General features: G+C 37.7%; 1 protein-coding gene across 1 annotated transcript; it reads right to left on the bottom strand.

The window, feature by feature from the left end:
• Positions 1–106346: 106346 nt before the first annotated feature.
• On the bottom strand, positions 106347–106745 carry LOC140235741 (uncharacterized). Its single transcript, XM_072315754.1, has one exon. It carries the CDS (start codon positions 106743–106745, stop codon positions 106347–106349), a length of 399 nt encoding a protein of 132 aa, XP_072171855.1.
• Between the last annotated feature and the right edge of the window lie 37434 nt (positions 106746–144179).

Raw genomic sequence — 144179 nt, 5'->3', positions numbered from 1 at the left:
TTAGGGGGGGGGGGGGGGGGGGCAAGATGAGTATTATGGCCCAGATGAACGTTGATTCCCCCTTGGGCCAGCCCAAGGTGACAGCTAGGTGGAGTCATGCAGGGCAGCATGGGTGCCGCACCAGGAATGAGGCCGCAGCAGCCGATGACGATGGGGCAGCCGCAGATTGGGGTGGGAATAGGGATGGGAATGGCGCTGGCAGGCATGAGCACGATGGATCAGTCAAGAACGAGAAAAAAGAGCTCTAAATCCCAGTCACTGACATTATAAAAACGTGTACTCGTTATCATTTCAGGCATTCAACAAAATTAAGTTTTGTTTTTAAAAATTTATCAAAATGAAAACTTTAAACATGGAAGTTGGATGTGTCATTTCATATCAGCAGGAACGCGTGTTTCAATTCTTATCCTATGTGCTGCTATGAAAGAATTCGTTCAAAAAAAAATCAAAATAGATTTATAACGATATAGAATATGTGTCTTTTTCATGTTGCTCATCATGTTGCAGGTGGAGTGCATCACCATTAATGACGACCCGTTAAGCGAGATGCTTAGTGACTATCGAGGAGTCAGAGAGGTATACATGTTTATTGTGTTTTAATTTCATCGATTATGACGCATGTTATGGTCATAAAGCATTAGAGCTGAACTGATCAGTGGGAATCAGTGTGAATGTTGAGGGATGATTTTCCAATTCTTGTGGGATTCATTGAAGAGTATATTATTTTGAATACATTTTGTTTGAAAATTATTTACTTCAGAATGGTCTCATGTTCATGTAATTGGCTGTTCAATTTTTCCAGGTTGGCATGCCTGTACAGTAACGGGGCGATTAAACTCTACGTTACTTGAATATGAGACCATTCTGAGGCAAATGAACTTCACACAAGAATTATATACATAATGTACTCTTAAATCGTCATAAATTTGAATAATAAAAAAATCAGGATATGATGGAATAACAAATTTTCTTAAAAAACATGTTTCACTTAAAATGTAATCATTTCTCCTCTAACATTAAACTCGTCCCTATCTTTAAGAAGGGACGGAAAGATTCGGTGAATAATATACTGACCAATTTCTGTATTGACTTCAATCTCTAAAATCATTGAAAGGTTAGTTTACATTAGACTATTGAAATTTCTCAGAAATCATAACATTTTCTCAGATTATCAGTTTGGTTTCAGAAAACATTAGAATACAACCCATACTTTACTCACTTTAATAGACAAGGTAGCTCATGCTATAGATAATTCTGAGCATACCATTGGAGTTTTTCTTCAATTTTTCTAACGCTTTCGATAAAATAGATCACGAAATCGTATTTTCTAAACTGTGTCATTATGGAATCCGTGGGACACCTCTAGAATGGTTTGAGATAGAAAGCAAGTTTTTAACATTAAAGGGTGTGATTCGCAGTTAAACCCTATTTCATTGCTGCCAGCGCAATGCGTAAATGAGGTATGCCTTCTTATTTTATCATTATCCGTTTTTATCAGGTTTCTAACTTCATATTCAGGTATCGTTGTCAGCGTACGTTGCGAAGAGTGAGTTTTGATCGACGATACGCAACACGGCACATTTTGATTAGCGTGATGATTATTTGAAGTGCGAAGATACACATGCATAAGACTGGCGGAATTAAGACAATTTTTGTCTGTTGCGAATGAACACTAATGCGCCATGCTGACAAGAACAGTTCACGAAACTTAGAAATCTTTGGAAAAAAAAAAAAAAAAAACCTTTGAAAAGCAGACGAGAATTGACAAGTCATCATACATAACTTACAAATCCTGGTCATTCTGTTCAATCTTATCTCACTCTCCAATAGACATCTAGTGATGGAAATGACTCAGAAGACGAGAGCAGCTCAACAGGCGAGACCAGCTCAACAGGCGAGAGCATCTCACTAGGAGAGAGCACCTCATCAGGCGAGAGCTTCTCACCAGGCGAAAGCATCTCACCAGACGAGAGCAGCACAACAGGCGAGAGCAGCTCAACAGGCGAAAGCAGCTCAATAGGCGAGAGTAGCTCAACAGGCGAGAGCAGCCACAAAGCAGGCCAGGTTTATGAGCAAAAGAACTTCCAAGCTCCGTACAAATCTTGAGACAAACAGCTGTGGAAGTATGCTACCATTCGAGGTGTTACTTTCTTGAGGGAACCAGAAAGGCAAAGGACACGATTGCAATGGACCAGGAAGAAAAGAAAATAGGAGAACTGACCAAGGCTAAGCGTCATAAAGGAACGGTCACAAAATTCTTTGGCAAGAAACATTAATTCCGTTATGCTACCGGGAAACCACTTATCGGGCTATCCAACAATCGGTCTCACAGAGCCTCAGTGAGCTGTAACATTGACAATAGACATGAGAGCTCTATCGATGTGACAGAGGCATGAGCCTTTACATTTTACGAAAGTTAAAAATGTTAAGAAAAAAACTGTTTTGTGGAAAGCAATTTTCATTTCCGCCAAGTCCTTTATGAAACAAGGTGTACTATTATGGTAAAAGATATGTTATCATTTGACGTTTGAATAACCTGTGTAAATTGTTTGAAAATGAAAAAAGTAACATGAATAAAAATGAATACTTAAATACAACTTACATTGTCCAGAGCCACTGCTCCAACCTTGTGACGGTAACTTGCAAAGATTGTCTTTATGGCATTGTAGCTGAAAGATAGACCTCTTTGACCAGTCTGATTTACGGACACATTTCATGTATCACGTGCTTCCTTCACTCATTGGTTGCCCTTATTCTTTCGTTTCAAGTGATTTGTATAATATAGTATGTTATCATTTGAAGACTGTATTTGACTCATGCACAAGAAGAAATCTATCAGATTCCGAGGAGCTTAATTACGAACCTATAGCAAGAGTACAAGATAAAAGATCGTTACCCCGTGGCAATTAAGGTACTGGAAAACACACACACACACACACACATAATGCATTCAAACAATGCACGCCAGGCTAAAGTAATCAACAATTACATTGTGAAAAGCAGCAACATGTTTGGATGGTGTTCCCAATTTCACTATATTCGCAGATGTCCACCTGTGGATACGATATCCATAGTAAAACTTTCTACATTGACATCAAGAAACGATGTTAACACTCTCCTAGAGTTGTAAGAACGAAAATGTTTGTCGTCATTGACTCTTTAATTTGTATTCTACATTTAGTACAGTATTTTAACGATGATTCTGAAGGGATCTTTTAATTGAATTTGAGGAGACGAATGATATTCGTATTGTTGTCTTTCGAAACAACAACCAACAAATACAAAACGTCATCGAGGGATCATGGAAAACCAGGGCGTGACACAAAGATGATTCTATAAGTAATGATGAAATACAAGATGACGAGGGTTCCATATTCGTCATGCTTCAGGCAGGAGCTTTATAGTTATGGAAGATTCGAATCTATCGTCATGATGAGTTTTAGTCTTCGAGTGTGTATAAAGCAGGTGGATATTATCTGCCTCGCATCTTTTTTTTTTTTTTTTTCTTGTGGCGTATGTGTGGTTTTACATAATGAAATCAGATAGGGGTTGGGGCATCTTTTTTTGTTAAAGAAATTATGAATTCCGTTCGGTTAATTCAAGTATGACCTTTTTTTTTAAGTTTACCTCAGGTTTTAAGGAGTGCTGTATTCTCAAAGGAGTGTATGGGAGTTTATGTAATTTAATGTATATTGATTGATTTGATCAAGTTGATCAAGATAGTTGTTTTTTTTTTTTCTTGTAGAGTTATGGGGAATTTGATATAAAAGTGTATTTATTCTCGTATATAGAGTATACTCTCAAAAAGAGTTTTAAAAAGATAAAAAAGAAGGTAATTCAGCAGCAGAAGTTTATGCGTAATGAAGCAAATACGGATTGGCTTGATTTAGTTCAGTTTTTCTTTCTCTGATTCCTCTGATAATTTGAGAGAATTTTACGTTATTTCTCGTATACATGGTATGTTTTTTTTATATAAAAAAAAAACCAACCAGATATATTGTACTGTTTTTTTAAAGATGAAATGATTTCTTTCATACTAATTTTATTTCTCAAAATCAAAGCAAATCTAGATCAATTACATGGACGTTACAATCAAGATTAAATGTCAAAGGAGGAATACCAAAGTACAGTTTATACTACATACATTGCAGAAATCTTTGTAAAACACTATAAAGTACAATATAATGCAAAAAAGGCAGTGCATACGATTCAACATAGGAAAGCAGGAGACCGTCAACATAAAAATGGCTTGACTGGGCTGATGGTTTCATTGGGAATATGACACGAGTTTCATCACATCTTCATTTCATATTATATGCCAACGACACATATATATTTTATTTAAAAAGAAGACTATAAATACTCTTATTAACACTCTTAATACCGAATGTCCAAGGTATCTCTGTGGTTCATGTGCAATAAGTTGTTATTGAGCGTTGATGAAACCTGTTTTAGGCAATTTAAGAGCCCTCAATCCCGTACCAATCACAAAATAGATAATTCAATTGACAGTGTACTTATTAGTAAAAAGAAATCTACCAAGTTCTTAAGTGTTTTTCTGGTTTCAACAATGACTAGGAATGAAAATATTCATAGGATATGTATCTCGATTTCGAAAACGACTGGTATACTTCACAGGTTAAACACATTTTTTTGACATAGAACATTCTTCTAATCTTGTAAAATTCTTTTGTTTTACAACATATCAATTATTGTAATATCGCATGGGGCAACTGTAAAAAATCCAAAATTGATTTGTTGTTTCATTTGCAGAGAAAAAAAAAAACTGTCAGAATTTGTACACATTCATCTTAATCATATCATTTCGATCCTTTACAGAAACAGCTAAAAATTAAAAGTGAATGATTTCTATATGTATTAATCCGTCATTTTTTTCTATGTTCAAATACATCAACAATTAAATACTACCGTTCTCCCATTAAAAAAAGTCGAGTACACTCCTGTCTTACCAGGGGCGTCACCAACTTTTTTTCAAGGGGGGTCCGTTTTGACAGTAAATGTAAACTGTGAGATTTTTTTTTTTTATTGATTTACTGGCTCCTGCGTCATCATGTACATTTACACATACTCTGTATGTATTTTATATATTTTACATATTATACATGTGATTGTATACATACACGAATCTTTCGCTATGAAGGACTATACGGGGGTACATTATGTGACAGTGTGAGATCCTCGGCGATGATCCATTCCGCTCCTTCAGTGCGGAGGGTGTGGGAAGGGGATACGCCCTCCCACGGTAGGAACTTTTTGTAAAAACAAGAGTGTACAAGTCGCGTTTACAGAGCATAGTGAAAATAAAAATACTATGAAGGACTATTACGGAGGTACATTATGTGACGGTGAGAGATCCTCGGCGAGGGATCGAAGCAACTGAGCGGGAGAGGGTGTAGGAGGGGGATACCCTTCCCACGGAGGGACTTTTTGTAAAAAGAAAAACAAAAGGAGAATTGCATAACAATTAAATGCGAGCGAGCGGAGCGAGCGAGCTTGAAAATGTTGATATCTTACAATCCCAAACTGCGGTTTGTAGCTATATATTTTTTTCGCTTTGAAAATGAAGGGGGGCGCACCGGGCGCAACTGCATACTGGCAGCAACATGAGGATAATGGCATAACGATTAAATGCGAGCAAGCGGAGCGAGCGAAATTGAAAATTTTGACATTTTACAGTTCAAAAACTGTCGTTTTTAGCTATATCTTTTCGCTTTGGAGATGAAAGGGGGGGGTGGCGCACCGGGCACAACTGCTCGCAATTACTGGCAGCAACGTCAGGAGAATGGCACAACGATTAAATGCAAACGCCAACATTATTAATTGTTCATGTGTTATATGACCTGTAAATGTTGCGCCATCTGTTGGCGTTGGTTTTAGAGCCACTCGGGCTCGGTGATTAAAGTCTGACTACAACCCGTATCTGGTGTCGCTGGATGTTTTCTCCTTTTATTGGCGTGGTGGCAGCTACGGGATCAAAAAGGATATCCACTTTAAAAGTGCATCTCAAACATCAATTAGGAGAAATCTTGCTCTTTATATTGGGGTCCAGCGCTCAGCAAGATAGTGTTGTGATAACGCCAGGTACTTACCGATACACTGTTGTCTAGTTCAGTCCCACATATACAAAGTTATGTTGGCTACCGAGCCCGGGTCACACGTACCGACGCAGTGGTACGACCCCAGCGCTTCGGCGCACGGATGCCATTCCGAATTCCGTAGATGTAAGCTTCCTAGTTCACCTTACTTCATTGCAAACAAAGGAAGTCATGCAGTTGTAAGTGCGCAGAGTGGTTCCAAAGTGGACATGATGAGTGAGTCTCTTGCAGACATGTTGGAATGCGATATTTTGATTGATGATGCCGGATATGATTACATTACTAGTAAAGATGTTGCCGATGGCAGTGTTGTTGGCCTCACATGCTGCATGCTAACACACAATGATAAAGAGTTTTGGTTTAATGGTGTAGTTGTGAGTGATTTGAATGTTGACGTGATTGCTGGTGCTCCATTCATGGAGAACAATGATATCGCTGTACGTCCATCAAAACAACAAATCATATTCAGTGATGATTCAACCTTTTGTTATGGCTCTGGGTCTAACCCGGTTAGAGTGCAGGATGGTTCATGTAGATCATCCGTTGATGTGAGTTGTGTCTCCCTTGAGAAACAGACTAAGTGTGAGTATGCCAGTTCAGAATCCATTGCAGCATGCCCCACTGACTCAACTAGGCCTAGTCTGTGCAGTGATGTTGCTTGTGATCAGGCTTGCCAGTCTGAATACTCAGTTGAACGTAGCTCTAGAGTTTCCCCTGTGAGTGTGACTGAGCATAGCTCTGGATATTCCCCTGATGTGACTGAATATAGCACTGTATATTCCAGCGAGATAACTGAGCCCAGCTCTGTAAATTTCTCTATCATGACTGAGCAAAGCTCAGTACTTTCCCATGATTTGACTGAGCTTAGCTCTGTACATACCCCTGATGTGACTGAATATAGTAGTATTAGTACTGTGCATTTCCCGGAGATGACTGAGCCCAGCTCCGCAAGTTTCTCCTCCTTGACTGAGCATAGCTCTGTATGCACCCTTGTTGTGGCTGAGTATAGCTCTGTAAATGGCCCAGATCTGTCTGAAAGTGAGCAAGCCTCCGAGTCTGGTTATTGCACTGCAGTGCCTACTGAGCCTAGCTCTGACAGTCTCCCTACATTTCGTAATGGACACAACACTGAGTGTCCTGATGGCTCTGCCAATGTAAATGGTAGGTCAGCTGAGTCACACTCTGCTATGGCCACACCAAAGCCTTGTGTCTCATTCCAAGATTTGCCAGCTAATTATCACGGTGTTTCATGGAGTGACTCATACATTTCTGATGAGCAGTACGTGTATCTGGTTTCAGGTTTAAGGTTGCAAGGTAACAGTGCCAGAGACACGTGTGTCAGTGCGAATGCACCAGCAGTCAGTTCTCGTCCCACGTGCACTATTGAGCATGTTCCGGCTGTCGATGATAATCATACCATGCGCGTCGATATGCATGCGGCGGCTTTTGACGATACTCATCCAATGCGCACTGTTGTGCAGGCGCCGGCTGATGTTGCGAAGCCCTTGAAGATGACCCCATTTAATGAGCCATCCCTTTCCGCCAGTGATGATGCCTCAACCCCACAGGTGCTCGAGTACAATGATAATAGTCAAGACAATGTTTCTAGTGCCTGTGGAAAAGTGGTCGTATCCCCAGACCTGGAAGATGATGCACATTGGTCTACTGTGGTACATCATCAATCTTCGCCAGATCATGATAACAACGCCCTTCCCACCATCAGTCATGATGCTGATGTGATCACGATGCCCAGTGTTCACCCCCATGACCACACAGGTCATGCTCCTTTGCAGACTGGTGAGTGACCATGATGCTGTAACCCCTCCCAGTACCCCGCTCCATGATGTGATCTGCCCTCGCACATCACAGCCCGATGTCACAGCCCTAACTGCCACGACCGCACGATGTCGATGCAGATGACCCCTTCTGGGATTCCATGGATGTTGTCGCTCTCAACCTGTTGCCACACACCTCTAATGCTTGTGCTGGTGACCCCTCCTGTGCCGTCCATGATGTCATCACTGACTACCCTTGCTACGTCCCCCATGTCGTCTACGATGGTGTTGGTGACCCACGTGATGTCTCCTTCAATGCTGATGTCGATGACTGCGATGTAGCTGACAATGCCTGTGTCAGCGCTTCCCCACCCTTGTGTGCGGCGATACATGCCCTAAGCATCAATGCCTTTGTCGGTCAAGAGTGCCCACCCGATAATGCCCCCAACGTCGTTGCCCGATGGTCCCGTCACCGCCTGTGCCCTGCGGTTGGACACATGGCACGTCCTCCAGATGTTGGCCCACCTGATGATATCCATGATGTACTTTCACTGCATGACGTAGGCTACCCATTCTGTCCCCCTGCACCCCATGTGCGGGATGCCAATGCTGCCATCCTGCCTGGCTACCCCCCCCCCCCCCCCCTTTGTTAGTTCTCCCATTTGTTTCAAAGGTGATTACTTTGTTTTTAAAGTATTTTGTAATTTACCCCCATGTTTAGAATCCCATTGTTTGGTGTCTTTATAAATGCCCTATTGTGTAGTTATCGCCACGTAACTGTTTTCCCACGTGATTTGATCCAGATATTATGTTTACAAGATATTAGGATAATGATGTGGTATTTATGCTGATGTGTAGGTTGCAAAGACATCTTTAGAAAATTTGAAGAGTGTAACTTGTTTGTGTTCACAGGTTATTCATTTATTTTGTTTTCGCTGCTCTGTGTGGTACCTCTGTACACATAAAATAGTACATTTTGTAGGTTACTCACAATTGTTTTGAGTACAACTGGCATTCGTAATTACTTTTAATAAGTGTTCAACCTGTCTTAATGTATACTGGTATGTGTTTCTGTGCAGAGACCACACGGAATTGGACAGTCCATGTATATGTACATGTAATTACTCCTAGTCCTGGAGGCCCGTACTTCCATTATTTTATTGTTGTCCACAATTATTTTCCATGTTACCTATTTAGTGACAGACTATGTCAGATATTGGTCATGAATGTGTGCTTCTTACATATTTAGTATCATAGTTTGACTTAGGGGGGAGATTCCCTGCCTGTATTGTTATATGGTTCTACATGTATATTACCTTGAATCACAGGTTTCTACGTGAAATGATTATTTTGCCTCTCACTGTGAATGGTTTGTGTATTAAACCTTAGTCAATTGATTTGTTGACTGCCCACTACAATTATAACGTGTACATAATCAGTACAGTGTTACTTAATTTTAATCACTTGCTGATACAAGCTGTATTGCAAGTGCAAGCCCTTCAGCTAGAGTCTTCAGTTTGGCTGGCTAATTATAAATCAGGTCTGTGGGTATTATATTACACATTAGTGTGCCATGATTTTGTTTATTATGTGATCATAGTACCGATTGTTTTATTCCATTTATGGCAATGAAGGAAATGTATAGGATATAAATCCCTGTAGTTCTGTTATTTTGTTATGTCCAGTGATTGTAAGTTGAAGGTAATTGAATTTTGTGTAAATTGTTGTTGATAATTTATGCTGTGATAATGGCAGTTAGTTTAGAGTTTAGGAGAAGGGCATAAAATTAAATGCGAGCGAGCAGAACGAGTGAGCTTGAAAATTTTGACACAGTCAAAAATTTTGGCATTTTATGCCATTCTCCTGATGTTACTGCCAGTATTGCCAGCAGTTGCGCTCTGTGCGCCTCCCTTAATTTCCAAAGCGAAGAAATATAGCTACAAACGGAAGTTTTTTTGACTGTAAAATGCCCAATTTTTCAAGGTCGCTCGCTCCGCTCGCTCGCATTTGAATCTTTATCCCGTTCTCCTGATGTTGTTGCCAGTAATTGCCAGTAATTACCAACAGTTGCGCCCCCTTAAGATTTGAAAGCGAAAAAAGCAGCTAAAAAACTGCCGTTTGTAGCTATTCCTTTTCGCTTTGGAAATTAAGGAGGGGTGGCGCACCGGGCGCAACTGCTGGCTATGAATACTGGCAGCAACATCTGGAGAATGGCATAGCGCTAAAATACGAGCGAACGGAGCGAGCGAGCGTGAAAATTTTGACATTTTACAGTCCAAAAACTGCCGTTTGTAGCTATGTTTTTTTTTTTTCGCTTTGGAAATTAAGGGGGGGGGGGGGTGCGCCACTGGTAGTCAAGGATGTCGGTTTATGTTCATGATTGGGGGAGGTATGACCAGCGAGGGGCGTCGAAGTGACAAAGCGGGGGAAGGATGTCCAAAGTCTGCACTTTAGACCATCCCTAATTGTTTGTGTTTGTGTGTGTGTGGGTTTTATACATGGACAAGTTGGGAAATAGCCCAGGTCAAGTCTTATTATTGGCAATGCAAGGCATTTTTATATAGACTATAGTATGTAAAGCAACACCCAGTGATCTAGCTTTGATATAACAGAGTGTACGATGCAGAGGTGTACATTCTACATCACAATGCGCAACATTGCAGCGACTCTTTGCCGTTCGGATGTTCTGAGTACACTGCTCCATCCTGCTTATCATTCAGAATGCCAACCAGGAATCACGCTAAATCACATTTTTTTTTTCGGCTCCGGGCTTTTTGAACAATGTTTCACACTATTGATGCCTCTTTAATTATGGTTAAAAGAAATCTTAGAGAAAAAAATTCTTGCTCACCCTTTCATGTCAATTTCAAAAGCAGTTTACTAACCCTTGAATTACCATTTTGATTTTTTTTTTTTAACTGGCGGATTGGGGGGGGGGGAAGGAAGGGGGTACGTGCTTCCCCCCCCCCTCCACCCAGTTACACCATTGATTGGAGACCTATAACGGGGGAGGGTGTGGGCGGGTTATCTCCCTCCCATGCCACGGAGCTTTTGTATTTTCTGAATTGATAATCCGTTGCACAATGAATGAAATATACCTTACGTATACAGTACGGGCGATAGATAGTAAACACGTGATGTATGTATAGCATTAGTGCTGCCAGAGCCAGGGTGCGATTGTTTTTGTTTTGTTTTTTGTTTTTGTTTTTGTTTTTTTCCTCCTGGTGCAAAAAAAGAATAATAATAAGAAAAAAAAACAATTATTTAGCGTCCGCCGTTGAGGTCGCTCGCACCCTGAAGCGTTTTGTTTGTTTGTTTGTTTGTTTGTTTGTTTGTTTTTTTACGGTTCTGAAGGGGGGTGCGTTCGCAGCCAGCGCACCCCCCTGGTGACGCCCATGCTTACTCGTCATTGCAATGATATTCATCTACAGTGTAGATAATTTTACGCTACTTGTCGCACATAGATCTATCTGACACCATGAACTGGATAAATGGAATTCTCTCCCCGAACAATTTAAAGCATGCACATCCCTTTGTATTATTTCGTAAACAAGCATGAAAAGGTACATTACATGTATATTATCAAGTTATGGTAATTAGCTGATATCTTACATTTGTCACATTCATCGCAAAGCCACGGCTTGGTAAAGATTAAGCGATTGAATAGACACTGTACTTTAGGGCCTTTTTTTTTCTCAGTTAAAACGTGTCATTAGTTTGTGTTTTCTTTCCAATATCTAGATAGGTTAGGAGAGTTCATTTGATTTGAGTTATACATCATCTTAAATCTTAAAGTCTGCTCTTTTAGAATATGGTCTTAAATGAAAATTTATGTCTGGCGACTTTTTGTTTGTTTTGCAGTGCAGGGTCACATTTTTTATTAAGTTCTGATACCCCTACCCCGCCCCAGTCTCCTCACATCAAACTATTCAATAAATATAATGTTTGAGTTTTCCTATCTTAAAAAGGCACCTTGTATCGCGCTACTGCTTGGCTATTCAACTTGCACCAGCACTCACCTCACTCACCTCATTCTCTGTATAGTGTCTATTCAATTTTCGTTGTTGCAATGTGATGCCAGAATGTTCCTTTTTTCTTGCTTTTTTCTTTTCTTTTCGATGATTATACAAGGTGTATGTTTTGCCCATTGTCATGCTTTGTCATTCTCCTTCAAGGCTGTAGTATCGTCAAGCTGTATACTTATTTGACGCCTGTTTCCTGCATTTACACTCCCAATAGGCCTACATGTACAGTGTACCATATTTCAGTTTGATCATTTGATTCACTTTATCCCAGTAGTTCATAGTTATTGACGTGTTATCTTAGTCTTTTCTTTAATCTGTACACGTACACTGTATACATCGCAGTTTTATATCGGGATATACACAATGCTTGTTTTATTGTCTTGTATGCTAAACAAAAAGAAATGTGTGCATTTCATTTGTAATATAGAAAAATCCTAATAAATTCCTTTGAAATTGAAAAAAAAAACGAATAGTGAGTGCTATGCGTATGCAGTGAGAGGTGCTTTAAATGTTTGTGTTGTGGCCACGATGATACATAACGATTCTTCAATTTATTAATACAATACTATATTAGGGGGAAGTGTGCCTAACAGCTTTTGGGTGCACACACTCAAGGATATAGGACAATATAGATGTTGTCATGGTAACCACAACTTTGTCAATAGCTTTTGGAGCGCAGTAATAGAGTTTACATTCGGTATATACCGATTACAATGTATATACTGTATACATTAACTTATGATAATATAAATCATTATATATGCATACATTATACATTATACATTATATTACAATGTATAATGTATGCATGTATAATGATTTATAAGTGTAGTTATGTAAGACATTTTTTTCAGTATTTTTACCCAACCAATTTTCAAAGATTATTTTACTGCTTTTGTACATGGATGTGCAGACTTATTCTTTCGTCATTGTTGCACAATGTGCTGCGATGGTAAAAGCATATTTTGAATGAAAACCATAGAAAAACATTGTGTATTCAGTTAACTCCCTTGAATAGCTTTTTTTTTTTTCGTCTTCTTCTTTTTTTTTTCAGTCACATAGGGCATACCAGCTTCTCTTATTTGGTATCGTTAAAACGCCTGGTCTAATCTTCTCTCCTTTCTCTGTTTCTTTTTCACAAACCTGATTACTCGGGGCTTAAGGCCAAACAAACTTGCTTTCATTGAGATCCAGTCATACTTTTCTTTGCTCAACCCCATTTCGATTTCGACCAGTTATCATTACAATTGCTGTGTTATTACCTGTTATATTGTTTGATTTTGCACATACGTGTACTATTATTTCTTATTTAATAGTTATAAGTGAGAAAATAAATGAATTGAAATTATTCATGCATATATTTGACATTTCAGCATAAAATATAAGTAGAAAAAGAGCCCTAACACAGAGCAACTACTTCCAGAAAGGGACACAAATTGTAATAGACATACAAATACAATCAGTCACTTGAAAAATATCATTTATGTAATCTTACTTCAGGCTGTAAGCAAGCGCAAATATTCAATTTCTACATTCCATGTAACGGACATATATATATATATATATATATATATATATATATATATATGTGACCGTGCACCTCAAAACGAACATAAAGTCGCACACATTGATTTTGCGTGAGGACTGAAAATAAGTGAAATGGGTCAACCTAGCCGAACTTGACTTTTTCATATTTTCTGAAAGAGCGGGTCTTTCTCTACATTATGCTAAATTTTGGTATCATAAAACGGGCAGGAAAGTGTGTTTTTTAGCAGTTTATCTCGAACGTGTTTGGTAGAATAGTGTAATTAGGTGTGTCTTTAGAATCCCTTTTTCATTTCTGAAAAACCTTGTCCACACTCTTCACTTTCAACTCTAATAACTTTTGAAAGGATAATGCTACCCCTTTGAAAGTTGGCATGACTTATGAACAGAATGTGTTAATGAGGCATGCTTAATTTCAGTTTAATTTGATAATCCCTTCATTGTTGTTACTCTGGTGGTTTACTTCCTGTTTTTGTCCCATTCATCGCACAGCCAGCACGGTTTGGTAAAGATTAAGCGCTTGAATAGACACTGTACTTCAGAGCCTCTTTTCTCAGTTCACACTTTTCCTGAGTTTGTTCTTTCTTTCCAATATTTATATAGGTTAGGAGAGTCCATTTGATTTGAGTTATGCATCATTTTAAAGCTTAAAGTCTGCTCTTTCAGAATATGGTCTTAACTAAAAATTCTTGTCTGGCGACTTTTTGTTTGTTTTGAGGTGCAGGGTCACATATATACCTAATAACAGCCATCACGTCGGACATATGGGTCCAGAGAAGAGAGGAGCCAAAAAGTTACAGATAAGAAACAAAAGAGGACGAGGGTTATACAGACAGAGAGAGAGAGAGAGGAAAAAATCAATGATTTTTTAACTGAACACCTAATCAAAAAATGAGTCAAAAAGATAGGAGCAAAAGAATACACACCAAAAATAACAAAATATGCAAATAGCCCAACTTTTCTTTCAATTTAATAAGATACCGTGCAGTAAGCAGGGATACAGGAAAACATGAAAAAGAAGAAGAAAAAAAGAAAGACAGTTCATGAATTCTAGTGGCAGATGTCAATGGAGTGGCGGCGTGTGCCCCCCCCCCCCTCCCCTTTGATAATACTGTAAAGCTTCCTTTTAATGTTGTAAAACACCCCCCCCCCCCTTTTTACGGAATTCTTGTATCCAATACCCTAAATGTTAAGGTTAATAACATCTGAATAATGACTGTCCCTCGATGTTAGTATTCTACGCCGTCACATGCAACATCTGCCGGGTTATGGCTGGTAATATAGACTTGTCGTTGAGGGCGGCTGCCTGATATCTCCTGGCATCTGCATCACTCGAATGCTTGATATCTATCGTTACCCTCGACCAATCGCAACCTGTAGCTTATTAAAGGGACTGTACAGTACTGGTTGAGTTGGGGATTCAGCTTGTAACGTCTTGCGAGATATTTAGAAACCACTCTATGAAATGTTAAAGAGCATACAATTGTAAGGAGAATCGAAAGTTTATTTGACGAAAATCGGTTTGAAATGAATAAGATATCTACAAAAAAAAAAAGGTGAAAAAAGAGATCCTAATCAAAGTTGTGGCCTGTCATTTTTTTTTTTTTTTTAGGATAGCGTTTTTGGATATCTCAGCCATTTCAAGGCCAATTTTCATAAAAGAAACATGAATCATTCTTGGAAATTACATGCTCTTTTATATTCCATAAGAGGTATCTCATTATCTCACCAAAAAATGTTATAAACCTGAATCCTCACAACAACCAGTATTGTACAGTCCCTTTAACCAATTATACTTGGACAAAAACAGCAACGATGATAGCATTGTCTGCGTAGAAGAAGAAAGTGGGAATTAATCTCACAGGATGCGTTCCTTTCCTACTGTAACATCACTTAAGAAGGTTACTTAAAGACAAAGTTTTGCGCCGCAATGACGCTGAAATACAGCTGTTCTGCTCTTCATGAAGCAAGTAAAACAAACGAAATGTGTTTGTTGCATTTCCGTACAGACTCTTGTTGTTGTTTTTTTTTTCGTAAAATTCTTGTTACAATCAGAGACTGGTCTGTACAGGACTTTCTCGGATTGGACACCGCATGAATGAACTAAGACAGGTATTATTGAGAAAACTGCAGTGAATGAATAAGGGCGACCCCATCATCTTGTCCACTGCATCATCGACGAATCCATAATGTATCAATATTTTCTGTTTATTTTTGTTTTACTTTCGTAATCCATAATGCCACAATGCCGTTATCAGCAAGATTGTTTTCATTATGATTTCTCTTAACAAAACCGTCATCATTACCATCATCATTTAGCAGTATCGACAAGGACTTGTAATAAGCCATAATGTACCAATATCTTCTGCCTGCTTTTATTTTGATTTATTTTTTCCTGTTTGTGCATGTAAATGAGCGTCATTGATGACATTGTCATAACTATCATCAGTGATATCGTTTTCATTATAATCATTTTTGTTATCTTCGCCATCGTCATCACTGTTAATGATCATCTTTTATACCTTTAGCAACTTGTTTAGCAGTCAGTTTAACAACATCGACAAGAAGGAGATGTAAAATGCCATTTTGTAATTAGCTCACATGGACATTGGTACAATAACTTTCTTTTTTTCCCCGGTTGGTTAGGCACTCGTTTAGTGACACAATGCATAAAAAAAGGTTCGACGTAACAGTTTATGGACTGTATGCTCCAACAAAGAATCAACTTACTATAGGCCAGGGTGACCAGAATGGTCGGTTAACTTGGAGTCGATTTATTAGTGAGCTTTTTATAGATCTGCCACGCGAACGCAAAGAAGACGTTATTTAGGCGGGAAAAAAATGTATGTGTTCTGCTCATGAGCGAGACAGTGCTGTTGTTTCTATTGTTCAACCCACGAGGCTGCGTAAGCGTCTTCTTTACAAGTAACGTTGGCGTCACAGATCTAAAGGTCTCTGTTATCTCCGAGCCGTTTGATACCCTCACAGCTAGTAATATATACATGTTTATACGTCTATCAACAGGGTTTAACAACAACAACAACAACAACAACAATGCCTTGCAATGATTATGGTTCTCAGCAAGTCACCTGGTATAAAATCTAAAATGTCTGACGCAATACATTGTTGCATTAATCTGACGCTACTTCTTTGTTTGTATTCAACAGCATCTTTATGTGACTTAGTTCAATACAATCATAATGTATCTAAAGGTTTTATTCTCGCAAACATCTTGAATGGCATCATTTCATCGGAGAGGGCGTCACAGACTACCAAAGAAGGAGGAAGAGAATAATGACACTACCCTTGACATTGACAAGGAAGTAAAGGCTAAACCAGCCTCGTTGAGATTGTTGTTCAAAGAAATAAAAGATCTTCTTTCATTTTTAAATGAAATATGATCATCAAGGATAACAAACGTGTGTCAACTTATTGTCCAGACACTTCAATAACATGTTTGAAGACAAGCCACACCACTCTAATAAATCTTCCTTGCTTATGCGTTATGTCATATAGGTTGTCCAAAATGATATATGCCTAAATGATATGCAACAAACAAACCGAAACAAAGAGTGAATTCAAAAAAAAATTGAACAATGGGAACATAAACCAAGAGATGATTTTCCTTAAGATGTTGTCTCCTGTCTACGTTTTTGTTTCCATAGAGCGTCTGTGTGTCAGTGTGTGCTTCCGTCACTTTATCAATTTGGATGTAAGTTCAGTTTATTGAATTGTCCACATCTCTACACTTTTGTCTTGTACGTGGGCCTCGCTTTTTCTAATAAACAATGACTTTTAGCTTATGGTTGGTGAATAATATAGTTTGTTTTCATTGAATTTGTATTTGATGCAAAAATACAATATCAAAAATAAAGTTTGATTTGATTTTAAAATGGGAATCTGTTTCACAGGTATACATAGGATCGGTAGTACTGTTATGTAATTATAAACGTCAATTATTTATTTTCTTTTATTAACAACTGTCAAAAGCACACTGGGAATACAAATGGTGTGACACCTAAGTTTGTGGTAGCTCTGTTACTGACAATAATATTTGACTGAATGGCAATCGCCGGAATCAGATGGTAGATAAATGCCCACGCAAATATTTAGAGATAATTAGAGATAATTGTAGTACTGCCTTGTCAAATGTACAATCCACCTTGTTTCTGGGTAATGTAAGTTTTTTACCTGCTGAATTGTACATTTCACCTATTTTCGTAATCATTTTTCGTCTTCATTTCACCTATATCTATAACAATGGTATAACGATTAAGCACATTCAACACAGAGACAAGTTGATGATACAAGTAAGAACTTTCTACACAGCAATGGGGATGAAACCGCAGTAAAATGACTGCCGTAGCATTGTGCATTTCAAGGCCGTTTCTAATAAAGCAAAATACATCTAAATATCAAATTACAAAATTGGTTGAACAAATCGCATTCTCTGTTAGAGAGCCTGAGTGATTTCTCTGTTTTTTTATGAATTCCGTTTAATCCCCTATCAATAGTCCCAATTCTTTTTTGACTTGATTTTAAAATGGGAATTTGTTCCACAGGTATACATAGGATCGGTAGTACTGTTCTGTAATTATAAACGTCAATTATTTATTTTATTTTTATTACGTGAACAACTGTCGAAAACACACTGGGAGTACAAATGGTGGGACACTTCAGTTTGTGGTATAGCTCTGTGACTGACAATAATATTTGACTGAATTGCCAGATTGCAATTGCCTGAATCAGATGGTACATAAATGCCCACGCAAATACTTAGAAATAATTATACATTGTTAGACAGTAAGAATACTTTCGTTTCCATTGATGAAAACAGATAATTAATATTGATTAAGACTTAAACTGCATTAGACATTACCGATATTGTAGTACTGCCTTGTCAAATGTACAATCCACCTTGTTTCTGGGTAATGCACGACTGCAGTAGACTGTATAGTGACTATTCCTAGCGTTGGGCTACAGGGGAATGATCGTGGCGATGAGCTTCAGAACGTTCTAAGCCTTTCATGAAGAAGGGTGAATGCTGTTACTGCTCTCCTGATACTTTGTTCTATATATTATGATTTTCCCATTCATAATATTTATTACTTTGTATTTAGGCCTACATTTTGATCCTATTACTTATAACGTTTTTGGATTTGTTGTTTGTTTGTTTTTGTTTTGATTTGTTTTGTTTTTTATCCCTTTGCTTAAATTGATAAGAAGAGTACAGATAGATTAAGGCCGTGGCGTTCACAAAGTAGAAAAAAAAACTTCCCTCAGCAATGTCTTTTCCCTCCCTCCTCTCTCTCTCTCTCTCTCTCTCTCACTCACTCTTTCTACGACTTTGCAATGATCAATGTGTATGCTTCGAATAGTAGCCACAAATCAAAATGTAATGTAAGAATTACACTTTTAATGTAAAACAAGAAAACAACGTAAAACAAGAAGAAAACTTCCCTGAAAATCCGTGTTTGTTAAAGCGTTTTTTTTGTTTTTGTTTTGTTTTTGTGTTACCACATGAGATCAATGGCGATAGACATCTGTGGCAGCCTGTTGCAGCCAAATGATCGCATGTGGTCGTACGCCAATTGTCAAAGGAGCTTATTCTTCGAGAGAGTGCTTCTTTTGTTGATATTTTGTTCCAAGCTTTACCGTCGGTTTGGGAGAAAATGTATAAGTTAAAGTTGACCGTTCATTTTTAACACAACAACCCAATAATTATGCCAGATATTAATGATGCATGCATATTGTAAGATGGATGTCAAGCAAGGACGACCCTTGGATTTTACTTGAAAATTTATGCCTTTTCTCCTCTCCCCATCGCCAAAATTGTGCTTGATACATCACACTTTCAGATTAATGTTAAAAAGTTAAAATGCAAAAATGTGCCTCCAATTTGATATTCCTTTGTATTTTTCCCCTTTATTTTGTTTTCCTACACACGATTATACTCCACAAAGTGTATCAATGCGTAGGAATAATGACATTCATACATTTTATGGTATTTTGTGTAATTTCGTTATATTGTATTGGAAACGAAATGCAGAAATGCATTGAACTGAATTGAACTGAACAAAGACCTACAGAAAGCAACGTAGTTTGATCATGCGGAAGTGCCTCGTCTTATTTCAAGGTCTTATTTCAGTTGAGATGTTTAATTTGGAACCAGAACGAACCGCGTTAACCGAAAACACGGAAGGAAAAACACAATCCTACAGTCAAGTGTATGTTTTCAAAATTGCCTGAGCGTCGTTGCAATTTCCCTGTATGTGCTGATATTCCAACTATGCAACACGTGTCTAACAAAGCAACTCAATCCCTTGTAATTAATGCTAAGATTTAGAAGAAAATTACATTTACAACTGCTTTTGTCAGATTTTCAGTGATATGATTTCATTGTCATATTTGATAAGGAAAGGTATAATAATACTTCGTCGGTGTTTTCACGAACCGACGCTATTTCGATTTTGGTCAAAATTTTCAAAATCGAGATATTGGTACCAAAAATGAAAGTGCTTTCAAAACTCTACCAAATCCCAAAATTTTAGATCACAAAATTAATTATTCTTGATTTTATCAAAGAAAGAAAAAAACGACGGTACTCGAAATATCGAGAAATTGAGAAAAAGGGGTTTCACGAACCGACGCAGTAAAGATACGCCGGTTCGTGAAACCCGAATTGCTAGGGTGAAGAGCAATGCGGGTTTTACGAACCGTCGCAGTTGCATTATTTTGAGCTTTGTTCAACTTACTGGCCTAGAATTAGGTTTTGGCCCTAATCCAGATCTCAGAGTGAGAACCAAACCTTCTGAAAGATGAATGACAACCTAAGCCAGCCCACTGTCCACGAGTGAAGTGAATGGTAAGCTATAATCCTATTAAAATCATGCTCAAAATAACAGTTTCAGTTGGACTACCATAACCATTAATTGCGGTAGAGTGTAGTCCCATGTATTCAATCGCGTGATGCTTATGAAGCCTAGTCTGTAAACGCCATCCAATTTCAAATTAGATCCCAAATCATATTATTTATAGTTTCTTTTCAACTTATGTCGTTACTTCTGAGACTACTGAGTGCTGTAGTCGTAACGTCTGTGTGCAAGACATGCAAGATGTCAAAGTCTCGAAGACACTCATGCCAGTCATGGCTATGCCTTGACTTGAGTTGAAAATGAAATCATGAGATTGACAAAGTAGGCCTACTAAAATAAAAAAAAGTAAAAAGTCTAAAAGTAAAACTCAAAGGAAGAGTAAAGAATAAAGTTAGACATGTTAGACTTTAACTTTCAAGTTCAACTATTAAGTCTAAGTTAAGACTTTACTTGTAATGCCAGTTACTAAAACTAAGATCAGCTGAAGTCTAAGACCAAGTCAAATTAACACAGAGTCTATAGTCTAGCTCTAGATCTACATCTAGACTAGTGTAGTGGTAATAGTAGGTAGAGTCCACCCATTTTTCCCCCAATTTTTACTGGTCCATTCCTGAAAAAGTTACTGGTCAGTGTCCAACAGTGATTTTTCCTGGTCAGGGACCGTCGGACCAGTGCCAGTGTGCAGCGTTGGTGTAGATGTCATCTATGACAGTATGTGGTCTAGTGATACTACCTAAACACTACGAGTAGTACTCTACATAACCGGGGGGCCAAAAGCTAAAAACAGAGGTCGAGTTGCACTCTCTCTACAAACTAAGTAGACCATGCTTATTTTCAAGTTTTTATTGTAACAAACAATATTCCACTGGTCTACCTCAAAAAATTTGTTGCGAAAGCCTCCAAATCCAAGATGGCGTCCAAGATGGCCGCCATATTTACTGAATTTGTTATTTGAAAGATAGAATTTGATTGAAAGATCAGATTTCAACAAATGTGATGTCATATGAAAGAGAATAAAATTTTCTACAAGTTGATACCATTTTTGTGGGTTATTGTGATAAGTGGATTGAGATTTTAAGGAAGAAACACTCATTTTTTTATATTTTTCTGAAAAAGGGAAAATCATGAAAATGCTTGATTCAGCATAAATCAGAGAAAGACTGAAGGATTATCTTAAAACGTTTCAAGAATTTTGTTTGACATATCATTAATATTTGGAGAAAATTAGGGGTCAGTACCGATTTTGGTTCAGGAGTTATAATGTCTCAAACTTGAAAACTCACTATGTAAAAATGGCCACTTTAGTTGTGACAATACCTTGTTGGTCGTAAAAAGAGCCTGCGCGCGCCAAGACTACTACACGCACCACAGACACTGGCGCTTGTAGCAGTGCCAGTGGTGCGTGTAGTAGTCTTGGCAAACGCAGACATTTTCTTTGGCAAACAAGGGTTTGTGCCTGCAAACTAACTTTTCATACCAAGTGGTAGCTCAGGTGACGCTGATTGCTATTATTTCAAAGTAGATTGTTCTGAATCAGATGAGATGAAGCAAAAATATCTTTCAAATAGAGGTAGAAGCTTGAAACAACCTTGCTATAGAAAGTTTAAAACAAAATCTGGATCAATCACTCAAAAAATTCAAGATTGCAGGCCATCAAAGCTGACATAGTGTATAAAATTGCGCCAAAGTGAATGTATTATTTCGTTTTTGATACAATTTTGTCTGTTGTGCTATCTTAAACCGTCTTAGGTTTTTATGGACACATTTTTAGAACCAGTGATATTCTACTCTCCGAAAAAGAAAAAAAAAAACCCAAATCGAGTGGAAGTTTTTGCTTTTGATGTGAGGAGTGAATAACAAGAAAACGGTGAATTTAGAGTGAAATTGGAGTGACTTTTAGTGAAAATGTTCATTTTCACTCATTTTAGAGTGACCTTAATAGGCAGGGCTCCACACTAACTTTTATTTTTGGTGGCCCAAAGGCAAATATCCGATCTTTTTTGGTGGCCCGATCAGGCCACCTATGTTCTTCATTTCTGACATTTTGGTGGCCCGACGTGCGTTTTTGGTGGCCCCGGGCCACCGGACCACCGTTAGTGTCGAGCCCTGCCTCAGGGATCACTTGTCACTCTTCGAGTGATCCCCGAGGTCACTCTAAAATGAATGAAAATGAACATTTTCACTCTCGAGTGATCCTGATATCTAATATGGGAAAGCATCTACCAAGGGCATAAGCTCAGATCAATTGTGACACTATAACCCACATGAAATCAGCCTAAAAACAATGTAAGAAAAATCTGGTAACAGACAATACAGTTTCAGCATGCATTTTTGGAAATGTGAATATACAGCACGAATAATCAATTTGGACAATTTTATTCGAACAATATACTGAAAAGTAATTTCGCACAACACATTTCGCACAACAAAGTTGAGAAATTACCGCCATGTCGGATTTTTTTTTTTTTTTGGGGGGGGGGGGGTTCGGATCAAAAGGGCTTTCAAGGACATCTACGGATCAGACATTACACATATACCATCATCATTCAGGCATTTCTACAACAGCAGAGTAACATACAAGTAAAAAAGCATATCTTTGATACAGAAGCATTTCTTTTTTATCAAAGATTGGGCCTTACCCTAACACTGGAATGAGCTCCACCCCCCCCCCCCAAAAAAAAGACCCTCAATATGGTTTACACTAGCACAATATCGTTCGGATGTATAGGAACATGTAATAGACAGCAATATAAGAAGATTAAAAACATATATCAAATTATAAGTTATAAGTTGAGATTTAACTTTGACGCAACACACTAAAGGTATTCTACCATTAAAGCCTAAAACATACGGAGATATCACCATTGCTTTTCAAGAAACCATAGCCATAACTGTTGACAATTTAGTATATAAAAAAACATTCTTATTAGATCTATTTAGTATATCTAACAATATTTAGCATTAATTATACTGATTTCAGTTTGTACATTAGTTGTTCTATCCCTAACTCACAGTTTAGAACTAGTTTGAGGAATTAAGTAAAGCTGGGTTTTTGTTTTACGTGCACTAATGGTAAATAATGGCTTGAACGACAACCTCGATTAATTACCGCCATCTTGAATTTTGTGTGGATACTATTTTTATCGCTAAATATTACACATTGGCAAAATTTGTGCCAAATTCCAAGCTCCTATCTCTTTTTGGAAAATACTTTCTGTTCAATTTTATCTGCCTCAGAACAATCTACTATGATGAAATGCTACAGTAATAGCGATCAGCGTCACCTACCACTTGGCATGAAAAGTTAGTTTGCAGGTACTTGCAAGTCACTAGACCGTTACAGTATTACATGTGACCATGTAAACACATTGTATGCAAAATTTATAACGCATAAATGTAATTTTTTCAAGTTTTAGACGTTAAATTATCAATAGTGTATGATATTGCCTGTAATTCCAGAAATATGAATTATGTCTCAATGTCAGTAAATCTCAATCTTAATCGCAGGTTTCAAAATAATTCTTCAGTTCTTCTTTGATAAATACTAAATGTGACCCTGCACCTCAAAACAAACAAAAAGTCGCCAGACATGAATTTTTAGTTAGGACCATAGTCTGAAAGAGCAGACTTTAAGCTTTAAAATGATGTATAACTCAAATCAAATGGACTCTCCTAACCTATCTAAATATTAGAAAGAAAGGACAAACTCAGGAAAAGTGTGAACTGAGAAAAGAGGCTCTGAAGTACAGTGTCTATTCAAGCGCTTAATCTTTACCAAACCGTGCTGGCTGTGCGATGAATGGGACAAAACACAGGAAGTAAACCACCAGAGTAACAACAATGAAGGAATTATCAGATTAAACTGAAATTAAGCATGCCTCATTAACACATTCTGTCCATAATCAATGCCAGCTTTCAAAGCAGTAGCACTATCCTTTCAAAAGTTATTAGAGTTGAAAGTGAAGAGTGTGGACAAGGTTTTTCAGAAATGAAAAAGGGATACTAAAGACACACCTAATCACACTATTCTACCGAAAATGTTCGAGATAAACTGCTAAAAAACACACTTTCCTGCCCGTTTTATGATACCAAATTTTAGCATAATGTGAAGGAAGACCCGGTCTTTCAGAAAATATGAAAAAGTCAATTTCGGCTAGGTTGACCCATTTCACTTATTTTCAGTCCTCACGCAAAATCAGTGTGTGCGACTTTATGTTCGTTTTGAGGTGCACGGTCACAAATCATGCATTTTCACATTTCTTCCTTTTTTCAAAACAATATAAAAATATGGATCCCCCCAATCTATCACAATACACAGCTAAAGTGGTATCAACTTTTAGGAAGTTTTACTCTCCTTCATATGACATCAAATGTGTTGCAATCCAATGTCTCTATCAAATTTTATGTTTGAAATGTTAATTTCAATAAAAATGGCGGCCCTATTGGACCGCATCTGTACTTTGGAGGTTTTTGCAACAAATCTATTGAGGTGTACTTACGGAACATTGCTTAGTATGCTTAATATTATGTATGGTCTTGTTTATAGAGAGAGTGGAACTCGAAAAGTAAGCACGATCTTGGATTTGACCCTCTGTGACGTCTTTGGGAACAGATGCGTGTAAATGCATATTATGTAAAATGGGATTTCAAGTTTGAGACATTATAACTCCTGAACCAAATACAATACTGACCTCTAATTTTCTCCAAATATTGATTATATGGGAAAGATGGTTTTCATAAACATTTTTAATTTCATTTTTTTTTTACTTTTTAGAGAAATATTCATGGTGCATTCTGAAAAAAAATGTCTCCGTAAAAACCTAAGATGGTTTGAAATAGCATTAAACTGTTCAGAATATATAAAAACCATATAAATAGACAGCAAAACGGACAAGATTGTATCAAAATCGAAATGATACATTTACTTTGGCGCAATACACTATGCCAGCTTTGATGGCCTGCAATCTTGAATTTTTTGAGTGATTGATCCAGATTTTGTTTTAAACTCTCTATAGCAAGGTTGTTTCAAGCTTCTACCTCTATTTGAAAGATATTTTTGCTTCATCTCATCTGATTCAGAACAATCTACTGTGAAATAATAGCAATCAGCGTCACCTGAGCTACCACTTGATATGAAAAGTTAGTTTGCAGGCACAAACCCTTGTTTGTCAAAGAAAATGTCTGCGTTTGCCAAGACTACTACACGCACCACTGGCACTGCTACAAGCGCCAGTGTCAGTGGTGCGTGTAGTAGTCTTGGCGCGCGCAGGCTCTTTTTACGACCAACAAGGTATTGTCACAACTAAAGTGGCCATTTTTACATAGTGAGTTTTCAAGTTTGAGACATTATAACTCCTGAACCAAAATCGGTACTGACCCCTAATTTTCTCCAAATATTAATGATATGTCAAACAAAATTCTTGAAACGTTTTAAGATAATCCTTCAGTCTTTCTCTGATTTATGCTGAATCAAGCATTTTCATGATTTTCCCTTTTTCAGAAAAATATAAAAAAATGAGTGTTTCTTCCTTAAAATCTCAATCCACTTATCACAATAACCCACAAAAATGGTATCAACTTGTAGAAAATTTTATTCTCTTTCATATGACATCACATTTGTTGAAATCTGATCTTTCAATCAAATTCTATCTTTCAAATAACAAATTCAGTAAATATGGCGGCCATCTTGGACGCCATCTTGGATTTGGAGGCTTTCGCAACAAATTTTTTGAGGTAGACCAGTGGAATGTTGTTTGTTACAATAAAAACTTGAAAATAAGCATGGTCTACTTAGTTTGTAGAGAGAGTGCGACTCACTCGTTAAATAAGCGACTTTTTGGGGTTTGGCCCTCCGGTTAACAGGTTAGGTGGCTTTCCTGTACAGTGCAGTGTTATAGTATGCTTGTGAATTCAGCCCTAGTAGTACCGTACTGTGTGTAGATATGTGACATTATGTCTAACGTTAGTTCGAGTGGAGTACCTTTGAAGCACAGCGGTGGGGCTTTTTTTCCCTAAAACTTGTGAATGCGGCCCAACCAAATGGCGTTTACATATTTACGCGTGATTGATAGTGATACAGTAGCGCTGTCGATTTCCACAGCAGCCATACATAATCTTTTGTCCTTTCTTCTTTCCTTTTTTCCCTTTGTTCTTTCACCCTTTTTATTCTTGGAATCGAAGGACTTCTAAGAAATGTCCCTCGACTGATTTAACCAGGACTCTTGAGTCCTGGTAAACCTAACCTAACCGAGTAACCGTTAACATTTGTTAGGCCTAACATAACAGTAACACTGACTTAGCCCTGTATTGACTTTGTCTTTGGCCGACTTACTGAGATGGCGAGTCTAACTCTTTAACGTTAGTCTAAACGTAGTCGTTAGATCTGTCAGTGTCAGTGTCACCGGTTATTGTATATGGTGCCATCTCTAACGTACGTTAACAAGTTGATGTTAGTTATCTATGTCAACTTACTGATTCAGTAATAGTGGTACTGTCATCCTGTTGGATATCGCCGCAATATCATCCGTGACGTGTTAATTTCGTGTCACAAAGACAAAAGTTGCCAAGATCTAATAGTATTAGATGTCTAGATCTAGATGTAGTCTAGATCTATAATATAAATTTTGTGAACCACTGGTAACTTAAAAGTGAAAGGTCACGACTTCACTTAGTCTATAATTAGACCAGACATTCATGAGGCAAAGGCCTATTTAGTAGATCTATTCTTATTCTATTTTAACGTCAATTCCTACTAACTCGCCACGTGTTATTCCTAAGGCCAAGGACTTCCGGGTTAGTGATTTTTTTTCTTTCATAAATACCAAACAGCAGACGTGTTTCATTTGCATTCTTGTGCAGACTTCATGAAAATATGTGCAGTATCAAAGAAATATGATGCACATGACAATGCCAGTGTTTTATAGGTGAATGGTTAATACCTTTAAAAGCTGAATGATAATGTAGAGTCTAGGTCTAATTAAGATGTTACAGTCTCTGATAAGAAACAGGTTTGATTGTCATAGACTGTTTCCCAAATGCAGGTACATGTAGTGATATTCAGCTATTTCAATGCAATGCCTTGTTTACAAATACATGTAGATTTATATTCATGTGAATGATAATTCAATTTCTACATGAGACATACTAAGTGCTAAACATAATATCTTGCATCAGTAAAATGTGTAAATGACGAGACAATTTGAATATGCATCAAATACGAACAGCAGCATTTTTTGACATTCTTTGATCCTGCATAGGCCTACCATTTTGTTTTATGTTTAATATAAATAGAGCAAAATAATTTCAACTTCAGTTTTGTTGGCTGATTTTTTTTTTCTTCTCAAAATTAAAGTTGTATCTTGTGCCATGATGTTTGATTTTAATCAAAAGTTCTTAATTTCTTTCTTTTCTTTCAGATGACTGGTGCCATGTAGTAGCGAAGAACTGGACTGTCTCAGAAAAGAAAAGGAAAAGTACAGGGTCGTGTACATCACCAACGGGTGTGAATACAATGGTAGTGTAGAGTCTAGGTCTAATTAAGATGTTAAAGTCTCTGATAATAAACAAGTTTGATTGTCGTAGACTGTTTCCCAAATGCAATGAGTAATATTCAGCTTTTTCAAAGCAATGCCTTGTTTACAAGGACATGCAGATTTATTCATGTGAATAATAATTTAAATCTACATGAGACTTACTAAGTGCTAGACATAAGATCTTGCATCATTAAAATATGTAAAAGGCGAGACAATTTGAATATGCATCTAAGACGAACAGCAGTATTTTTTTGACATTCTTTGATCCTGTATACCGTTTTGTTTTATGTTTAATATAAATAGAGCAAAGTAATTTCAACTACTGTTTAGTTGGCTGATTTCTTTTTCTCAAAATGAAAGTTGTATCTTGTATCATGTTTGATTTTAATCGAAAGTTCTTAATTTCTGTCTTTTCTTTCAGATGACTGATGCCATGCAGTAGCGAAGAGCTGGACTGTTTCAGAGAAGAAGAAAAAAGTACAGCATCGTGCTGATCATCAAGGAATGTGAATACAATGGCTTAGGAAAGAAGACAATCTACAGATAGGATAGAAGGGAGAAATTGGGATGAAGGGCGACAACATAAGGACGGTATATCTACAGTGAAATGTGATTGTAAAGTGGAAACATGAAAGGAGATCCTATAAGATTGAAGGTGAAAACAATGCATTCCATGCTGTGATGTCGTAATTACAATTTTGCTACACTTTACTAACACTACAGAGAGACATTTATATCAAGGAAAGCTTCATGTTGATATGGAATGTTAGATTTTTTTAAGTGTTCATCGGTATGTATTTCATGATCATAAATCTTGAAGGTTTTGTGTGGTAATCATAACCTTGTGATAAATCTTGATAGATTTCTGGGTAAGTGCACATTGGCAATATTTAGATGATGCTGTAATCAGATTAAGTTCTATTCTCCTTTATTCTTTTACTTATTATTTTGTTGTCTTCAACCCACTTTGAATGTGTAACGTATGATTCTTATAAACATGGGAACATGCACTCCATGTAACTGATAGGACTTACAACAAATTGACATAATTATTCAACCATCACTAGACAGTTCTGTTATAAGATGTTCTTTATCTAACTAAAATTGTAAATTATGATACGTGTATGTTCCCATGCAAACTCACAACAAAATACAGAAATTTGATTTCTTTTAATAATAATTCATTATGTCTCTAAATTTACAATTAAAGAAAGTGATTGCAATAAGGATGTCAAACATTGTATATTAAAATAATAGATTATTCATTTGTCTCCATCCGTAGTAACGCACGCAACTGCAGTGTGCAGTTTGTAGGCTGCTGTGAAAAAAAAAAATCACAGGCAGCCCAAGCAGGATGCGAACCCACGACCTCTGGATTACTAGACCAGCGTCATAACCACTAGACCACCGGAGTGCCCTGGCGCTACCTTTACACATGAATAATTAAGTATAGAAGGGCTTGGGGGCGCTTCGAAGTTTACTGCTCTTATTAAATATGTACATGTCATTTGCAACTCAACTAAAGATGATTAAACACACTGAAATTCTTACTTTAAATGATATTCATAATCTGTTTTTTTTTCTTTAATAGCTTGGGATGTACACTTTATACACTGTATCGGTCTACATTTCGCCTACAATATGGAATTCTTTACTTCGAGACGTTTGTTTTTAACAAACAAAAAATTAAGAGTCCTTTAAAGGTGCTGTAAAACAGTGGTGTTTGTTTGTTTGTTTGTTTTTTGGTGGGGGGGGGGAGGGGAGTCAAATTAGCCTTGGCCCCTCTCCGCCGTCTTTTTTTTTTTCCTTTAGCTGCATTTTTTTTAGTCATCACATGAAAATTCGTCTGCATCCACCCCGTAGTTTTGCTGATGACCTTTCTTTTTAATTATTTTAGCCACACACAATTTTGGCTGAATTTCCCCACCCCTCTTGTGAATTTGCTAGTACATGTACTAAAACACGTTCTCAGAATGTGTTTATAGTACTGGTGGATTAAGGATTCACAGGGAGGGGGGGGGGGTCGGCCAAAATTTCTCTTTTCTCATATGTAACAAGCCTACGGGGCGAAAGGCTGATATTATGGGCTTTCTACACACATTTTTAGATGCTAATTATTGGTTAACATGAGCATGATCATTTATGTTGTGATTAATTTGTTTCCTTATACATGTAAGACTTCTATTAGAGACTTAATTGGCTTGGCACTCCTTACATCGACCTATTTTAGACACCCATTTCCTTCTCTCTCTCGTGCTTTTTCTCTACTGTCCTGTGAATAGTGTAACTACATGTACATGCAGTACCTCTTCTCTTTTGTATGATATACATCAAGTTTTTATCTGAGCATATGGGTGTTGCAGCACTCTCAAGCTTCATGCATATGCAGCAACATCTTTGTGTGTTCATATACATAGTTATGCTTGATATATTAATTTGAGAATGTTATTCTTTCTCTTGTATATGTTCCGTCCGCACTCTATAGATGTAAATGTACGATGTAAGATTTGGTGTGCATGTTCGAACTGTGTTCCTCTTTTTGTGAACACACAAGAACTGATATAATAATGGACTTGAATTACACATATTCTTGAATCTTGATTCCATCTCCATTTGCCATTAGATATGTATTGATTTATGGAGCTCTTCCACATTTGTTATCCTTCCCATTGTCATTACTCATCTCTGAATAATTCAAATTTGATATTTTATTGAGGACCTATGTTTCTTCGATTACATAATGTACCTCTTCAGTATATTGCTGCAAAAGGCATAATAAAACATGACCATTATTATATATTTAAAATGAAGCTTGAAATTCTGATAGTGTTGATATTTATGTATTTTTAGGAGTTTATCAGTTTCGAAGAGTGCATGCAGGATGAGTTTTATGTTTTTATATGATCAGGTGCAGCTATCATAGAATCTGTTGAGCAGGAAAGAGAAAGATGGAAAATGAGGAATTATGAGTGAATTCGCATGCGAGCCAAATGACAATAATGACACTGATAAAAATTGTGACAAAGTAAATGTCACAAATATGTGGAATAATAAGAAATAAAGAAATTAATATCTTATTTCAGAGAAAGAAATAACAGAGTGCATGCATGAGTATGAAAGATGAGTATTACTGACTGGCACGTCTTTTTCCCAAGATTTAGCGGTATCCTTCATCTTAGAACAAACATTCATAATTATTATGAAAGAAGTGAACTAAATTTGAATTAAAAATAATGTGAAAAAATGAAAAAGTAAGTTAATAAAGTTAAAAAAAAACAGTAAAAAGTAAAAAATATGACACACAGTATACCGAGTACATGTATTACCAAATGATAGATGTCCAAATGCAAAAGTGTTGAATAATAATATATCCACAAAAAGGGGGGGGGGGCAAAGAAATCTTTGGAACGATCAACCACAGCTATAATAACAATACATGCGTGTACTAAATAAAGATGAAAACAATGACAACACTCTTTTTAGAACAATTAAGAGAGACTGGCTTGTATTATCATCTTAATTATCACTAAATGTATTGTAATCATCACAACAATCATTACATGACAATTAATTTCAATTAATAAGGTTATTGTTGATAAGCAGGTATAGCCCTAATAGTATTTGTATGTAAACACATACGAAAATGAAATAGCGACGGTTCGTAAATACACGCGTATTGCACGTTACCTAGTGTACAGGCCCTACAGCGCGGGTCTCACGAACCGGCGTAATACAACTTACGTCGGTTCGTGAGACCCGCGCTTAACCCGTTTAGGACGTGTCCCGAGTATACTCGGGCTGACGTTTTCCAGGCTGTGGACTGGTCCCGAGTATACTCGGGCTGAGAGAGTGAAATGAACAGGCATTTTTAAACTTAGAATTTCGCCAACAATACGATGCCTATGTTAAAAATGATTTACATTTTGTGGGACTACATACATCAAAGTTGCCATCTGTGTACATTTTGTAATGATTGGTCATATCTCATGTCTATAAACAAGCAAAATATTGACAACATGAGTGCAATTTTCACGACATTCAGACCTTCGCAACGGTCGGGAAACTGACCAATGACGAGCGACCAGCCGCACGCTCTGGCGATCTCATTTGCATCGGTATGCAAATTGCCACACTCAAGTGAAAAGCGTGCGTGCGGCGGTCAAGACCGTTGCGTGCACGCACCTACCTTATTAGCACACATTTACATGATAAAGTATTGCGGCATACTACTTCGTGTTATATCAGTAATGTAATGTCGTACTTATGGATTTTCTATGAAAGCCATCTCGGCATGGCAACCTGCTTACCATTATTGGCATGAAATGTTGGCCTTCCTCTTCCGCTACCGAGTCCTGGGATTTACCAAAACTCGGCGAATTGAATAAATTCAAAAGTAAATCTTTTGCGTGATTGCCGACAGTCTTTTCGTTTCTGTACCGGTCCATATAGAATGAATGTTAGCGATGTGCTTCGTATGTATATGTAACCATAACTTTATGGTTGTTGGGAATTGAATGTGCAAGTTCTCATGTGCATGTTCCAAACATCAATTTATCATAGAAATTAAAATGCAACAACGAAATGCGCTGCAATAAAGCGAATAAACAAGACACATGGCACAAGTTTTCTCTCAGACGTTTATAGCATTTGCAAGAAATTGTCTATGAAAAAAAAAAAACAAAAACCGATCGGTATCTGGTATTTGCAGCCTTTCAAAAAAGTATATTTGATATAATAATATCCCATATTACGTTGATAGTGACAATGGTGATTTCGACTGTTTAGTCTGTATTTCTATTTTTTGTATGAATTCTTTTAATATGCTTATTTTCGGCTGCAGTCGCTCGATAAACGTTTAGAAATCTGGGTTTTTTTAGTCCATTTCTTTCGTAAGTTCATAAGTCAAAATGTTTTTACTATCATTGAATTGCAAGGATTTTAGCCAAATGCCACTGGTTGTAGTTCAATCCATTTTCAGTCAATCGGATATGACAACTCATGCCGAAAAAAAAAAATCTACTTTTCATTCAAATTTGTAGAAAACGCTCAAAATTTGCGAAGCGGTCATTCAATTCTGCGATGTGATGTGATGTGATGTGATTATGGAGCGCTTCAATTGTAGCTCTCGACTTTTTGGGAGTAAGGTATTTCGAGCAATAAAAGTACGAAATGCTCTTCTCTTTATTTGATGTAATTAATGTTTTAATGCTATCACCAAAGTGGTTTAAGCCGTTATTGTGCATGTGTCTTCTCTCTATCTACCTCTGCATTTAGGTACATGCTTTCAATCGAATTATAGACTTCGTGAAATCGCGTTGCAGCATTTTGATATTCATAAACGATTGCAGCAAATAATGCTCGTTTGCTTTATGCATTATGCATATTGAATGAGAAAAGTACTGTATTTTCTGTCTTTTATCGGGGGATGATTGGTATACACAATGAAATATTATTGATTTACACTCTTGACAGAAGAGAAGATCATTTCAGGGGAATTAGCCCTCTGCTATGAGAGATCGAAGAATGTCGGGAGAAATGGTGTAATTTCAACAAACATATTGTTGTCTTTTCCTTATTTTTTGAAGTGTGTAACGATGTTAGGCCTTCAAGCGTGTGTGGCATGTGCTCGCCATTCTTCCATGATCATGCCGACTTCTTCAGCTTTCAGGTGGCCGACCTTTTGTTGCTAAATTGAATGAACTTCTCCGACGAATTCGGAAATGCTACCTGCGACTCTGTTTGAAACAAAAACAACAACAAAAAACCTCACTCACATAGCGACGAATGTGAGTTCTCGATTGGCATTCTAAATTGAAGTGTGTTCATGCTACATTTTTGAAGTGATAGGATAAAGCGAAAGGAAAACAAAGCCGAATGATCATCTTCATGAAACCATAATTATTTTTTGTTGGCGATTATCAATTACCTAACTATGAAATTGAAAGACAAACATACGCAAAAAAACGACTGCAAAATCTTGTATAATGTACTATTTTGTAAACTAAGTTTGCCATTTTGCTTTCCCTTTATGATACATTTGCTTCGATTAGTGCTCCTTCATTCTATCTCATTACATTTCATCACTTTCCTTTCCAGCTTTCCACTTCATTCCCGTCTACAAACGTATAGATTTGTTATATCATTGATGGTGGCGGTCACTTCTCCAAGATATTTTGCCCGTTATATATATATATATATATATATATATATATATATATATATATATATATATATATTATATATATATATATAATCTAAAAAGATATTACCATAACACAGACAGGCAAACCTAGCCGTGTGTAACATTACATTTCGATTACAAAAGTGTGATCGGATTACCATCCACCAAACAAAATTTAGAAGACCACCATTTTTCTCCCGCCCTCTTTCCATCTCTCTCCCTCTCTTTCCCGTAATCCAATTCTTCATTATCACCTACAAATGTATGGATTGAATATTATCATTGATGGTGACGATCACTTCTCGAAGATACTTTGCCTGTATTATGAATATATACACACAATCTAAAAAGATGTTACCATACATGCCATAACACAAATTTTATAGGCAAACCAAGCTGTGTATAATATTACATTTCGTTTGCAAAAGACTGTTCGGAATACATCCATCAAACATAATTTAGAAGACCAGCCTATTTTTTTTTCTCTCTCTCTATCTCTCAATCTTTCTTCTTATCGCATAGACTCCAATGTTTCGCCTGAAGACCGGAAGACCTCATAAATATACATATTCATCAAAACAATCATCTTTCCTGTTAGTGATGACTTTTTATTATTATGATGAATAACTTATGTCTTATCACTGTGTGAAATCTTATTTCATGTGATTCGTGATGAGCAATATCTTCCAGGCAGTACGATAGAGTTATAAGTCAATTGTAAGATTGCACTAGCAAAATTGGCAGCATTTAAACCCCAACAGTCAAATCACAAATGCGCTCGTTGATATCTTTTATTTATCCCATGGAAACCTAAGTCATATCTGTAGGCAGTCATGATGGATAATTTCAGAAAGCAAACTTCTTTATACACAAAAACTTCAGTGTGGATGGCAGGTACCGCAAGAGCATGGATTTTTCAGATTTAGTCATCATCAGTTGTCAAAAACAGCAAGAAAGATGCAGTGATTTATTTGAATATTGAACATCCCATCAGGCTCTTGTCAATATTATGGCAAAAATATTTGCTGAAACAAAACCAGGAAACAAACTCAAATGAAAGATTGGTCTGCGAAACTCAACTTTGATGATGCTTGAAGTTTGTTTGTTTGTTTTGGTTTTTTTTTTCTTTTCTGTCATGCTTATGAATGACAGCCTGATTATGCTATAAGATCATTCAAAAAATCTACCTGGCCAACGAACCAAATAGAGGACTGTAAAATATTTATACAACGCAAGAGCCGATATTGCCACTATGGGGTCTTAATATATTCATCATGGTAAAACACAGCCTATTATGCGCGTGTTTTTTTTTTTTTTGGGCAAGAACACTTTGAATAGACCAGGTGGCCAGAGTATCAGGTTACGTTGTACCTCCTTGAATAGACAGGATGTTGATACAAAAACATTCATAGACGCGCTCGTAGACGCCATCTGAAAAGTCGGGGATTATGAGCATAATAGAGGAGTTCAAAGGCCGATTACAGACAGTCTCTTTTTTTCTGAACCGGTCCATAGAATGCATTACAGTGATGTGCTTCGTATGTATTACGTAATCGCTTTTGCGGACCCCAATGATTTTATGGTTGTTGGGAAGCGAATGTGCAAGTTCTCATGTGGTTGTTACCATGGTTACCAACATATATGTATAGAATTTAAACTTCGACAGCGAAATACGCTGCAATAAAGCGAGTAAGCAAGACATAATATGGCATTTTTTTTTTCTCTCATACGCTTAGCATTCGCCAATTTATGATGTTCGGTATTTGATGTTTGCAGCATTTCAAAGAAGCAGTCAAAATAACATAATATCCCATATTACGATGATACCGACGATGGTGATGTCGACTGTTTAGTCTTTTTTGTTCTAGTTCTGTATGAATTCCTCATAATATGCTAATTTTCGGCTATAGTCGCTCTGTCAATTATTTATACATTTAGAAGTCTGAGGTGTTTTCAGTCCACTTCTTTCGTAAGTGCACGAGTCAATTTTGTTTTTGATCATTGAGTTCAATCCATTCATAATCAATCAAGTATGACAACTTATACCGAAAAAACCGATTTTTTTTTTTTTTTTTTTTTTTTAATTTTAGAAAGCGCTCCAAATTTGCGAAGTGGTGATTCGATTTTGCGACAGACGGAGATGTGATCACCATATCGCTTCAATTGAACGCTTTGTTTAGGAGCAAGGTATTTCGGGCAATAAAAGCATGAAATGTTCTTGTCTAATCTCATGTTTATCGATGTAATCATTTTTTTTTTTCATGCTGCTATTGAAGTAATTTATGCGCTTATCGTGCCTGTGTATTTTTTAATATATATCTACGTATATCTCTGCATTTAGGTATGCCTACATTCATTCATTCCATTAGACTTCGTGAAATCGCATTGCAGCATTATTATTCATAAACATTTGCAACAAATGCTCGTTTCCTTTATACATTATGCTTATTGAATGAGATTGTTAGTACTTCATTTTTGTTTTTGTCTTTTATCGGGGGGGGGGGGTGACTGGTATACACAATAAAACAAATATTGATTTACACTCATGACATAAGAGATGATCATTTCAGCAAAATTAGCCGTCTGTTATGAGATATCAAAGAATGCCAGGAGAAATGTCTTTTCCTTATTTTCTGAAGTGATGTAATAACTTCAGGCCTTCAAGCCTGTATGGCTTATGCTTGCCATACTTCCATGATCATGTCGGCTTCTTCTACAGCTGCTGGATGGCCAACCTTTTTTGTTGCTAAATTGAATGAACTTCTCCGTCGAACTCGGGAATGCTCACCTGCGACCCTGTTTGAAAAGACGCTCTCTCACATTGAGACGAACTTGAATTCTCAATGGACATTCTAATTTGAATTGTGTTAAGGCTACGGTGTTTTTTTTTTTTTTTTTTTTTTTTGAATTGATAAGATATAGTGAAAGGAAACTGAGATTGAATGAACATCTTCATTGCGCTATCTTTTTTTTCTTTTTTGTATAGGCGATTTTGAATTACCTAACTGTGAAATTAGAAGACAAACGTACACACACACACACACACACAACATGACTGCAAAATCTTTGCATAATGTTGAACCATTTTGAACACTCGAATATGCCGTTTTGCTCTTCCTTTGTAATACATTTGCCTCGATTAGTGCTCCTTCGTTTTATCTCATTGCATCTCATTGCTTTCCTTTCCAGCTATCCACTTCTTCATTCCCATCATCTACAATTAATTGTCTAGATTGAATATCCCCATTGATGGTGGCGATCACTTTTCGAAGATACGTTGCCCGTATTGTTATATATAATCTAATAAGATATCACCATAACACAGATTATAGGCAAACCTAGCCGTGTATAATATTTCATTTCGTTTGCAAAAGTGTGTTCAGATTACCGTCCATGGAACTAAATTTAGAAGATCAACCTATTTTTTTCTGTCTCTCCATCTCTCAATCTTTCTTCTTATCGCATAAACTCCGATGTTTCGTTTGCAGACCGGAAGAGCTCATAAATGTTCCATCAACTGACTTGAACAGGTGTTTTATAGAATTATATATATATATATAACAATAATGTATCCCGTTTGCTGATGATTATCATATCACTGTGTGACATTTAATTTCAAGTGATGTGCAGTGAACAATACCTTCCCGCCATTACGGTAGAGTTGTAAGGGAATCATGATTGCGCATAAAATTTGCAACATAAAACCCGAAAGTAAACTTACAAATGCGCTCGTTGATCTCCTTTATTCATCCCATGGAAACCTAAGTCATATAATTATGGTCGAAATCTAGAGGCAGTCATGATGGATAATTTCAGAAAGCAAACGTCTTTATACAAAAATGCATGGAGTTCGCATGGTTTAGTCACCATTAGCTGTCAAAGATTGCAAGAAAGATGCAATGATTTATTTAAATATTGAACATCCCATCAGGCTCTTGTCAACATTATGAAAATTGTTGAAACAAAACCAAGAAACAAACTCAAATGGAAGATTGGTTTGAGAAACTCAACTTCGATGTTGCTTGAAGCTTTTTTCCCCTCTCTCATACTTATGAATGTCAGCGTGATTATGTTATAAGATCGTTCAACAAATCTACTCGGCCAACGAACCAAATTGAGGATATACTGTTGTGATGCGCCTTGAACAAGGCTAATACCAATAAAGAGGTCCGCAGCAAGTTATCGCTCTCAGATCAAGACATGGCTTCCCAATCGTGGTCTTTTGCAACGTTGTTGTGATGGTTTGGGTGCGATCTGCCAGGAATGGAGCGGAACATTTGATTGTCATGATGTGGTGATTGGGTTGAGTCGTGACAAATTGGGGGCTTGTCCGGGAAAATGAACAGACAAGCCGTTTTCTTTCGCATGTTCCATGCGGATTGTGGTGAGGACTCTCACGTCTGGTTGTACACGTGTGCTGTAAGTACGTAGTGTATAGCGTCGATGGTGTATAGGCTCATGTCGTATCGGGCCTATGTACCTGCTTGCATGTAGGTTCTGTTAGGCCTCATGCGTTTTGGTGAGGACTCTCACGTTTGGCTGTACACGTTTGTTTTTAGTATGTAGACAAGTGTATAGCGTCGATGACAGGCTTATGTATTGGGCCTGCATTGTTTGCATGTTGGTTTTGACAGGCCACATGCGTTTTGGTGAAGATTTTCACGTTTGGTTGTGCACATTATTGTGTATAACATTTATGCTGCGTAGGCTTTGGCAGTCATTGACTGTGTTTGTAGTTTTCAGACTACATTTTGTGTGAAGGCCTAGTGCAGATTTTGGTGAGGATTCTCAAGTTTGGTTGTGCACGTTGTGTATAACATTTATGCTGCGTAGGCTTTGGCGGTCATTGACTGTGTTTGTAGTTTTCAGACTACATTTTGTGTGAAGGCCTAGTGCAGATTTTGGTGAGGATTCTCACGTTTTGGACGTTTGTCGTTTTTGCATGAAGGTCTTCTGTAGACCGATTTGGGTGAGGATTCTCACGTTCAGTTGTGTGCGTATATAGTGCATAGCGTGGGTATTGCGCATTGGGCTCGCACGTGTTTTGTAGTCGCAGACGGTCGGTCTAGCGCGTCGTGTGTAGGGCTAGTGCAGTTTGTGAGTGTGCGTATGCTGGATGTGTATGTGTGGGGGCTTGCGTACACATTGGCTACGGGTCACGCCGAATTTTCTGGAAGATTAGCCTCGGTTAAAGGCTTTGATATATTTTCCTTAGTTTGCACAATCGTGCTATGTGGTCGTTTGTAGTGAGTGTGTATACTCATTCTATGTCCTTAGATCACATGCTAATGTGATGCCGTGGTGTTCTAATTGTATGCCTGATTCGAAGGCTTAGGGATTTTGATGTTTTCTGCTTATCGTAGAAAATTTTTGCCTGTTCTGCGCGTGTGACTGGGTTCATGCATACATGTGTACTCATATGCAGTGCATTTCTTTTGTTAAGGCTTTGTAGTTTTGTGAGGATTTGTGACTTCTTGCAAGTTTTGATTTTGATATTCCCACAATGGCTGATGTCGTGCAGAGCTTTGTTGATGAACCCACTCAGGAAGGTTTTAATAACCTGAGGAAGGCAGAACTGGTGGAAGTTGCTCGAATTTTAGAAATCCCGATCAAAACATCGGATCGAAAAGCAGAGATCAAGGACACAATTTCGGAGTTTTTTACCAATACTGGTATTTGGCCTGCCTCTTTGTCAGAGGATGAAGCAGGGACAGATGATGGTGAAATTATCACACCTTTGGTAACCCCTGCAGAAAGTGAATTGAAGAAAATTGAGATCCAGCTTCGGATGAAGCAGCTGGAAGTCGAGGCAAAGAAAATAGAACTCGAAATCAAGTCAATCGATGCAAAATCGAATGAACCTTCTTCCAGCAGTTCAGCAAAGTCATCAAAATTTGATGCATTAAGGCAATCTCAGTTGGTGCCGAAATTTCGTGAAGACCGGGTAGAAGAGTTTTTCCAGCACTTTGAAAAAGTGGCTGTGAGTTTAGAATGGCCCAAGGAAGTGTGGCCGACATTGATACAGAGCTCGCTGGTAGGGAAGGCCCAAGAGGTCTATGCGTCTCTCACTATCCAAGAGTGTTCTGACTATGAGAATTTGAAGAGTTCCGTGTTAAGGGCGTACGAGTTGGTGCCGGAAGCCCACAGGCAACTGTTTCGGAATTATAGGAGAAGGGATGATCAGACATTCGTTGATTTTGTGCAACACAAGCAGACCCATTTTGAACACTGGTTAAGGTCGTCTGGTGTTGATGATTTCCACAAACTGAAAGAGTTGGTGTTGTTAGAGGAGGTGAAGAGGTGTGTTCAGCCAGATCAGCGGCAGTACCTGGAGGAAAGGGAAGTGAATGGTGCCAGGAGAGCTGCTGTCCTCCTTGATGAGTATGTGCTTACCCACAAGGGTACTTTCAAACTTTCTTCAAGCAAGAAAGGAGGCCAGGGTGTGCCAAGAAAAGGAGCTGTTGCTCCAAGCATTCCCAAGCCCGATCTTGATCAAAAGCCGAACAAGGCTTGCTTCTATTGCAAGAAGGATGGACATGTGATGTCAGCTTGCTGGAAGTTGAAGAAGAAGCGAGAAAAAGAGGGGATTAGCAACCCCAAAGCATTGCCAGATGCTTTTGCTATCACTCGCACAGAACATCTGCCATCGTTTGAACGGGTGGCAGAGAATTACAGACCTTTCATATCTTCAGGGTATGTTAGTTTGACGCCTGATAGTGAGCAGGTTCAGGTTCACATTTTGAGGGATACAGGAGCATCACAGAGTCTCCTGTGTGCAAAGACATTGCCATTTTCGGTTGAATCTTCTGTGAATTCGGAAGTGTTTGTGAGGGGAGTTGAAGGTGGGAGTGTCCGAGTGCCTCTTCATAATATCGAATTGAAGAGCGATCTTGTCAGTGGCTCAGTTGTAGTAGGTATTTTGCCTACATTGCCAGTCGAAGGTGTCACCTTATTGCTCGGCAATGATATCGCTGGAGAGAAGGTTTTGCCTCACTTTCTCCCAAGTAAGACACCCGTGGTTGACGAAGCCACAGAGAAATTGGTTCAGGATATGCCTGATGTGTTTCTCTCATGTGCTGTTACCAGGTCAATGGCTCGTGAACTGGAGAAAGAGGAGCAAGAGGATATCTTGGCTGATACTTTCTTCTCTAGACTTGAAGAGTCTAACAGCAGTGATGATGCACATATGGACCATGGTCAAATGTCAGAGATTTCTCGTCAGAGTCTGGTTGAATTGCAGGGCAAAGACCCTGAAATAGTGCGTCTTGCACAGTCACTTGTACCTGAGGATGAGGAAGTGAATGAAACTGTGAAGTTTTACAAGAGGGATGGTATCTTGATGAGGAGGTGGCGCCCTCCTGATGCCACAAGTGATGAGGATTTTCGAGATATTCATCAAGTAGTGGTACCAAAGATGTACCGGAAGGAGATCATATCTCTTGCCCATGAAGCACCATTGGCAGGTCATTTGGGGATCAACAAAACCCAAGAGAAGGTGCTTCGATATTTCTTCTGGCCAGGTTTGCGACATGACGTCGCAGAGTTTTGTCGGTCTTGCCATGTGTGTCAGGTAGTTGGCAAGCCAAACCAGAAGATTCCCCCTGCCCCTTTAAGGCCAATTCCGGCCTTCGAAGAACCGTTTAGTCGGGTCATTGTGGATTGTGTCGGTCCTCTTCCAAGGACAAAGTCGGGTAATCAGTATTTGCTGACGATGATGTGTGCATCTACCCGCTTCCCCGAGGCAATTCCATTACGGACAATTACTGCCAAGAATGTCTGTAAAGCTCTTGTGAAGTTCTTCACAATGGTAGGACTTCCAAAGTGTGTTCAGTCAGACCAAGGGTCTAATTTCACATCCAAAATCTTCCAACAGGTGATGAGTGAGTTAGGTGTAGAATGTAGGAACTCAAGTGCTTACCATCCACAGAGCCAGGGAGCTCTTGAACGCTTTCACCAAACCTTGAAGAATATGATGCGTGTGTACTGCAGTGAGCATGAGAAAGAGTGGGATGAGGGTATTCCTCTCCTCTTGTTTGCAGTTCGAGAATCGGTCCAGGAATCTCTTGGATTCAGTCCTTTCGAGCTGGTCTTTGGGCACTCAGTTCGTGGTCCCTTGAAGATCTTGCAAGAAAAGATCTTGGTTGAGCCAGAGTCCAACCTATTGGACTATGTGTGTCAGTTCAAGGATAGACTTTCTTGTACTCGTGAATTAGCTGCAGGTCATCTGAAGGCAGCTCAGTCTAACATGAAGAGACTGTTTGATCGGAAGGTGAAAGAAAGGCATTTTGAGCCTGGTTCTAAGGTTCTTGTGTTGCTCCCTCTTCAAGGAGATGCCTTGAAGGCTAGATATGCAGGGCCGTATGTGGTTGAGAAAAGAGTGAGTGATGTCAATTACATCATCCTGACACCTGATAGGAGGAAGAGGAGAAGACTCTGTCATGTCAACATGCTAAAGGAGTATGTTGAAAATGTAGAAGAGGCTAATGAAAAGCCTGTTGCTACGGTTGGAATCGGTTGTGAAGTGGATGGTGAAGACAGTGAGAGTGATGATGTGGAAATTCCGCAGTTGATGTTGAAGAATTCTGAGGTGTTAGCAAATCTATCTGACACATTATCTCATCTTCCAGGAGTAGAGAGAGCTCAGGTGATGGATGTAGTCCATGAGTATGAACACCTTTTCAGTGATGTACCAGGTCGTACTAGTGTGGTGGTGCATGATGTTGATGTGGGGGACTCCTCCCCTGTCAAGCAACACCCATATCGTGTGAATCCATTGAAAATGGATGTTCTGAGGAAGGAAGTTCAATACATGCTTGAACATGACCTTATTGAGCCCAGTAAGAGTGGATGGAGTTCTCCCTGTGTGTTGGTTCCAAAGCAGGATGGTTCTTTGCGTTTCTGTACGGATTACAGGTTGCTCAATTCGAAAACAAAGTCAGACTCGTACCCTTTGCCCCGCATCGATGATTGTATTGATCGCGTAGGGAATGCCAAATACGTCAGTAAGTTTGACCTTTTGAAGGGGTACTGGCAGGTTCCCCTCAGTGAAAGAGCGAAAGAACTGTCTGCATTCGTGACTCCTGACGGATTCTTCCAATACAAAGTGATGCCGTTCGGGATGAAGAACGCGCCCGCTACATTCCAGAGACTCATCAACACCGTCACGTCTGGCTTGGTGGGATGCGAGGCGTATCTCGACGACATCATAGTGTACAGCCATACATGGGAGGACCACCTTCTGAGAGTCAGAGCACTGTTTGACCGCTTGACCAGTGCCAACCTTACGGTGAACTTGAGGAAATGTGAGTTCGCCCGAGCAAAAGTCGTGTTCCTGGGTCACATTGTGGGACATGGTTCCGTCAAGCCTGTTGAAGCAAAGGTGGAGACGATCCTGAACTTTCCCCGCCCACAGAGTAAGCGAGAGCTGAGACGATTTCTGGGCATGACTGGCTATTATCGGAAGTTCTGCCATAATTTCGCTGATGCTGCAACACCGCTCACCAACATGTTGCGGAAAGATTCGCAGTTCGAGTGGTCAGATGACTGTCAAGTTGCTTTCAACCGGCTGAAGGCAATGCTAGCGAGTTCTCCGGTTCTTGCAGCGCCGAACTTCGAAAAGCAGTTCATTCTTATGGTGGACGCGAGTGACACAGGAGGAGGAGGAGCCCTGATGCAGAAGGACGACAACGGAGTTGACCATCCCGTCGCGTACATGTCCAGAAAATTCAACAAACATCAGCGACGGTACTCCACTGTCGAGAAGGAGACGTTAGCGCTCGTCATGGCTCTTCGTCATTTTGACGTGTACCTGAACACTACAAAGTATCCAGTGCTGGTGTACACAGACCACAATCCGCTTGTGTTCCTGTCGCGAATGAGGAACAAAAATGGACGCCTAACCAGATGGGCGCTAGTGCTACAGGAGTACAACCTCGTGATACAGCACGTACGTGGAAAAGACAATGTCATTGCAGACGCTTTGTCCCGTGGATAAGATAGAAGTACGCATATTTCCACGGATAGGACAAAAGGACACAGATGTGCTTATTATCCATAGATAATAAGACTGGTAATGACTTGGAAACATGAACAATACGAGACAAAAGAAATGTGTTTCCATGCATTTGTAAGAAAATTATATTTCTCATGTTGAAGAAAGAGTGTTATTGATTGCTTTGAAATGATGACACAAACATTGTGTACACTGCTTTAATTTATTCTTTTTGTTCTTGTCTGCAGGGAAAAAGACAGCATGTTTTCCAAATGGTCATGAGTTTTGCACCAAAACAGGGCAAAATCATTTCAAGTGATATAGCATGAGTTTTGCTATGTTTTATGCTTTATATGGTGAAGAAAGGGGTTTTCAGTAATACAGCATATTTTGATACAGGGTATAATGTAGACATTGTATTAATTGGAACTGCAAATTAAGTTGCATTGCTGTTTGCAAAAAGCACACACAAGCACACAAAAGCTGTTGTTGCATTTTTTTTCAAATGCTTAATCTGCAAGAGTTGGAATTTGTGGCATCACAGAATTGACCAATTATACACATTTTCCATAGCATAGATATCGACTGAGTGAAATTATGACACTATGATATTCATAATGTTGTGAATGTGTAAGGTTCATGAGACCATACAGGTGTACAGACATAACCAGGTTATATTCATGTGATATCTTTTTTTCAGAAACAGGGAGTATAGCAGGTGTTCACAATTGCATTGTTTTGCTGTACTCTAGTGTACTTATTGTACATTTGTCTTGATGAACAAGGCTTTACAGTACTTGAACAGAAGTGTCAAGAAATCAGAAATGTAGAGATGTTTGTCAGACCAAACAGTTGAGCTGAACGCATTGTTATGTCAGTTTTCATCAAAGGTCAGATTGCTACAAGCTCACCATATAAAAATGGTTACTAAGTATAGTGAATGGAAGATTACTTCTATTATTGGTGACATATAATCACAACAAAAATGTGTGAAGTTCATTATGCAAACTGCATGATTATCAGTGTATGCAGGTTATTCAGTGGTATGTGTAGCGGTTTTTTCTCAAGCATATGCACATCAAGCTAAGATAGAAGTTTGATCTGTCCATACTTATGGTATATTGTTTCATGATACAAGTACAGTGTATTCTGTTTTGAACCAGCAGCATTTCTAGACTTCGACTAGGTGTTGAAATGTTTGGCCATTTAATACTCATAAGCATTTCAGGAAAGCTAAAGAAAATACATGCTTCATGATTTATGACCAAGCAGAGGAAAAAAAAAAAAAGAAAAGAAAAGAAGGAATGTTGTGGTTGTAAAGTTTTGCGCGTATACGCACATGCTTGTTCCGAGCAGGTAGTGGGTCTATATTTAGACGGTTAGCCTACGCTCAAGAAAGGTTTTGATAAGGCTCATTAAGTCTGAGCTTGTTTATGTGAAGAATCCACTTTAGTGTATGAACACACAACTGTGCATTTTTATGTATCGTGTTTCGGAACATGTTTGTAACGACTGTTTGCAGTTTGACTGGAAAGTTTTTCCATAACTTCCCGTCTTAAGGGGGGAGATGTGATGCGCCTTGAACAAGGCTAATACCAATAAAGAGGTCCGCAGCAAGTTATCGCTCTCAGATCAAGACATGGCTTCCCAATCGTGGTCTTTTTGCAACGTTGTTGTGATGGTTTGGGTGCGATCTGCCAGGAATGGAGCGGAACATTTGATTGTCATGATGTGGTGATTGGGTTGAGTCGTGACAACTGTATAATATTCATTATTTTGATACAATGCAAGAGCTGATATTGCCACTATGGGGTCTTATAATTATATTCATCATGGTGAAACACAGCGTAACATGTGCGACTGTTATATGCAAGAACACTTTGAATAGACCAGGTGGCCAGAGTATCAGGTTACATTGTACCTCCATGAATAGACAGGATGTTGATACAAAAACATTCCTAGACGCACTCGTAGACGCCATCTGAAAAGTCGGGGATTATGAGCATAATAGAGAAGTTCAAAGGCCGATTACAGACAGTCTCATTTTTTTTTGCACCGGTCCATAGAATGCATTATAGTGATGTGCTTCGTATGTATTACGTAACCGCTTTTACGGATCCCAATGATTTTATGGTTGTTGGGAATCGAATGTGCAAGTTCTCATGTACTTGTTACGAACATGTATTACAGAATTTAAACTTCGACAATGACATACGCTGCAATAAAGCGAGAAACAAGACATACGGCAGAAGTTTTTTTTTTTCTCTCTCTCATACGCTTAGAATTAACAAATAAAAATTATGATGTTCAGTATTTGATGTTTGCAGCATTTCAAAGAGGCAGTCAAAATAAAATTACATCCCATATTACGACGATACCGACAACGGTGATGTCGACTGTTTAGTCTTTCTTGGTTCTAGTTTTGTATGAATTCTTCATAATATGCTAATTTTCGGCTATAGTCGCTCTGTCAATTATTTATACGTTTAGAAATCTGGGTTTTTCAGTCCATCTCTTTCGGAAGTTCACAAGTCAAATGATTTCGCGATCATCGAGTAACAACGGTTTTAGCAACACACTACCGTTTTGTAGCTCAATCGATTTATAGTCAGTAGAATATGGTAACTCATGCCTTAAAAAATAAACTTTTTTTTCAAATCTAAATTTGTTGAAAGCACTCCAAATTTGCGAAGTGATGATTCAGTTTTGCGAGAGACGGAGATGTGATAACCCGTCGCTTCAATTGAACATTGTACATTATTACCTATACGAGGTAGTTTTGCGAGGCAATTGCAGTTGATATTTTGCAGGGTTAAAGGTCAGCAGTTGATATTTTGCAGGGTTAAAAGGTCAGCAAGCAATATTCGTTCGCCTCTGCCGGGTTCGCGACGTTGCTGCGTGTCGGTTACACACACCGTACACAAATCGCCACGTCGCTGCGTAACAGCATGGAGCTTGGTAGCTCCATGGTAACAGTAACAGTATGTTCAAACAGTGCAATCTTTCGGTTTGGGGAGGTGGGAAGAGAAAGAGTGGAATCTCTCTCCCCACCGATCGACCACGAAAAGAAAACATTCCAGGACGTCCAGGGTGTCAGTTACACGCACCGCAGAAGAACGCTGATAAATCAACTCATACAAGGTCGACTACTTACAGCAGCACTAGGCAATGACTAGTCCATTTGTGATCAGTAATTGCACAGTGACCATCAGTTTTACAACTCTCAAACTTTTAACAGAGAAGGAAAAATAAAGTGCAAGAACGTTCAGAAGTTTGAAGTTTGCCTGTTACAACTACATGTATCTTTGAAGTTGGAGTTGAATGATATACATTGATGAACAATTTTGCAATTATTCAACATGTTGATGGTCTACAGGTAGTCAAATGTGGCTTGATCTGTATCATATATAGTGTATAGCCGTATTTACATATTTTCTTTATTTACCTAGGGGGATAGGTAATAATTATGATATTGACTGGCCTTTCTTTCGGGAGGTACCAGATAAATATTGCCCTCACTGAAAACATATTGCCCTCGTCTTCGACTCGGGCAATATGCTTTTAGTTTGGGCAATATTTTCTGGTACCTCCCTCAGGGCCAGTCAATATTATATAATTGTTTAGGAGCATATTTCAAGCAATAAAAGCATGAAATGTTCTTGTCCATCTCATGTATTGATGTGATCAAATATTTTCATGCTGCTATTGAAGTGGTTAATGCACTTATCGTGGCTGCGTATTTTTCATAATAATTGCATTATACATCTCTGTATTTAGGTACACCTACTTGAATTCATTCCTTTAGACTTTGTGAAATCGCATTGCAACATTTTCATATTCATAAACGATTGCAGCAAATGCTCGTTTCCTTTATACATTATGCTTATTGAATGAGAATAGTACTTCATTTTCTGTCTTTTATCGGGGGATGACTGGTATACACAATAAAACAAATATTGATTTACACTCATGACATAAGAGATGATCATTTCAGCAAAATTAGCCGTCTGTTATGAGATATCAAAGAATGCCAGGAGAAATGTCTTTTCCTTATTTTCTGAAGTGATGTAATAACTTCAGGCCTTCAAGCCTGTATGGCTTATGCTTGCCATACTTCCATGATCATGTCGGCTTCTTCTACAGCTGCTGGATGGCCAACCTTTTTTGTTGCTAAATTGAATGAACTTCTCCGTCGAACTCGGGAATGCTCACCTGCGACCCTGTTTGAAAAGACGCTCTCTCACATTGAGACGAACTTGAATTCTCAATGGACATTCTAATTTGAATTGTGTTAAGGCTACGTTGTTTTTTTTTTTTTAATTGATAAGATATAGTGAAAGGAAACTGAGATTGAATGAACATCTTCATTGCGCTATCTTTTTTTTTCTTTTTTGTATAGGCGATTTTGAATTACCTAACTGTGAAATTAGAAGACAAACGTACACACACACACACACACACAACATGACTGCAAAATCTTTGCATAATGTTGAACCATTTTGAACACTCGAATATGCCGTTTTGCTCTTCCTTTGTAATACATTTGCCTCGATTAGTGCTCCTTCGTTTTATCTCATTGCATCTCATTGCTTTCCTTTCCAGCTATCCACTTCTTCATTCCCATCATCTACAATTAATTGTCTAGATTGAATATCCCCATTGATGGTGGCGATCACTTTTCGAAGATACGTTGCCCGTATTGTTATATATAATCTAATAAGATATCACCATAACACAGATTATAGGCAAACCTAGCCGTGTATAATATTTCATTTCGTTTGCAAAAGTGTGTTCAGATTACCGTCCATGGAACTAAATTTAGAAGATCAACCTATTTTTTTCTGTCTCTCCATCTCTCAATCTTTCTTCTTATCGCATAAACTCCGATGTTTCGTTTGCAGACCGGAAGAGCTCATAAATGTTCCATCAACTGACTTGAACAGGTGTTTTATAGAATTATATATATATATATAACAATAATGTATCCCGTTTGCTGATGATTATCATATCACTGTGTGACATTTAATTTCAAGTGATGTGCAGTGAACAATACCTTCCCGCCATTACGGTAGAGTTGTAAGGGAATCATGATTGCACATAAAATTTGCAACATAAAACCCGAAAGTAAACTTACAAATGCGCTCGTTGATCTCCTTTATTCATCCCATGGAAACCTAAGTCATATAATTATGGTCGAAATCTAGAGGCAGTCATGATGGATAATTTCAGAAAGCAAACGTCTTTATACAAAAATGCATGGAGTTCGCATGGTTTAGTCACCATTAGCTGTCAAAGATTGCAAGAAAGATGCAATGATTTATTTAAATATTGAACATCCCATCAGGCTCTTGTCAACATTATGAAAATTGTTGAAACAAAACCAAGAAACAAACTCAAATGGAAGATTGGTTTGAGAAACTCAACTTCGATGTTGCTTGAAGCTTTTTTCCCCTCTCTCATACTTATGAATGTCAGCGTGATTATGTTATAAGATCGTTCAACAAATCTACTCGGCCAACGAACCAAATTGAGGATATACTGTATAATATTCATTATTTTGATACAATGCAAGAGCCGATATTGCCACTATGGGGTCTTATAATTATATTCATCATGGTGAAACACAGCGTAACATGTGCGACTGTTATATGCAAGAACACTTTGAATAGACCAGGTGGCCAGAGTATCAGGTTACATTGTACCTCCATGAATAGACAGGATGTTGATACAAAAACATTCCTAGACGCACTCGTAGACGCCATCTGAAAAGTCGGGGATTATGAGCATAATAGAGAAGTTCAAAGGCCGATTACAGACAGTCTCATTGTTTTTTGCACCGGTCCATAGAATGCATTATAGTGATGTGCTTCGTATGTATTACGTAACCGCTTTTACGGATCCCAATGATTTTATGGTTGTTGGGAATCGAATGTGCAAGTTCTCATGTACTTGTTACGAACATGTATTACAGAATTTAAACTTCGACAATGACATACGCTGCAATAAAGCGAGAAACAAGACATACGGCAGAAGTTTTTTTTTTTTTCTCTCTCTCATACGCTTAGAATTAACAAATAAAAATTATGATGTTCAGTATTTGATGTTTGCAGCATTTCAAAGAGGCAGTCAAAATAAAATTACATCCCATATTACGACGATACCGACAACGGTGATGTCGACTGTTTAGTCTTTCTTGGTTCTAGTTTTGTATGAATTCTTCATAATATGCTAATTTTCGGCTATAGTCGCTCTGTCAATTATTTATACGTTTAGAAATCTGGGTTTTTCAGTCCATCTCTTTCGGAAGTTCACAAGTCAAATGATTTCGCGATCATCGAGTAACAATGGTTTTAGCAACACACTACCGTTTTGTAGCTCAATCGATTTATAGTCAGTAGAATATGGTAACTCATGCCTTAAAAAATAAACTTTTTTTTTTAATCTAAATTTGTTGAAAGCACTCCAAATTTGCGAAGTGATGATTCAGTTTTGCGAGAGACGGAGATGTGATAACCCGTCGCTTCAATTGAACATTGTACATTATTACCTATACGAGGTAGTTTTGCGAGGCAATTGCAGTTGATATTTTGCAGGGTTAAAGGTCAGCAGTTGATATTTTGCAGGGTTAAAAGGTCAGCAAGCAATATTCGTTCGCCTCTGCCGGGTTCGCGACGTTGCTGCGTGTCGGTTACACACACCGTACACAAATCGCCACGTCGCTGCGTAACAGCATGGAGCTTGGTAGCTCCATGGTAACAGTAACAGTATGTTCAAACAGTGCAATCTTTCGGTTTGGGGAGGTGGGAAGAGAAAGAGTGGAATCTCTCTCCCCACCGATCGACCACGAAAAGAAAACATTCCAGGACGTCCAGGGTGTCAGTTACACGCACCGCAGAAGAACGCTGATAAATCAACTCATACAAGGTCGACTACTTACAGCAGCACTAGGCAATGACTAGTCCATTTGTGATCAGTAATTGCACAGTGACCATCAGTTTTACAACTCTCAAACTTTTAACAGAGAAGTAAAAATAAAGTGCAAGAACGTTCAGAAGTTTGAAGTTTGCCTGTTACAACTACATGTATCTTTGAAGTTGGAGTTGAATGATATACATTGATGAACAATTTTGCAATTATTCAACATGTTGATGGTCTACAGGTAGTCAAATGTGGCTTGATCTGTATCATATATAGTGTATAGCCGTATTTACATATTTTCTTTATTTACCTAGGGGGATAGGTAATAATTATGATATTGACTGGCCTTTCTTTCGGGAGGTACCAGATAAATATTGCCCTCACTGAAAACATATTGCCCTCGTCTTCGACTCGGGCAATATGCTTTTAGTTTGGGCAATATTTTCTGGTACCTCCCTCAGGGCCAGTCAATATTATATAATTGTTTAGGAGCATATTTCAAGCAATAAAAGCATGAAATGTTCTTGTCCATCTCATATATTGATGTGATCAAATATTTTCATGCTGCTATTGAAGTGGTTAATGCACTTATCGTGGCTGCGTATTTTTCATAATAATTGCATTATACATCTCTGTATTTAGGTACACCTACTTGAATTCATTCCTTTAGACTTTGTGAAATCGCATTGCAGCATTTTCATATTCATAAACGATTGCAGCAAATGCTCGTTTCCTTTATACATTATGCTTATTGAATGAGAATAGTACTTCATTTTCTGTCTTTTATCGGGGGATGACTGGTATACACAACAAAGCAAATGTTGATTTACACTCATGACATAAGAGAAGATCATTTCAGCAAAATTAACCGTCTGCTATGAGAGATCGAAGAATGTCGGGAGAAATGTCGTTTATTTCAGCAAACATATCGTCTTTTCGTTATTTTCTGAAGTGATGTAATGATTTTAGACCTTCAAGCTTGTGTGGCATGTGCTCGCCGTTCTCCCATGGTCATGTCGTCTTCTTCTATCAGCTGCCGGGTGGCCAACCTTTTTGTTTCTAATATGAATAAACTTCTCCGACAAACTCGAAAAATGCTCACCTGCGACCCTGTTTGAAAAGCCGCTCTCTCACATTGATGCGAATCTGAATTCTCGATGGGCATTCTAATTTGAATTGTGCTAATGCTACATTTTTTGAAGTGATAGGACATAGTGAAAGGCAAACGAGGTTGAATGAACATCTTCATGGCGCTATCTCTTTTTTTTTTCTTTTTTGTTGGCTATTTTGAATTCATACGTAACTACGAAATTGGAAGGCAAACGTACACAAAAAATGACTGCAAAATCTGTGCATAATGTTGTACTCTTTTGCCTTTTTTTTTTGCCGTTTTGCTCTTCCTTTGTAATACATTTGTCTCAATTAGTGCTCCTTCATTTTATCTCATTACATCTCATCACTTTCCTTTCCAGCTATCCCCTTCTTCATTCCCATATACAAACCTGTAGATTGAACATAATCATTGATGGTGATGATCTCTTCTCCAAGATACTCTGCCCATAAAATTTATAAATGTATATATATATATATGTATATATGTGTATATATATATATATATATATGTATATATATACATAATATGTATACATATATAAAACGTAGAAAGATATTACCAAAACACAGGTTGTAGGCAAACCTCATCTTGTATAATTTTACATTACGTTTGCAAAAATCTTTTCATTTTTTATTATTATCTACCGTCCATCAAACAAAATTTAGATGACCAACCTATTTTTCTCTCCTTTTTTTCTTCTCATCGTATAGACTCCCATGTTTCATCTGAAGAGCTCATACATGTTCTGTCAACTGGCTTGAACATGACCGGTGTTTGATTCTTAGGTTTTTTTGTTTTTTTTTTCTATGTAAGAATTAACGATACTCATTTAGGTTGGTGATTACTTTTTATAATAATTAAATATATGTCTTGTATCACTGTGTGAAATCTCATTTCACTTGATACATAGTGAATAATATCTTCCCGACATTACGTTGAAGTTGTAAGGGAATCGTAAGATCGCACAGAAAAATGGCAGCATCAAACCCCGATAATAAACTCACAAATCCACTCGGTGATCTCTTTTATGCATCCCATGAAAACCTATTATAAGTCGCATAATCGAAATTTGTAGGTAGTCACGACTGATAATTTCAGGAAGCAAACTTCTTTATACAGACTTCTTCAGGGGATGGCAGGTATCGCGCAAGCGTGGATTATGCATATTTATTCGTCTCAAAGAAAGTTAGAAAGATGCAAAGATTTATTTGAATATTGAACATTCCAGGCTCTTGTCAACTTTATGGGAATTACTGAAACAGAACCAAGAAATAAACTCAAGTGGACGTTATTCTATTACGAAATTCGACTTTGATAAATCAGTACCACAAATTCTACTTGTGATATTACATCGTTGATGGTTTGCCTAGTGTTGAAATAAAGCCACGTGCTTCTGTTACAGACACGCGAGCTTTGTATTTGGACACAAGTACACGTAGCAGGACAAACAAGGTGTTACAGATTTTCAAACGTTGTATACAATAAATAAACTTCCTTCTGTTTCCAAAATTCCTTGACTAATATGGTAAGGAATTTTGTGAACAACAGTAAGTTAAGAGTGGATTCGTGTGCTTTTGATATCGCCACAATACGAGATTTACTCGCCGTGTCTTATAGTCGTGTAATGGAAATACGCAAGCCTGTACACAATCCTCCGATCGATCGCTTTTCATTGAAAGACTTTGAAGGCTTGTGATCAACGGATTACAGTTTCCATAAACAAAAGATTGCCTCCATGAATCAGTAAATTCAAGACAATAACGTAGTAGAAATTTGCGACACCCTCGGCATAGCCTGGTGCCCAATAATAAAAGACGCTATTCATTTGAGTTGACCAGGGAACGTAAATTGGTGATCGTAGAGTACGTGAAGTTCAAACCGCGCGCGCGAACACGGATAGCGAAGGGAAGCGACATTATTATTCATGAGCGGTCGTTATTCATCCAATCAGAAAGCGGATTCCTACACCGCAAACACGGCAATTTGATGATTGGGTAAAGCGGGATCGTAAGTCACACCCCCTTAGTAACCCTCGGTTCGGGCTCGATTTTGGAAAACCTGTCCGTCTGTGGGGGTGTTCGCTCGCCAAAGCAAACCGTCCTAAACGGGTTAAGATATTTACTGGAGGAACTATGTGTCTAAATAGGGCACTCGTGTTCGCAGTATCTCTGTATAGGGAAGCGATGGAAAAGTATCGGATCACTTTACACATTGTTTTAAAGAACCTCCTTGTAAATTTACACCAGCGTGAGGGTCACTTTTTAAGACTACTATAAACATTTATCCTAATACGATAGCAACATACACGACTAGAAATATTTGACTGCAGATAAAAAAAAAGATAGCGTGATGTGAAATGTTTAATCAAATGTATATCATGCATAAGTCTCATTTTCATTTTTAATTTTACGTTATATTCTTCTTTTTTTTTTAGGTTTGCGGCGATTAATCCTTGGACTATGCATATGGCAAAAGCAGTCAATCTATACCACTGTCATCTCAGTGACAGAGGTAATTGTAAAAGGGCACTATATACAGCAGGAAAACAAGTTTGCATGAAAGTTTATGTTATACGGGAAATACTAAAATATTGTGTTGTGATGTTTTACCCTTAATCTCTACAAAACATCTTTTTTAGCATTCAATTTAATCTTAAATGAAGAGCACATGACTGTTAACATCTATATACAAGTTATGCATCAATAAATAAATACCCAGAGCAAATGAATGAATTTTAAAAAGTATGGTTTTCCCAAAAGGATTTTTTTTTTAGTTGTTTAAAGTGGACCATTCATATAAATGGGACGACACTTTAACCTGTGTACACAGAAGGATCGAAATTGCACATATCATGTGAAACTATCCTGGATGGCAAGTATATCATTGCTTCACATTTGTTCCACTTATGCACTAAAATATCGAAAGGAAATGGAATGCATTAACAAAACTATGGAAAGAGGGAAATTTGCCTGAAGTGTTGTCAATACAACTGGCATGACTTGCGCGACATAGATATATCGGTACTATCAGCATCGAGTGTTTATAACCAATGATTTTGTATAAAAGTTTATTAGGTCAATGACGCCTCTGTTGGATAGGACACCCCAGACAAGAAGTATAGGTTTTCCCATCCATTTTCGCACTTTTGTCAGTCAATTTCAAAGATTTATTATTCAATTTCGTCCCGAGAAGCAGGTGGAACGCAAATTCTAACTTCAATTTCGTCAATTGTCATTGTAATTCGTTTTTCGTCAAATATTTTCGAAGACATAGCATTCAAAATCGTCAGTTGTCATTCAAATTCGTCCCTCCCGCTGACGGATCGCAGAATGTGAAGATCAAATTCGTCTTTGTTCACACAATTTCATGAATTTTTTATTCAAATTAGTCAGATGTTGTTGATTTTTTTATTTTGATGGTGAACCAACTTTAAGCCGACATATTTTTAGTTTCTCTCGTAAACTGTATCGTTACACATTATTCCCTAACCATTTGCTTTAACAATACACAAAAAACAAGACAACCAACGAAAATGATTGAAGGATAAACGACAGTCAAAAGTCATAACCCAGGACAGCATGTCAGTGTCACATTTTGAACTTTACCTCGTAATGTTCAGGTTTTCGCATCATAGGCCTAATGCATGAAGCAAAGTTTACATTTTATACCCTGGAAAGCAGCAAACATAATTATGTTATCCATTCTTTGACATTAAACATGCGACAATTCTACACTTAAATTTTGTCTTTAATTATGTTTGCCTAGAAATTGTTCGTCAGTGTTTTCGTTTACGAGACGGTATAATATACGTACAAATGGTACATGTATGTTTGTACTCGGATTGCTTGTGTGTGTGTCTGTATGTGTGGTTCCGTGTGTGTGTGTGTGGGGGGGGCACTTAGGTGTATGTTAACTCCTGAATGTATACTAAAATGTGAACGGTTACAGGAAAAAAAAAATACATGAATGACTGGAAAATCACACCGGGTAGAGATATAGGACGAATATGAATGAAAAATTAACGAAAATGATTGCCAAAAGACGAAATCGATCCGGCAGTTTTGAGTGCTGCAAGTGAGACTGACGAATTTGAACTGTAAATGACGAAAATGTATGCCAAAATAATGACTAAATTGAATGGACTTTATTTGAAAATGAACGACGATAGACGATTTTGAAAGTAAGATTGGCCTACTCTCGACATTCCGCGACGAAATTAAAGTAAATATTTGTGAAATTGAATGAAAAAAGTTTGAAAATGAATGGGAAAACCTATATTAAAGAAAATTAATTAATTAGATTCAGTTGTATCGTATTACGTCATTGTGTTAGGTTCAGGCGACTTCATCCGGCTGTGAGGGTAAGATTCAGGAATATGGTTAAGGTGCAAGACAAGTCTTAATTTAGCATGTACACTGTAGGGATAGTTTGTTTTGTAAAGCAAATTCTTTTGCATGCTTCTGTCTGGGGCATATGTTAATTGATTTTGGTAGGGTGTGTGTAAGTACAGACGGTAGCGAATATGAAGTAGAGAAAAAAAAATTGTTAGCACATTACCTACATCGATACGGGTTCCAGTCATAATCCACGAGTCTTGAATCGACGTCGGCGTGCGGGACTGTAATGCTGGGGCGACTACCGGTACGAGGAGCCTCGCTAGCTGAGGACCGAACATGCCGACGATCTGCGGTCTACTGGACACGTCGCCGGCGCTGCACCACATTCTGATTGGGACCCGACCCGGAACCCAGAGAACCAAAACTAAAAGTTGCGTGTTTATATATATTTTATATTGTATTTAGTATTTTCATACCAATACTTCAACGTTGTTCCAACAATCAAAACTCGATTATTAAATACGTTGTTTTAACTTTACTTGGTCCGTTTCGATTCTAATGTTTATTAGTCAACGTAGCAGAATAAATAACAAAAAAGGTCGCTCATGTGACAAGTACTTGTGTGTGTGTGTGTGTGTGTGTGTGTGTGTGTGTGCTAACGGGCACAAAATACATAACACTTTGATCTTGCTCTATATTTGGAACAAGATAGAATTGACCTAACAGCATAAAAAAAAGAATGTTCTGTGCGATGCAAGCACCATCCATCGAAAATATCATATACAGTGTATGACTTCAAGTCACTATGGTTGTGTCATGAAGAATTTAGTACCAAAAAAAAAAAAACTGAGACTTGAAATTTGCTTTTAACATGGAAGTTTTAGAAACAATGTCATGGTAATGGATTATTTTTATAATCACATTCTCTTTTTCATAGTTCCGTCTCTTCAAATAATTCATATCATATGTTAAATTATTCTTGTCTCTTGTTCAACAGGAAAAAAGTGTTTGTGAACTTTGTGAAAGCGTTAATAAACAATGCATGGTAGCTTCTTGTGAAGATTTTCTGACTCTTTCATTACATCGTCTAGTTTCCTCCTATCAATTATTATGAATATTGAACTGAACTGAATTGAACAGTACAACACGATTTTTTTTTCAGGTTCATTGTGCAATGTTATCTGCAAAAATAAATACTCATCTATCACTGTCTATAGTTGTAATAGTTCCATGTATTCACTAATTACATATGCATTTACATACATTTACTTTGTACATGTCCATAACCACATATTCGTATAATGATTCAAATACCAAACCATATACGCGCCTATACACCATTTCCTTGTACCAGCAGACTAACAAGCAAATAACTCCCTATCCTACAAGCAGCATCGCTGCTGCCAGAAGGAAATCTATTGGTTGAGAGTCTATGTTGCATGATGCTGAAGAAGCACATAATATATATGTGACCGTGCATCACAAAACGAACATAAAGTCGCACACACTGATTTTGTGTGAGGACTGAAAATAGGTGAAATGGATCAACCGAGCCGATCTTGACTTTCTCATGTTTTCTGAAAGAGCAAGTCTTCTTCTACAGTATGCTGAAATTTGGGATCATAAAACGGGCAAGAAAGTGTGTTTTTAGCAGTTTATCTCGAACATGTTTTGGCAGAATAGTGTGATTAAGTGTGTCTTTACAGTCCCCTTTTCATTTCTTTAAAACCTTGTACACACTCTTCACTTTCAACTCCTATAACTTTTGAAAGGATGATGCTACTGCTTTGAAAGTTGACATTGATTAAGGACATAATGTGTTAATAAAGCATGCTCAATTTCATTTCAATCCAATAATCCCTTCATTATTGTTACTCCAGTAGTTTACATCCTGTTTTTTGTCCCATTCATCGCACAGCCAGCACGGCTTGGTAAAGATAAAGCGCTTGAATAGACACTGTACTTCAGAGCCTCTTTTCTCAGTTCACACTTTTCCGGAGTGTGTGCCTTCTTTCCAATATTTAGATAGGTTAGGAGGGTCCATTGGTTTGAGTTAATACATCATTTTAAAGCTGAAAGTCTGCTCTTTCAGATTATGGTCTTAACTAAAATATCATATACAGTGTATGACTTCAAGTCACTATGGTTGTGTCATGAAGAATTTAGTACAAAAAAAAAAAAACCTGAGACTTGAAATTTGCTTTTAACATGGAAGTTTTAGAAACAATGTCATGGTAATGGATTATTTTTATAATCACATTCTCTTTTTCATAGTTCCGTCTCTTCAAAGAATTCATATCATATGTTAAATTATTCTTGTCTCTTGTTCAACAGGAAAAAAGTGTTTGTGAACTTTGTGAAAACGTTAATAAACAATGCATGGTAGCTTCTTGTGAAGATTTTCTGACTCTTTCATTACATCGTCTAGTTTCCTCCTATCAATTATTATAAATATTGAACTGAACTGAATTGAACAGTACAACACGATTTTTTTTTTCAGGTTCATTGTGCAATGTTATCTGCAAAAATAAATACTCATCTATCACTGTCTATAGTTGTAATAGTTCCATGTATTCACTAATTACATATGCATTTACATACATTTACTTTGTACATGTCCATAACCACATATTCGTATAATGATTCAAATACCAAACCATATACGCGCCTATACACCATTTCCTTGTACCAGCAGACTAACAAGTAAATAACTCCCTATCCTACAAGCAGCATCGCTGTTGCCAGAAGGAAATCTATTGGTTGAGAGTCTATGTTGCATGATGCTGAAGAAGCACATAATATGTGACCGTGCATCACAAAACGAACATAAAGTCGCACACACTGATTTTGTGTGAGGACTGAAAATAGGTGAAATGGATCAACCGAGCCGATCTTGACTTTCTCATGTTTTCTGAAAGAGCAAGTCTTCTTCTACAGTATGCTAAAATTTGGGATCATAAAACGGGCAAGAAAGTGTTTTTTTAGCAGTGTGTTACATATGCATTTACATACATTTACTTTGTACATGTCCATAACCACATATTCGTATAATGATTCAAATACCAAACCATATACGCGCCTATACACCATTTCCTTGTACCAGCAGACTAACAAGTAAATAACTCCCTATCCTACAAGCAGCATCGCTGTTGCCAGAAGGAAATCTATTGGTTGAGAGTCTATGTTGCATGATGCTGAAGAAGCACATAATAATGTGACCGTGCATCACAAAACGAACATAAAGTCGCACACACTGATTTTGTGTGAGGACTGAAAATAGGTGAAATGGATCAACCGAGCCGATCTTGACTTTCTCATGTTTTCTGAAAGAGCAAGTCTTCTTCTACAGTATGCTAAAATTTGGGATCATAAAACGGGCAAGAAAGTGTTTTTAGCAGTTTATCTCGAACATGTTTTGGCAGAATAGTGTGATTAAGTGTGTCTTTACAGTCCCCTTTTCATTTCTTTAAAACCTTGTACACACTCTTCACTTTCAACTCCTATAACTTTTGAAAGGATAATGCTACTGCTTTGAAAGTTGACATTGATTAAGGACATAATGTGTTAATAAAGCATGCTCAATTTCATTTCAATCCAATAATCCCTTCATTGTTGTTACTCCAGTAGTTTACATCCTGTTTTTGTCCCATTCATCGCACAGCCAGCACGGCTTGGTAGAGATAAAGCGCTTGAATAGACACTGTACTTCAGAGCCTCTTTTCTCAGTTCACACTTTTCCGGAGTGTGTGCCTTCTTTCCAATATTTAGATAGGTTAGGAGGGTCCATTGGTTTGAGTTAATACATCATTTTAAAGCTGAAGGTCTGCTCTTTCAGAATATGCTCTTAACTAAGATTTCATGTCTGGCGACTTTTTGTTTGTTTTGTGATGCAGGGTCACATATTATATATAATATGCACCTTCCCCTCGACTCAACATAACTTGCATGTTTCTGTGATATTAATGTGACTTACAAAAATGTCGAGGGAAGTGATGCTGAATCGAGGGGAAGATGCATTCTAATGTCTTTTGTTAAACATTTTAGTACTTTACCAGTGATTGACAGATGAGGACACAAGAGGAATGTTGGTTTGGAAGGATTCTGTGTGTGTGTGTGTTTGTGTGTGTGCGTGTGTGTGTGTGTGTGTGTGTGTGAACGTTCTCTATCTGAAGAAAAATAGAAGAAAAAATCGTTAAAAATATAGAGTGTTTCTAGATATTCGTTTTACCGCTAAAGTGATGTCGAGGGTATCATAATTCAACAAAAATCAACATGCATTTAGATTTCAGGGGCCCTTTAATGTTGTAAAGCCCCCGGCCCAAACCCCCTTTTACGAAATTCTTTGATAAGCCCCAGGGCCTGGATGTTAAGGTGAGAAACGTCTAAATGTTTTAAAGCCTCCCACCCCCTCCCCTTACGAAATCCCTTGATCCGCCCATGAATGTTAAGGTGAAATAAAATCTTAACGAGATATGAAACTCGTCACACTGAAGACGAGTTAGGTGATACGCTGGGGGTCATCAGATGTCGGTCATCCGTGATCGACAAAGAAAAGAATGTAATATAGCACCTTGAAGTTATAATGAGATACTTAGTTGAACTTTTTTGGGCCTACATTATTCAGATCACATTTGCCGCGGCCAAGGCCAACCTCAATTGCGAGGCCGAGCCCCGCAAGTTAGTCCGTTTACACTGCCGGGCTCGGCCGCGCTTTTGATTCAAACCTTTCAATATTTTGTCGTAGTGGCGCTCTACTTGTAAACAAACGCAATTTGGTATTGTCTGGTTTTCAGATCCTTTGCCAACTGAATTCCGTGGCGACAAAGTCGCCGTTCGGGCAAAGGCCTTTGCCGAAGGAGAAAATCCTTTGCAGGACAAAACCACCTTAAACTATACTAGTTTTCGACGTTGAAGTGGTTAATATCCTCAATAGCGAAATAGTACAGGCTAGGGTTTGGAAACCAGACTAAAATTGGCCGCGCATTAGCCCAGTTTGCGTTTACACTGAGAAAAAGGCCGGGCGCGACCGCGGCTCGGCCGCGGCCGAGACCACCTCCAGAACGTGGCCTAATGCGAGGCCAATTTTGGCCCCGCATTGGGCCTTTTGCGCGTTTACACCGAAATGAAGGTGGGCTCGGCGCGGCCGAGCCGCGGCCGAGCCTCGCACTGTAAACGGGGTCCAAGTGATCCTCGGCACGTACAAATAAAACATGACAATTAAGTGTTTATAACCATCTTGGCTTTAACAGTGGCCTTTTAAAACATGACCTTTGACCATTATTTACATAACCAATATGACTCCCTCTAATTTTGCTATCATAATGATCAGTTCAGAGAGCTCTTACAGCTATATTCAAGCCTGTGAGATTTACCAGCAGTAAAACCAATGAAGCCTCCGATACAAAACAAGGGATATCGAGCAAGTGAGTCTGTTTACATGGCAATGTGATTTATCCTGGACGAAAGTGATGCCTCAATTAAAGAGAAAAGGGCAAAAGAAAAACGGGCCAAACGTACGGCTCCAGCGAAAGAGACATCGCCTGTAACTATAGGTCTCCTCCAACTAAGAGTACACTTTGAACGTAAGCTTATACGTGAATGATAATTTATGACGATCTCACGTGATCGACACACATTCAAAGGGGACAGTTAGAAGTGGAAGGAGTGCTAAATCGTGTCATTAATTCCTAATCAATGACACCCCTACTATAGGCATATCATAATTTCTCATCTAAAATCAATGGCCTATAGGACTCATGCACCATTACTTGTATCGTGCATAAACTTTGTTTTTTAAGCTTTGAGTGAAACGTGTCATAACATAATTCTGTAATTCCATCAGCAGTGATTGACATAATAAAGAAGAGAGATATATCACCGTATTGAACGCTTAGAACCTAACGGGGGGGGGGGGCGGTATTATAGCATGATACTCGGTTCTTTTCTGCCCAGATGCCAACAACACCCATCACCCACGGCCACTCATAGAGAAACAGCCATGGCGAAAATAAAACTTTGCTTTCTCACAGGCAGAATGACACAGAACCCCGTCAAACACACTTCACTTTTATTGGCAGCGATGGACATGAAAAAATTCATTACTAATACTAAACAGCGTATGCATTCCATTCATGTGGCGCGAGATACCTCGTTAGCAACATAAAGCCTGTCTTCAACTCCGTTGATCGAACAATGACAACCTGAAATTTCAAAGAGATGAGCGAGACGCTATATACACCTGGCCTAGAGTTAATTCATTCAGTTCTCATTCCTACTTCAAGTTGGGTTATGTTATTGTAATCATTCCCATCTGCAGTATAACAAAACCAAAGTGAGGGAAAAGGGGAGAGAAAAACGAAAGGTGGCGGAAGTAAAACTGCATGCACAACTGCAATCCATATCATTGCGTGTGACAAGTGAAGCAAATGTATTAGTTGTTATAGCAGTGTTTTATGAGCATAAACAGGCAAATAGACAGACAATGTCAAATATAAAAATCATCAATTTAATGTCAGAGAAGATGGTAAACAAGATGCATTGAAACTGTAACTAAATCGCTGCTCTTCTACTCGGTGACGGAACGTCCAACTTTATATTCAACCAAAAAAAAATTGTTAGGGGAAAGAAACAAATTTAGATATAACATTCTTATATTAAAAACAAGAAAAAATAATGTCCACGTCAGGATAAAAAAAAAGAACAAACGCCGCATGAACATGCATTATATTCTAGATGGAATACGGTCTTGATGCAAAGGTCCAATGATTGTCTCATTACTTTAAAAGCAATCTATGGTTCCCTTACCATCACCAGTACCACACCACAATGACGTCTCTAAAATCAATGGTAGCACATTTATCATTCCATCGTAAAATACCAATGGAACGTGTCATATTATATTGTGTATTTCGATCAGTAGTGATTGACTTTAAAGAAGAAAGATAATGCAAAAAATTGAACGCTTACCACATTGCTTATAGGGCTATTCCAGTTTGGTACTGATCTGTTCTATTCTCCCAGATGCCAACAACATAACATCACCTATGGCTAAACTAGTGAAATAGCCATGACGAAAATAAACGACAGAGAACCCCGTCATAATCACTACACTTGGAAAGGTGTTGCCCGAAATTCCTCATTATGAAGCAATATCAAGTCACTTCCTTCCCTACCTGTCTTTAACTCCGTTATTTGGTCAAACAATAACAACCTGGAATTCCAAAGAGATAAGCGAGACGCCATGCACCTGGACTAGAGTTAATTAATTCAGTTCCCATTCCTGTTAGTTATGTAAACGTACACGTTCCTATACATATCCTGCTACAGTATAACAAGAACAAATGAAGAGAAAAGGAAAGAGAAAACGAATGGTGGCAAGCGGGGTACTGTTTCAAGGGGCAATTTACAACATAACGTGTGACAAAATTAAAGAAGCAAACCCAACCTCCAAACTCCAATACAAAACAAGGGAAATAGAGTAGCTGTGTTCATGACATCAGAGTGAAGCTGAACTGCAGAAAAAAAAAAGAAAAAAGAAATAAAAGGAAAAAATCCTGCGGGACTCGATTAACTTCTCTCCTTCCGGTCGGGCATTATAAACACGCAGCGTGCTAAGCGATTCTGCCTCACGGAAGATCCGAAGATCTATGTATGCTATACACAACACAAATTTACATTGATATTCAGTTTTTTTGGCGATATACGTCATGTGACTGATAGCGCTATTCAACTTCCCACGAGTGGCCGCGTGGATTCGATCAATATACAGTTGCAAAGATAAATCGGGAATCGTTTCGACCAGATTCCATTCTCATTTTCAGTGATCGACAACGAAAATAATGTTAAGTATAAATAGCGACTTGAAGTAATATTGAGAAATATTCGTGAAGTCCAATTCTTTATACAGTCCTACATAATTCAGATGAAATTGTTTCTGTCATGCAACCAATTGAAAATTTCGTGTGGTGTCGGCGTGTCCAAGTAAGTTGATTGGAAAGGATATGTGAATGAGTATTTACCAATAGGTCTTTATATTGTAAAAGAAAATCAAACGTGGCCATGCGGTCTTTTAAGAGTCATCTTCACTTTAACATTTGTGATTTCAAGTCCAAGTTGACAGTCAAAGCAATGTGGTCTCCAACACAAAACAAAGGAATATTGTATGTGTGTGTGTGTGTGTGTGTGTGTACCTGTGTGTGTGTACGTTTACATGAAAACGTGATTTCTACATGGACGAAGGTGAATACTCCATAAAAGAAAAAAAGCAAAAGATGTAAGTATTTTGTTTCGTGCTCTTATGGGGTTCGAACCCGTACGTATGCAACCTCACGTCTCTTGTGACGTCGCCTTTATCCTCTCGGCCATGTACGTCTTGACGGGAAAATATGAGGAACGTAAGCTTATATGTGAAAGATGATTCAGGAATCGTTTGGTCCACATTCCATTCTCATTTTCAGTTTTTAGCTGCAAAATTATCAACCTGATGAGGAGATTTGAAAAAAAAAATAAAATGCATGATTACTGCAGCTATTGTCTGAGCTACCACATACTTAAGTTTCAGAGGAAATGGAGCAAAATCAGCTGAAATAAAGGTGCTTAAACGTTGTCAAGTCAATGCACATTAAAAAAAAACTCACCTCCCATAGACATAACACGTCAACTTGTCTGATTTTGAGTCTTTACCTTTAATCATAATTTGAAGTATGATGGTAAGTCTTCTCAAACTAAGAGTGTGGAACGGAAGCTTCTACGTGAAAGATGAATCATGACGATCACCCGTGACCGACACATCTTCAAAGGGATCAGTTATTAGAGGTGGAAGCCCTCGTGCCAAGATATTGTCTCAGCAATTCCAAAGCAATGATACCCTTACATTTAGGTATACCATAATTTCCCTCTGAAATCATTGGTATTATTCATGTACAATTGCTTGCCTTGTCCATAAACTTTGCTTTACAAACTTTTAGTGAAAGGTGTCATAACATAATTCTGTAACTCCATTAGCAGTGATTGACTACATAAATAAAGATATATCAAATTGAACGCTTAGCGCGTATAACTAAGGGGGATTTTAGCCTGATGCTGTGTTATTCACTGCTCAGATACCAACAACACTCATCACCTACGGTTACGTATAGAGAAATAGCCATGACGAAAATAGGGTTTTCCTTTTCTTTGGCAGATGGACACACAACCCCTTTGAGCACACTAAAATTGACATGGAGGGACATGAAAAAGTTCATTACTACTACTAAACAGTGATGCCTTCTACTCATGTGGCACAAGATACCTCTATAGCAACATAAAACCTGTCTACAATTCCGTTATTGGGTCAAACAATAACAACCTGGAATTTCAAAGAGACGAGCGAGACGCCATACACCTGGCCTAGAGTTAATTTATTCAGTTGCCATTCCTGCTCCAGTTGAGTTATGTAAATTATTTTCCGACCTGTCTTGTGCAGTGTATAACAGGAACAAACGTAGAGAAAAGGAAAGAGAAAACGAAAGGTGGCAAGCGGGGCACTGTATACCAAGGGCAATTTACAACATTACGTATGATAAATGAAGCAAATCCAACCTCCAGCCTCCGACAAAAAAAAAAAAGGAACTTGAGTGACTGTGTGTCGTGGGGTAATGACATCGGAATGAAGCTGAACTGCCAAAAGAAAAACAAAGAAAGAGAGAGAGAAAAAAAATAATAGCGTCCTGCGGGTCCCGAACATCTCGTCCTAGGGTAGTGCATAATGACCATGCAGCGCGCTAAGCGACTATAAAGCCACACGGCTGTCCCGAAGATTGGATGTGAAATTCATATCTTTATATCATTTACAACATGAAAAAGTTCATTACTACTACTAAACAGTGATGCCTTCCATTCATGTGGCACAAGATACCTCTATAGCAACATAAAACCTGTCTACAACTCCGTTATTGGGTCAAACAATAACAACCTTGAATTTCAAAGAGATTAGCGAGACGCCATACACCTGGACGAGAGCTAATCATATCAGCTCCCATTCCTGCCAGTTATCTAAACGTACATGTTCCTACCTATCCTGTTACAATATAACAAGAACCAATGAAGAGAAAAGGAACGAGCAAACGAAAGGTGGCAAGCGGGACACTGTAACACGGGGCAATTTACAACATTAAGTGTGACAAAATTAATGAAGCAAACCCAATCTCCAAATCTCCAATACAAAACAAGGGAAATAGAGCAGCCGTGTTCACGGGTTACGTATACTTGATAAAATAATACGATAAATGACATCGGAGTAAAGCTGAACTGCCGAAAAAAAAAAGAAAACGAAAGAAAGAGAAAACTCCTGCGGGAGTCGAACTTCTCGCCGTCCGGGTATGGCGTTATTAACACCCAGCGCGCTAAGCGATTACGCCACACGGCTATCCTGAAGATCCCATGCGAAACTTAAATATATGATAATACTATCGTGACACTGCTGATTGAGATGGCGGTATTCAACTTCCCACAAGTGGCCGCGTGGATTCGACCAATATACAGTTGCAAAGAACAATCGGGAATCGTTCCGTACAGATTGCGTTCTCATTTTCAGTCTTTAACTACAAAATTGTCGACCTGATGAGGAGATTTGAAAATATAAAATGCATGATGACTGCAGCTTATTGTCTGAGCTACAACATACTTAAGTTTCAGAGGAAATGAAGCAAAATCAGCTGAGGTAAAGGTGCTTAAACGTTGTCAAGTGAATGCATGGTTCTAAAAAAAATCACCTCCCATAGACATAACACGTAAACTTGTCCCATTTTGAGTCTTTACCTTTAATCACAATTTCTAGTATGATGACGTCATCATATTTCAAAACCATCACATGGACTTGAATGGCAAATGTTCAAAGTACAACATATCTGAATTTGGGATAATATTGAGCTTAAACAACAGAGATACGAGCAAATGAATGTCAGAAACAGTACCTCAAAAAAATCAATTCCACTTTTTTTATTTAAAATGACGATATGATGACGTCATCGCGTTTTCCTGGCAATATTGATACTTGGAATGTTATTTACAATTCATATACTTTTGTAATATGCAATAGAAATATAGGGTCGACGGACGATTTAAAGAGCTATGGCGAAATAAACAAAGACATGTTTTTTTCACTATATTTGCAGAAAGACGCGCACGCGGAATTTCAACTTTGACGCCAGTGCATTCCTTTGTTATAGGTCGAAATCGATCGGAAATCAATGGATATTGTTACTCAAAGTATCAGGAATCCAAATCAGTCAAAAAAATTGCATTTTCATGTTGCTTACGGGCTCTGCGCGCGAAATTGCGCGGACGGACGCGCACGCGAGAAAATGTTTGAAACGCTTAAAATTGTCTGAAACTTCGAGATTTCCCATTGGGAAGTCGTTTTGAGCCTTTTAAAATTTTGACGCGCGCTTACGCGCGCGTAATGACGACCTGTGTAACTAGCGTTAAAAAGTAAGATAGAGCGTGACCTGAACTTCATGTCCACCGAAAATGATACAGAAATGACATCTAGTTATGAAGTTATAATCGATCATGTGACAAGGTCCGAAAATCACAAAATGGCGCCTAGATGACGTCATAGATATGTTACTGTCATGAAAACCTTATTGTGGCTAGATTTTGTTATGAGACATGTTGACTGAAAATGTCATGTCATTTCGTAATGTCATTCTTGAGATATTGACGACACAAAATTGTCCAGAAAGAAAGAAGAATAAAAAACGAGATATGAAACTCGTCAGACTGACGAGTTAGGTGATACGCTTGGGGTCATCAGATGTCGGTCATCTGTGATCGACAAAGAAAAGAATGTGATATAGGCACATTGAAGTTATATTGAGCGTGCATGCAAAACCGTTTCTCTAACCTCTCGGCCACGGGACATCCACGGAAATGGTAAGGCAAAAAAGAAATGTATAGATATTACAGGGAGAAAATCAATGCCCACTCAACCAACGTGGCCGCGTGAACATTGTACTCCATTGCTAGACGGAAATGCGGCCTTGTAACTACTGATGTCGCTATGCCATTTCTGGCAACTTGGGAAAAATACGTGCCGTAAACATAAAACCTATAATCGGCTGGTTTTGATACCTTGCCTTTAATCACAATTTTCAGTGTGATGACGTCATCAAAGTACAAAACAATGACATGGTCTTGAAAGACAATTGTTCAAAGTACAACACCTCCGTCGTCGTCATTACATACTATGATCGGTTTGACAAAGTCAGCCTGCAAAATTTTGCAGCAGTCGAAGCAATTTGGTCTCCAACACAAAGAGGGATATGGTGTGTGTGTGTGTGTGTCTGTGTGTGTGTATAGGTGCGTTTATATACGAATGTGATTTCTACATGGACGAATATGTAATACAAAATTGAAGAAAAAAAAGTAAAATAGCTAAGTATTTTGTTTCGTGATCTTGTGGGGTTCGAACCCGCACGTGTGCAACCTCACGTCTCTGAGACGTCGCCTTTAACCACTCGGCCATACGTCTCGACGAGAAAATATGAGGAACGTAAACTTATGTATGTGAAAGATGAATCAGGAATCGTTTTGTCCACATTCCATTCTCATTTTCAGTTTTAAACTGCAAAATTGTCAAACTGATGAGGAGATTTCAAAGAATAAAATGCATGATTACTGCAGCTTATTGTCTCAGTTACCACATACTTAAGTTACAGAGGAAATGGAGCAAAATCAGCTGAGATAAAGGTGCTTAAACGTTGTCAAGTCAATGCACATTAAAAAAAAATCACCTCCCATAGACATAACACGTAAACTTGTCTGATTTTGAGTCTTTACCATTAATAACAATTTGAAGTATGATGGTAAGTCTTCTCGAACCAAGAGTGTGGAACGTAAGCTTCTACGTGAAAGATGAATCATGACGATCACCCGTGACCGACACATCTTCAAAGGGATCAGTTATTAGAAGTGGAAGCCCCCGTGCCAAGCATATTGTCTCAGCAATTCCAAAGCAATGATACCCTTACATTTAGGCATACCATAATTTCCCTCTGAAATCAATGGTAGGTATTATTCATGTACAATTGCTTGCCTTGTCCATAAACTTTGCTTTACAAACTTTTTACAGTGAAACGTGTCATAACATAATTCTGTAACTCCATTAGCAGGAATTGACTACATAAAGAAAGATATATCAAATTGAACGCTTAGCGCGTATAACTAAGGGGAATTTTAGCCTGATGCTCTGTTCTTCACTGCTCAGATACCAACAACACTCATTACCTACGGCTACGTATAGAGAAACAGCCATGACGAAAATAAGTTATTTCTTTTCTTTGGCAGATAGACACACAACCCCTTTAAACCACACTATAATTGACATGGAGGGACATGAAAAAGTTCATTACTACTACTAAACAGTGATGCCTTCTACTCATGTGGCACAAGATACCTCTATAGCAACATAAAACCTGTCTACAACTCCGTTATTGCGTCAAACAATAACATCCTGGAATTTCAAAGAGATGAGCGAGACGTCATACACCTGGCCTAGAGTTAATTCATTCAGTTGCCTTCCTGCTCCAGTTGAGTTATGCAAATTATTTTCCGACCTGTCTTGTGACAATATAACAGGAACAAACGTAGAGAAAAGGAAAGGGAAAAGGAAAGGTGGCAAGCGGGGCACTGTACCAAGGGCAATTTAAACAATACGTATGATAAATGAAGCAAATCCAACCTCCAGCCTCCGACAAAAAAAAGGAACTTGAGCGACTGTGTGTCGTGGGGTAGTATAATTGATAAGATAATACGATAAATGACATCGATCGGAATAAAGCTGAACTGTCAAAAGAAACACAAAGAAAGAGAGAGAAAAAAAATGATAGCGTCCTGCGGGTCTCGAACATCTCGTCCTAAGGTAGTGCATAATGACCATGCAGCGCGCTAAGTGACTATAAAGCCACACGGCTGTACCGAAGATTGGATGTGAAATTTATCTTTAATCTTTATATATATATATATATATATATATATATATATCTTAAATATTTATACCATATACAACATGAAAAAGTTCATTACTACTACTAAACAGTGATGCTTTCCATTCATGTGGCACAAGATACCTCTATAGCAACATATAACCTGTCTACAACTCCGTTATTGGGTCAAACAATAACAACCTGGAATTTCAAAGAGATGAGCGAGACGCCATACACCTGGACTAGAGTTAATCAATTCAGCTCCCATTCCTGCAAGTTATTTAAACGTACATGTTCCTACCTATCCTGTTACAGTATAACAATAACCAATGAAGAGAAAAGGAAAGAGCAAACGAAAGGTGGCAAGCGGGACACTGTAACAACGGGCAATTTACAACATTAAGTGTGACAAAATTAATGAAGCAAACCCAATCTCCAAACTCCAATACAAAACAAGGGAAATAGAGCAGCCGTGTTCACGGGTTACGTACACTTGATAAAATAATACGATAAATGACATCGGAGTAAAGCTGAACTGCCGAAAAAAAAAGAGAAAAAAAGAAAGAACGGAGAAAAGTCCTGCGGGAGTCGAACCTCTCGCCTTCCGGTATGGCGTTATGAACAACCAGCGCGCTAACGGATTATGCCACCTGGCTGTCCTGAAGATCGAGTGCGAAACTTAAATCTAAATACTATCGTGACAGTGTTGACTTGTGATGGCGCTATTCAACTTCCCACAAGTGGCAGCGTGGATTCGATCAATATACAGTTGCAAAGAAAAATTGGGAATCGTTCCGTACAGATTGCATTATCATTTTCAGTTTTAAATTGCAAAATTGTCAACCTGATGAGGAGATTTGAAAACATAAAATGCATGATTACTAAAGCTTATTGTCTCAGCTACAACATATTTATGTTTCAGAGGAAATGGAGTAAAATCAGATGAGATAAAGGTGCTTAAACGTTGTTAAGTCAATGCATGGTTTAAAAAAAAATCACCTCCCATAGACATAACACGTAAACTTGTCTGATTTTGAGTCTTTACCGTTAATCACAATTTCTAGTATGATGACGTCATCATATTTCAAAACCATTACATGGACTTGAAAGGCAAATGTTCAAAGTGCAACATATCTGAATTTGGGGTAATATTGAGCTTAAACAACAGAGATACGAGCAAATGAATGTCAGAAACAGTACCTCAAAAAAATCAATTCCACTTTTTTGATTTAAAATGACGATATGATGACGTCATCGCGTTTTCCTGGCAATACTGATACTTGGAATGTTATTTACAATTCATATACTTTTGTAATATGCAATATAAATATAGGGTCAACGGACGATTTAAAGAGCTATGGCGAAATAAACAAAGACATGGTTTTCACTATATTTGCAGAAAGACGCGTACGCGGAATTTCAACTTTGACGCCAGTGCATTCCTTTGTTATAGGTCGAAATCGATCGGAAATCAATGGATATTATTACTCAAAGTATCAGGAATCCAAATCAGTCAAAAAAATTGCATTTTCATGTTGCTTACGGGCTCTGCGCGCGAAATTGCGCGGACGGACGCGCACGCGAGAAAATGTTTGAAACGCTTAAAATTGTCTGAAACTTCGAGATTTCCCATTGGGAAGTCGTTTTGAGCCTTTTAAAATTTTGACGCGCGCTTACGCGCGCGTAATGATGACCTGTGTAACTAGCGTTAAAAAGTAAGATAGAGCGTGACCTGAACTTCATGTCCACCGAAAATGATACAGAAATGACATCTAGTTATGAAGTTATGATCGATCATGTGACAAGGTCCGAAAATCACAAAATGGCGCCTAGATGACGTCATAGATATGTTACTGTCATGAAAACCTTATTGTGGCTAGATTTTGTCATGAGACATGTCGACTGAAAATGTCATGTTTTTTCGTAATGTCATTCTTGAGATATTGACGACACAAAATTGTCCAGAAAGAAAGAAGAATAAAAAAAAATAAAGAGAGATTTTGACAATCACAATAGGTGATACGCTGATAGCGTATCACCTAAAAATAAAGAGAGATTTTGACAATCACAATAGGTGATACGCTGATAGCGTATCACCTAATGATGACTGTCTCTCGACCTCAGTATTATACGCTGTAACCACTGGTAACATACGGTCGTATCTGCTGGGAAATAGACTTGTCGTTGAGGGCGGCTGCTTGCCATCTGCTGGCACTTGATCACTTGAATGCATGATGGGCCTAATTCTATCAACCCAATATACAATACGTGGACAAAAGCATCAGCGATAATTGCATTTTCTGTGTGGAAAAAGAAAGTGAGCAAAATCTCAAGGATTCGTTCCTTTCTTATTGTAACAATGATATAATAAGAATAAGAAAAAAAAAACATGCATTGCATACATTGAAAGATATAGCCAAAGAACAGGCGCCCTACTGCTGAAATACAGCGCTTCATGAAACCAAAATTTTAACAGGGACCAAAATAATGCGTTTGTGGCATTTTCGTGCGGAAAGTAAACCAAGACCCTTACTACAATTGTACAATTAGAGACTCGTCTGTACAGGGCTTCGACGGTATTTCGAGGAGATTATTATTATAAAAAAGTCGAATAGCTTAAACGATAACTTATTGGACATCGCATGAATCGACCAAACAGGTAATTATTGAGAAAACTGCAATGTACGGAGAAGCGTGCCTCTTATCACCTTGTTTACTGCAGTCATCCTCGACGAGTCCATAATGTATCAATATTTTCTGTTTGTTTTTGTTTTCCTTGAAAAATTAAAATGAGTAGGCTCCCTATCATTGAAAGCATAATCATAACCGTAAACAGCAAAATTGTTTTCATTGTGATCGTTCTTATCATTACCATATTCATCACAGTTAAATCATCTTTAATACACTTACCGGTATCGGCAAAACGAAGATCTAATATCAGTTCGTAATTAGCTGCCAAACACATTGGTACATTTTTTCCCTCTCTCTCTCTCTCTCTCTCTCTCTCTCTTTCTCTATTGATTGGTTTATAGGAAATCTACTCGTTTTAAGACGCAGGTTTGGTGATTTGTACGCCATTGTTTCGAATCCACCCCGAGTTATGTGACCCTGGATTACAAAAAAAAAAAAAAAAAAGTCGTTACAATTAGATTGTTGATGAAAGGCGTTATTCCGAAAAAAAAAAAAAAAAAAACAGGTTCTCTGCTTTAAAATGATGTGTAACTCAAGAAGAATGGAGGTTTCCAACGATATTGGAAAGATTGCACACGCTCGTACTGCAAAAAATACCCTCTATCTAAGCGTTGTACCTTACCGAGCTGTGGTATATGGAATGAATGGGACAAAAGACAGGAAGTAAAACTCCAGAGTGACAATGTAGAAGAGATTTTCAAATAAAGCTGAAACGAGGAAGAATCTATTGATACATTAATATTTCATTCAGGTCTAATTCCAATTTCCAAAGGAGTAATTTTATTTGTTTTAAATATTTTTAGATTTAAAATTCAAACGTCTATATAAAGGGCTTTCAAGCAATGAAAGAAAAAATTAAGACTTATACTGAATCAAACCTTTCTATCAAAACAAACAAAAAACAAAGAAAAATCCAGAAAAAAGTGCGGAATTGAGATTTCGCACTTGGTTTTATGATCTAAAACTTTCAACTAATGATGATAATGAAAATATTGATTGGTTGTACACATTTCACCTTTTTTTTTTTTTTTGAGTCTTCAATTGAATCCTCGGCGTGCGACTTGTTTTTTTTTGTTTTTTTTTGTTTCGTGATTCACAATCACATAATGATATATATTTTATATTGTTTGTGGTCTTTTTTTTTCTTCTAGCTAAACAATGATTATTCAGTTTCTGTATAATTCATATAATGTATATCTACGCAAATGAAGAGCCGGGTGCGGCCCTCTCTGCCGTCGTAACACGGAATGGAAGCAGCACGTTCACTACCCAACATTCTTTGTGCACAATGGGATGGCTGGAAATAGACTTGTCGTTGAGGGCGGCTGCCTGATATCTGCCGGCATCTTCATCACTCGAATGCTTGATAATTCTATCGTTACCCTCGACTAATCAGAACCTGTATCACAATAAAGGGACTGTACAGTACTGGTTGAGGTGAGGATTCAGCTTGTAACGTCTTGTGAGATAGTTAGAAACCACTCTATGAATTAAAGAGCATAATATTGTAAGGAGAATCAAAAGTTTATCTGATGAAAATCGGTTTTGAAATAACTGAGATATCTACAAACAAGGTAAAAAAAAAAGAGAGATCCTAATAAAAGTCGTGGCCAGTCATTGTTTTTTTTTTTAGGATCGCTTTATTTGATATCTCAGCCATTTCAAGGCCAATTTTTAAAAAAGAAGTATTGAATCCTTCTTGGAAATTACATGCTCTTTCATATTTCATAAGAATTGCCTCGTTATCTCACCAAATAAACCTGAATCCTCACAACAACCAGAACTGTACAGTCCCTTTAACCCATTATACTTGGACAAAAACAGCAAAGATGATAGCATTGCCTGCGTAGAAAAAGAAAGTGAGAATCAATCTCACAGGACCGATGCGTTCCTTTCCTACCGTAACATCACTTTAGTAGATTACTAATAGACAAAGTTTTGTGCCGCAATGGCGCTGAATTGCAGCACTTCATGAAGCAAGTAAAACAAACAAAATGTGATTGCTGCATTTACGTATAGACTCTTGCTTCTTTCCGTAGAATTCTTGTTACAATCAGAGACTCGTCTGTACAGGACTTTCGAGGAGGTAACGCTATTAATCAATAATGTCTTGGACACCGCATGGATGAACCAAGACAGGTATTATTGAGAAAACTGCAGTGAATAATAAAGGCGACCCCATCATCTTGTCCACTGCATCATCGACGAATCCAGAATATATCAATAATTATTTTCTGTTTATTATTGTTTTACTTTCATAATCTTTTCCTGTTTGTGCACGTAAATTAGTGTCATTGAAAGCACCATAATGCCGTTATCAGCAAGATTCTTTTCATTATGATTTCTCTTAACAAAATCGTCATTACCATTAATAATCATCATCATCATTTAACAGTATCGACAAGGACTTGTAATAAGCCATAATATATCAATATAGTATATAATATAGTATATAATATATAATATATATCAATATAGTTTTTATTTTAATATATTTTTCCTGTTTGTGCATGTAAATAAGCGTCATTGATGACATTGTCATAACTATCATAAGTGATATCGTTTTCACTATAATTATTAATTGTTATCTTCGCCATCTTCATCACTGTTAATATGGTCATCTTCTTTACCTTTAGCAGTCAGTCTAACAGCATCGGCAAGAAGGAGATGTAAAATGCCAGTTCCTAATTAGCTCACATGCACATTGCTACAAATTAACTTTCTTTGTTTTTCTCAGTTGGTTAGGCACTCGTTGAGTGACACAATGCATAAGCTTGCTCGACGTAACAATTTATGGACTGTATGCTCCAACAAAGAATGAATTTACATATGTGACCCTGCACCTCAAAACAAACAAAAGTCGCCAACATGAATTTTTAGTTAAGACCATATTCTAAAAGAGCAGACTTTAAGCTTTAAAATGATGTATAACTCAAATCAAATGGACTCTCCTAATCTATCTAAATAATGGAAAGAAAGCACAAACTCACAAAAAGTGTGAACTGAGAAAAGAGGCTCTGAAGCACTATGTCTATTCAAGCGCTAATAATCTTTACCAAACCGTGCTGGCTGTGCGATGAATGGGACAAAAAACAGGAAGTAAACCACCAGAGTGACATCAATGAAGAGATTATGAGATTAAACTGAAATTAAGCAAGCGTCATTAACACATTTTGTCCATAATTAATGCCAACTTTCAAAGCAGTATGCACTATCCTTTCAAAAGTTATTAGAGTTGAAAGTGAAGAGTGTGGACAAGGTTTTTCAGAAATGAAAAAGGGATTCTAAAGACACACCTAATCACACTATTCTACCAAATATGTTCAAGAACTGCTAAAAAAACAAACACACTTTTTATGATACCAAATTTTAGCATAATGTAAAAGAAGACCCGCTCTTTCAGAAAATATGAAAAAGTCAAGTTCGGTTAGGTTGATCCATTTCACTTATTTTCAGTCCTCACGCAAAATCAGTGTGTGCGACTTAATGTTCGTTTTGAGGTGCACGGTCACATAATATATAGAACGGGGTGACCAGAATGGTCGGTTAACTTGGAGTCGATTTATTCGTGAGCTTTTTATAGATCTGCCACGCGTACGCAAAGAAGATTTTTTTTTTTTTTTTTGGGGGGGGGGGGCGAAAAAAAGAAGAAGAAATGTTCTGCACATTAGCGAGACAGTTGTTTCCATCGTTCAACCCACGAGGCTGCGTAAGCGTCTGCTTTACAAGTATCGTTCGCGTAGCAGGTCTACAGCTCTCTCTTATCTCCGACCTGTTTGATACCCTCACAACTACAGATTTGTAGTAATATACACATGGATATGTGTCTATCAACTAGTTTAACAACAACAACAACAACAACAATGCCTTGCAATGGTTATTGTTTTCAGCACGTCCTGGTATAAAATCTAAAATTTCTGACACAATGATACACATTGTTGAATTAGTCTGACGCTACTTGTATAGGCGTATTCTGCAGTATCTTTGTCTCCTGTCAACTTTGTGTTTCCCACATTAGTCCGGGGGGGGGGGGGGGGCAGACAAGCGTCTGTGTGTATTTGTGTGCTTCCGTCACTTTATCCCTTTTAATGTAAGTTCAGTTTATTGAGTTGTCCACATCTGTTTGTCTTGTACTTGTGCCTCGCTTTTCCAATAAACAATGAATTTTTAGCAAATGTTGTTGAATAATACCGTTTGTTTTCATTGAATTTGTGTTGGGTGCAAAAATACAATACTGAAAATAAGGTTTGATTTGATTTTAAAATGGGAATTTGTACCATAGTCTAGTGGGATTTGATTATGACTGTTAGAGGCATTTTTTAGTAAAAGTTGGAAACCGGTCTATTTTGTATGATTCAAGTACGCTGATTTCAAAATTTCCGGTTCCCAAGCGGAATTTTGAGTCTAAGAGCATCTAATTTGCATAAATGAAATGGCCGCCAAATCATTGCTTTTTAAGGTGTTTCGATGATTTAATTTTCATGAAATGTTCCTAGACATGCAGAAATAGTTATTTCAGAAATCAAGCTGCAAAGACAATAGCTAGGTCATCAATTGTTCATAACTTTCACTTGTATATGCAAATTAAGAAAGGAAATATGCAAATTAGGAGCTGCCGCTGATACAGCAATGCATTACCGTACTTGTATAATCCCTACGTGTTCATCTACGTGTATCAATGTGTTTGTACCTACAATTTTGGGAACCGGGTTTTTTGTATAAATGAAGTACGCCGAATTCAAAAATTCCTGTTCCCAAGCGGAATTTTGAGTCTAGGAGCATCTAATTTGCATAAATGAAATGGCCGCCAAATCATTGCTTTTTAAGGTGTTTCGATGATTTAATTTTCATAAAATGTTCCTAGACATGCAGAAATAGTAATAATTTCAGAAATCAAGCTGCAAAGACAATAGCTAGGTCATCAATTGTTCATAACTTTCACTTATATATGCAAATTAAGAAAGGAAATATGCAAATTAGGAGTTGCCGCTGATACAGCAATGCATTACCGCATATATGCACATGTATAGTCCGTACGTGTTCATCTACGTGTATCTATGTGTTTGTACCTACAATTTTGGGAACCGGGTTTTTTTTTTTTTGTATAAATGAAGTACGCCGAATTCAAAAATTCCTGTTCCCAAGCGGAATTTTGAGTCTAAGAGCATCTAATTTGCATAATTGAAATGGCCGCCAAATCATTGCTTTTTAAGGTGTTTCGATGATTTAATTTTCATAAAATGTTCCTAGACATGCAGAAATAGTAATAATTTCAGAAATCAAGCTGCAAAGACAATAGCTAGGTCATCAATTGTTCATAACTTTCACTTATATATGCAAATTAAGAAAGGAAATATGCAAATTAGGAGTTGCCGCTGATACAGCAATGCATTACCGCATATATGCACATGTATAGTCCCTACGTGTTCATCTACGTGTATCTATGTGTTTGTACCTACAATTTTGGGAACCGGGTTATTTTGTATAAATCAAGTACGCCGAATTCAAAAATTCCTGTTCCCAAGCGGAATTTTGAGTCTAAGGGCATCTAATTTGCATAAACAAAATGGGCGCCAATGTATTGCTTTTTAAGGTGTTTCGATGATCTAATTTTCATAAAATGTTCCTAGACATGCAGAAATAGTAATGATTTCAGAAATTAAGGTGCAAAGACAGTACCTAGGTCATCAATTGTTCTTAACTTTCACTTATATATGGAAATTAAGAAGTGAAATATGCAAATTAGGAGTTGCCGCTGACACAGCAATGCATTACCGCATAAATTATGCACATGTATAGTAACAACGTGTTCACTTCTGTTTTTAATCATTCTAACAAGATATCGGGCAAACAAAAAGTACTTGGTGTCCCAGAGTCGAATTGAAATCAATCAATTCAAAAGAATACACTTATGCAAATATCTATGCAAATTGGTATACAAGAGGATACCTAACTGGCAGGATTCTAGATTCTACAACGCATTGCCCCAATATATGTGACTCTGCACCTCAAAACAAGCAAAACGTCGCCAGACATGAATTTTTAGTTAAGACCATATTCTGAAAGAGCAGACTTTAAGCTTTAAAATGATGTATAACTTGAAGAAAATTGACTCTCCTAACCTATCTAAATATTGGAAAGAAAGCACAAACTCAGGAAAAGTGTGAACTGAGAAAAGAGGCTCTGAAGTACAGTGTCTATTCAAGCGCTTAATCTTTACCAAACCGTGCTGGCTGTGCGATGAATGGGACAAAAAACAGGAAGTAAACCACCAGAGTAACAACAATGAAGGAATTATCAGATTAAACTGAAATTAAGCAGGCCTCATTAAAACATTCTGTCCATAATTAATGCCAACTTTCAAAGCAGTAGCACTATCCTTTCAAAAGTTATTAGAGTTGAAAGTGAAGAGTGTGGACAAGGTTTTTCAGAAATGAAAAAGGGATTCTAAAGACACACCTAATCACACTATTCTACCAAAAATGTTCGAGATAAACTCCTTAAAAAACACACTTTCCTGCCCGTTTTATGATACCAAATTTTAGCATGATGTAAACGAAGACCCGGTCTTTCAGAAAATATGAAAAAGTCAAGTTCGGCTAGGTTGACCCATTTCTCTTATTTTCAGTCCTCATGCAAAATCGGTGTGTGCGACTTTATGTTCGTTTTGAGGTGCACGGTCACATATGGATCTGAATCATAATTCTGATGATAGATATCATTGTATCAAGACCTGTTCACGATTCCTAGTTTGATAAAGAGATACAAGAACCAACTTTAGGTATCAAAATAAAACATAAATCTCATTTGCATAATACATTAAGCAAACTTTCCTTTTTTAACATATTTTACCCTAAAACAAAGTTTTGCTATTAAAATGTACCATGGCGTAGTGAAAAATAGATATCTTGTATGCTCCTCGGTCAAGCAAACTGTGCATGGTGTCATCTGAGTCCGAGGAAAATCAAGTACTGGAATCAACCAATTCAGAATTAAATAAAATGAATAACAATATTTTGCAATGACGTTTGCAAATTGGTATGCAAGAGCCTATACTACGACAGGCTTCGAGATTCTACAACGCATTGCCGCGATATATGAATCTGAATCATTATAGTTATAATATCAAGACATAAGTGGATGATTCTCTTGTGATAAAGAGATCCCCCCCCCCAAAAAAAAAAACCGCTATTAGAGTTACCCTTCTAATCTAATTTGCATAATGAATGTAACAAATAGTTGGCCATGTGTATGGATATATGCCCTAAAACAAAGTCTTCCTATCAAAATGTGCCTTGGCGTACTAAAATTCATCTAAGTTATCGGGCAAACAAGTTGCACATTATGATGTCGTCAGAGTCCAAAGTAAATCAGGTACTGGAATCAATCAATAAAGGAGAACTGAATGACACTAAAAGGAAATATGTTTGTAAATTGATATGCAAGAGGCCGTAGACCAGGCAAGTTTCGAGACTCTACAACGCACTGCCGTAATATATAGACATGTTTCATAACAGTTATAACATCAATACCTCTTAATGATTCCTGGTATGAATAAGAGATGCAAAAATTGACTGCAACTACTAAACATCACACATTTATTATCTCATTAACATAAAAGTATATGCAAATACTCACCCTTTTTCTATGCATATTTACCACCAAAAACAAGGTCTTGCCATCTGAGTTATCTGGCAATCACATCACTATACATTACTCTTCGGATTAGTGCAAAGAAGCAAATGCAAATTAGATGTTAAAGTTCATTTGCTTGAAAAAGGCCCGTTTTTTGGTTTGATTTTGTTTTCATTTTTAGCTCAACTGAGCCGAAAGCTCTTCGCTCTTCGTCCGGCGTCCGTCGTGCGTCGTTCGTCGTGCGTCGTCCGTCGTGCGTACACTTTTTTTACATTTTCATCTTCTTCTTGCGAACCCCGTGACCGATTCTCACCAAACTTGGCAGGTAGCATCCCTAGGGGGATAGGATCTCAATTTGTTCAAATGGTCACCATGGCCAACCGGGGGGGGGGGGGGGGGGGGCAAACACCCTAAGATTAAGGAATCTTTAAAAATCTTCTTCTCTAAAACCAGAAGTGATAGAGCTTAGTTAATACTATGAGTTAGTAAATTGATGACGGTAGTTTCAAGTTTGTTCATGGGGGAATCAGGGGTGCCCCCCTTGGGGCCCAGGGGAGGGGGTGGGGAGGGGTCCCAATGGGGCCTAAATTGTACATTTTCATCTTCACTTTGATATCCCCATATCTGATTTTCACCAAACTTGGTAGGTAGCATCCCTATGGGGATAGGATCTCAATTTGTTCAAATGGGCACCATGGCTCACCTGCGGGGCCCCCAGGGGGGCCCGAACCCCCTAAAATTAAGATATCTTTACAAATCTTCTAGAACCAGAAGTGATAGGGCTTAGATGATACTATGAGTTAGTACATTAATGACTGTAGTTTCAAATTTGTTCATGGGATTGGCGGAATCAAGGGTACCCCCCCCCCCTCGGGACCCAGGTGAGGGGATGGAATGAAGTCCTATAGTTGTAGCCGAACTTGACTTTTTCATATTTTCTGAAAGAGTGGGTCTTATTTTACATTATGCTAAAATTTTGTATCATAAAACGGGCAAGAAAGTGTGTTTTTTTAGCAGTTTATCTCGAACATTTTTGGTAGAATAGTGTGATTAGGTGTGTCTTTAGAATCCCTTTTTCATTTCTGAAAAAACCTTGTCCACACTCTTCACTTTCAACTGTAATAACTTTTAAAAAGATAGTGCTACTGCTTTGAAAGTTGGCATTAATTATGGACAGAATGTGTTAATGAGGCATGCTTAATTTCAATTTAATCTGATCATCCCTTCATTGTTGGTGGTTTACTTCCTGTTTTTTTTTTTTTTTTGTCCCATTCATCGCACAGCCAACACGGTTTTTGTTTGTTTTGAGGTGCAGGGTCACATATATTCATCTGCATATGTCAGTCTTAATTTGCATAATTATGAATAAAATATACCATTTAAGACCTGAGAAACGTTTATCCCTTAAATTTGTAATTCTATTGTCTGTAAAAACATTTCAAATCACTTTTTTTTTCCAGCTTGTTTGCAAAAATTTCTAGAAAATGCGTATCTGAAACTGATAATTTCTGTGGCTTGGCAGCCATTTTGTTTATGCAAATTAGATGGTCAAGATCGGCGGATTTCGCTTGGGAACCGGATTTTTCGGATTCAGCATACTCAAATTAGGTAAAAGAGACGGTTCCAAACTTTTACTCAAAAATGCCTCTAACACCATTTTAGAGAGCCTTTTTTTTTTTTCCGGAAATCCCACTAGACTACCACAGGTATATAGGATAGGTAGTACTGTTCTGTAATCATAAACGTTGATTATTTATTTTCTTTTATTAGCTCTGTGACTGACAATAATATTTGACTGAATTGCAATCGCCTGAATCAGATGGTAGATAAATGTCCACGCAAATATATAGAGATAAATACATTCGAACAATACGAACTGCATGAACTGTCTGGACAAATCGTAGAAAAGTCTTGAAAGGGGTTTCTGGTTTGAGACATGCATAAAAGCGTTGTCTTTATGTGAGGGAATGGTGACTTCAGCTTGCAGTGGTTGAAATTATGGTATTCTTGCGTGGGGCAATAAATAAATTAGATAAATAATAGATAAATAATAGATAAATAATAGATAAATTACTTTTATTACAAAAGAAGTCAATCCGTATCATATGTGATACTGCATTTCTGTCTCATACTGACCCGTTATTTTTTGAAAACAAAATGTTGAAAATTAAGGATTTGTATTTGTATAATATAGGATAATTTATGTTTAATGATGATACACAAAAGAAATCTTTCAAATTTATTTGAAACAATGTTTCCAAGAAATCAGCCCGTTCACAATTACCCAACAAGGCGTTCGAATGAGTTTCATTTGCCCCTTTTAAGTACTCTGCTGGCTCAGAACACCTTTATTTACGATGGGCCAAAGTATTGCAACTCACTTCTTAATGATATTTTAACAGCACGAACTTTGTATTCTTTCAAGAATAAATTGGAATTATTCTTACTGAAATCTTATAACATACTACCGGATTAGGTTTGTTTCATTAACTCAATTAATTCATCATTTTTCTTTCTTTTATATAATTATGCATTAATCATTGCATTGTTGATATTATCAACTATTTTCTATTAGAGTACAATCATCTATCGAATATAAGTTCTCCTCAAATGTTACAGTTATTGAACAAGGTATCATTGTGTCTATTCTTTCCTTTTGATAACATGTCCGCTCTTTTGTAGTTTTTCTTTTCTGGTATATGTACCCAAATCTGATTATTCCCAATATCATTCAAGGGTGCGTTTTATTACTCCTACATCCTGCAATTCAGTTTGCTTGTGTCCACGATGGCGTGTGTTACAGTTTCATTTTCTTTTTCTTGTTTCCTTTTTTTTTCTTTCTTTTTTTCGTTCTTTCCTGTAATTTCATTTCATGTCAGTTGACATCGGTTTCCTTGATTTTGTTTCATATATTTTTCTGTAGTTTCATGAAGTCTTTATTCGTTTTGGGTCCCATATCGTACAAGCTTGGCTTTTTAGTGGGACCTTCCATTTCCATTCCCATCCGTGTAAAATGCGTATGTATATGACTTATAAATGCAATTACGTTGTTATTCATCATAACATGTATTTTGTTAATGTACTTTTTTTTTAATTATTACAAATTTGTTTTGTTTATGCATTATATATATAATTTCTCCTGTTTATTTAATGAGAATGAAAATAAAGTTGAAATGAAAATGAAATCCATGATGCACTTTGAAGCACAATTTGTACTAGGAGTCTTTTGCACTCAATAAAAAGACGAAGAAGTAGCAACGGTCACACAAGTTCAAAACTCTATTTTCGTCATCCTGAGTCAAGGAAGAAATTGAATGCCGTAAAATCAATAAAGATAATCACAATGGTAATGATCATGACAAACATGAAAACACCAATGAAAATGAATAGCGAGTACCTTAGGTGCAACGATCATAATAAGCTAGTTCACAGTTAGCTCATGTGCACATTGGTACAAATGACCTTTCCTTTTTCTCATTGGTTAGGCACTTCACTAGTTTTCAAAGCACTATGATGCATAAGCATGCTCACAATATGGAATTCAAGTTCAAACAAAGAATGAACTTTCGCAGAGCAGGTTGAGAAGAGTGGTCTGTCAATGGACACTTCGGCAGGCATTAATTTCATTGTTTCGTTTTGAATGCATGAACAAAGTCTTTCTACCAACATTGCTAAATGCCAGGCTTGTTGTCAGGACGGATGGATGTGCTAGTAAGCGCCATTTACGACGGTTACATGAATAATCATTACATCAGGGATACTTATCTCAGTGAATAGACCAGTTCGTAATTCCACTTTGCGCGTGAGCAGAAAAAGGTCATTTTTGTACCAACAGGCACTTTGGTTTGTAAATTCACTGGGATAAGCATCTGTGATGCGATGATTATTCATGCGATCCTAATCTAAATCATGGGCCTACCACACATGGACACACATCGCTCGTTAATTAACTCAAACACCTGTTTCTATCAAAAGCGTCACAATAACATTTTATACGTGCTTTCGTACTTTATTCTCATTACGACCGCCGACTGTCAGCCTGGATGAAAACAAAACGGCGCTTTGAGAAATCTGAAAACTGTATGCGCAGAAGATAAAGATAACTCTATCAAATCAACAGAATGCAAAGGCAGTTGTAGTGTGAACTTGGAAATCATCGCTCAGCCAATTTCCTTTACGAAATATACGTACTTTACGAGAGAAAGCAAATATTTTGGCAAGTTCATTTTGATTTGTAATCTAATTTTTCTGTCTTTCGCACATTATTTCAAAGAAAACATGGACGGTAGCGATAGATAACATCTATGTCTAACCATTAAGTAACGTTAAATGCGTGTCCACAAGTGTCCACTTGCGTTATTACTCATTTTGTGACACAAAATTTGACACAATAATAATAGGCGTTTTCACATCAGTCCGATGTTTCGAAATAGCGCGCTATTTGCTGACTTGGGAAATTAACCCGATCACGAAATAGCGCACTATTTGATATTGTCAATACAAATTAGCGCGATAATTGATCGAGAAAATTTCTCGAGTCCAACTCGGGAAATTTCCGAAATAGCAGGATAATTAATGCGATCTAGCGCGCTATTTGATAATATTCGGGCTGATGTGAATAAGAAATGAAATAGCGCTTCGAAATCGCGAAAAAATATCTCGAGCTTGGATGTTTATCGGGCTGATGTGAAAACGCCTATTGACGATGCGTGATTACACAATTGTCATTTTCCAACATCTGAATGCCCTTCATTAAGATGCACATAATGAGGTGGCGTCGGGGATGGCAGGATCAAAGAAAGACCTCCGTTCATAGTCCATGTATAGCTAGGCGTAGGTCCACGTCTAAATGGTGTTTGTCAGCACAATCAACCTGACAGCAAGAATGGTATTTCGAAACCTTACAAGAAATAGGCTGTTATTGCAATCAATACAGAACAATGAAATGGATGCTTGCTGCTAATTGCCAACTCATGGAGTATTCTACTCACCTGATCTAAACGCCAATTCATTACTGTTTTATTTGAACATGAATTCCATAAATTGTTCCGTCGGGCAAGCTTATATTTAAAAGCGAGTGAAGTGCTTAACCAACTGAGAAAAAAGAAGGTCATTTGTACCAATGCGTACATGAGCTAATTATGAACTGGCTTATTCAAAGACAAACATGCCTGATTGCACAAAATTAATGACCTATTTTTCTGCTCATGCGCAAAGTGGAACTGTAAACTGGCCTATAGCAAGAAGGTTCAAGAGAATGGAATCACAACTGTCCTATTTCTTTTGAACACAGGCCTGATGTACTCGCAGCATGAAAAGTAAAGTAAACTAGGTTAACGACAGCAACTAACGGGTCACAGGAAGTTGTTATCGGCATCGGTATAATTGGAGCGAGCGACTTAGAGACGGTTTCTCTGTGTATGACACTATAATAGATCAGGCATGGTTCGTGTGAGAGTAGACTACACGGTGACCAACTGTGCCGATAATTAGTTAACTGGTTAAGATGAATGATCGTACAGGGGATGTCAAAATCTTTATCTGGAGATTAAGACATCCTGGAAGACCGCGGGCATTCTGTTAAAATATGCCAAGATGACCATCGTGGACAGACAAAAAGAAAAAAGAAAGAGAAAACGATAAGTAGGCCTACTTCAATCCTCAACAGAGGGGCATTAATTTGTGTTGTCTCCCGTTGAAAGACGCATGGGATGAGTATCTCTGTGTGTATAAAGACCACTGGACTCGCTGCACTGTTGTCGGAAACTCTCGGTCAAAGGGCTATAATTATCATGTTTGTTAACTAAGTTAGACTCGTTAAGGTCAAATTTATATTTGAATGGTTTTTAACTAACACCCACTCACGTCACCTCTCTGTTGTAACGTGTTGTTGCGGATATCAATAGGCATGATAGACCATTGCTGTTGGTAATTTAGGGCATTACACAAGTGTAGATGTAATCACTTTGTGTTCCAAGAAAAGTCAATCTAGTAACAAGATTTACCCGACCACAAGCGAAGCGCCTTATTTCTAATACCCCGTTCCCACTGCCGATCAGATCAACTCGATCAAGCGAGATCAATCCCGATCACCTATTTTTACCAGAGCAATCCCGACCAAATGCTCGATCGTCCTTCAACACGATCCCTTCCCGACCGCTATTCGATCTTTTACGATCCACATCCGACCATTCTCGACATCTCCAGAATCTCTCCTCGACAACCACACAGATCTCTACTCGAACATCCCGATTTACACACAATCAATACACGATCGCTACACGATCGCTACACGGTCAATACTCGATTTCTACTAGACTTCTTAGACCAGCTCGACATGACTCGATCTGTGTCAGATCTTGCATCGAACGGGTCGGCAGGTTTGTACAGTGATCGAGTGAAAGAAGAATTGGTTACAGTTATTCGTTGGGTTATATGAGACAACTCAGTATTTATGCTTGAATACGGCGTGGCCCAAAAGAGTGCTATAAAACTGACTATTAATTGCAAAAGCATGAAAAACGAAAGAAATGATTATCTTTAGTATAGGTTTTACCGGCCAATTTCGCACTTTTGTCAGTCCATTTGATAAAAGGTTCATTCACTTTAGCGAAAATCCTCATCACTGCACATTCTGTCATTCAAAATTGCAAGTTGTTCGTTCAATTTAGCATTCCGATCAATGAGATTTGCACATGTGCCTTTCGAATTCGTTAACGGGCATTCAAATTGGCACGTGCTCTTCAGTCATTCACATTCGCCAGCACTGGCGAAAGGGGTATTTCAGTCATTCAATTTCGCGTATGGGCAGTCAAATTCCTAACATGTTCATTGAAATTAACGTCATGTTATTTCCTTTTTGAAAAGGTGATAACATTTAAAAGCGTATTTCTATGTGACTTATTGTTTCTTGCACGCACTGTTAAGCAGTAAAAGTATCGTATTTTTGACCATTAATAACTCGAGTTTGCTGTTCTGTAACGCCCCTTTTCTTTCATACATTACATTTTAGGCCTACATGTACCAATACTCTAGTTTAACTTCATCTTCTTACAGTCATGACGGCACAAGTTAGATACAGACGTATTTATCAAGGGGACAGAAAAAAAATTATAGGAATATTTGATGATCATAACCTTGACTTCCTACAACTGGCCGACACACGGAATAAAGCGCTCAACGGCGAGATAAGTTGTGGCCATGCACATGTTGCACTATCTTCGGACTTGAAGAGTCACCAAGCACATTAAAGAAAAAAAATGTTGCCAAAATCTCTAAAATGAGTACAAAAATATGAAATGTAATGATGCTTGGAAAACAATAACTATGTTAAAAAAAAATAAAGGAAGAAGCAAACCATAAACATGCGTGCTAAATTGACTGCAAAAGATGTTAAATTGATTGCCAAAAAATGAATTGGAATGAACGAGAGCAGCATGTCCGTGATCACGTGACTATATCATTCTAAACTGAATGAACGAATAACCAAATGGTGCTCGTTTCACGAATTTCAATTGAAAAAAGTGTTAATTAGAAAAAGGCTAAAGGTAATTTGAATGCTCCAAAAATGAATTTGAATGAAGAGATCATAAAATTGAACTACCGAACATGTCAACTATGGTATATTTTGCTAAACTGAATGCAAGCAATTAGGAATTGGACTGACAAAAGTGCGGAATTGGCCAGGAAAACCTATAGTTGATAGAAGAACACTTCCTGTTTTGAAACCACAATCATCAATTCTCGTGCAGGCGTTTCGATTCTATAGTCATTTTTCCTGAAAAAAAAAAAAAAAACGATGACAAAGACTGATCACTACTGTTTGTGAGCCACTCAAAAAGGTACAAAAAAATGCATTCAGTTGTATTCATTCATTTTATCCGTTTTCAGTAGCTATTTTTGACGCATTCGTTATCAGTTTTTACGGCTTCACTATCGCTCAGTCAAGTAGGATATCAGTGCCCAAAGTTACAGATTTTGTAAATCACAAATTTTCACGGAGATCAAAGCGCCTGCACGAAGATTGATTATCATTGTGTCAAATAAAATTTGAGGTGTTCTTTCTATTGAATAATGTAACGATTTCATTCAGTCGCTCATATCTTTTTAAATAAGAGACAGTTTTGTAGCACTCTGTCTGCCGGGACACCATGTATAATATAATAGGTTCGTTCATATGCATTCGATATTTGCAGTGGATGTGAAGAATAGCAAATCTAAGTTTGATGTCTCATAAAGAAAAAAAAAGTTACACCGCCACGCCTTGTACTGTGCATTACATATAGGCTGAAATTAATTATAGGCTGAAATTAATTCGGTCTAAAATGAAACATAGGCCTATATGCCCATAAATGCACCATTATATAGAGTTGAAAAAAAAATTGACTGTTCTACAACCCTAACAAGTCGTGTTATCTTTGTCATTATTGTTCTCATTATTAAAGAATGAGAAGTGAATGAAAAATATGTATGTATTCATTGATAAAGTATATAGGCCCAAGAATGTGTAAAAGAAAATACATGTATCATATTAATTTCTAAATTCATGAAGTGTGCTGATATGTGGAACAGAGTACATTATTATGAAAATAAAACAATATAACATTTTACACAAGCAAAAATGACGAAAATCTTGGTTGTTTATTTTTCTTGTCAACTCATCCCAGTCAATAAATATCAAGGTGGACTTCAAGCAATGTACATACAACTCTCTCAAAAAAAAAAAAAACTTATTAAGCGAAGCAAAAGTGTAACATCTAGGTAAATAAGAAGTAAGTCACTGAGCATTTATGAATCTACGTTACAACTACTGTTTCAACACGTCAGCGTAAGAAATAGATTTTATATCAACGTAACCAACTTCAATTTTGAAACAGACAAGCTAGCAAAAGAATTCAAGAAACAATTCTCAGTTTATAAGTAAAGTAAATAATCTAGAAAATTTCCTTTCACGTTACAGTCATATTGCCAGAATACCGAATCTTTCTTCTAGTATTTTTGTCTGGAGAGTCTAATTCTACAATATCTGCTGTTTAGGGTTTGTGTCTTTTCTCTCTTCGGGACCCTTTTTCTTTTCTTCAGTGGGCCTGGAGCGGGTGAAGATACTGACGACATTTAACTTTTTAACGTGATCAAGGACTGCATATATTTTTTCTTAATACCTGAACAATAAATGAGTGCTAAGAAAGTATGTCTGCACCTGCTGCAACCACTGTCAAAAAGTGCTCGGTATTTGATCGAGTGCCGGTCGAAGCATGATCGAGTTTAGTCGAGTATCAATCGATAGCAGTCCTGTATCGGTCGTGTAGCGGTCGAGTTATTCATGAAACTGATGAATCCTGGATCGAAATGATCTGAAATCAATCGTGTAGCAGTCGAGTATAACTCGAGATGATCGGGAACTGAGCTCGGGGAAAAATCCGTCCCGACCACACTAGATTTCTATACGAACGATTCCAGATCAGCTCGATCTCTTCTCGATCACTACCCGAGCTGTTGGTGTTCGGGCTTCCTACTCGAATATTTTGGACATGTCCAAAATTATCGTGAAGGAAGCAGGAGCGATGCCGATCAAGGTAGATCGACCCCGAATACCAATGCCGAGCGAGCCCGACCAGGCTAAAAAAGCTTGATCGGGATTGATCGAGTTGATCTGATCGGCAGTGGGAACGCACCATAAAGCTACAGTCACAAAAGGTTCATTATGGACGATGCGTTCGTTGGAATGTCACTGTTCGTACGAATTCTGGAGTTCGAACGGCGGCCATACGAAGAGAGGGTTTCATACATAGTAAAAAAAGGAATCTTCCTAAGAAGATCTTAAGAAATTGTCTAAAAATCGTTCATACGGCGTTCGTAGCTGTTCTTAATGGTATTTGTGACCGAGCCATTAATCCCACGGCACACGATGGGACAACAATTAAGTCTTCCAATTAATCAGTAGGCGTTTTCACATCAGCCCGATAGAAATCCAAGCTCGAGATATTTTTCGCGATCGCAAACTAGCGCGCTATTTCATTTCCTATTCTCATCAGCCCGAACATTATCAAAGAGCGCGCTAGTTCGCATTAATTACCCTGCTATTTCGGAAATTTCCAGAGTTGGACTCGAGAAATTTTCTCGATCAATTAGCGCGCTAATTTGTGTTCACAATAGACGTTTTGACATTAGCCCGACGTTTCGAAATAGCGCGCTATTTTCTGACTTGGGAAATTAACCCGATCATGAAATAGCGCGCTATTTGATAATGTGAACACAAATTAGCAAGCTAACTGTATCGCTCTGATCGAGAAAAGTTTTTTTGAGTCCAGCTCGAGAAATTTCTGAAATAGGGGGATAGTAGCGCGATATTTGATGATGTGAAAACGACTCGAGAAATTAGCGCGATGCATCCCATCATGCCTAGCGTGTGAGATCCGATCGATCGAGGCAAACTGCCCACAAATCATGATAAATTTTTGAAAGTGCACACATTACTCATGCTGTTTGCACACGCTCAGCAGCTGTCGAATTAGCTCGAAAAAAATTCGGGCTAATTCTCTTCGGGCTTATATGAAAAGAAATGAAATAGCGCGCTAATTCGCAATCGCGAAAAATTTTCTCGAGCTTGGATTTTTATCGGGCTGATGTGAAAACGCCTATTAGGCGTTTTCACATCAGCCCGATGTTTCAAAATAGCGCGCTATTTTCTGACTTGGGAAATTAAGAAATATCTCGAGCTTGGATTTTTATCGGGACTGATGTGAAAACGTCTAATCAAGCAGCGCGCTATTTCGTGATCGGGTTAATTTCCCAAGTAAGAAAATAGCGCCAGAAACATCGGGCTGATGTGAAAACACCTAATAACAATTTTGTAATCAGACGGAAAATATTATCATTAATTGTTTTTGTTATATGTCGTATTTATCCGCTCTCCACATTATCTATTTTTGTTTGGGAATCGACCACCTGTTAACTAATAAACATGAGTGTCAAGGTATGCGAAGGGTTGTTTGATTGAAATTTACATACTAATAATTGCTTGTCTCCACCTGTCAACAGCCATTTATTGTCACGTTCCAAAGCTGCTTCCACCTGTTCATCAAGATGATTATCGATTGATTCAAGAATATTGACACGTTCCGTTATATTTTGACAGTGTGTGAAGGCCGTGTCACACATTTCCGGGCAAGCCTTGCGTAAGACTTGCGAAGAACATTTTTTACAACCCCACGGTCCCCGCAGATGACCCGCACATGACAGTACCTAGCACGTATCTCATCCGAAGTCGCCCGGAGGTGCGCACGTAAATCCTTCCCGCAAATACACTGTATGTTTAGGCCCTGTCACACCTTTCAGGGCAAGGTATGCGGGCTTGTTGAGTGAAGGGATTTTCCAGCATACCAGACAATTCCCGAGGGCGGACAAGGATTTGAACGAGTCAGTGCATGTTTCTTACTTAATGGATGCATTCTACTTAAATTCTACTTGCGAGTATACTGTGTGACCTTGGAACAAGTCGCGTGGGGGCTGACAACTCAGTGAAGGAATTCCTCTGAAGGAATGGCTGAAGTTCCACAAAATGTCATTATCTTGGTTGCATACGGGACTGCGAAGTACCTGCGTGGGAGTTGCTGCGAGGTGCTGGTTAGGGCCTCCTACTGGCGTTCTGCGTGGACCTCTTCGGGCTTCCCTGCGACTCACCCGAAAAACGATTTTGGTTATGCTCAAAACTTGGCTGCGGTTAAATCGGACTTGCGCGGGCACCTCCAGGCAACTACAGGTGAGATACGCGATAGGTAGGCCTACTGTCAGGTGCGGACCAACTGCAGAGAGCTCCGGGTAGCAAATTCGTTTTCCCGCAAGTCAAGCCGCAAAACTTCCCCAGATGCGGTATAACAAGGCCTTGAGCATTCTTGTTCCGAGTGAGTGACGGGGGTCCGCTCGCAGAGGTACACGCAGAACACCAATATGAGACCCTTAACAGCAGCACCTCGCAGGCATCTCCAACAAAGGTACATCTCAGTACCTGTAAGTCGCTCGGAACAAAAAACGGATCGGTTTAAAAGCTCTCACGCAGGTCACACGGAATTCACGCAAGTAGAAGGTAAGTACAGGTAGTACGTGTCTAATAAGTAAGAAACAGGTGCGAAACTAGCAAACACTCTTGTCCGCCCGAGGAAATTTTCCTGCGTGCGGAAAATCCCTCCTCGCAACAAGCCCGATTGACACGGCCTTAAAAATGCTTCTGACCGATTGTAACCGACTAGCACGCTTTCTTTCTTCGCATGAAACAAGTTGGGCATTGGATTTCCTTATTCGCTCGTTAAACAATACTTACGGGGGAACACTGGGCTCCTCGACTCAGAGTCCATAAAGAATATACATGCGGGATGATAAAGAAAAAAAAAAACATAAATCGACGAACAAATTTAGCTAGCAAGCTCATTACAAGATTTTTTCTTAGATACACGTCATTTCTTGAACATTACAAGAGCTTCCCAATCTAGGAGCCCCATATTGCATTAAAGAAATGTCATTCTAAATACAATAAATACTTGTACTTTTATGTTTATAGGGAATTTGTACAAGACTGAGATACCGGAATTGGATTGAACTACATATTACTTGCGTAGGGTGCACACGAAACGGTAACAATGGGACTTTAAAAGGGTCGCTGCCTGGCTTCAAGTCACATGACGTGCAACAGCGGCCGTTTCCAATCCAAGCACTGCAATACTTTCTCGTCACAGCAGATGTCTGAAAATTTCCCATTTTCCATCCTCAATTTTCAATCTTGTCTCAAATTTATTCCATCATCTTCATGGACGCAGAGTAAACGGGGAATCAACAGTCTGTTGTGCTGCGATGAATGTATATAGATCAACATGACTGTGTGAGTGTCTCTGTGTGTGAACCGCAGACTGAAAAGGACTTATCTTTTATGTTAAGAAAGTTAAGTTGTTTAATCATTCTAGAAAAAAAAAAAAACAGCCAATATCTCAACCCACATTTCACGTACAAATGTATGACAGAGTGAGAGGCATATATATATATATATATATATACATATATATATATATATATATATATATATACATATATATATATATACATATATATGTATATATACATGTTTATATATTGTAATGTATATTGAAACAAAGAAAGGGAAAACTGACCAGAAATGAATAATAAATAGTGAAAACTTTGAATAAAGAAAATGGGTTTTCATCGGTATTTGAACCCGAGACCTCCGGATTACTAGACCGGTGCTCTACCGACTGAGCTATTGAAAGCCCTAGATCGGTGTTCGTCCCTAAAGCCTTAACTGTCGTTGCTCGTGTGGTCAGAAGATATTATAGTGTGCGTATGTGTGACACACACACACACACACACACACACACACACACATGAACCTGACATAAACCCAAAGGATGTAAATCAACTTTGGCATAAATGCGAGGGATCACCGAAGCGATGCAGCTTTTTTCAATTGTTTTTTTTTTTGTAATAATATATAATTCAATTTCAATTTTCAATTCAATAGTGTATTTATTTCCATCATCAAAAAGAAAAGAAAAAGTTGACATAATCCAAAGTGATACAATTTTTCATTTTTTTCTTACACTTTTTAAAATGTTTTTTTCAGATACAAAATAAAGTATATGCACAAATTATATCATAAAAAGAAACAATAGACTTTGCCATGGCAACAAAAATAGTAAATAATCACAATGATGGAAAACAGTGTTCCACTAAGAAAGCCAAGCTTGTAAGACGTGGAACACTGAGACAAAACAACAACAGCACCAATTTGCTATACCAATAAAACATTCATTTCAAATTCTTCTATATACTATTTCACATTTACTCATTGATATGTGATGCTGATTCTATTAACAATACTTACTAGCATATTAGAATGCAAACATATAAACTATATAACATATCACATTTGTGGCACAGACACTATGGGGCCAGGTATGCCAGGACAATTGAACGGAAAGGAAGACATGCAATTGGCCACAAAAAAAAAAACAACAACATAACGACAACAATAACAACAATAACAACACAACACACAGAAATAACAGAACTTTAGGAAATGCACTCAGACAGATACTGGACAACGAAGAACGGAAAGAGGAGCAAGGAAGAATAGAGAAGGAAAAGGAGAGGGAAAAGGAGAGGGATGGAAAAGGTCTGTGGACACACTACAAAATATCAAGGACAAGTGAAACATGACGGGTTTTTTCATTAAACAAAATTAACTGGTATATTTAAAAAGCAAATATTTTTTAAGTTTATACTTAAATGTAATTAACTTCACAGATTCTTTTAAATCATTATCCAAGCTATTCCAAAATCCGGGTCCGGCGTAAACAAATGTATTTTGAGTGTGTACAGTTCTCACTAAGGGAAGATGAAATTCTTTAGATTGTCTCGTGGGATAAGTATGTACGTGGCTGTTGCGGTGAAATGAAGAATAAAATAGTCTGGATAAATGGTTGCAGTTATAATTAAACAAGAAATGACCAAGTTGAAACAAATACAACTCTTTTATTTTAAAATTCTGAAACAAAGAAACAATTGAAACAAAGAAAGGGGAAACTGACAAGAAACAAATAATAAATAGTGAATAGTTTTTGCTACACATGAATATATATAAATATGTATATATATATATATATATATATATATATATATATATATATATATGTGACCCTGCACCTCAAAACAAACAAAAAGTCGCCAGACATGGATTTTTAGTTAAGACCATATTCCGAAAGAGCAGACTTTAAGCTTTAAAATGAGGGATAACTCAAATCAAATGGACTCTCCTAACCTATCTAAATATTGGACAGAAAGCACAAACTAAGAAAAAGTGTGAACTGAGAAAAGAGGCTCTGAAGTACAGTGTCTATTCAAGCGCTTAATCTTTACCAAACCGTGCTGGCTGTGCGATGAATGGGACAAAAAACAGGAAGCAAACTACCAGAGTAACAACAATGGAGAGATTATCAGATTAAACTGAAATTAAGCATGCCTCATTAACACATTCTGTTCATAATTAATGCCAACTTTCAAAGCAGTAGCACTATCTTTTTAAAAGTTATTAGAGTTGAAAGTGAAGAGTGTGGACAAGGTTTTTTCAGAAATGTAAAAGGGGTTCTAAAGACACACCTAATCACACTATTCTACCAAAAATGTTCGAGATAAACTGCTAAAAAAAACACACTTTCCTGCCCGTTTTATGATACCAAATTTTAGCATAATGTAAAAGAAGACCCGCTCTTTCAGAAAATATGAAAAAGTCAAGTTCGGCTAGGTTGACCCATTTCACTTATTTTCAGTCCTCACGCAAAATCAGTGTGTGCGACTTTATGTTCGTTTTGTGGTGCACGGTCACATATATATGTGAAACAAATGTGATATTTTATACTTTCGTCGGAAATGAAATGAGAACGAAATTAAATATCATCTTTGTCTTGTAATTTTTGTTTTGGATTATGACGCTGTTCTATGAAAACATGAGAAGGTGTAACATCTCTGTATACATATTTTTTTCCGCTTTCTTGTTCTGTTCGGATGTTTACGCGGTATATCAAAGTCAGCCTGAACGTATGTGGAAGCTATTCATTTTATGTACCGTTACTACGTATAGATAAGATAGAAACATAACACAACATTTTAACTTTTATAACAAAATGAAAACATTTGAACTGTCCCTTTCAGAGAGCAACGGATACTACCCTATAAACATATAACGATGTTTTAGCAACAATACATGGGAATGCATACGTTTCATATACCGAAATTCCATTTTCATTTCACACATGAAACATAATGTGGAATATTCAATTAAGAAGTTACTAACACCAGGGGTGTTAAACATTTCATTCCAGAAAATGGAAAAGAAGTTGAATCCTATGATATGCATTAAATCTATAGTTTTTTTTTTCATTAAAAATCCAGATCATAATGCACATGCTCAGAGAAATCGACTCAGCCATACTTGTCTGATGTACAGAGTGATACCGCACTGTGTACACATTATACCTGATGTGTTCGAAGTGTATAGAAACTCAATGAAAAATAACATACATATCAGGTTGATTATGCTAACAAAAGCGTGCGGTGTCACGTTTTATGTCGTTTATATCAAGTGTCCGATAACGGGACGGACCTGGACTCTGTCATTAAACACTAATGAGGAAGTATAGCACTACAATAGGTTAATACTCATGAGTTTATTTTCCAAACATCTGAAATTGGATATTCCAGGATGTAACTTGTATCTACTAGTCAGCTTCGTAAACACTAAAAGGGCAGCAGGGACATTACTTTTTCCTCCCGAAAATTTTCAGGGTATACCTTTTCAATGTAGCAAAATGGGAAATACATTGTAGCTAAAGAATGTTAGGCGAAATGGGGCATTAAGTATGGCCCTTCACTGCATAATTAACGACACCGATCATAACAGTACGTGAGAAATTTCTTCAGATTTACATTTTATTGCCAAATAATCCTGATGAAAAGAAGAATGTGTCTTGTAAGAAGGAAAATGCAATAAAGGCTTGTAATTCCAATTCCATGATGTTTGGGATGTGAGGTCCTTTGACATTATGTCATCTGCAGCGATATTATACAACAAACGACAGTTTTATATGCGGCAAAGTATACGATACATTAATACTTATACACTCTACTCCCATTCTGTGTTATCAAGTCCTCACGAACAAGAGTTTTCTTTTGTTGTTATGAGATTTTACTGAAGCCGAACAAGTAAAGTGTATGAAATAACACGATGATTTTTGAAACCCAATTTTACTACCTCGTAGAATTTTGATATAAATGGGGGCATTCTGTTGAAACAAGAGCGCTTTGTGTCTTCTTGGTGAACATAAATGATAATACACGGTATATACAATATTTCAGTCACAGTGTACGACTAAACGGGTGTTGTTCGTTATTCCGAAGGTTCGTTATTCTGAAGGATCGTTAATCCGAAACACACAAATTCCCTATACCTAGATGTTCCGTTAATCTGAAAATTAAAAAGGGTTCGTTAATCCGAACATTTGTGGCGTTATTCCGAAGGTGCGTTATTCCGAAGATTTGTTAATCCAAAAATGAAATTCGGAACATAGTCCAGCGCTTTTTAGAGGGTAACCCACCACTAATTGCAAAAGTAGGAATTTCACTGCAGTGCAAGTCGTTGAGGTCTCCTGAACACCATACTAAAAGTCCCCAAAAATCCAGTGGGGCAAAATAGTAAAATTTGCATAATATGCAAATTAGCACCTGTAATGACAGAAAATCGACAGATCTCAGCTTCCCGTAATCCAATTTTAAAGATTTAAATATATAAACGTATACTCTGGAGGTCAATGAACACGATTGATGCCTTTTCGAATTGGCCATCCAAAAATAATTTACATAAAATGAATATTAGCGATAACTGTAAGAGTACATTCATAAAAAAAACAGTTTTCGCGTTGGCATAATGCACGTTTCGCATTGATGGATGCCTTTCCGAATTGGTAATCCAAAAGAATAATTTACATAAAATGCAAATTAGCGATAACTGTAAGAGTACTTTCATAAAAACAGTATTCACGTTGGCATAATGCACGTTTTGCGTACGGGGACGCGGGGTTGAGGGGGTAACTTTGGTATTGTAAACCAATGTCTCCTGTATTAATTACATTGCATTTCTTGGAAAGAAAAGTACCCTTGCTATAAGGCAGCATGTACGTTTGGAACATATATATTCGCGTTATATGATATTAATGTTTTCTATATTGCCAAGAGGATATAGGGCATTTCGGGGGCACACGCCACAGGATCGCCCTTCTATAAGCACCCTCTTTATTGTGTAGATCTTGTAAAGCAAGTCTTCCTCTATCATTTTCATGACTTTTCAGTTATATAAGAGTGAATTTGCTGTATTGCCGGACCTACTTTTGAAACCATTCAGGCTAGAACAACTGTATTTGCGTTGCTAATATCTGTGTTTTGTAATGAGGAGGCGTGAGCGTAGGTGTGAATTTGCGCACTTCCCAAGGGATCACTTTTGAATGTTCACCCTATTGATAATATAGCTATGTAGAGCAATGTCTCCTCTATTAATTTGTTGTATTTCTTGGAAACAAAAGTGCCTTTGCTATACGGCACGATGGAATTTTGAAAACGTTTTGGACATATATGTATTCACGTAATATGATATTACATGTTTTTTTTTTTTTCATATTGCCGCGTGAGGGTGCAATATTTTTGGGCACATCCCACAGGGTTGCCATTTAATGTGCATCCTCTTCACTGTATTTTGGTGAAATTTTTGGTGAAATATTTTGTATAATAAAACGGGCAGGAAAGTGTGTTTTTGTAGCAGTTTATCTCGAACATTTTGGTAGAATAGTGTGATTAGGTGTGTCTTTAGAATCCCTTTTTGATTACTGAAAAACCTTGTCCACACTCTTCACTTTCAACTCTAATAATTTTTGAAAAGATAGTGCTACTGCTTTGAAAGTTGGCATTAATTATGGACAAAATGTGTTAATGAGGCATGCTTAAAATTCAGTTTAATCTAATAATCCCTTCATTGATATTACTCTGGTGGTTTACTTCCTGTTTTTTGTCCCATTCATCGCACAGCCAGCACGGTTTGGTAAAGATTAAGCGCTTGAATAAACACTGTACTTCAGAGCCTCTTTTCTCAGTTCCCACTTTTCCTGAGTTTGTGCTTTCTTTCCAATATTTAGATAGGTTAGGAGAGGCCATTTGATTTGAGTTATACATTGTTTTGTTTGTTTTTTATTGTTCCATATTCCACATTTCAAGAAATACATAGAACATAAACATCACAATACAAAAGCCTGGATGAATTGTCAAGTACACCTTATAAGACAATAAAACATGTGAAATATGAGGAATCTACATAGAAGCATTGCTTGTAGGGTGTAGATTCCCAGATGCGGATGTGAGATTATTTCTTACTTGGTATATGTAATTAAAGGAATGACAATTTGTGAATTGGAGAAATATAAACGCCAAAAAGTAAAAAGAAAAAAAAAGAAAAAACAAAGAAAACAATGTCCGCGGCACAAGACTTCTTGAGAGTTGCGTGATCACCCGAGCGAGGTACAAGTCAGATGCAGTGTACAATAGCAGAGATACCAAATGTGTACAAAGGAAGTTCAGGAGATAATACAGAAATCACGAGCGAGGCACATGTTACATAATCGATAATGTCAGTAATGTGAAGTATGATCAGAGAATGTCGAGGAGGATTGAAGAATAACTTTAGATATGAATTCAGAAAAACTAGTTTAAGTTTATGCTTAAATGAATAGAGAGACTGGGATTGGATTATTTCTCTATCCAACTCATTCCAAAATTTAGGTCCTGTAGTGGTTATTGTTTTTAAAGCAGATACGGTCCGTACAGGAGAAAGATGAAAAGAATCTTTTTGTCTAGTAGGGTAAGAATGAACTTCAGTATTTTTGACGAACATCGAAGAAAACACATCAGGGAGACCACCTGAGTTTAACTGATACATAAATGACCCGATATTGAAATGATATAAATCCTGGATCTTAAGTGTTCTACTGGAAAAGAATAAGACATTAGTGTGTTCCAAAAATGTGGCGAAGTTAATTATCCGTATAGCTCTTTTCTGTATCAGTAATAAAGAATTGAGTCTAGTTGTACAGCAGTTTCCCCATGCCAGGATTCCATAACCTATATAAGGCAAAAATAGAGTAGAATACAATGAATGGAGAACATGTTTAGGAAAATACTGTTTTAACTTATACATAACACCTACATTTTTGGATAGTAATCTACGCAATGAATCAACATGAACTTTCCATGTCAACTTACAATCAATATAAAGACCAAGGAATTTTATATATTCCACCTGGTTCAATTCCACGTCGTTAACAACCAACTTACCCGGTAAAATATTGATTATATTGCTAAAAACCATAAATTTTGTCTTGGTCAAATTCAATGACAATTTATTAGCCTGAATCCACTTAGATACTGATTTTAATTCAGTATTAATGGTATTCAGTAAAACATGAGGGTTTCGATTTGAATAAAAAATGCTGGTGTCATCGGCAAAAAGTAGAAAATAGAGCAGAGAGGACGAACTGCGAAAGTCATTCATATAAAGAATAAACAATAAAGGACCTAAAAGGGATCCTTGCGGTACCCCACAAGTTACAGGCTGTGAGCTGGACACATGGCCATTCAAACTAACAAATTGGGTTCTTCCAGTAAGGTAACTTCTAAACCACTCCAAGGCCCTTCCACGAGTCCCATAGTGATGTATATAATTTGTACAATAATATTTCATGGTTGATTGTGTCAAAGGCCTTGGAGTAGTCAAGAAAGATACCTACTGTGTGACACTTGGCATCGATCGCTTTGATAATTTTCTCTAGCATGAGTAAAATAGCATGAATTGTGGAATGCTTTTTACGAAATCCAAACTGATTATCATCTATTACATTACAGTCGTTTAAGAATCGGAATACACGTGTGTACACAATCTTTTCAAGTAATTTAGAAAAAGAAGTTAATAACGATATTGGTCGATAATTTCCCAGTTCGTCCTCTCGGCCCTTTATATATATCGGGATAACTTTAGTGATTTTCATCCTAGTAGGCACTACACCGTTCAGTAATGACAAATTAAATATATGGGCGAGGGGTACAACAATCTCATGTACAACATATTTCAGAAGATAATTAGAAATTCCATCATAACCAGTACTTTTTTTTTTTGGCTTTAAGATTATTTACAATGTCAACAATTTCGGATTCTAATACAGGCATAAAAAACAAAGATTGATTATTGCGATGACTTAAATACGTAGAAAACGGTATGTCCGTTTCCGGAATAACATCAGCTAAATTAGGTCCAACCTTCACAAAATATGAGTTAAACGCTTCAGAGATTTCATTATCATCTCTTAACTCGATGTCATTTAAACAAATCTTATGGATATCCGATTTATTTCGTTTCTTCTGAAGAACATTATTAATGACTTTCCACGTGGATTTAATGTCCTTCTCATGGAGAAGAAACAGTGAAGAAAAATATTTTTTTTTTTGCCTCACGCAACACAGAAGTAAGAACATTACGATAACTAGTATATTTGCTTTTAGCAGCATCAGTTTTGTGAGACTTGAATATATAAAAAAGCTTATTTTTCCTATTGATAGACCTCAACAAAGATTTCGATATCCAGGGGGATCGTGGTATCTTTTTTATAATTTGATCTAGATTGTGATCTTATTGGAAAATGAAAAGAGAAAAGAGGAGCGATCAGATCAACAAACTTATCATATGCATCATTAGGCTCATTCGCATTGAGAACCACTGACCAATCAATGTTTAACAGGCTTTCCTTAAATCTTATAATATTTTGTTCAGACATAACACGAGCTGTAGAATTCATTTCCCAAGTTGCAGGCTTAAAACGATTTAGTATAAATGGACTGGAAGCAAACACTGGGAAATGATCAGACATATCCGAAACTATTATACCATGATCAGTTGGATGATGAATATTAGTGAATATATTATCAATAATTGTATACGCTGAATCAAATATTCTGGTAGGTTTAGTTATACACGGCGTAAAAGCATATGAAAACATAGTGTCCACAAAATCCTGGCAGCAGGGCTTTTCGTGATACTGCAGTAAATCAAGATTGAAATCCCCCATTAAAAAACAATGTTTATTATGCAAAGACTCAGAATTCAATACGGAATTCAATACATCAAAAAAAAAAAGCAGTGTGATTACAGTTTGGTGGTCTATAAATCTCACCAATCAAAATATTCTTTCCAGCTGGTATGTCGATTTCAATAAAAATGCTTTCAAAATCTTCAGTCATATGACATAGATTCTGAATCAAATCAAAATTGAATCCTTTCTGAACATAAAGAGCCACACCCCCTCCATGTTTATTTACTCTATTATTAAACACAAGAGAATATCCATTCAAATGAACTAGGGGAAATGACACGTCAGACAGCCACGTTTCGCACAAACCTATAACAGAAAAATCCACATTGTGTAAATTCAAAAATGTCTTCAGTTGGTCAAGTTTCTTATACAAACTTCGTATATTGAAATGAAGAATAGAAAAGTTGTTCTCCATCTTGAAAAAATCACGTGTACATATGTCCTGAGGGGAAATATAGTCGGAACCTCTACCTCGCAGTAATGTATCATTCTCATCATAAGACAAGTCAAATTCTGGAGTTTGTTTGTTTAACCTTTTTATAACATGTGAATCAGAGATCTCATTATCATCACCATAATACAAATAACATCATTTTAAAGCTTAAAGTCTGCTCTTTCAGAATATGGTCTTAACTAAAAATTCATGTCTGGCGACTTTGTGTTTGTTTTGAGGTGCAGGGTCATATAGGAAACTTTGAATATCATTAACGCAAATATACTGTATTATAGTATAATATATTCGCGTTAATGATATTCAAAGTTTCCTATATTGAAATGGAGGTGGTGTACTTTGGGGCACATCCCACAGGATTGGCATTTAATGTGCATCCTCTCACTGAATAGATATTGTGAAACAATGCTTCTTCTATCATTTCCACTACATTCACTGATATAAAAGTGTGTAGCTGTATTGCCGGAACTACTTGTACAGCCATGCACGAAAGAACGTCGGTATTTGCTTTCATAGTATCCGTGTGTTGTAATCGCGGGGCCTGAGCGGAGGTGTAATTTTGGACACTTCCCAAGGGATTGCTTTTGAATGTTCACCCTTTTGACAATACTTTAATGTATAGCAATTTTTCGTCTTTTAATTATATTCCATTTCTTGACAACAAAAGGACAATTGCTGTACAACCGTAACAACTACTTATGTGAAGGCATAGAAAATTGGAACATATTTGTGCTATATGGAAGTGCATGTTTTCTATATTGCCCTGGGGGTTGGACGATTTAGAACACATCCCACTCGGTTGCCGTTGAATGGGCACCCCTTTGACTATAGTATGACTATTGTAAAGCAGTGTCTCTACCATATAAAAAACATGAAAAGTAAAGTGTCTTTACTCAACACCCGGCAAAACGACTTTCTACATGCATGTACAACTGAGTTTGCTTTGGCATATAATGCATGTTTTGTTAACCTGTTTTGGGACCACGACCGTCAGGGTAGGGGTGATCTGGGCACTTCCCAAGGGCTTGCCTTTGAATGTCCACCTTTTTGACAAAATAGATGTTGTAAAGCAACGTCTCCTATATTACCTTAATTGCATTTTGCGAAAATAAAAGCGTTTGTGCTAGCAGGCAAAAGAACTGTTCAGAGGCATGTATTATACCCATGGAACATTTTTCGCGGTTGTATATACTGCATGTTTTTCATTGCCTTTAGGATGCATGGGGTTACTTTGAGCACCTCCCACAAGGTGGTCTCTGCAAGTGAAGCCTTTGGACTGTATAGATAATGTAGATCAATGTTGTTATTTTATCTTTTCCCCGGCAATTTTTATAGAAATAAAAGTGTCTTGATGATATGGCAGGAATTCAATTCAATACAATTCAATTCAAATTTTATTTAATTTCTTTCGACAAGAACATACAAACATTACTTCTTTTTTGTAACAGAAAGTGAGGTGCGTAATACTATGTAGGATGAAAAGAATAATGTATAATGATTGTAGCATTTTACGATAATTATACATAGTCATAAACTCAAGTGATAGTCATAAAACTCAAGGAACGACCTTTTTTTGAGACATGCACTTTTGGAACGACTGTAATTGCGTTGGTATTTGCGTTATAAGGGTCATGTATAGAGGCAACTAATGTGGGCACTTCCCATATAGTAGGCTCCCTTCGAATGATCACCACTTTAGATATGTCAGTGTAAGTCAAAATTGCTGAGCAATATCTTCTGTTAACCCCATTGAATTTCAGTAAATAAAAGTTTCTTTGCTAGAGGACCAAAAGGATTGTTTAAAGGCATGTACCCATGGAACATAATGATGTATTTGCGTTGGTACATGATTATTGCATGTCTTAGACTGCCTCTAGGTGGGGTAATTTTGGGCACCCTCCACGTGGTTGCCTTCGTATGTGAACCATTTTCACCTTATAAATATTGTAGAACAATAATTTTCTATAACTTCCACTGAATCTTAGTGGAAATGAAACGAAAAGGACGTTATAGAGGTGGTTTTTTTTGTTTTGTTTTGTTTTTGTTTTTTTTTTGCTTCAAGCAGCTTTATTCACGTGTGTAACTATGTTTTGTACCGGCCCGTAAGGGTATATATATATGGGATAAATTCGGGTACCTCCCTGGGAGTCATTTTGACTGTGCACCACTTTTTTTAAAGATATACACATTGTAGAAAAAACAAATGTCCCCTCTGTCAATGCCAAATCTATTTCACGGAAATAAAAGAATCTTTGCTAGACGGCCAAAGGACTTTAAAAAAAATAAAAAAATCTTGTACGCTTAGAACAACGGAAATCGCGTTGGTTGATCCAATGGTCGTAGGGATAATATGATCGATAGGGGTAACTTTGGGCACTACCCACAGGGTTTCCTTTGACTGTGCCATCTTCAATATCTCAAAACCCTCAAGGATGCAAGAGCTGAATCATCAAGATTCGAATAAACCACCCTCCAAATAGAGTTCATTCATCACAAAATTGGACAAGTTATAGATGTTGACATTCGTTTGATTTCGTAATTTGATTCTACGCAATTAATGGATAAGCTATCATTACTTACCGTCTTACCGGTCCCTTGACCGGGCGTGGTCGTGGGGGCGCTGCAATGACGTGGACACCAGTCTCCTCCATCTTTGTCTATCTTGGGCCAATGCTTGGGTCTCTGCAAAAGGTTTTCCAGTCCACTCTGCGATGTTGTCAGCCTATTTCTTCTTCTGTCTGCCTCTTCTTCTTCTTCCCCCGGCAGGGGACTGTGCCCTGCAGTATGATCTTTGAGAGGCCGTCCGATCGTGGCCATACTACTTTAGTTTCTTCTTCTCGACGATCGTGAGGAGGTCTTCGTAGTGGTCAATGGTTTGCCTGATGGTTTTCAGCACTGATTAATTTGTGACATGATCTTTGTAAGAGATGCCGAGAATTCACCTGTAACATCTCATCTCCACTGCTTGCATCCTCCTCTGCAGGTCCGCTGTTAATGTCCAGGACTCACATGCGTACAGGAAGATTGATGTGACCATAGTGCGCAGTAGTGTAAGTTTGGTCTTCAGACTGATCTTCTTGTCTTTCCACACTGGCTTGAGTTTGGCCATTGCTTTTGCTGACTGTGCGGCTCCTGAAATGACTTCAGTGTGTGATCCCTTTTCATTCATGATGGCTCCCAGGAATTTGAACTGGCTCACCGCTTCGAGCTCCTGTCCGTTCACTGCGATTTTGTTTGTTAGAGGTTGACTGGTGTTGGTCATCAGCTTCGTTTTCTCAGCGTTGATTTCCATGCCAAACTTTGAAGATGTGTCATCAAAGCGTTTCACCAGTTTTCCTAGCTCTTCCTCTGTTCCGGCGAGGCCATCGATGTCGTCTGCAAAACGGAGGTTTGTGATGGTCCTTCCTCCGATGCTGACTGTGCCCTGGTGGTCAAGAAGGGCTTCCGTCATCAGATCCTCTCAAGGAAAATGTTGAGGAGCGTGGGTGACAGCAAGCAGCCCTGTCTCACACCCACTGTTGTTTGAAGCCATTCCCCAATATGGTCTTGTACGAGTACTGCACTGGTTGCTTTTGAATACAGTTGCTGGATGGTCATGGTCAGCTTTTTCCCCATGTTGTATCTCTTCATGGTGGCCCACAGTGCGTCGTGCCATACTCTGTCAAATGCCTTTTTGAAGTCTATGAACACATGGAAGATGTCTTGTTGATGTTGTGAGTATTTCTCGCATAGAACTCGTAGATTGAAAATCTGTTCTGTGGTGCTTCTTTTGCTGCGGAATCCTGCTTGCTCCTCGGCTATGATTTTTTCAGCCTGTGGTTTCAGTCTGTTGAGGAAGACCTTCAACATCACTTTGCTGGCGTGGCTGATGAGGCTGATTGTTCTGTAGTTGCTGCATGTTCTGTAGTTGCTGCACAGTTAAAGCTATCATTATCTGTCTGATAACAAACTCTAATTTGCATAATATTATCTTTGCTATGTTACTAATGCTGTAAAGTTTGTTTTTGGTGAAGAGAAACTGAAATATCATACTTGAACACTCTGGAGATGCTCATATCGGGCACTTTGATGCATTTGAATATTCCGTTGGCTCGGTACCCTTTGCATATTATGCAAATGAGGCCCAGATTATGTACCTGGAAATGTTTGCATCGCAGTAACTAACATTGGAAACATAGGTTTCATTACTTTCGGTGTTCTAAGCTGAAACCTACACGTAGAAGCATAGTTTTCATGGAAACACTGTATTTTTAACATTATGGGAGCTAATTTGCATATTATGCAAATGAGGCCCAGATTATGCACATGGAAATGTTTGCATCGCACTAACTGACATTGTAAACATAGGTTTCAACACTATTGGTGTTCCAATCTGAAACCTAGAAACCCAGTTTTTATTGAAACACTGTATTCGTATCATTATGGGAGCTAATTTGCATATTATGCAATTGAGGCCCAGATTACGTACATGGAATTGTTTGCATCACACTAACTGACATATAAAACCTAAGTTTCAACCATTAACACTATTGGTGTTTCAATCTGAAACGTAGAAGCATAGTTTTCATGGAAACACTGTATTTTTATCATTATGCAAATGAGGCCCAGATTATGTACATGGAAATGTTTGCATTGCACTAACGGACATTTTAAACAAAGGTTTCAACACTATTGGTGTTCCAATCTGAAACCTAGTTTTCATGGAAACACTGTATTTTTATTATTATGGGAGCTAATTTGCATATTAAAATTTTGCCACTTGGGACTTTTAGTATGGTGTTTAGGAGCCCATGACAAGTTGCACTGCAGTGGAATTCCTACTGTTGCCATAGTGGTGGGTGAAACCCTATTTTAACTGGACTAACAGCAAAACTTCGGAATAACGAATATTTGGACTGAAGAGCTTTCGGAATAACGAAGCTTCGGAATAACGAGCTGTAACCCAACTAAACACAAGAGAGTTTTCGCTTTATCTTACAGGGCACTAGTGAAAGTCAACATGAGAGTCAAAATTGTTCCAATCGCATAAATAACTCTTACAATTCAACAGAAACTGATAGAAATGCAAGGCATTGAAAGGTATAATAAGGAATGGGGGGAAAAAGTAGAGTGCCCAAATAGGGAGAAGGGAGGAAGAGGCGGTATCTTGTGACATCTCCGTGTCATGATTGTATTATGATACATTTAGCACACATTCCAACTTCTTCAATCGTGGGAATATCATAATCATGACGTAAAATCGTTCTGTGGGCAAAAATCAAGAGACCGAGAGCATAGCACACTTTCAAGAGTGAACCAAGTGCTAAAACACACAATCATCAATATACACATGTACGCGAGTTTGCAGGTGCTGAAAGCTTCCCACCCGTAGATAGGTACTGTACTAACCACGATGATTACAAAGCTTTATGTATCTTACACCAAATCGGAAATCATAGTCGCAAATTATCTTTAGAGGAAGTTTGATTCATTAAAGACAACAGCAAACAACACAATTGATATAAAGACACCACTTAATGTAGATGTATATGGTATGAAACCCTCGAACTTATGTGTAGGGTCTACATGATTATGTATTTTTAAAAAGTATGATAAAGATATACGGTTTTATTTGACTTTGTATCATATCTTGACGTGATAAAAGAAAGCGGATGTGCAATATGCACATTTACACATATACAAAACACAGATATATAGGAATACATAGTATGTAATATGTACAATCAGTATATCTTTAAGGAGAGAGAAAGAGGGGATGGTGATGATGACATCCGTTTCACGATCAAAGTATTTTCTTCACATCAATGTCTTTAAAATTATCGCAAAGGGGAACTAATGAAACTAGTTTTGTTTGTCAATTATTTGTAGAGTGCAATATTTTCGAAATGTGCAACCCTCGAACTTATGTGTAGGGTCTACATGATTATGTACTTTAAAAAAGTATGATAAAGATATACGTTTTTATTTGACTTTGTATGATATCTTGACGTGATAAAAGAAAGCGGATGTGCAATATGCACATTTACACATATAATTATATACAAAACACAGATATATAGGAATACATAGTATGTATACAATCAGTATATCTTTAAGGAGAGAGAAAGAGGGGATGGTGATGATGACATCCGTTTCACGATCAAAGTATTTTCTTCACATCAATGTCTTTAAAATTATCGCAAAGGGGAACTAATGAAACTAGTTTTGTTTGTCAATTATTTGTAGAGTTCAATATTTTCGAAATGTGCATTGTTAAGATGTTCATTTTTTTAATTACTTAGGTAAATTATCATCATTTATTTCTGAAGATTACTTTTTCATTTTTAAAACTTCTGAGGTCATGTAAGAGCAAAAAATTGTTGATCCAGTCACTCACATTTGTTTATGAGTACTTATGTAGCAATATATTAAGTGTTTATTATTATATACTGTTAGTGTATATAGTGTTAAGTGCTGACATTTGGCTCTGTGACAAAATGTTCAGTCTTGACTCACATCCTGCCACACAGCTTCGTATTGTGTTTACCCAAGGAAGTTATGCTTAAGACGATATTCAATTGCACCACAATATCTAATAACCGGTCGTGTATTATATTATCTTCTGCATTAGATATGTATCTGTAATCCTCCTACTTAGGGATACTCAGTTTTTAATCCTTACTGCGAAGTACTATGTTTGAGAATTCTTACTTGGAGACAGTATATTTTAGAATCATCACACAATACTGTGTCGTTTTCGTATTTCAATTTTCTCTTTTTATCTTGTCAAAAAGGGGCACATCTATGAACCTTATTACAAATTAGTCACAACTAAAGGGAGGGGGTGTATTCTAAAACAGCTTGCAGTTGGGCCAGAAAAAAAAAAAGCACAAGATCGCTTGCATTCATTCAGAACTTAAGCAAGGTTCCTACATGTACTTAGCCGAGTTGGAGTCTCGAGTTGTGCCGTGCTGCGAGAGCTTGAACTCACGACAACTCGCTTGAACTCGCGTGAAATTTGTCAATTTTAATAAGCTGCGCATGAGTAATCTACGAGGCAACATCGAATTTACTACGGTAGCTGTACGAGTGATCCGAGCGTGATACGAGTCATACCGATCTCGGTGTGAGTTGTGATGACCTGTGTACGACTTAAACCGAGCTTTAATCGAGTAATAAAGAGCTTGTTACTAGCCCGTTACGAGTCATTATGAGTTCACGCAATTCATATTGTTCGGTTTGGCTTCCATTGGGTTTTGTTCCTCCCATTTCTTCTTTTGGAACCTGGGACCTGTTTCATAAAACGTGTCATCAGTGACAAGTTGTCATGGATGTGATAAGCTACTGAAATCTGTCATAGAGATGTGCAGTTGTCACTGATGACAAGTTTGATGAAACGGGCCCCTGGATCCCATTTCATTAAAGAAAAAAAAATATACAGTGTACGATAGTAAGTCTTGCTGGAATGGCAATCGTCTTTGAAACGACAAGAATCCAGTTTCCTGATTGGCTGTTGCTATTGGAAGTTGCCATTCCAGGAAGAGTTGACCTATCCTAACATCTTTTATGAAATGGGGCTCTGGTCCGTTGGGTCTAATTGTTCAGAGGCTTGGTTTTCTGATTGCCTCTGTAGCTCATTACGGATGATCTCTTCTGTTTTTACTGTCTCTTCCTGCTCTTCTACCTCTTCTTCTACATTGCTTAATTGATCTCCATTTCTGTCTCCGGTTTTTTCTTGGATTTCTTGAGCCAAAGCATGTTTTTTTTTTTTTTTTTTTTGTCTGAATCTTTACGTATAGTTCTAAATAATGTAATGGCAATGACCTATTTGTGCACGTGCACGTGCGTGTAGGGTTGAATGAATGTCTATTGTCATGAAAACGCTGGGAAATGTGAATAATTCCATATCAATGGGTCAATGCAATGCACTCTCAATAAGCTAATGCAATACTCGTTGTAAGACGCAGAGCTCCCTCTAAACTCGCGCTTAGCTCGAGGGCAACTCCCCGTTCCACATACTGGTAGTAGGGTCGTATTGCTCGTATCGCACTCTTCAAAACTCGAGCAGAACTCGCGTATGTACTTGGGAGTGGCGAGTGATACGAAGAGTTCATCGCGAGCTTCGTTCGATTATTGAGAATTTGTTACGAGTAGTACGAGTATATTACGAGTTTTAAAAAGTTCAGCATGAGTTACTTCGAGTTAGAGAAAATTTTTAACATGTTCAATAATTTTTGAACCATTCGCGAGTTCACGGGGAGTTTTGTAGATTCACTTCGAGTTACGCGAGTTGTCCCGAGTTACATGAAGAGCTTTACGCGAGTTATCACGAGCGCCCCTTTGAGGCAACTCGCCACAACTCGCCAAAGCTCGGCACTGTAACTCGGCTAAGTGGATACCCTGCTTTAATTCCTAAAGCTTGTATTACGAAAGCATAGGTAGAAAAACTAGGTATGCTGTTTGAGAAAGAACATGTTTTGTCGGTAACCTATTAGGCGGCGGTTGTTTTGTTATTGTGTTTTTACTCTCTTCATTTTCTTCAGAATGAAAAGGCACAACGCCAGGCACAAAAACACATCTGTGAGCTGTTCAAACCTTTTAGGATCCTTCTGGGAAAAAGCAAAAACATGAAAACCCTCCGAGTTTACAATTCAGTTTTAATCACCTCTGACTGTACTAACAATGCTAAATGTGATATCGAGCCTAAGAGTACGAACTTTTAACCCTAGGTTCAATAATCGTGTGAAACCCCCATGTGATAACTTTTAAACCCTTAAAAGGGGATGACTAGTAACTGATCAGTGGGAATTAGTGGGAATGCTGGGGGATGATTGTTCCAATCCTTGTGGGATTTATTAAAGAGTACCTTTATATCTATTGTTGTTTGGACATTACTAGTATTTGCTTCAGAATGGTATCATATTCAAGTAATGTGCAATTTAATGTTTCCAGTTTAGCATGCCTGTACAGTGACGGGCGGGGTCGCCCGTTAGCGATTGCCCCGTCACTGTAGGCCTATACAAGCATGCTAACCTGGAAACATTGAACTGCACATTACTTGAATATAAGACCGTTCTGAAACAAATAATGTGTAATACATTTCGGGGTGCCTGTGTGGGGATCTAGCATAACTGCAGCCCAGAGCGAAGCTATCGAAAGGGTACAAAAACGCTCCCTCCGGTGTATTACGTACCCAAACACCACTTCTTACAGCCAACAGTTGAATCACTTTGACATTCCTACCTTGAAGGACAGGAGGCAGGCATTACTATGTCGCTTCGGCGCTGCCCTTCTTAAGTCTGAGCGGCACCGCAACATGCTCCCACCCACTCGTAGATCTGCCTCTCGCTACAACTTGCCTCTGAGAAAGGCTGAACACTTGGACTTACCTTTCTGTAGAACTCAGAGGTATAAACAGTCATCTATGCCTCATCTTGCTGCATTACATAACTCCAATCTGTAATGTTACGTGAATTTGAATGAGTCTCATACGGTTGGATATCAATATAATTCCATATCTCATACTTCTGGCAATTACAACAGAAGCTAATGATGTCCTATTCTGATTTGCAATATTACGTGATCACTGTCTGCTCGGTTTTGTTGTTTATACTTGATTACTGATAACTGGATATTCACGATACCCCAAGCAATGTGTACAAAGAGTGTACTGAGTATGTTGATAATGAAGTGCTAATTATAAGCAATACACGAGGCGTGCAATTCTTCAGGTATACTGTGCTACAATTTTTAATTCACCGTGCTGTTGCTTACTGGTGTTAGTACTCTCTTGGCCCTCATTCGTTTTTGATATGGAATGACCGAGATGCCCTTTTTCTTTGGGTTTTTTTTTTTTCTTAATAGAATGACCGAGATGTTTTTTTCCCTCCCCCTGTTTCAGTACACGTATAATGGTTTTAGATGAAACTGGGCTTTTTGGCTGTAATAATTTTGCTGCTGGACAGTGTGAAGTAGTTTTGTTTGTGAATGACTCGTTGTTGTTGTTTTTTTTTTTCATTGCTTTTTTTTTACCAAAAAACAAACAAAAATAAAACAACGGTATTAGATCATATATATAATGAAATGAAGAAATGATTTAAAATATTTTTGTAATGTATTAATTTGAATTGTTATGGGAGTTTCACCTGTGGAGTTTGTCAGATATCATGGCTCTAATGCATTGTGTGTGTGTGTGTGTGTGTGTGTGTGTGTGTGTGTGTGTGTAATTTGTAATGAATAGCGCCCCCATAGAGAAAGTCCGAGGAAAAAATCATCTGGAGTTTGAGTTGTTTTATCTGATATGTATAGTAAATTATAACAGTGATATGTGAAATACATATATAATATGAAATCGCAGAGGGAAATTATGATTTTAATGTATTTGATATGCATTTTTCGTGTGTTGGGGTTGATGGCGCCGTCTGTGGATGACCTTGAGAAAGTTAAAGTGTAGAGTTATTCAGATTTTGAGTTGTTTTATGTATAATTTAAAGAGATGGTTGCATAAATAACAATGTTTAAATAGTGAGGTTTTGAAGGACTGAAATAGTTGGATGTAAAGTCAACGTTGTCAAGGGAAGACATTTGTATGTGTGATATGATATAATATGAAGTATTTGTTGGTTTTAATATTTACTTTTTTGTTGTTTTATGGTATGTTTCTGTATGCGTTTGTGATGTCATCTGTCATATTTTATGCCACCTCAATCGGTTATTTTCCCCTTTCATTAACCATGGGAAACACATTCTCACGTTTTGAATGGTATTGAAATTTTGATGTGTCAACCGGCAATAAGTTTTAGGTTTTCCTTTTTAATTCTATATCAAAATTACGTCTCCTTTTTCCACTATCTAAATATAATTATTTCCCTTTTCTATCCTTTCTTTTTAAATAATCTACGGATTTTGTATGATAACTAATATATTTTCGTTTGATGTTGTGTCGATATCACAATCTTAATTTGTAGTTCTCATGCTTCGGTGCATTTAAATTTTTCACCCACTTTTACATTTTACTTCCTTGCCTGCTCGTCTCCATCTTGCCATATTTGTTATTCTGTATACAAGTACATATTGTATCTCTTTACCTGTTGTGCAATACTCTCACCTATCCCATTTTCTGATGCCCCGGTCTGATGTGTATTGTGTGTATCTTTTTTTATACATATTTCAAGCATGCTTATCCAATCAATGTCATTTCATTTTTTTTAATGATTCTAATGTAAAGCAACCGTATCAGCCTTCGAGCTGCTGGATTGTTATTGTATTTTTTTTTTTGATACTTGCACAATAAACCATATTGAATCAAATTGAATTGAATTTGGGGTGGATATCACATTTAATAAGAAAGAAATGTATATACACAAATCACAAACCAATAATATCAATTCATCGAATTGTCATTATTGGAACACTTCTACCATTGCAAACATTGCAAACAATCAGACAATTGCATTATTATAATTAAAAACACAAAAATGTCAATACCTGTGTATAGAAGTATTAGAATATAAAGATGCGATTGAGATACCGTGGGGCAAATACCCCTGGGAAATATTGAGGACTGTCTGTTATATTTAGGCGGAGGAAAATTACGTGATTATCATTCCACGAAAACAAGGTGCAGACAAAAATTTTTCATGAAAATGATCAATTTTGGCATGAAATGAAATCATATCAACTGTTTCATGTGCTGTGTATTACGATGAAATTTCTCATTTTTTACATATTCATTTGAATATAATGTAAGGAATTTGTGTTTGTAGTGTCTGTGTCTGTATACATTATTTTGTTTTGATCATCATAATCCAGGAACTTGATATAAAATTGGTTTCAGTTATGAATTCGGCCTTGCCTAAGGAAGAGGGGCATTCAGATACAATTTATGAATTGAGTTTGAAGTGAAGGACAATAGTCTGGAAAGGAAAGTAAACACATTTTTTTTTTTTTGTTAAATAAAATCATGGGCGTTCCAAACAGACATTGATAAACCAAGTAAATGAGAATTTCAAACGATATAATCATAAAATGCAGGTAAATTTGTATGGACTGACAAGGTTTGAATGGTTGAAGATATTTTTTCGCGCACATTTGAATGTTAATGCGTCTATCTCTTTAAAAAGCAAGGTGCATTTCAAGAGGGAGACACCATAGTCATAAAAGGGACAACATCTGCATTATAATTCATTAATTCACTAAAACCCCCTTGGTAGCGGTTTAGTACTATCGATAGTAAGATCTATAAATTCAGCTGATATAGTTATGAATTATTTCTAATCCAAGAAGTCTAATATTCATCCAACTAGAATGAATAGTTTGATTTTTAAAGCACAAGAGGAATCATTTTCAATACCGATAGTACCAAGAAGTATTTAACTGGAGGTTTTGTATGAATTCAAAACTAAAACTGTAATTCTGGACAGGAAAAAAGAATTAGCAAATTAAAACACTTATGATTCCTCAAGGGTGTTAGTTCTTTTAATACCGATCTCGTCCTAGAAAGTCCGTACAGATTTTTTCTCTGAATCTACTAATCTATTAATGATGGAAGTATACTCAACGAAAACAAATTCGATTCAATTCAATTCAATTTATTTCACATCTTTCCAAAAAACCCACAAAAATAGACATATGTATATAATTATAAATGTACAGAACAGAACACGGAAATATACACAAAACAAAGCATAAGCAGTACAAGGATAGTTACAGTGAAGTATAAACACAATAAAAACAGTAAGAACTGCATCAGATGTGTGGGAATGACAAAATGCCATTGGCCTGTCAAAGGTCAAACCCTTGATGGACTGCATCTTACAAATTTGCATTTTAAAAATTGAGTTTAGATTACAGAACATAAACGGAGACAAAAAGAAAGACAGTAAAGAACATCAACCAAATTTAGCCAGAATAAACTATTCCCTTTCTTTTTTTTTAATATCAAATCTTAAAAGAGGCTATTTTGACCAGTGTTATTAGAAGTGCGTCCATGTGAATGATAGTACACCAAGCATTTAGATTAAAAAAGAAAAGAAAAGGGGTGGACTTTGTAGTCAAGATTTCATCCTACTGCTTCTGACTTCCTCTCTTTGTTTTTACATTTTGCTGTTGCATTTTGTTTTATGTGCGACAAGGAGGGGCTCGATATACAGCCAGGAAGGTCTTTTCCCACCTCCCTGCATGATACTATGCGGCCAATAACTGACCACAATACAATTCCCGGATTTGTCCAAGTTTATACGTGTCGTGGATATACATGTAATATGAGTGTGATGCAATAACCTGATAACAATTCACCTATTATAAATCGGAGTACTGGTAGACCCCCTCCCCCACACGTTATTTTGACTTACCACCATGTAAACATGTACATACAAAACATATCAAAATGATATGATGTCAAAGTCCGTAGATGGACCACCTTACTATCTACATTCTATAAAGCCCCCCCCCCACACACACACACACCTCCGATAAGGTACTTTATAATGAAAATTGTATGGTCAGCGTGTTCCTTTAAGTCATGCTCGGAGACCGTTTTGAGATGGACAACCTCGTACAACCCCTTTGATTGTCAGGACAAGTCTTGTCACAACTTAAGCATGCGCAGAAATAGTGTTAATCCGCGTCTTCATTACCGGTGTGAAATCGACTCAGGGCACGTTAAGACTGATTGTATCTTAGGCGGAGTGATATTTCTGTCCGAAAAGGAGCACTACCTTGTGCTTCCGCACGATCACACTCTCGACGTGAATCATATCACGATATAAATGACGCTCAAATTTACGGCCTCCATAAGGAGTCATCGCCGGCGTAACGTGTTCTGGCTCTACTTGTGATAATGGTAGTAACACTTTAATGCTATTATATGAATGTCGCTACATGTACTTTGCCTCGCGTAGTAGAGAGGTGGTTTTGCAATAATAGCAATGGAGACTTGATATTGTAGACTGTAAGATATTGACATAAGAGCAATAAATCATTTTCTCCATAAGGGTTTGTATTCCCACACAGTTAAGTGGTGTAATAGATATATCTAAATATTCACATCGTATCATATCGATGCCTACAATGTATTCACTTCTAAAAATGAAGCTTTGTTTAATTGTTCTTGCAGATGGTAAACTTGGACTCTTGGAGGACCACCATGGCACAAGTTAGAGTCACAGGTGGAATCCTAATCTTCTTGGTGCATTCTTGTGGTAAGAAACCCTTCCTCATAATATTATTTCTTGTGTCCTCGTTTAAGGATCATCTCTATTGCAAACACTCCAAACAGTTTTCGTAATGAGACTACAATATATAAATATTAAAGTTGCTTTTCCATTTTGCAGCATTTTCTCTGCCCACATTTTCTCTGCCCAAATGGCTTAGATAGATATTTCAGGGATACTTTCACAATAAGGGAAGAATAATTACATACATAATACTGTACATTTTGTACACGAACAATGGAGAAGCAATTGTCTGCGTGAAAATTCTGTCCATCTTGAATCTAAGAACGGGTAAGAATAAACCGATTAATATCTTTCAAGTCGTTGCATTTGGGTAATTTTTGGGCTCTTCACCGCAAAGAATTCTTGCTAAATAAAGTAACTTTGAGGGCAACAGATTTTGACAGATTAACGATATTACACCTCTGCAAAGAAGCTCTCCTTGAGCACTGCTGAGGTTAATCAATAGTCGTGGCAAAATAGGAAATTATCTTTCCCCAAATGAAAAGCTTTTTTTTTTAAATTACATTCCACAGTTGCCGTGACTTTCACAGTACCGAGTACCCTGACGGCAAACCGCCAATTCACTGCGCGGTGTACGGAGAGTGGAGTGCTCGAATCACAGACAGCGACCTGGTTCTTGGACGGCGTCCAGATCACTAGGGGCGTGGTCACAAATAGCAATCAGGCTAGACGAGACAAAGGATGGGCATACCAAGGAAGCAAACGATCTAGTCAGCCCCGACAAAGGCATAGATACTGGCCTCATGGGTGTTGGGGAGATATAGAGTAACCGTCAAAAGTCCTCAATAACACCCGTTTACCTGTAAATATATGCATTGCAAAGAGGACATAACTGAAATATATTCCAAAATCATTGAGTATCATTCAAGAGGTACATCTGTATAAGAAAATGCAACATTTTCTTCACGAAAACGCGACATCTTTCTGCCCTTTAGCTTGTACACAAGGAATCATGTTTAATGTCTCACCATGGTACGTACACAAGGGTTGACGAAAACTCTCCTTTATTGCGGATTTGTCTTGTAGCCGAAACAGACATCATCAATTGCTGTCAGAGGAGAGTTAAACGAAATATTGCCCCTAATCGTTGACAAAGTGATGAAAGTAACTGACAGTTGAACATTGAAAAAAAAAAAGGATCAAATACAAGCACCATAAAAAAACAACTCAAGAATTGACAGGAAATACACTGTGGTATTAAATGCAATATTCCACCTATTGCTTCGAAGTACCAATATGTTTCTGTCTAGAAATCATCCTCCAAAAGTGATGTACCATAGCCACGTAACAATATGTACAAATATGTCACATATTCTTCTCAGGCCAGATGACCAGGGAAGTAGAAATATAAATCTTTCACGACGATCCTGATCAATGTTAAATGATATGGAGAGCAAGGAAGAAGGAGATAGTGTGCACGCGGACTGCGTAATGTAATTGTAACCCCTATTACTGCGAGGATCGCTGCTATTACTACAAGAGTTATTACGACATCGAAAGTGAGTTGACCTTCACTCCTTCCGCTGATCATCATGGGAAGACGCTGCAGTGCATCATTTCCGGTTCTCAACGATCGACCACGCTCAACGTTAGACGTATGTATTCAACACCAATGTGCCATTGCATATGTCAGATGTGTGTATGTGCGTGCATGTTTTTGTGATATACAGTGTTACAATATTTGTGATCAGGTGAAAGTCGCCCATTGCAGTTGTCCGTGATGTAATAATGCTCATTATGCTTACGAGCAGTGCAAGGGAGTACAAGTGAATTAAACCGCGGTATGATAATGTATATTTATGCGGTATAGTAGCCACTTTGATGGAAATACCCTGTTTTGTTTTTTTTTTGTTACTGCTCATGAAATCCAAAAAAAAAAAGTTTGCATCTTTAAAGGGAACAAAATGACGACAATGAATGATACAGAGAAGGCCAAATTACTGTAATAAAGGACATTACGTAGTGTATACACGGCCCATGCCCAGGAATAAGCTCTCTTCGAATAACAAGTTGTTGGTCTTAATTCCTTTAAACGTAAATCAAAAAGTTGTTATTAAATGGATATCAGCTCTGTAGACATTGATTACGTTTGCCGAATCTTTTGTAATATATTGCCGTTACACCATTTTCCTATACGATGCGATGCGATGAATGAGTGACCGTGAGTGAACGTGTGTGCCTCGGTGCTCCGCCAACCGTGTACTTCTTAATAGGAAAAGCGGCCTAGAACTGAAATGTCGGTGGCGAGTAGACGACAGCAGCGCAATGAAAAGCCCGAGCCCTACGGACCCCCGGGAGCAAATCGTTACATGGACCCTGAAAATTCTGAAAGACGAACACTGACGAATGTGACTTGAGAGATTCAGATCTAACGTCCGCCATTCAATCGGTCATTGAAAACCTCCTGAGTCACGGACTCGCGGTTTCGTCCAAAAGCCTGTGAACTCCATTAAATCGAAGCTGCTCCATGACGTAGGCCTACATGGATCACTGTGTGACGAGGTGAAGCGGTCGCTGAACTTCGAAATTGAGACTCCATTGAGACTCCATGATCGCGGCGCTTGAGAAAGACGTCAAAAGTCTGAAATCAGCCATAGACGACTCGGAGCAATACTCCAGGCGGAAATGTTTGATATTCGCTGGGGTGGAGGAGAAAGATGTCGAAAGTATAGACATCATCATCAAGGACATATGATGCAGGCCCGTAGCCAGGATTTTTCAAGGGGGGGGGGGGTGCGGTCACTAAAAAAACGGACCTTCGGTACCAATACCAATGATGACACACACGCACGCACAAATACACACAATTATATATATATATATATATATATATATATATTCTTTGGACGACCGAACTACAAAAGTTGTATAAGAATTTGCGCGCGAAGCGCACCGTAAATTGTGAATTTTGACTGTTTTAATGACGTTTTAAAGTCTCGAGGAAATTTGTATTTTTGTCTGTTGCATGCAATCGCGTTACGGTATTTCATCTAGGAAATAGTAAAAACTCATTTTGCCAGGAAGTTGCAAAGTTTAATTGTGTTCGAGACTCTGCGCGCGTAGCGCGCCGCAAAATTGAGAATAGTGATTTTCCTGGTGTTGTTTTAACTTTTATTTTTTCTATTGTATACCCGCGTTAGCAGGCCTGAAGCCAGGATTTTTAAAGGAAGGGGGGATTGCGTTAATTAACAAAACGGTCCTTTGATACTGTCCCGGGAGGGGTAGCGACAATTAAAAGGTGGACACCATGCTCATACATGGACTTTCAAAATATGATTTTTTCGGGCCTTAAAAACAAGTATTCCTTAAACGTTTCCTGCACCCTAAAGAAGTACTTCATCATGATTGAACAATATACCATTTTCCCAAATTTCGGCCTTTTTGATACCCTTTGATTATATACGCTCGTACATCACACTTTCCATCTAATCCGTGAGAAAAAACGACCCCTATTACGCGTTTTCTTTAGCGACATGGTCACGGTGTCCACCTTTCAGTTGGAGTTTTCCATCCTATTGGATGCTGTTTGGAAGATGAAACATTCACTTTACTATACAGTATATCAGCCGTTGATATGCGAGTTTGTCAAAAACGAAAATAAATAAGAGCATTTTTAAAACAAAATGAATTGTAAATGTGAACCATTTATATTTTGCCTCCTTGTGGTAGGATATTTCCAGCATTTCCGAACTTTCAAATAATCATTTTAGATTTAATAATATTAAAGGTAGTAGATCCGATTCGCAAACATCTCCAATATCAGTCAAATGTCATATTAACCATCATGCTAAGAAGGTTTTCTTTGTGAAATTTGGAGGTCAGTGAAATTCAAAAATTAAACATCCGGTATAGCCATTGGAAGAAGTTGAGTGCAAATTCAGACCTCAGGCTTAGTGCTCAGATGTTTTCCTATACATGTATTTTGATTTGATCTGTCTTACTGTGCACACTAAGATACATACTGGAATGGTTATTTCTTATTTATTAAATTATAGTAGCATATCATTCCTTTACAACATTATTTCAGTTGATTACCTGTGTACAACACGTGTATATCAGCGCCCGATTGCAGACAGCAGGTGGCAAGGTGACCGTTGCAACTACTTACATTATTACCACCTCCGAAGGAAATGCACCAGTCCGACTACAGCCATCATCGAAAAATGAGATGGAATGTGGAATGTATTTGGTCGTTTTTGCTCCCAAACTTAACAGTTATGTTGTCAATAAGGCTGCTACGTATCTAGATAATGTCTCACATACAACTGTATCTGGATATTGCGTTGAAAATGATATTTGGCGAGAAACAAAAGCTTGAAATCACAGGAATTCACACTGCTGACAACGGCAGACAGTGAAGGTCAACGGCTCAAATTTTCGGTGGTAGTCTCGTCACGTAATAGTTCTGTATGGATTGTACACGTTCCCTATGACAGCAATTGTGAATGGGTAGTCTAGCTTTACTGTAAATTTGCGTCAGGACTGCTCAACCAATGGACAAGATTCTTATGTCACAAAAATGGGCAGAACCTTTACTTTCTGAAACCGTGCGCCCCAAGTATGTGCGATCTTCCGTTCTCGAGATATCCCGTCTGGAAGAATTGCAAGACGGCAAAATACAATGTATGCTCAAATTCGTCAAATTTGGACTGTTCGCCATAGACAATTCTACTCATAAGGTACTTTTCTGATCTAATTTGCGTCACTGCTACAAATGTTACAATAAAGATATATACACATAAATAATCCCTAAAGTGTCCACTTTCAGAATCCGGGCGCCCCAAGTTTGCTTCTTAAACAATTTAAAAGTTATGGCAGATTTTGTGGAAAAATGCGTCGATTTTTGACCCGTTTTACGTGCTGTTATAGCGTTCGCGCGGAAGCGCGGCTTCGCAGATGACCGAAAGTTTTCAATATGTAATAGCTCGCACAAATTGATACATAACATTTGTGTTTGTGTGCATGGGGACGATCCGATGGTTCATACAACAAAAGGGTTTCGTACAATTATTTTTAACATTGTTAAACGTACTCTTCCACATTTACGTAGCATATAATGTGTCTTTATATTTATTTGGATTGTTATCTTGAGAATTGCTAAAAACCGTTATTATGAAAAAGTGGACCTTTCAGAATTTGGGGGGGGGGGTGCGTACGCACCCGACGAACCCCCCCCCCCCCCCCTTGGCTACGGGCCTGTAATGAAACGAGCTCGAAGTCGAACTGGACGATGGAGACATCGATCGGAGTCATCGCCTGGGATCTCCTCTGCCTGACGGTGGTCCAGACAACCGGCAGCCCAGCATACCTTCACGAAAGAAACGATATCAGAACATCATCGTGAAATTCACAAACTACAGGATCCGTGAAAAGGTCTTCGGCGCCAGGAGAAAACTTCGCGAATCTCCGTCAGCCATACCCGTTTTCATCAATGAAAACTTATCGAAAGCGCGGTCGAATCTCTTTTGGAGGATTTAGAAGGCCATCAGGAATAGAAGCCACCAAATATGGACACAAGACGGTGTGATCATCGTCAAAGACTTCAACGGCGGACTCACCAAGGTAACTCGAGAGAGCGATCTTGCCAAACTATCCGACTTGAATGTCAGTTAAACTTTGCCCGAACACGTGTACAAATATTTTGTAGTATATGACAATTTTTCATTCAACTTTGTAATATCTTTTGTATTGTGTCCTCACGTGTATGGTCATCTTATATCCTTGCGTTCTCTGTAAGCGATCAGTTAAAAGTAATCAAAAGGATTTGTTATCATGCTTACCGTATGTGTACTGAGTAATGAATGGGTACATACAAAATGCGCTGGTATATCAAAGCAAGTATATGACGACTCAACACAAAATATTGTGAACTGACAATGCTCTAAAAAATGTTTATTTTCTCATTTACCGTTATGCTGTGATAATTTCCCGGAAAAACACATGAGAGTGCAACTGCACGCAACACTGGGAAGGAAAATGAACGCAAACTTAATTCTGAACAAATTTTTGATCATACATTTCCCGGAGGGAAAAGAATGAAGGTTGCACATTTGAACATACGAAGTTTGCGAAATAAGAAGGATGAGTTAGGACATTTTAGAAACACTCTTCCTATGTTCTAATGTCGCTCTCAGAAAGGTGTGTAGAAAAAATATGTATGTTGTAGCACGGTATTGATTGATGTTTATACATTTGAAGCAAAAATCAGAGAGCGATACGGAGGGGGAGTTGGATGTTATATTCGTGAAGACAAACCATATGTGACCGTGCATCACAAAACGAACAAAAAGTCTCACACATTGATTTTGTGTGAGGACTGAAAATAGGTGAAATGGGTCCACCCAGCCAATATTGAGATTTTTATATTTTCTGAAAGAGTAAGTCCGTTTCTTGTACATCATACTTGAGTTTTGGATCATAATATGACAGGACAATGTGTTTTTAGTAGTTTTTTCTTGAACACTTTTTGGTAGAATAGTGTGATGAGTTGTGTCTTTACATCGAATCCCCTTTTTATTTCCTACAAACCCTGCCAATACTCTTCACTTTCAATCCTACTAACTTTGGAAAGGATGATGCTTCTGCTTTGAAAGTTGGCATTTGTCACCTACAGAATGTGTTAATAAAGCATCTTCAATTTCAGCTTAATCTGATAACCCCTCCACTGTTGTTGCTACAGTGGTTTGCATCGTGTTTTCTGTTCCATTCACTGCACAGCTACCACAGCATGGTGAAGATTAAACGCTTGAATAGACTCTGTACTTCCAAGCCTCTTTGCTCAGTTCACACTTTCTGGCATGTGTGCTTTCTTTCCAACATTAGGATATGTTTGGAGAGTCCATTTGAATTGAGTTATAAATCATTTTGAAACTTAAAGTCTGTTCTTTCAGAATCTACTTTTCTGTAAATCCATATTTGGGCGACTTTTTTGTCGGTTTTGTGGTGCAGCGTCACATATACAAGAAGATCCGATTTTAGAACAAGATGACTTGGAAATAATTTTCTGGATTGAACTGAAGCCTATAAATGAGACTAGCCTCTTCGTAGGTGTAATATACAGACTACCTAACAGCTCTGTGTCCTTTTTTGATGTATTTGAAAACCATCTTGATAATGTCATCTCTGTTTCTGATAGAATTGTATTACACGGGGACTTAATTGTAGCATGTTAACAGTCAATCCCCTGTCAACAAAACTGAATAACTTGTGCAGATTAATGGGATTGCAACAGCTAGTTCAATTCAATTCAACTCATTTCAATTTTATTCAAAAACCAAACATAAATAACAAGATAACACAAATCGCTGATACAAAAATTCACATGGTTTTTAGGACTCCGAAAGAAGCAAGGCTTGTGAGTGGGGTCTTATGTAAGGTACAAATAAGTGGGACTCAGCAGCACAAAGGCCAACCGCCAATGATGTAAAGTGACATTCCCCATCATAATAATCAGTTGAGTGAACATTCAGATCAGTCACTGAAACCACCGACAACAGACCAAGGTACCACGTAAGTTCACACACAAACACCACGACATGGCAAGTATATATCAAAACAATCATAATGTATACAACGGCAACAGATAAATCTACATAAAAAGGAGACCATAAACACACTAATATACACACACATACACCCACACCCTCACACCCCCATACACAATCACGCCACACAGAGCACTCAAAACTAAAGTAGGCTGGCCAATCTACATAACATGAAATAAAAGTTTAACATGTACAATGTAGTTTAACAAATTCATTTCAAATTGTCTAATAGATATTTTTACACTGAACTTTGAACCTAGAAAATGTTGTACATGTACTGTTCATAATGTTAACATGTAGTTGGTTCCACTGTTCAATACAAGTGGTTCGGAAAGAATTCAAGGAAACAGTAGTCCTTACATGAGGACAATGGAAGAGGCTTCTTTGACGTGTGTTGTAATCATGAATCCGTGAGTTCAGGACAAATAACTCTTTTAACTGGCAGAATTGTTGACAAGACTGAAGTTTATACACAAAAACCAAACAATGAATTGATACTAATTTATCAATTGGTAGCAACTCTGAAGGAATAATGGCTTACTCGGCTGTCGGAAGTTGGAATTGGTGACAAGCCTTATTACTTTTTTTTGTAATACTTTCAGTTTATCAATGTGGGTCTTAAACGTATTGCCCCATGCAACATTGCGATAAGGTAAGGAAGAACAATGCTATTGTATAAAGTTCTTAAAATCCTCTCTGGCAATAATATATCTTAATCTACATATAACACCAACACTTTGAGAAACCTTGGTGCAAACAGATTCTAGATGGGGTTTCCGAGTCAGATGCTCATCGACAATAACTCCAAGGAATTGAACATGTTCGCCAAGGACAACATTGTGTCCCCCGATGTTTAAAGTATCAATATCATTCGGAATAATTTTACCTCTAAAACCGAAATACAATGCATTTTGTCTTTTGAACATTTAGCAATAGCTATTACAACAAAAGCAAGCAAATGATTTTTTGGTTTCAGCATTTGCAACTGTCATCAGATTAACAATATTTTTTTGTAACAGAGAGTAGTATAAACTAGTGTCGTCAGGAAACAGTGAATATGCGAATATTTTTGATCAGTTAATGATATCATTGATATATATATATATATATATATATATATATATATATATATATATATATATATATATCAAAAATAACAAAGGACCAATAGCGAAACTATATACCGAATGAGTGAAACTATACACCAAACGAGTAACAGCAAAGAAGAAAATGATAATTAGACATAACCAGATTGCGATTTGACACCATCAATCACTACATGTTGTGAGCGGTTAAGCAAGTAATTTTTAAACCATAATAATTCTGTTCCTCGTACTCCGTAGTGTTCAAGTTTACTCAAAAGGATATCGTGGTCTATGGTGTCAGATGCCTTTGACCAGTCTAGAAAAATTCCAAGGCAATAATGTCCATCATCAAATGATTTTATGATAGTATCCAACAAGTTGAAAACGCCTATGCTGGTAGAAAAAAGAATGTTTACGAAAACCAGATTGTTGTGAAATCACAACATCTCTTTTCAATAGAAAATCTTTTAAACGCTTGTAGACCTTTTTCTCTAAAATCTTAGGAAAACATTGGTAAAAGCGCTATAGGTCTGTAATTAATCAGATTCTTATTATCATCTTTTTTTTATACTCAGGAACTGTTTTAGCTACCTTACCTTGTCAGGCACAATTCCTTGCGATAATGATTTGTTGAAAATATCACATAATGGCTCAGCAAAAAAAAAAAAAAAAAAAAAAAAAAAAAAAATGAATGCATTCCTTGACAACCCGAGGGGCAATATCATCCAACCCACTTGACTTCGATGACTTAAGCGAGGATACAAATTTGGTGATTTCAAATACAGAAGTTTGACTAAAAATAAGGATTAATTATCAGTACTTGGCGTTAAGTATTCAAAGAAAGACTGTGGGACTTATTTCAGCGGGTAATCCTATCAAATACCTGTTAAAAGCTTCTGCCTTCTGTTTACTCGACACCAGAGATGATCCTTCATGAAACATCTCAGAAGGAATTGAGCACTTCTTACCTCGTTCCAACAGTCCATTAATGTGTGACCACGTTTTTTTAATATCACCTTTTACGCTTTGAAATAAATCGTTATAAAAATTCTTCTTTGCTAGACGAAGAGTTTTAACCAAAATGTTTTTGAACTCTACATATTTATTTTTATTCACATTAGTTGGTTTTTTGACGTAACTGCTACAAAGCAACCAACTCGAGTAACCCCGAATAGCACCAACTTGATCTAATTTATGTTTCAAATTCCTTTGGGGAATTACAATGTGGTGTTCAGTCACTGGGCATAAATGACCATTCGTTGGTATATGTGTTCTTAAAGGCTGTGTCTCCAAGATTATCTCCTAAAACGAGTTTTTTTTTTTTCGATCATTTAAAACTTTTGATGAAAACGCTTTTCTGTGTGATTTAGTAACTATAAATTGGAATGATGCTGTATCTGTAACAAGATGATGTAGACTCAAAACTGACAAATATATATATATATATTTGTTCTCAAAGCTGTGTGATAAACATATGTGACCGTGCACCTCAAAACGAACATAAAGTCGCACGCACTGATTTTGCGTGAGGACTGAAAATAAGTGAAATGGGTCAATGTAGCCGAACTTGACTTTTTCATATTTTCTGAAAGAGCGGGTCTTCTTTTGCATTATGCTAAACTTTGGTATCTTAAAACGGGCAGGAAAGTGTGTTTTTTTAGCATTTTATCTCGAACATTTTTGGTAGAATAGTGTGATTAGGTTTGTCTTTAGAATCCCTTTTTCATTTCTGAAAAACCTTGTCCACACTCTTCACTTTCAACTCTAATAACTTTTGAAAGAATAGTGCTACTGCTTTGAAAGTTGGTATTAATTATGGACAGAATGTGTTAATGAGGCATGCCATTATTCCTTTTATCCGTGGTTTCGAAAGTGTTCAAAAAGGCGATTCATTCACAAACACTTACATGTAGCTATACTTGGACAAAGAAAAGCTGCTGTTTGTTCGTCAGTCGGGCTTTAGACCAATTGTACGTGCTTAACCGAGTTCTGCGACCTTATTTACGACAACCTCGATAAAGGGCGATTGACAGGTGCAGTCTTTTTAGATTTGAAAAAGGCTTTCGACACTATATCCTACACGATCTTCTATTAACGAAGCTGTTTTGTTTTGGCATTACAGAGGTGGAGCTGGCATGAGACGGGTAGACAAATATGTGACCCTGCATCACAGAACGCGCAGAAAGTCGCCTGACATGACATTTTAGTTAAGAGCATATTCTAAAAGAGCAGACTATAAGCTTTAAAATGATATATAACTCAAATCAAATGGACTCTCCTAACCTATCTAAATATCGGAAAGAAAACACACAATTAGAAAAAGTGTGAATTGAGAAAAGAGGCTCTGAAGTGCAATGTTTATTCAAGCGAAAAATCTTTACAAATACCGAGCCGTGCTGGCTGTTCAATGAATGGGACAAAAAACAGTATGTAAATCACCAGAGTAACAACAATAAAGGCATTATCAGATTAAAGTGAAATTGAGCGTGCCTTATCAACTGATTATGTTCATAATTGGTGCCATCTTTCAAAGCAGTAGCGTCATCCTTTCAACAGTTATGAGAGTTGGAAGTGAAGAGTGCGTAAAAGGTTTTTAAGAAATGGATAAGGGAGTCTAAAAACACACCTGATCAAGCCATTCTACCAAAAAAATGTTCAAGATAAACTGCGAAAAAACACACTTTCCTGCCTGTTTTATGATCCCAAATTTTAGCATAATGTAGAAGAAGCTCTTTCAGAAAAGATGAAAAAGTCAAGATCGGTTAGGTTGATCCATTTCACCTATTTTCAGTCCTCACACAAAATCAGTGTGTGCGACTTTTTGTTCGTTTTGTGGTGCACGGTCACATATTGTATGTGTGACATTTAGGGGAGTGACTAGTGATTTTCTTCCAGTCTGTGCGGGGGTTCCACAGGGATCCATTTTAGGTTCCTTACTATGTTGTATGTACATCAATGATATAGCTTACCTTCCTCTTCACCAAAAACCAATATATCCCTTTTCCTCAGGGTTTGGCGTGATGTCATTGCAAAGACAGCTTCAAACAGATATACATGTTTTAAATCAACAAGATCAATGGTTTATGGAAAAGAGAATGATTGGGTATAAATACAGATAAAACAAAATTAATGTTATTGAAATCCCGTCAGAAAGAGAGTCTCTCTGAGTTAGAAATTACCATGAACGAGAGAAGACTTGAGAATGTTGCAAAGTTTAAATACCTCGATGTGACAGTTACCCTAGTCTAGCTTCTGGACTCTTTTTACTCGTAGGGGTGATTCAGTGTACGCGACAAGCCGTATGAGGGCGTGACAACCGAGGATTGCGATACGCCGAGAACTGCGATACCCGAGTTCGTTGGGCGCGCAGTCTTTCGATTATCGCTATCAGAAAATTTGCGCCCTCTCTTGGTGTATCGCACCAAGGAAAAGGGGACGGAGCCCAGACTACAGTTACCCAAAACCTCGACTGGTCTCCTCAGATAAATGAAGTTATAAGAAAAGTACCGTATGTTATTATGTGTATACGTAGAATTAAGCATTGTTTTCAGTTCAGTTCAATCATAGTTTATTTCCAATCAACGAAAATCAAAACGTAATACAAAGTATACATATCGTAATGGTTCGTAAAAGGTTCATGTAATATACGAAATAAATCATATACATCAACGTATGTACAATAATCAGAAGGAACGATGCGTATACATGTATACTTCGCGAGATTTCAGAAAATAACTTCAATAGTGCTTGGAAAATAGCGATCCACTAAAAAGCTCAGCTTGTAGGACGTGGATCGCAATATAATTGATGAGTAAGCAATGTATCATTCAAGTTAGTTTTATTATTTTCTTACAGCATTTGTATTGAATGTAGATTACTTAAGTCATTTGTAAAAATATAGCTATTTTGAGATACGCTGGCTTCGACAATAATAAGAAATAAGAATAGAGTATCAATGCTAATGCCCAGACGGTGCTCATTGAACTGGTGTACCGGGAAAATATGAGAAGGACGACACACTCGTAGTACAGACATTCAGTTACCCACGACGCGAGACAGTACCGAGAAGAGAGAAGACGGTGACAATACAAGTCTACGAGGAACAAAAGACAGGAAGGAAGAGGAAAGAAGAGAAAAGAGAGAAGAGAGGTCTGCATACAAAACTCGCCAAGTGCTGCGACATCAGGACTGGTGAAACCTCAGGCATAAATTAAAACAATTAATTCAGATTATCTAGAATTATAAGTAGATAATAAATGTTTTCTGAATTTGTATTTAAATGTGAGGAATGAGGGTGAATCGTTTAAGCTATTATCTAGATTATTCCAAAGTCTGGGTCCGATATACAGAATTATTACCTATACGAGGTAGTTTTGCGAGGCAATTACAGTTGTTATTTTGCAGGGTCGGGAGTTCAGCGGGCGATATTAGAGCATATTACGAGCATCCGGGGTTTTACACAGTGGGATCCCGTTATAACGAAATCCTCGGGACCGGCAGTTATTCTTTCGTCATATCGGAATTTTGTTATAACCGACCAAATAAACGATAGAAATACATAGAGTGGATGACATTGCAGCCCAAATTTTTACTTCGTTATAACCAGAATTTTGTTATAACTGCGTGTTCGTTATAACGGGAGTGCACTGTAAAACAGGGAGGTGAGAAGAGAGATTCCACTCTTCTCTTCCACTCCTTCTCTTCCCACCTCATGTAAACATTCGACCACGGAAGAGAAAACATTCAAGGACGTCGCTGCGTGTCGATTACACGCACCGCAGAAGAACGCCGATAAATCAACTCATACAAGGTCGACCACTTCCACTAGTTCCAGCAGGACGACGCGTCAAACAGTGACTAACTTGCACAGTGACCATCAGTAACTCTCCAAATTGAAACAGAAGCAAAAATAAAGTGTAAAAGCGTTCAGATGTTTGAAGTTCGCCTGTTACAACTACATATGTATCTTTGAAGTTGGAGTTGAATGATATACATGAACAATTTTTCAATTATTCGACATGTTGGTGATGATCTATCATAGTGTATAGCTGTATTCACATATTTTCTTAATTTACCTAGGGGATAGGTAATAATTATGATATTGACTGGCCTTGAGGGAGATACCAGATGAATATTGCCCGCACTGAAAGAATATTGCCCTCGTCTTCGACTCGGGCAATATTCTCTCAGTTTGGGCAATATTTTCTGGTATCTCCCTCGAGGCCAGTCAATATTATATAAATGTATTTTGGACATGTGCGGTTCTCATTAATGGAAGATGGAATTCGTCGGATCGTCGCGTAGGATAATTATGTACATGACTGTTTCGATGAAAAGAGTCGTGAAATATTTTGGGTAAAAAGTTGCTGTTATAATTAAATATGAACTGACCAAGTTGAAACTCATACAAATCTTTTATTTTTAGTCTTTTATGGTCAAAAAACAAAGGATCTGTATGTTCTCGTGTATTTAGGTTAAAAACAGTTCTGAGGGCTTTCTTTTGCAATAAAAAAGGTTTATCAAGTAATATCTGATATGTATTACCCAAAGCAAGAATCCCGTAGTTTAGATAAGTAGTATCAACCTAGAGTAAAGAGTTAATAATGCATATGAAGGAAGATAATATTTTAATCTGTTCATTACGCCAATGTTTCGTGAAATAATTTTGCATATGCTATCAATATGATTCCTCCATGAAAGCTTGTTATCAACGCAAACAACAAGAAATTTAAAAGTAGAAACTTCTCCAAGGGGAGTAGTATCAAATGATATATTGCCGGGGATGCTATCTAAAGAGTTACTAAAAAGCATAAATTTTGTTTTTTGAACGTTAAGTGACAATTTATTTGCGTATATCCATTGTATGACCTTTTTCAGTTCTTTGTTTACTGTTCTTGCTAAGATATTTGGGTCAGGATGGGAAAAGAAAAGGTTAGAGTCATCCGCGAATAATATGAATGATAGTTTCTCCGAGGATCTATGAAAATCATTGATATAAATAATGAATAACAACGGGCCTAGTAAGCTCCCTTGTGGGACACCGCATGTTATCGTTTTATTTTGAGAGTCAAAGCCGTTGACATGTACAAAATGGGATCTGTTTGATAGGTAACTCGTGAACCACTCCAAGGCCTTTCCACGTATGCCATAATGGGATGATTTGGCGAGAAGTATTCCATGGTTAATCTTGTCAAAGGCCTTGGAGAAGTCCAAGAAGATACCTATCGTGTGTGAAAATGTGTCAAGTGCGTGTGTGACTTTGTCGATGAGGGCGAGTAATGCGTGTGTTGTGCTGTGGTTTTCCCTGAATCCAAATTGAAAATTTGAAAATATGTCGCAGGTTTTAAGAAAACGTACTGTCCGGATGTAAATTATTTTTCAAGAATCTTGGAGACAGAAGATAACAAAGATATAGGTCTATAATAATATTGTTGACATCATCCTTCTCCCCTTTCTTGAAAATAGGAATTACTTTCGCAAATTTTCATGCTATAATGGCACATGGCCAGTTGTAAGCGATGAATTGATAATATGTACTAAGGGATCCACTGTTTGGGGAATTATGTTTTTTTTATCAGGTGGTTATCAATTCCGTCGTGGCCAGGACTTTTTCCTTCTTTCAAATTGGCAACGATCCTTGCTATTTCTTCTTTATATGTAGGGTCAAAAAACATAGTTTTGGAGTTAGGTGTATCTAAAAAATCAGTAAAAGTTTTACTGAAAAGAGGAATATTTTGAGAAAGATTTTGTCCAATTGAAGAGAAGAAGTCATTAAAAATTTGAGTTTTGTTTAACAAAAGATATGTTTATTTAATTATTTTATTCTTGGATTCTCCCTCAAATTGATTATTGTTGCACAGTATGGGGATCCTTAACTAAGAAGAACATCCATAGACTTCAAATATGTCAGAATAAATATTCTCGTTTGGTATTAAATGCAGATTATCGGACATCAAGAGTTAGCTTAATACTAGATACACTTGAAGTGCAATCTATTGAAAAGAGACTAGAATATCAGTATTGTATATTGGCCTAAAAAAATAGTTAATTTACGCAGCCCCATCTTATCTTTGTAGACTACTATCCCGACGTAACGTTATATCCTACCAGACATGTCCTAACAAATCAGTTATATTTACCTAAGCCAAACACAGACAATAAGAAACGTTCCTTCGTATTCTCCGCTTGTAAAATGTTCAATTCATTACCATTTTTCAAGAAACGCCTCCGGCTTCACCAGTCTATCTTTTGTTTTAGTTATCATTGCGTACGATCACGTACCACTTGTATTATGTCGTATTATGCTTCCATATTATGTTTTCGTTGTATTTTCTATTTGTATGTATTATGTTACTCGATATTATTTGTAATCCGTACATGTATTTGATTTTGTAACCTTTGTATTTGATTGCAGGGCTCCCTTGCAAAGCAGGCCATTGCCTTGGGGCTCTGAACGGGACAACCCTCTTTTTAAAGAAAATATGAATAAATAAATAAATAAATATACTATTCATGATTTGCCAAAACTATGCGCGCGTGTACATTGTATGTCCTTATGTGACCCTGCGTCACAAAACCATTACTGTGGTGGTTGGTATCCTGTTTTTTGCCCCATTCATTGTACAGCCGGCACGGCTTGATACAGATTAAGCACTTGAATAGTCACTGCACTTAAGAGCCAACCTTCTCAGGTGCTGTTCGTTATTTCGAAGGTTCGTTATTCCGAAGGTTTGTTGATCCGAAACACGCAAATTCCCTATGCCTAGAAGTTCGTTACTCCGAAAATGAAAAAGGGTTCCTTAATCCGAACATTTGTGGCGTAATTCCGAAGGTTCGTTATTCTGAAGGTTTGTTGATCCGAAAATAAAATAGGGTTCGCTATTCCAAAGGCCCGTTAATCAGAAAATGACCTAGGGTTCGTTATTCCGAAGGTTCGTTAATCCGAAAATGAAATATTATTATTCATGGTTTATTGAAATCGTGACTCGCAGCAATATGGATTGCTGAATTGCTCACAATTGTACATAAAAGACTTGATACATACATATGAATATAACAAACCTGTTTGTACTACAGATATAAACATGAAATTGCAATTCTTTATACATACACGGTAAAATGCATAAAATGTAATTCCGATAATTTGCTACGAGTAAAATGCCTCTTGGTGAATTTCGAACAGTTGCTGAGGTGCCTAAGGGATGTGTCTTTAAACATCACATAATACTAAAGTGTATACGGTTATGTGTGTGTGCATTTAGCGTGTGTGTATTCAGGCGTACAGTGTATTCTATGATTTGTTTCTTCAGTACTGAATTGCTCCCATTTGTACTCGACGAACATGCATGCATAGACCTACATAGAACATAACAAAACCGTCTTTTACTATACAACAAATGCTATCACAAAACAACACAACCTTACATATATAAAACCAAATTGTTTAAAATATATAAAATTCAGATTCTTACCACAAGGAAATAACCTCTTGCTGTATATCAAACATGCGCTTGAGGGGAGTGTCTGTAAACATGTGTGTGTATAATATGTATTAATGCGGGTGTGTGTATAATGTGTATGTGTATAATGTACTCTGTATAATTATGTGTAATGTGCATAAGTGTGTGTGGATTCAAATGTATGATATTACATATTTTGCGGTGATAAAATCGCTGCAACTTTTCTAATTATACATGACGGACATGCAGTCATAAAAACATAACAAAATCGTCCGTTATTCCACCACGAATATGTCACCTGAAAACAGCAACAGTTCATTGCACATATGAAACGAAATTGTCAGAAAATATACAAAATTCAAATCTTACGACGAAAAAGTTACATCTAGGTGTATCACGAGCATTCTGTTACAGTGCTTGTAAAAGCGTAGAATACTGATACACGTATACAATGATCATGTGCTTGTGGGCGTGTGTATGCGTGTGTGTGTATGTGTGTGAGTATGTTTGTGTGTGCGTAAGTTGTGTGTGTGTGTGTTGTGTGTGTTGTGTTCTTATATGAATAAAATTGCTGCTATGAGAGCTGACACAGAAGGTTCAATGACGAGACAAATAATTGACCTCTATAATCATACACCATGAAATTATATCGGTGAAAATGTACGAGTTCCCGGGATAGCAATCGATTCACTAATAATACATAATCACTCGTTGCTTTTAAAAATACATAATGTAAAAAATAAATTAGTAAATTCAACTTTCAATGTATAAGTATTATTGCCACAGCAAATAATCACTGTGAAATATCTTAATATTGCTCCTTACGAATATTCATATAAAAAAAAACCAACAACAACATGATCACTAGATTAAATCACGTGATGTGGGTGTGATTGGAAACTGTAAAATGTTCAACAACAACAACAACAACAACAACAATTCTTTGGAATTATAAAATGAAATTGACAGAAAATTAATTTATTTCTTACCACGAGGAAATTACCTATCGGTGTTGTTACAAACGCTCTGTTGAAGTGCGTGCAAAAGCATGGGATACATTGTACTTGTACACGTATGATTGTGTGTCTGTGTGTGCATTGTGTGTGTGTTTGTGTGTGTGTGTGTGTGTGTGTGTATGTGAGTGCATGCATGCGTTTTGTGTGTATGTGTGTGTGTGTGTTGTGTTTATGTATGATTGAAATTGCTGCCTAAGAGCTGAGACAGTATAGGCTCAATAACGAGACAAACGATTGACATCTGCACCATAAAATTATACCAGTGAAAAGTATACGAGTTCCCCGGGATAACAATCGATTTGCAAATAATCACTTGCTACTATTGAAACTGCCTTGAGTATACTGTATGACAAAAATTTTTGACTTGTATGGAGTGAAAATGAATTCAACTTAACAAAATGTAATTATTATCACACCAATGAATTACTGTGAAATTTCTTAATATTGCACCGTTACAAATATTCATATAAAAAGCAACACCATCAATAAATTATAGATCATATAATTATGGCTACTCTTAGAAACAGTGAAAAACAAAAATGTAAACTAGGAAGGATGTAATGCAACCTGCTGTATCTTGCCTGGTGTATAGCTTCACACACAGTTAGTATTAAGTAGCCTTATGATGTATGGAAGAGCACTTTTCCTGTATCGTTCCGTTTTACAACGGACTTCTGAGTAAGCTTGACCTTTACGTAAAGATCTAGAAGTTATGGCGGCTCTTGTAGGAGGGAGCCAATGGTGGAAGGGTGACTGTGTTTTGGTCAAACCTTTACCCAATTTGAGAGCAAGCTTATCACGTCTGCTATCTAGAGTTGGGAGACACAGAGTGTCCAGAGCATGTCTGTAGTGGCCATGTAGAGCGGCCCAAGCATGAGACGACAAGCCCTTCGTTGGATTCGCTCAATTTGAGCCTTCTGATTTTCGGTTATACTCGAGTGCCAAACTGGTGCACAATACTCTCCTACGGGCCGTATAAACGAGTAATAGACTGTCAACATGTCACGCAGGGGAAGATTGAATCCCTTGAGAATTCGAAGCATGTGCAGCCTCATGCTTGCCCGCTTGACAATATCATTAACATGACAATTCCATTTGAGGTCATCCTGGATCAAAACTCCTAGTAGTTTTATAACTGATACCTCATTTACCTCTTGGTTTCAAATGGTTATTTTTGGCGAAATTATTTCTGTACGTACAAAACTGACATTCATTAAAGCACATTTCTTGGGGTTCAATTTCATATTGTTACTTGCTGAACAAATATCTAGTTCATGTACAGTGTTCTGAAGAGTTGACGTCTCGTTCACTTTCCTGCATTCCAGTAATGACAGATCGTCGACATATTTCCAACTGGGGTGAGCGCTATCACGACACGCGTCGTTGATCATACCGAGACCGGACCAAGCAAAGTCCCTTGAGGCGCGCCCGCGGAAACTTCCAGCCAATCAGAGTACGTGGACATGTATCTAACACACTGCTCGGGGCTGGAGAGGAAGCTACATATCCACGCGACTACTGCGGGCGGGGCATTCATCTCGAGCATCTTGGATATCGCGATGTTGTGGTTAATGCGATCAAACGCTTTGCTAAAATCCACGGCTACCAGTGTTGACACGGTTTTGAGTTTGTCAGCATTGCGAAAGATGGTGTTCAGGATGTCGATGAGATAATGCGTTGTTGCATGACCTTTCCTATTTCCAAACTGAGAAGGGTCAATAGAGGTGCTAATGCTGCTCGTGAGCCAGCGGATTATGAACTTTTCAGCTATTTTTGAGAAGTGGTCCGTTAGCGAGACTGGTCTCAGATCTTCAATGGACGGCTTAGGTTTTTTCGGGATTGGCACAATGATCGCGCGCTTCCATTGTTTGGGCACGGTAGTTTCATTAAAAGATGCATTGATGAGGTGGGTAAGCGGGTTGCTCAGTTCATAAGCGAACTCGGCGATGATTTTGGCAGGAATGCCGTCTGGGCCAGAGGCTTTCCGCGGGTTAATAGAACGAAGCTCCCTGTGTACCTCCCATGGTTGAACGAGTGGGATAGGCTGGGCAGTCGGTAGGAACGAGGGGAGGGAAGTGAGGTCTAGTTTGTCGATGTCCTTGGCGATATTGATGAAAGACTCGTTGATCTGCCCAGCTTTTCCTGCAAAGTCACCCTGACGTAATCCCTCAATCACTGCAGGAGTCTGATTAGTCGTTGTTCCAGTCATAGATTTTATATTTCTATGCCACTGGGAGGGGTTTACCTTCTTCATTTTTTGTACACGTTCCACATATAATGAAGACTTTGCAGAGGCTATACATCTGGTTAACTTGTTTCTTATCTGCTTCCAGCGTACTGTTTTACCAGCGGCAAATGCCCTCTGACGTTGCTTGATTAGAGATTTGATTTTAGGCGTGATCCAAGGTTTGTCATTGTCATGCGTTCTTGTGGTACGTGTGGGGAAGTATGTGTCAATCAGCGGCAGGAGGGTTGAATAGAATGTCTCACATTTAGCGTTAACATCAGTAGCATCATGTGCATGAGACCAGTCACAATCACTCAGCTTCTGACCGAATTCACGCATGGCAATATCCGGCATAGGTCGAGTTGTTCGTATGTGAACTCGATTCGGCTTAGGTGTGAATTCCCGTGGAGACCACATGACCGTGGCATGGTCGCTGGCTCCAAGTGGGGGTAGTATGGATGGTGTCACATAAAATTGGTTTATATTACTCACAATTCTGTCCAGTGTTTGATGACCCCTGGTTGGTTTGTCAACAACTTGAGCAAATCCATTACTGGCAGTCAGTGGAGTGATGTCGAGTTCATTGAAGTCCCCCAAAAGGATAAAGCCAGCATTGGGGTGCTTAGACGAAATGAGGTCCATCGATTCAAGAAGATGATCGATCAGGCTGTCGGCTGTGGGCTCATTGGGTGGGTGATAAATGGCCGCTACAACAATGATGGAAACGGATCTTGGGAGTCGTTCTGGGCAAACTTTCAACCATACGACTTCTAATTCATCAGGAACGATGATGTCCGGGACCGGTTGAGAGTTCAGTGATTGCTTTGCATACAAAGCTACTCCCCCTCCCCGGCGGTGCGATCTCGATTTCACAAACACATCGTAATTCTCCAACGTGATGTAATCGTCGGGTAGATCGGAACGAAACCAGGTTTCGGTGACTGCTGTGACGTCAATATCATAAGTTCTAACATAGGCGGAGAACTCATCAAATTTCTTGTTGAGCGACCGCGAGTTCGCCAAAAGAAATGTAGGAAACTCGGGTAATGTTCTTACCGATTGAGCTGACACAAGCGGGACACATATCAGATTGGTTCTATTTCTTTGTGGCAGTTCGCTTCCTGTTCGCAGGGGTGACGAGTCGGTCGATGTCATCCGATGTCCGATTACCGTTGGTATCTTCCGTCGAAGTCGTCTGCCCCCTCTTTTACCTCTTTGGTTGCGTATTTGCCTCTGAGATTGACGGTCGATTCCAAGTTGTCGAATGGTGTCCAACGTTGAGTGTGATAAAAACACAGGGGCGTGATTACGTAACCTTAACAAAGAGTCCACTGGGTATGACAGGCGGCGTCTCTGATGTGACCTGTGCGCTGGAAGTTCAAGTTTGGCATCCATTTTATCGAGCGGGCTACCTCGCCTGGCGGTATGCACGGTGGGACGCCAGAGTAGGCTGCCAGGACTAGCGGTCTGGCTATCGTTGATGGTCCGTAATAGATATACTGAGACAACAGTGAGAGTCCAGTGAAGAATCAACATGATTGCTCTGTAATTCACAAATGTCCTACCTCACAATACTGCGTCCAGATTGATCTTGGTGGTTCCCTGTAGACACCAGACAGGTTATAAGAGCATTCACTCCAACACAAACATGCAAATTGAAACAAATATTAAGGCAAACGAGGTGTGTAGGCGTCTATGTGATAGCGCCATCACCTAGAAATATGATTCGTTATTCTAAAGGTTCGTTAATCCGAAAATGAAATAAGGCTCACTATTTCGAAGGTTCGTTATTCCGAAGGTTCGCTGATCCGAAAATAAAATAGGGTCCGTTATTCCGAAGGTTCGTCAATCCGAATATACGATAAGGTTCGTTATTCCGAAGGTTCGTTCATCCGAAAATGAAATAGGGTCCGTTTTTCCGAAGGTTCGTTGATCCGAAAATGAAATAGGGTCCGTTATTCCGAAGGTTCGTTAATCCGAAAATGAAATACGGCTCGTTAATCCGAAAATGAAATGAGGTTCGTAATTCCGGAAATGAAATAAACTCACTGTAGTAACAAAATATGTTGTCGTAATCAAAAAAAAAAAAAAAAATGCTTGAATATTACACAATAAAAATTCGATATTGTCTCTGAGAAGGATGATACACGTGTATATCTTCAGGTAAAGCGCGTCGTGTTGCGTAAAGAAGTGGCGTAGATCAAGAATCTTGATTTTAATTCAATCTGTATTTTCCTGAATGATTGGATTTAAAGGTTAGGGGACTGTATGATTTTTCTGTAGCCTATTTCCAGACACCCTCACATTTTTAATGATAATAACAACGATGACGTCATATTGCAAGTTTGAAATTAAGTGTTCTATTATGCCCCACCTTCCTAATACTGTAGTTGGGATCTTAGACATGCAGCGGCTCCGTGTGAATATGATATCACATCGTCAACCTTCATAATGGTTATTTTTTCACCACACGGTATCACACTCATTATGTATGATAACGACCAATATAATCGCCAGCATCTATACGTATATGTGACCCTGCACCAAAGAACAAACAAAAAGTCGCCATACATGGATTTTCAGTTAAGGGCAGATTCTGAAAGAGCAGACTCTAAGCTTTAAAATGATGTATAACTCAATTCAAGTGGACTCCTCTAACCTATCTAAATACTGGAAAGAAATCACACACTGTGGAAAAAAAGAAATCTTTTGATTAAAGAAATTGAAATGCATGCAAACTGACAACTGGTTTTGTTTCGTTTTGTTTGTTTGTTACTTCTAACAATGGGTACCGTAACTTGAATATCCAAACAGTACATCATTATGTGTTTAAACCGGGTTTTCAAAAAAAAAAAAGTTCAGTTTCTTTCCGTCATACGTAATACAATTACTGTCCTGGCAAAGGCTATCATAATGGAGTGTAAAACCCAATTTAGTAAACATTACGAGAGCTAGAAATGACACATAGCATTGGTATACATTTGGTCAGTTACCAAATAACGACACGAATTCCATGTGTTACCATGTCACACAAAAAGTGGAGAAGTGCATTCAACTTCTCATTGAATTCATGAAAAAATAATGTATTACCTAGTGATTGATCGGTAGGACAAGTTCGATTGCAGTCAACTTTTCACAGTGAAGCTTATTAAAAGAGATGTTACATTTGAAATCTGCTTGTTGAGTATATTTGATTGTTTATTTGTTTAAAAGCCTTTGTTTTTAAGTCCACGCATGTGTGATTTTTTTTCCCTGCTTGAGACATTTTAAAGTCGCAGAATATTGTGATTATTTCAAACAATGTAATGTATTATCCTGACAATGATGAAAAAGTGAAGAAGGAGTTGGAGGGGGCAAGTTCATCCTCCGGAGGAGAAAATACCTCTACTTTCATCGTTCATACACATGTACAAATTAAATTACAAATTACGACGGCATTCTATACGTCGCCGATAAAAGTTTGTATGGAATGTATTTATGTGTTCGTATGTGTTTATGTGTCCAAAGAGAGTATGAGTACGATTACTTTTTGTAACCCATAGGGTGTCTTTTTTAGGATTTTTTTTTTTTTTTGTTCTGAAGAAAAACATCGTGTCCAATGGGGATTATTGACGGCCATCTTGGCCGCCGTCTTGGATTTTCAGGGAACATCATCAATTTCCATAAAATTTTAACTACATAGCATACAATTACAAATAAAGCATTTCTTCAGGGTAAATGTGACCTGAGGAATCGACTGAAATGGTTATTCACATGATTAAAGCAAGTTTGAAACAAGAAAAGTCCTAAAATTAAAAAAAAAGTGTCGTTTACACCGAAAAATACCCAAATAGTTTAATTTCTTAATTGCACAACATAGAGGGACAAAAAAAAAATCTTCAGAGTGAATACGGAATGAGTAATCGTTTGAGATAGTTATTTACATGATGAAAGCAAGTTTGATACAAGAAAGGTCCAAAAATGTGTAGAAAAAAAAAATCAGTGTCATTTACTCTGGAAATTGCACAAATAGTCTATATACATCAATGACAATTACATTATTGATAAGAGTGACTAACAAATTTGTCTTCATAGTCTGGTTGGAAATGGGGTGGGGGGGGGGGGGGGCATGCACCCTCCTTTTTTGTAACCTTTAGGATGTGTAGTTAATGATTTTTTTTTTTCCAAGAAAAAATCTTGTCCCGTTGGGGTAATTGGCGGCCATCTTGGATTTGCGAGAAAAATCATTAATTTCTATCACTTTTGAACTTCACAACATACAGGGACAAATAAAACACTTCTCCAATGTCCAAGGTAAACGCGGCATGAGAAATCGATTGAGATGGTTATTTACAGGATTAAGACACGTTTGATACAAGAGAAGTCCAAAAATATGGAACTATTAGTGTCATTTACTGTGGAAATTGCCCAAATAGTCCATACACTTACATGACATGAATTATTACATACCTCATAAGAGAGACTAACCAGTCCGTCTTAATAGACTGGTAGGAATTGGGGGTTCCCTTGCACCCTCCTTCTTTTGTGTAACCCTTAGGGTGTTTAATTAATAATGTATTTTTTCTAAGTAAGAAAATCGTGGATCTTGAATTTGCGGGGGAAATCATCATGTTCTATTGATTTTATACTTTACAACCTACAGAGACAAATAAAGCATTTCTTCAGGATAAATTTGGTATGGGGAATCAATTTAGATGGTTATTTAGATGATTAAAGCAATTTTGATGTGAGAAAAGTCCAAAAATATGAAAAAAAAAAGTTAGTGTCGTTTACACTGTAGAGTAATCAAATAATCCGTCTATATGCATGACAAACTACGTCACAAAAGTGACGTAACACTTTGTCTTTAGATCATAGCTCAAATGTGACCCTGCACATTTTAAATTAAGACCATATTCTGAAAGAGCAGCTTTAAAATGATGTATAACTCAAATCAAATGGACTCTCCTAACCTATCTAAATATTGGAAAGAAAGCACAAACTCAGGAAAAGTGTGAACTGAGAAAAGAGGCTCTGAAGTACAGTGTCTATTCAAGCGCTTAATCTTTACCAAACCGTGCTGGCTGTGCGATGAATGGGACAAAAAACAGGAAGTAAACCACCAGAGTAACAACAATGACGAGATTATCAGATTAAACTGAAATAAAAATGCCTCATTAACACACTCTGTCCGTAATTAATGCCAACTTTCAAAGCAGTAGCACTATCCTTTCAAAAGTTGTTAGAGTTGAAAGTGAAGAGTTTGGACAAGGTTTTTCAGAAATGGAAAAGGGATTCTAAAGACACACCTAATGACACTATTCTACCAAAAATGTTCGAGATAAACTGCTTAAAAAAACACACTTTCCTGCCCGTTTTATGATACCAAATTTTAGCCTAATGTAAAAGAAGACCCGCTCTTTCAGAAAATATGAAAAAGTCAAGTTCGGCTAGGTTGACCCATTTCACTGATTTTCAGTCCTCACGCAAAACCAGTGTGTGCGACTTTATGTTCGTTTTGAGGTGCACGGTCACATATTTAAGCTATGATCAAAAGACAAAGTGGTTAGTTACATTTTGTAACTTAATTGTGTAAATGATTTCCATGAAGTATGGAATTAACGTATATCGAGAAAAGTAACACAATATGACTTCACTTTATCAAAAGTATGCCGAATTGTCATCCTGTGCAATTGTACAAACCCCAGAAGCGGTAAGCGATATGCCAGCTTTTTTGTTCCACACTTGTGTAATTTCCACTTATTATCAAAACGATCATCGTAATCAATGTCCGGGCCTGGCTATACTTTTAAGGCATGTGAATACTTCAATGTCCTCTTGCTCCACAGACCACCCATCATCAAGATGTTTGAGGAAAAAACAAACATTGGCACATTATAAAGTCATCTACTAAGATATCAGCAGTGTTCATTATGATATAATACTGAGCAATTTACTAGATTTCAATGAAATACTGCAGAAATTATGATATCAGACTACTCTCACCTGAATGCTGTGTGGTACATGGGGTGGCTTTGTAGACTCTTTAGGGGTCCAACTTTGTCCAACCCTTGAAGCCACTTTAATTGTTACATCTTCCCCGGTAAACACATGCAGTCCAAGTATTGTGGTACAGTAATCAGCTCCCTTTGATTCTGTATGCCAGTTCACCGTTATTCACAATCTGGCAATGCTTGATAGTCCGTTTATTAAGGAAGATACTACATTGCAGTAGTGAGGGCGATCAAGAAATTGTCTGTGTCTGGACTCCTCACCAAAGCTACCTTGTACCCAAGCTTAGCGGCGCACTTGAGATAGAGCATGACCCTGGCGTTCGTCTGCCCCTGGTTACACAGCAGCTCATGGATATTGCGTTTCGTCTCCTGGAACACATCATTGTGTAAACAAAGGGAATGCAACAGAAATCCCATTCTCTGAAGCCCAGGTGATTCCTGTATCATTATTTTCGTTCAAACAATGATGCGTCCCATGAGACATCAAGCTCAATCCATCAGCTGCTGTCTAATCAGGAAATGGACATCAGGGTAGTGCTCTTCCTCGAGTATTCCACTAAGCTTAAGTACAAAGTAGCTGTAGTGAGGACGCCAGACGCAGATATTTTCTTGATCCTCTTGCACCATGTTACTCCGTCACCCTCACTATCTTCCTTGATAAACGGACTGTCAAGCATTGCCAGATTGTGAATGTCGGTGAGCTGGCATACATAATCAAAGGGAGCTGACTACTGTACCAAAAT

Source organism: Diadema setosum, chromosome 12 (assembly GCF_964275005.1).
Source record: "Diadema setosum chromosome 12, eeDiaSeto1, whole genome shotgun sequence".
Classification (NCBI taxonomy): Eukaryota; Metazoa; Echinodermata; class Echinoidea; order Diadematoida; family Diadematidae; genus Diadema; species Diadema setosum.
The sequence above is the reverse complement of the archived record's forward strand: the minus strand, read 5'-3'. Positions and strand labels throughout refer to the sequence as shown.

Coding starts and splice junctions, on each gene's coding strand:
- LOC140235741 (XM_072315754.1), bottom strand. CDS start 106,745: ATGTTGAAGGTCTTCCTCAACAGACTGAAACCACAGGCTGAAAAAATC.